The 131,181-nt window shown below is 39.3% G+C and overlaps 9 protein-coding genes and 1 long non-coding RNA gene across 14 annotated transcripts; 4 read left to right on the forward strand and 6 right to left on the reverse strand.

Annotated features, from left to right (window-relative positions):
- Positions 1–256: 256 nt before the first annotated feature.
- LOC140922994 (uncharacterized) lies at positions 257–38,426 on the reverse strand. Of its 3 annotated transcripts, none has more exons than XM_073373045.1 (3): positions 9,263–9,395; positions 1,387–1,587; positions 257–658 (listed from the first exon to the last, which is right to left on the reverse strand). In XM_073373045.1, exons 1-3 carry the CDS (start codon positions 9,321–9,323, stop codon positions 477–479), a joined length of 444 nt encoding a protein of 147 aa, XP_073229146.1. In that variant the 5' UTR covers positions 9,324–9,395; the 3' UTR covers positions 257–476. The 3 variants fall into 3 exon arrangements, with proteins under 3 accessions (XP_073229146.1, XP_073229144.1, XP_073229143.1); XM_073373043.1 differs by lacking the exons at positions 1,387–1,587; positions 9,263–9,395 and adding exons at positions 32,450–32,650; positions 38,245–38,426 and having other exon boundaries at positions 269–658; XM_073373042.1 differs by lacking the exons at positions 257–658; positions 1,387–1,587; positions 9,263–9,395 and adding exons at positions 31,128–31,663; positions 32,450–32,650; positions 38,245–38,426.
- LOC140922999 (uncharacterized) lies at positions 15,416–21,252 on the reverse strand. Its single transcript, XR_012164119.1, has 4 exons — positions 21,138–21,252; positions 21,000–21,058; positions 19,698–19,785; positions 15,416–15,579 (listed from the first exon to the last, which is right to left on the reverse strand). It is a non-coding gene; the product is annotated as an uncharacterized lncRNA (long non-coding RNA).
- Positions 38,427–52,456: 14,030 nt separating the features above from the next.
- LOC140922989 (ATP synthase subunit gamma, mitochondrial-like) lies at positions 52,457–59,703 on the forward strand. The gene is made up of 8 exons (XM_073373038.1): positions 52,457–52,543; positions 52,641–52,675; positions 54,491–54,622; positions 55,546–55,761; positions 56,985–57,120; positions 57,600–57,670; positions 58,218–58,373; positions 59,516–59,703. The coding sequence occupies exons 1-8, from the start codon at positions 52,491–52,493 to the stop codon at positions 59,617–59,619; spliced, it is 903 nt and encodes a 300-aa protein (XP_073229139.1). The 5' UTR covers positions 52,457–52,490; the 3' UTR covers positions 59,620–59,703.
- A 2,558-nt stretch (positions 59,704–62,261) lies between these two features.
- On the forward strand, positions 62,262–73,955 carry LOC140922977 (NCK-interacting protein with SH3 domain-like). Its single transcript, XM_073373025.1, has 13 exons — positions 62,262–62,516; positions 63,342–63,460; positions 64,151–64,401; positions 65,129–65,255; positions 66,014–66,137; positions 66,809–66,982; positions 67,626–67,712; positions 68,482–68,620; positions 69,127–69,207; positions 70,139–70,267; positions 70,744–70,836; positions 71,793–71,965; positions 72,842–73,955. Exons 1-13 carry the CDS (start codon positions 62,340–62,342, stop codon positions 73,025–73,027), a joined length of 1,860 nt encoding a protein of 619 aa, XP_073229126.1. The 5' UTR covers positions 62,262–62,339; the 3' UTR covers positions 73,028–73,955.
- Positions 73,956–74,669: 714 nt separating this feature from the next.
- LOC140922997 (dolichol-phosphate mannosyltransferase subunit 3-like) lies at positions 74,670–77,198 on the reverse strand. The gene is made up of 4 exons (XM_073373049.1): positions 77,058–77,198; positions 76,903–76,932; positions 76,714–76,791; positions 74,670–75,982 (listed from the first exon to the last, which is right to left on the reverse strand). Exons 1-4 carry the CDS (start codon positions 77,175–77,177, stop codon positions 75,929–75,931), a joined length of 282 nt encoding a protein of 93 aa, XP_073229150.1. The 5' UTR covers positions 77,178–77,198; the 3' UTR covers positions 74,670–75,928.
- Positions 77,199–78,544: 1,346 nt separating this feature from the next.
- On the reverse strand, positions 78,545–80,008 carry LOC140922980 (cytoplasmic tRNA 2-thiolation protein 2-A-like). The gene has a single exon (XM_073373028.1). It carries the CDS (start codon positions 79,934–79,936, stop codon positions 78,584–78,586), a length of 1,353 nt encoding a protein of 450 aa, XP_073229129.1. The 5' UTR covers positions 79,937–80,008; the 3' UTR covers positions 78,545–78,583.
- An 87-nt stretch (positions 80,009–80,095) lies between these two features.
- Positions 80,096–85,831, forward strand: LOC140922988 (GDP-fucose transporter 1-like). Of its 2 annotated transcripts, XM_073373036.1 has the most exons (5): positions 80,096–80,245; positions 80,390–80,450; positions 82,396–82,536; positions 82,652–82,768; positions 83,673–85,831. In XM_073373036.1, exons 1-5 carry the CDS (start codon positions 80,187–80,189, stop codon positions 84,315–84,317), a joined length of 1,023 nt encoding a protein of 340 aa, XP_073229137.1. In that variant the 5' UTR covers positions 80,096–80,186; the 3' UTR covers positions 84,318–85,831. The 2 variants fall into 2 exon arrangements, with proteins under 2 accessions (XP_073229137.1, XP_073229138.1); XM_073373037.1 differs by lacking the exon at positions 82,396–82,536.
- Positions 85,832–87,277: 1,446 nt separating this feature from the next.
- Positions 87,278–100,204, reverse strand: LOC140922983 (uncharacterized). The gene is made up of 12 exons (XM_073373030.1): positions 100,046–100,204; positions 97,418–97,510; positions 96,536–96,616; positions 95,307–95,375; positions 94,334–94,459; positions 93,314–93,379; positions 92,332–92,410; positions 90,898–90,970; positions 89,991–90,081; positions 89,749–89,843; positions 88,788–89,017; positions 87,278–88,351 (listed from the first exon to the last, which is right to left on the reverse strand). Exons 1-12 carry the CDS (start codon positions 100,145–100,147, stop codon positions 88,155–88,157), a joined length of 1,302 nt encoding a protein of 433 aa, XP_073229131.1. The 5' UTR covers positions 100,148–100,204; the 3' UTR covers positions 87,278–88,154.
- A 960-nt stretch (positions 100,205–101,164) lies between these two features.
- Positions 101,165–104,263, forward strand: LOC140922996 (protein FAM72A-like). 2 transcript variants are annotated; one of them, XM_073373048.1, is made up of 4 exons: positions 101,165–101,431; positions 101,524–101,601; positions 101,742–101,866; positions 103,046–104,263. In XM_073373048.1, the coding sequence occupies exons 1-4, from the start codon at positions 101,277–101,279 to the stop codon at positions 103,075–103,077; spliced, it is 390 nt and encodes a 129-aa protein (XP_073229149.1). In that variant the 5' UTR covers positions 101,165–101,276; the 3' UTR covers positions 103,078–104,263. The 2 variants fall into 2 exon arrangements, with proteins under 2 accessions (XP_073229149.1, XP_073229148.1); XM_073373047.1 differs by having other exon boundaries at positions 101,170–101,431; positions 102,685–104,263.
- Positions 104,264–105,520: 1,257 nt separating this feature from the next.
- Positions 105,521–107,324, reverse strand: LOC140922995 (CCAAT/enhancer-binding protein gamma-like). The gene has a single exon (XM_073373046.1). The coding sequence runs from the start codon at positions 107,240–107,242 to the stop codon at positions 106,787–106,789; it is 456 nt and encodes a 151-aa protein (XP_073229147.1). The 5' UTR covers positions 107,243–107,324; the 3' UTR covers positions 105,521–106,786.
- Between the last annotated feature and the right edge of the window lie 23,857 nt (positions 107,325–131,181).

Genomic DNA, 131,181 nt, shown 5'->3' on the forward strand with positions numbered 1-131,181 from the left:
GCTTAACCTGCGTAGTAGGCGCCTGGACTCAACGGCACAGGAAACAACGGGGCGCACGAGAGAGACACGCGAGTCCTTCTCCCCTCACGTGTTTTTGTCGCGCGCCCCGTTCTTTTTTATGCCCATAACTTCCAAGCGCCTGCTAGGCAGGATAACTTGTCCTTGTGGTGTCTCTCATTGAACGGCACAAAAATCGCAGACCAAGCCATGTAGAAACATTATTTTTTCTAAAACATTATTAAAAATGCATACTACTACTCAAAACTAACAAAAGCAAAGTCTAGTTTTAAAAAAAAAACTAATAACGCAATCAATAAAATCGAACATATGCTAAGCTAGCGCCCATGAAGCATGAGAGCAAGCCCATCCTTCTAGGGGAGTGCAGCACGTGAAAGGAGACGCAACGCCCTAGTCTCGCGCGGTCTCTCGCGGCTGGACATAAATGGAGGGCTTGCTCGCAGGCGAACACGCATGCTTTAGTGAAACCATGCAAATATAATCAGGACATTAGCCAACAATATGGCACAAACATTTGGAACCAATGCAAGCGAAGCACTTGTCGGGGCTGATGTCGGAGCTGAAGGGTCACACAAGTTGTCCTGGCAACAAGCGAGCTCGCAACTTGTTAGGAGTCCGGTGATATTCACCAAAGTGCACGCTGCAAAGAAGAATCAAAAGGGCATCCGGATGAAAATAAATTGTGCAATGCAGCGCCAACAAACACCTACCAAACAGAGAAAATATTATTGTATGTCCCAAACCTCGGACTTACATGCCAACTCGTACACCAGAAAAGAGAACAAGAAAATGATTTTCGCCTTTGTTCGTTCGACCTCCACACCCCCCCCCCCCCCCCCCTCTCGACCCTCTACTCTTAATAAGCAGCCTCAGTGTTCAGTGTTATGTCATCTAAAAGATGATGTAATTATTATCGGATACATATGCAAACGGCGCTGCCAGGGCCAGTGACGTCATTTAACATGGCGGACTATTTTTTTCAGTACATGTGTCTCAATAATAAACGAACAGCTACTGAAATGGATACGGTGCCCGAGAGTAGCATCCATCCTTGCACCCCTCCCCCTTCCCTGTAAGTCCTAGGGATAAGGAACATAACAGAGTGACTATTTTAGTCTGTTTTACATAAAAGATAGGGTTAGCAATAGGTCAGTCCTATTCGAAGCTTAGCGGAACGTACCTTTATACATTTACGGAGGAAAATGTGAATTTCTGAGTTAACCGTGTAAGAAAAAACACTGGTACTTGCAAAGAGAAATCAATGAGCTGGAATAGAGTATGTTTATAATGTATTGCATGGGATCGACTAACTCTGAAGTGCTTTAAAAGGTAACCCTCATCAAGTTTATACAAAAGGTTTACACTTACTATTAAGGCCGCTTTGTGGGTCACAAGCCATGCTATTTGAACAGTTTCTCATCTGCACTGACATCGGCCCAAATCCCACATCCAATGTGTACTTAATGGTGACACAGCGATTGAAATACACTCCACATGTCACCTTGCCCAAACGGTTACTACTGCAGTTGGATCCCGGAGGGCCACACTCGTAGCATTCAAGAGCAAAAGCTAACGATAAAGAGAAAAAAAGAAATCTTTACCTCAGTTTGCTGCAAAGGATACCACCTTTCCTCACGGCTTTAAGAAGCCTCCCACGCAAATGTGTTAGGGGTTCGTCACGCGTTCCTGTCCCACAGACGTGGGGCGCCGCTTGGCTTCTACAATAGACTTTATGCTTAATAGTCTCCCACGCAGACGTTGTTAGGGGTTCGTCAAGAGTTTTTGCCCCACAGACGTGGGGCGCCGCTTGGCTTCTACAGTAGACTTTATGCTTAATAGTCTCCCACGCAGACGTTGTTAGGGCCAATCAAAGGCTGTTTTCCAACTTTGGGTAAACTTGCGTTTGCTAAAAAAGGTTAGGTACCTTGTTGATGTCCGAAACGTTTGGCATTAGGGCGTTGAAACGGTATCATAAGAAAACCATTGCCCATTTTTGCAGAAGAAGATTGATGTGTTTGTAAATCTTTCAACTGGATGTGCAAGGTCACATATTTAGCAAGCTTTACCGTTTGTTTTCGACTCAATTTTTAAACATTCTGGCCATGTTGTTGTTGTGGTTTCGCCGCTTGTAAATAGTAACAAAGACCAGGTCGATAAGCTGGCAAATCTTGATATTCTTGTCGCTTCGCTAAGTGATATCAGTAAAGAAAATGCAAGGAGTGTACGAAGCAAAGAAATGTTTGAAGTTGAACCTGCAAGGGGTGACAGGCCGATTTTTCAGACGGTATGGGATTTTACCAATTAGTCTAACGAGAAACTCCCTCTCAGACTTTTTGTACTTATAAAATTAACGGTTATTTGTATCTTTTTCCATAGCGCGCAAATATCGGATTGGTACAGTTTGTACTCAACGATGGAAAACATGTGCAGGCCTCGCGCCTTGCAGATGAAAAGATCGCTTGTCAATCACGGTATTGATTAGGTCTTTAACGTCGATGGCACTGAATCAAAAATCGAACCTTGTCCTTACCAAAAATAGATGGATATTTTGGTTTAGTTATTTTTGTTATCACGAAATTTACTCCAGAGGTAAACCACACGTGTCGATTTCCCTTCCTTCACAGCATGTGATTGGCTTCACGCGTCACAATTAGTCAATGCTGATTGGTTTCTTTAAAACAAAAGAAAACAGCCAAAGAGCGGAAGTGGCTCTTCGTTTCAGCAGACGTTGGTGGGGCAGGAACGCGTGACGACCCCCCAAGAACGTCTACGTGGGAGGCAAGAGAGGATAAAGGGGACAGAGAAGGCATCCCCCATACACACCCTATTTCCAAGGTAATTCGTCTCGAGTTACTTTTAGAATTGGGATATAAATGCCTCTTGCGCTGCGTGGATGTTTCGTGGAGGTTGCGCATAACTAAACACTGTGCAAAACATGTCGGGCGAAAGGCAATGAAAGCGCAAAGAGATCGAGAGCATTTCTGAATATTGAAGTCTGCGCTTACCTAGGAAAAGGGAATCGCTGGACTCTTTGACAACCGTGAAATCAGTTTAACTCGAAGTTGTCTTAACCTCAGTGCTTCAATAAAATGAGAAATTTCGCCGGTCTATTGAAACCGGTCGTTTGTATAATAAAGCAAGTAGGACGCCAAGTGTTATTTTTGTTGAATAATAAAAGACTAATAAAGGAATAAATATCAAACCAGAAATTGCTCTCTTCAAACTATAAATTATAAATGATCCTGAGAGAATATTCAGTGTGTTAAGGATTTCCCTGCTGTACTGTTAGCTCTATACAAGAGAGGAAGGGCGATTCTCTTTTATTTTCCGTTTCGCTGACACAGCTTTAGCAGAAATCTCTCTTTAGTCGTTTTCGTCGACAAAACAAATACTAATATCGCTCTCTGCGTCTTCCGCCAGTTTTTCTACGTCAATTCGTGAAGGACGCCTGGCTCTGAGCGTGGGTCATCCACGCGGAACACATTCGCGCTATATGATTGGCTGTTGTCTAATCCCCCTTGGGATTTATGGTCTTAAAAATAACTCGAGACGAACTACCTATGGAATAGGGTGTGTATGGGGGATGCCTTCTCTGTCCCCTTTATCCTCTCTTGGTGGGAGGCTATGTGCTTAACTCTCTAAGCCCAACATCCACATACAAGTTCTTCAAACTGATCTCCATAAATTTCCTTAAAGAAGGAGTTGAGAGAACTTGGTAAATGATCAAGGCATTTTCTTTTTGGTGATCATTTTATTACTTCTCATAACCTAATCTCTTGACAATGTTAGGGTATCGTTAGGAGAACATTTATTTTGGTCAGTCTCGGGACTTACAGGGTTAACTTAAAGGAGCTGTGTCACGAAATTTATCAAAATTCAAACAGTGAGAGCTGCCACCAAATTGCTATTTTCCTTGATATGTTTACGCCGAAATAGGCACGCGGGCCACATGATTTAGCACGTTTTCCCTCCAGGGACCATTGCATTACCCCTGGGTATTGAGCGTGGTATTCAAATGCTTTGCCAACATCAGGATCACTGATCAGATCGCTTTTCTATGCGTTCATGCCCCGAGAGTGCATATATACTTGCGTTTTTTGCCCTCCCACCTCCCCTCAGCGACGAAAACCCGGTTATGCTGCACATCTTCGCATACGCCGAAATTATTTTCTCCCATATCTTAGTATTCCCCGCGTGTGCCATAGAGGTGCAGCATATCGATGAAAATTCTCCTACTGGTTTGCACATGACGTCACGGCGGCCATGTTGGTGCCAACATAGCCGCCTTGTCACTTGGCTGCAATCCAAGAATTGAGAAAAATATAAAAATAGCACCTCCAAACATTAAAAGGAGGCGCGGAAAAACAAACAGACGTCATGGAAGAAGATTAAAGAAGACTGATTGCAATTGCGGTCTTTGGAAACTTGTCCCAGCTTAACAGGTTTTCAAAGCCGTTCATTTTCGTCAGTGTTTGTAACCTTCAGCATGGGATTTTTTGGGGGTTAAATTTTGGTCCACAGATCTTTTTGTGTTTCTCTTCTTGCCCCCATTCGATCATCTCTGTCACTTGAAATTTAAAGTACCCTCCCTAGGCCACCTCTTCTCGCTCCTCGCCGTTTAGGACGTTTTGGTTTTGCAAGACGAGAGAAATATTCGTAGCGGCGAGGAGAGAGGAGAGATAGACTACGAGCAGTCTCTCTTTTTTCTTAGTCCGTCGAGCGAGACACAAAAATGAACACGTACGTGGAGGATGGTGCGAAACGAAAGGGGCACTCCCATGACTCATAATTAAATCTCTGAAGAAAAAGAGAGACTGTTCTTAGTCTAGAGGAGAATTGGTTGTATTCACAGGCAAGAATTTTTCGAGTCATCGATCTGCAATCCACTTATGGTTAAGCATTGATAGGTGAAAGGCAGCTCCAAAAGCGGCCGTTACTGCCACTTGATTAATGGAAATTTTTTTACGTTCCGTTTGTCCTAAAGCTGAACCTCGCATACGTATACTGATGATTACTCTCTGATCACTTGTACTCTGTTGAAGTACCTATTTAGACGGAAAGAGATCTACTTTTTATTTAGATATATAATCAAATAGAGGGAGAGCTACAATCGGCGACAAAATTGTTGCGACATTGTACTCAAATAGGGTAACTGCAGAGAACAAAATAATCCACACCCCTTCCCTGTCCCCTCCATTCAAAGTTGTGGTGTTTGTTGGTTTCTATATAGGTAGTTCGAACATCGGCACAATATTGCATGGAGGGGATGGGGGAGGAAAGCTATATTTCCTCCTTTTGAAGTTATTAAAAGGTAACTTGAAAAGCCCAGTTTTAGGCGAAGTGTCTCAACTCATTTTGTCGCCGATTGTAGCTTTTCTAAATACTGAGATAAACTTGGTTCTCAACTCCCGATCAGTATTCTGGTATTCCATGAACCTGGGGTAGCTAATCGAACGAAACCGGACCGAAATATCAATCGAACCCAATTGGTTGGATTGTTGTTTGATTGGTTTGGCAACTGGAACGTTTTGGTGAGTTCGATTAATCGAACTCGTGAGTTTTATTGCCGAACTCAACGGACGCGATTAGTTCTATTTTGGTAGGCAGAAAGACAAAACGCATCCAGTTTCAATTGAATCGGAAAATTCTCTCTCAAGTATATAGTGTGAATGTGAAGCAGTTTTAAAACAAAAATATTTTGATTAACCTGGAATTAACTAAAATCTATGGGCCGGTTATTTAAGCCAAGTTTGAACAGCGTTAAGAAAGTCACCTTCTACCCCATGTTTTAACCAAAAATGCCAATTATTTTAACGCTGTTGTTCCGTAACCTTGTTTAGATCGTGTCTAGGCACCGACTAAAGGAACAATAGAAAGTTAAACCTGCTCACAGGTAGGTTTAAACCTTGTTTAACGGTTTTTCATGACGACCATATCCACTGATTTTGAAATCGGTCAGTGTAAAACGCAGACTGCGGACTGCAGACTGCGGACCAGGGGTAAAATGCAGACTGAGTGGAAAATGAAGACTGCAGACTAAGAGTAAAACGCAGGCTGGGGTAAAATGCAGAATAAAGACTGTAGACATTTTTAAACATTTGTGCTCCTACTTCTTCAAATCGGTGAAATAGCTAGCCGGTATCAGTTACACACTTCGCTTTCTAGTCGAAGTGAATTGCACATTCGCCAGAAGTTTCAATGAACATCCAAACAGGTTAAGTCTGCGTACCTTGATTTGCAATACTTTCATGGAAGGTCATCCAAATTTCCTGCAGAACATCTTTCTTTGTTGTTGGAATGACTTACTCCCGTTTTTATCGCCATAATTCCTGTACAGTATTTTGGGTCAGCAGCTTTCATTTAAGCGTAAACATCGTGGTGTTGTACGGTGTTGTACCAGTTCACGGTCCCTGGTCACGTATATCGAAAACTTCGCATCAAAAATTGAAGCGTGAAGTCTCTCGGATGGAAAAAAGGTTCAAGATTGCGATTATGTTTTCGGGTCGTCCACGACGTTCCAGAGAAGAAAGGAATGGATTTGTGAAAGCAGATGTCATCAAGTAAGTGTTCGTTTACAGGTCAGTTTGCGGGATTTTTTTGCCCTTAAACCCTTCCACGACTAGAGTTTATGCTCGGTCTGCATTTTACCCCAGTCTGCGTTTTACTCTTAGTCTGCAGTCTGCATTTAACACTCAGTCTGCATTTTACCCCTGGCCCGCAGTCTGCAGTCTGCAGTCCGCAGTCTGCGTTTTACACTGACCGTTTTGAAATTACCTGAAAAAGACAGACTACTGCGCAAAAGAGAGTTAAGAGAAAAATAAACTACCCCAATCCACGTAATATACACGTACAACAAATTCCGTACCTTAGGGACTGATTTGAGTTTAGTCGCCTTATGAAAAAGACTCGCTTACTGAGCTCTTAAAAATTTTGGATAAGGATCTTCCATCATCATACAAGCAGAGGTCTGCCGCTTACACCGTTGTTGTAAGTTTTTAATGCTGTGAGATTTGATCCAACAGAGTAAACTTTCGAGCAGGTCATTGACGATTGATTTGGTGTTTCTGTATTTGCTGCATGACACTGAGCCATACACAAGGTTTCAAGGTTTTATGGGTGGTGGAGCTGCTGGAGACCTCTGACGTCACCAACAATAGTCGCCATCTTGGATTTTACCAAGAATTCAAAATCAGGTTAAAACCGTGAGAAATGGTAATTTTTTGTGCTTTACATGAAAAATAACACATAAATAAGCACTTTGCATGATTTTAGCCACAAGATTTACTGCTCTAATTGCTCTTGACCTTAGTAAATTCTGTCAGTAAACTTATTTCAAAATCTGCACGAGGGACGTACGAACAACTACTGAGAACGCGAGGTGCTGATGTTTTATCCTCTAGGAAAAAACTCAGAAAAACCTTATGGGGGTGGCATCCACCTTCCTCTCCTCCCGGGATTTTTTTACCCTTAAACCTTTCCACAACTACAGTTTATGCTCGGTCTGCATTTTACTCTCAGTCTGCAGTCTGCATTTTACACTCAGTCTGCATTTTACCCCTGGTCCGCAGTCTGCAGTCTGCAGTCCGCAGTCTGCGTTTTACACTGACCGATTTCAAATACTATTCACATGCGACTTTCGTTTGTGTGTTCTACCTCAACCTTTGTAGCATCGAATGCTTGGTGTGTGTGTTGTGGTGCAGAGTGCGATACGCTTGCAGCGCAATACAACATTCTTGTCTGGACATTGACCTTTCCCTTTCCGCTCTTGCCCTAGTCTCCTTCGCAGCCGTTATTAGGGTCGTCACTCGTCACGCAACGCTCCTCCCCAGGAGCGTTGCGTGACGAGTGACGACCCTAATAACGGCTGCGAAGGAGACTACTCTTGCCCCTTCAGCCATGCGTGTCTCACGCATTTTGCGGCTTATGGCTGGTGTACGACGACCTGACTGACGTCATCACACTATATTAACCAGCCATGAGCCAATTTTGCTCGAAGAACCAAGAAAAAAAGAGAGAATGCTTGTACTCTAGCGCTCACTCACTTAACAAGAATCGAACCACAAGGCCTCTTCCGAGAAGAGGTCCCGGCACATTTACTTTGCGCGTCGTTCTATTTTGTCACTAAAGTTCTTTGTATATTCTAAGTAGCATATTGCACACAGCGAACATATAGATCAGAGAATCAGAGAATGCGTGAAGTGGTCGCTTACGAGAGGTTAAAAACAAAGGAAAATCATAAACAATGAGGCCCAAAAAGTTGTCGCGGTCGCTTACAGCAGGAGCTAGCAGGTGGTCGTTTACTAAAGGTTCCAACTGTAAGGCTTTGACCGGTGTGCGACAAACGCAGACTGCAGACTTGCAGAGCTAGCAGGTAAACGAGGTAAAAATTGTTGTGAAAAGCTCTAACAGATTCCCTATCCCTAAACTAAACTTTTAAAAGACTTAAAGTCTAGGGGTAGAAAATCTGTTAAAGCATTCCATAACAATGTTTACCTCGATTACCTGCCAGTCTGCAAGTCTGCAGTCTGCGTTTGTCGCACACCGGGCTTCGGTCGCACACCGGGCTTCGACTGGGAAAATTTTGGATGGGAGGTGGTTACACATGGAAGTTTGACTGTAATTTATTGGAGCAAAATGGAAATTTTCCCTTAGTTGTCAGCCGCTCACACAGTTCTGACAGTTCCCCACCATACCCCAGTCATTTGTAATGTTTTTCACGATGATAGGTTCCCACGCCGATTTAGATTTCCAGAATCGAATGTCAAACTACTTTGCAAGAGCAACAGGATCCTATAAGATCGCTTACCTGTCGAGATTTTTTGTTCGTCAAATTAAGGACTAAATGGAATGTCTCTGGGCCAAAAACTCTTGCGACTAAGAAAGGAAAGCAATATGCAATTTTACACTGAAGTGATCGGATACTAACCAATATAGTGAACTCATGCTTGAAATTGAAGCCAATGCATAACTTATTTGAAGGCAACGCCTTGTTTGAAACCAGATGAATCGAACAGAATCGAAAGTGGTTTTATGTTGGATTGTTGCAGGGTTCGATTGCGCTTGATTGGTAAAATTTTGGGGAGAGTTCGATTAAGTTCCATTAACGAACCCAATCAAAGTCAATCGAACGACTGGAAATTGATTGGGTTCGACTACCGAACATTCGATTGGCTACGCCGAGCATGAACGACATGAATATCTAGTCTTCAGTGAGAGAGCAAATCACCAGTTCAATGTTACTTACCAAGAGGAGATATCAGGGCAAGGACTGCAAAGCTTGTAAATACAAAATGTGATGCTGCCATTATATTTCAAGTCAAATAAACACACAACCGCAGACTAAAACCACTGACGGAGGAAGAAGGCAAAACAGCTTGAGTAGCTCTGTGCACGTGTTTGTGATCAACCACCGTGTAAGCGGAAAGCATTCGCCGCAGGGTTATGTATGGCGTTACAGACGAGTGAATTGCCTTTTAAGGCAAAAAGGAACTATTTCTGCGGCATGAGAGCATAATAATGAGTTGATTTTTTTAAAAATCAACTCATTAAAATAAGAGATATATTCTTAACCGAGAGTGGGTGCAGTCTCAGACCGAGTAGCCTGCGTAGCAAGCGTTTCCTCGCGAGGTTCGTCTACAAAACTGGGACAAGAGCAAAAAAAAAATGAATGACGGAGAAGGGGGAGGGGAATGAAGGAACCTCCTCTTCTCCCCTCCCCCTCCCCCTTCAACCTTTTTTTTGCTTCCGCTCTAACTTTGGCGCAATAACTCGATTGGAAACGCTTGCTACGCAGGCTACAGACCGAGACTTTGATAGACTGATTGCAAATAAAAAAAGAACAGGAGCGTTGCATAGCCCGCGTGGCAGGCGTTTGAAAGGAAAGGGAAAGGGAGTTTTAGGCGCGAGCCCTTGCGTTTCTCTCGGGCCTAAAACTTCCTTTCCCTTCCCTTTCAAACGCCTGCCAACCAGGTTAAGGGAAAGGGGGTTTGGGGCACGAGCGATACGCGAGGGGCGCGCGAGGACGGAGGAAGGGAGACGCCTGTCTGGAGACTGTCAATAGGCTCTTCGCATGACTTGATCACGTGATCAACTTTCTGTAAAAATGAAAACAGTTCAATTTTGTTAGCACAAGCTGAAAGAGCATATTAAAATTCAGCCGTATATCCCAAAAGTAGCGATTGCAACGGCTACCGAAAGTTAGAAGCATTTGTATGAGAAAAACAACTTTTGCCATCCAGTCACGCTTGCATGGTTTTCCATACAAATCCTTGTAAATTCGAAATTTTCAAAACGATTATGAAATATTTCCTTAAGCATTACGGGGCTCAAGTCTCCTTTTAATTCATAACAGGAAGTTTGAGCCGTTGAATGCGTAAGGGAAAGAGTTAACGACGTTTTAAAAACTCAGAATGTTACAAGGATTTGTCTGGAAAACCATGCAAGCGTGACTGGATGGCAAAAGTTGCTTTCCTCATACAAATGCTTCTCACTTTCGGCGGCCGTTGCAATCGCTACTTTTGAGATATACGGCTGAAAATTCTCAGGTTACCTAATTTTAATATGTTCTTTCAGCTTGTGCTAACAAAAGAGAACGGTTTTCGTGTTTACTGAAAGTTGATCAGGTGATCAAGTCATGCTAAGAGCCTATTGTTCTCGCGTTTTAAATATGACCAGGCGATCGGTCAGTCTTGACAATTACAGCACGCTACTGTGTATTCAGGTTAAAAATAAGCGACACTTGTAGTTTGTTTACCATTTACAAAAAGATTCCGGAAAATCCGGTTGGAAAGTAAATGGAACATGACTTTTTTGGTCGTTTCCGGGAACAACGGAACATCTGAAAACTGAAAAGATAGTCCCGTTTTACCGGACGGGATATTCCAAACAGAAATTAGTGTTCCATTTCTTCAAACCCATCTTCGATACTAGTTTCGGGCCCTCGTGGTCGTTTTCGGTAAATGGAACTGATTTGTACAAATGATAAACTCGATTCCGGGAAGAAATTTCCAAGTCCTGAATTTTGCTTACCATTTGCCTAAACTGTGGAGCGACCGGTTTGCCCATGTAAATGGTAAAAAACCTTAGTCGTATTGGAAGTTATATGACCTTCAGAGCTTCGCTCTAACTAGGATATGAGGGGAGGCTCCTTAAAGATTTCTCTCAGGCGTTACTGGTTTTGTATAAGGTGCCACTTAGCCGTTAGTACTCTCTTCAGGCTATTTAAAGCCGGGTGCTTTGTGTAACAGAAAGCAGTAGTTTTTTACGTGCGGATTTGCTTATCTGTTGCAGGGCTGTTTTCCTTCGGCGAATTTTACCTCGGAGAGGTACTTTCTTAAAATAGCGGCAGGGTAGCCTCTTTCTATCAGGCGATTTTGGAAATTTCTGATATTCCCCTCAAATGTGGTTTGCGAGCAATTAGCCCTTAGAAGGCTGAGCGCTTCTTCTTTAATGAAGCCTTTCTTAACGCCTGGTGGGTGACACGAGTAGAAGTTCGTGAACTGGAAGGTTTCTGTTCAGGTTTGTAATGTGTTTGCACGTCTAGGATTGATTCCTTGTTGAATCTACCCCCTTGTACACTTTTGTGTCCAAGAAAGTGATCTCTGTTTCTGACATCTCAGCCGTGAATAGTTATAGAGAAGTGAAAGTTATTTGCCTTTTCCACAAAGCTCTCTATTTTGTCGAGACTCGTGTTCCGTAGGGAAAACAAATCTCAATAATTATAGCGGAGCACCATGGGTAAGAAAATTTGGTTATCTATGCATCCAAGAAATTTTGGTTCTGACAAAATCGTCCATACGAAGTACACTCTTTTTTTATAAGAATGTTGTTTTTCCGGCCCAGGCTGAATATTCTTATTTTTCTGCCGATTTTAGGCTGAAAATATTCTTGAAGTATTCTTAAATTATAGCTTATGACATTTCCGTTTTAGAATTTATTGAGGTATCAATTACAAGTGTTTGGTATCTAGATCTGTGCTGAATACTGTACATATGTATTACATGTACCGTTCATCGAACTGTCATTAGCGTTGAACATTTTGCTATAGCTAGTGCAGGTTTTTTCGCTTTGTTGGCTAGTTTCGCGGTTCACAGAAAGGAATAATTTTATATGGTTAAGTTAAAAACATAAAATTGTATTTTATTTACAGATGTTTCAACACACAAAATTATATCTATCCTTTTCAAAATCTCAGCCTCGGCTGCGGAGTGTACGTAAGTACGTCCACCCCTTCATGTAAGCCGGATTCAAATTTTGTATTTCAAGTACCCTCGCGTTTTGGTCGTAAATCGCATAGCCACCCGGGCTTTTAAAGAAAAAACAACAACGACAAAGCTGATTCTTTCTTCCGACTTAAATTTTCATGTCTACATTGACGTGCATAACAGAGAAAGAGCTAGAGCAAGAGATGAAAAACAAAGGAGACCAATTTCGTCGTAAGAACAACATGAAAATTTTATAGCGGCGGTAAGACAATGAGAAATGCTGGGGGGAGGGGGGAGAGGGGTCGTGAGATCACATAAGAGTAGCACGCGAAAAGAAACGCGAGTGCAAGGTTCGCTTCGCTCGCCATATAAAATGGAGAGGTTGCTCAGATGGCTTTGTTCAACTCAGGCAAGTGACCATCTGTATTCTTTTAGTCCGCTGACCTATTTTAGCACGCTCTTATATCTTGCGCACGCGCTGAATGCACCAAAGAGGGATTTGTACAAGAAGGGGAAACCGAGCCCATTTTCACTCTTGGGCATTCCTTTGTGTGTTGGACAGCCCCAGCAAAAACAATTTGAGGTCAATTTGTCGTGTGATAGATTTGCTTAGTCATCATCTTTATCAGTTTTCTTGATAACTCTTATAATTGTCAAACCTGTATCAAGCGATCAGTTGGCCTTCCCCAAGAACGACCGCTAAATACAGGTTGGACCCTACTAAGTAATGCGTGCATATGAATCAGCGTTATTTCGGCAAGAAAATGCGATAGCCGTCATCATTTTACAGCGGGTTTTAGCCGGCCGTACTCGTCCTCAGTTCCAAAGGCCTCCATTTAAATGCTTGCACACGAGCAGCCTCAGTCACAGCCCCTCTATTTTCTCTCCGATTATCGAAAAGAAAAATTAAAACAACGTCTGTGTACAGGCTACACGCGAGCCGACTGAAGCTTTTTTTATAAGCAATACTATAGTTGGTTTCCTTAGAGAGCTTTAGCAAAGTCAAAAAATTCAAGCAGTGGGTTTTAACAAGCAAAACATTACTCTACACGGACTGCTCGTGCACGATGACGCTCGCTTTTCGGTCAGATTTCTTTGCCGTTGCTGCATGAAATTTCTTGGTGGGATACACCAGGGATGAGCCAAATTGTCCCAGGCAAAATAATCCAATTTTATAGAAGAAAGATGTCTGGCCCGGGTTGCTCGAAGCATGGTTAGTGCTAACCAGCGTTAAATACCATGGAAACCTATACATTTTGATACCTCTTAACCAACGGTTAGCGCTAACCAGGCATCGAGCAACCGGCCCCTGGCCCCGGTTGTTCAAACGTTGGATAGCACTATCCACTGGATAAATCACTATCCAGCGGATAAGTATTAGGGAAACCAATTGCACTATCCACTGGATAGAGATTTATCCACCGGATAGCGCTATCCACCTTTTGAACAACTGGGGCCTGGTGTATACAAGGTTGTGAATTTCAAAGACTTTTCAAGACGTAATAAAGAAATCAAGTACTTTTCAAGGACCTAAACCGAATTCAAGGATAGTAAAATCAAGACCTTTTCAAGATTGCACTAACCATGTTTTTTACCTTTAACCCCCAGAGGTTGGGCGACTCATTGGTTGGGGTAAATGTTCCCAATTTTTCCCATTGGGTTTTTGGGTTTTCGTATCAGGCAGCTTACGTAACTAGTTTAGCCTGAGTGACTTTATATAGAAATATTTGTATATCATTCTTTAGTCAGGGGCACCCAACGAGGATATAGTTCAAAGTCACTTAACATAGCATTGTTGAACGTATTTTAGTATTTAAACGGTAGATATAGGCATATTCTTATCCCCTAAAAATTTTTCATCTGTTCGGATTTCGTAGCTGAAAGTCTAGTGATCCGAAAATTATAGGGATAAAAACTTACCTTCTCGAAAATTTCAGCTAGGAAAAGGCTCCCGAAAATTCTAGGTGGCCTTTTTCAGGGTCAAAATCCGTTAAAAATGGGTAACTATACTATTTTGTAGATGTTCGAAAATCCTAGGAGAGGCAGGCAAGCAAGAAATTTTACAACATATGTTCCGAAAATTCTAGATCTCAAATCGTCTTCCGAACAGATATTTTCTGAAAATTGTCGTTGGGTGCCCCTGTTTAGTTATGATGTTGAACTTTGTGTGTTATTCGGATGGCAATAAACACTCAGGCCCACAGTTTGAGCTGCACACCCATTCCTGTCTCGTAGTTGCGAATATAAAATAATAGGAATAGGTGTCTTTCTAATTTTATCTAATTGTCAATAATTGTAATCTGGAACGTTTCATTTTCATTCAATAGGTCTCAAGGACATGATTCAATGCCGTTTGCACTTTTCTACATCACTACAGTCCACTCTCTCTTAACGGACACCTCTATAAGACAGACACCTCTGTAAAACGGACACTTAGAGTTGGTCCCTGCCTTTCTTTACTCCCTTTGTTTGACTCTCTATAAGACGGACACCTCTCTAAGACGGACAAATAGTGCCGGTCCCAAAGGCGTCCGTCTTAGAGAGAGTTGACTGTATTCGCTTACGCAAGATGTGTGTCATCAGTGTACATCCCCGATTCACAGTTTAAGAATAAGACTGGACCATGAATGGTCCCCTGAAGGACACTGCTAGTTGACGAGGCTGTCTGGTATGGACCACCCCTCCCCCTCAACTAAGCAAGGTTTTGTGTGGTTCTCTAAATCTCTAAATATGAACAACAGAGAATCTTCATATTCTCTATCTATATAAGCATATGACTAAAAAGGTATTTATGACTTCAATTCCCAGATATACCATAGTGATCAAGCTTAGACAAAGTAATCTTGTGGTAAAGATTATTAAAAATAGCTTTTTTTTAGTCATTTTTGCATTTCTATGGGCAAAAACAAAGTTGAGGACCCTATGAATGCAAAAACAGAAATAGTGAGGCTGATATCCAGCCGCCCTGAACAAAGAAGTTTACCAATAAAGGTCTCTTCATGTGGCCAAAGACAAATTTAGTTATTCCACAGGAAGAAAATGGGATTTCAAAGCAGGCAAAGCAAATCCCAAGGTTTCAACTTGCTCATACAGGAGCCTGTTATACTTGAACAAAATCACTTCTTTCTCCAAGGAAGAAAGAAACTGAAAAAAATATGTGTTAAGATTGAGGAAACCAGTAAACAAAGAAAACATTTGGTGAAACATTTTACAAACTTTATTCATTAAAAGTTCCCATAGAGACTGCTATTGTGCCTTTTATATGTTCAGCAGGCTCTGTACAATGTTTATGGTATGTTTGTTAGTTGTTGACGCAAATGTCATTTCTTCCCAGATTTCTTTATACCACTACCACCAGCTGTAGAAAAAACAGAACAACAGTTTTAATGATGTGGTGTAGGGTTACTGTAACCTGCAACTTATAAGCAATAACTGCCACTTAACAGTAACACTAACAGTATGACATGTCACTAACCAGGTCTGAGTAGAGCTTCTGATTGGTCGAGCTGCAAGGGAAATTTGCTTCAACCAATCTGAAGCAATACCCAAATCTGGGTAGCAACACATCATCAGTATGGGAAACTTCTGCCCTCATTCCTCAGTCATCATTTTGCTGGGTAACCAGTTGAGTCATGAAATATACGCTGTTTTCTCAGCCTAACTATGCCTACTTATATTATACTCTTTAATAAGCACTGTACAAATGGACATAACAGTGTTGGCCAACAACTCCCAACATTGTGGGATGTTAAATGTTGCGTCCGTTTGCTCACCCTGTTGCATGTTGTTGCGTGTTGTTGGGGTTTGAACCTGGTCAAACTGTTTGAGCCAGCAACTCCCAACACAGAAAATTTCGTTTTTTGTTCCAAAGCACAGCACAACAATGTTGGATCTATTTGCATAGCTCTTCCAACATTGTTAAGGCCACGCAAGCACATTACATATGGTCTTTAAAGTCGTTGAAATGTGGCCGGTAGCCTATTCTGATAAGCAGGAAGCCAGAAGCTTTTTATAGACTTTACTCATGATACCCGCCATTGATATAATTGCACCCATTTTAGGATCCATGGGATAAAAGCAACATCACATAGTATTTCAGGGGGCAGACAAGTGATAAAATTTGTCAATACAATTAACTGCGGGCGAGTTTTTTTATTCTATCAAAACAAGAAGACAATTTAATAGTCATTCTTGCATTGCCAAATTTTTTCACTTGCCCCCCCCCCCCTAGAAACCACGTGACATAGCTTTTCTCCTATCAGTCCTTAAGCCGAAAGCGCACACAAAGATGACAGGTATTGTGAATAAGGTCGACACAACAGTTTGAATTAAGGGTTTTCAAAGTCAAGAACAGCTACTACAGCATTTACACACTGAGTCCAATAAGGAAGCACTCTTTTTATAGTTAAAATACGCTAAATTTAATAAGAATAGTCAAACGCCAGGATATAGCCAGACTCAAGGGGGGTAGACTGCAAAACAGTCGGTTTTCTTCTCAAAATCAGTAAAGAAATCAGTAAAGCCTGGCATAAGAGTCTTACACGCGCAAAGCGCACGAGCCTCACACTTTTTTTTAGCGTCTCTCCCCAGTCTCACTCTCCATTTTCAGCCTCATTCCAGACCTTTCGTTTGACTGTTCATGCTTACTTGAGTATGCAAAAATATGGCCTTTTTTGCAGTCTACAAGGGGGGTAGTGGAGTGAGGAACATGGCCCTGCCCTCACTGGGAAATTTAGGAGCAAAGTTCTCTGAAACGTCATTCCGTCATTTCAAGTCCTATTTCACACAAATTGGCCTTTGTTATCTTCAGAGATCAATTTAAAATGTTTAATTCCAATAATTTTACTCTTTCTTCAGTGGTCTCTTTCCAAAATGCATGGCCCATAAAAAGAAAATTTGTGTATACTCTAGTACTTTTCCACATATTCAGTCATTTTCTTGATTGGATCAGATCACAACTTGTAAATTTTTTAAAACTGCAATATTTAATTTATTTTAGTAAACCTTTAAATAGCGGTTGCAGGGAGTAAGAAGTGTTGCTTCAGGCAGTAAATTTTACCAACTACCGCCTGATAAAGAGAACAAGTTGCACTTGGCCAGTGGGCGAGGAACTAGGCTTGCAAGTACAGTTGAACCTTCATTAAGCAGCCACCCTTGGGGTACCGGCAAGTGGTTGCTTGATGGAGGTTGACTGCTCAACAGAGATTTCATAAACCAAAAAAATCAGCAAAATATTTACCAAAAACATCACTTAATTTTGAAACAAAAGCACAACAGAAGAAGCATTACTGGTCAACTTGTTGTGACCTTCATTATATTCTTGAAATGAAAGCAGTGGAGATCAAGCGCTTGATAGCCCCCTAATAATGGTCTATAGAGGTGACAACAAAGAGCGAACTCTTATTGGGACAATGGAAGTTTGAAATTCCCCATTCTTTTTTACAAGAATTATTATTGCGGGACTTTGATTCCTGGCTGCTTAATAGAGGTTAGCCACTCAAAAGGTGGCCACTTCATGGCAGTTCAACTAGCTCTCACATTTTGCATGCCCCAGGAATGCAAAATTTAAAAGCTGCTTGCCCACTGACATGCTAGAGTTCAAGTTTTTTTTTTCCCGAGCACTGCACGTCCTGGAAACTCTATTCATGGGACACCCTTTAGACCAAGGCAAGTGTCCCTAGAAAAGAGGTGTCGCCTGACTGGAAGTTGGGCTAGGGTCTGTTATTAATTAACCAACAAATAAAATATTTTTTATTTCTTCTGCCTTGGAATCTACTGAAATCATTATTTCAAGCAGCTAGATAATGTATTAAAATTACAATAAACTTTATATCTCTGAGATGTTGTGTGTTGAATCCCCAAAAGTGGGGTACATCAATTGAAGGTATTAGAACTGCTAATTTGAATCGCTTATTTAAAATGTACTCTTAACCCTTTAAGCCCCAATATCCGCGTACAAATTCTCCAAACTGGTCTCCATACATTTCCTTAAAGAATGAGTTAAGAGAATTTGATAAAAGATCAAGGTATTTTCTCTTTGCTGATCATATTATTAATTCTCATAACCTAATCTCTTAACAATGTATGGATATTGTTAGGAGAATATTGATGTTGGTCACCATTGGGACTAAAAGGGTTAACCTGAACTCAAATTCCAAAAATGAAGCATTTTCGTTAAATATAAGCCGAGAAAACAAAGGCCAAAGTTGATATCTAGAAGCACTTTTTTGAAAATATTTATAATCACAGGGCTGAAATCCAACATGATACTTTCCATTGTTGACAAAAATGTTGCAATTTTCACAACCCAACACGTGATAACGCGTTATGAGTTTTAAGTAAGCCAGGGCAAATTATAGCAAAATTCACTTACATTCTGCTTCCCCAAATTAAGTATGATTGTTTTGATATTTCTAAATCATTTCTATGGCTGTAAAAAGCCTTCTAGAGACACATCAGATATATGATCCTTGCAAGGTCGATGACAGATAAGGCCGCAGTTTAATGATCTATTATACAAATTAGCATGTTGCTAAGGCTAAAACATTGTTTACGATGCCATATTGTGAGAACATCACGCAACGAGTTCAAACTAAGATTTTCGTATTTTCTCGCCACTTTCCTTGCTACAATCAAGTCAGTGTCACAACAAACATTACAAAGAGCGGTTTACTCATAAGAATTCAAGATGGCAACAAAGAAAACAGCGCAGTGCGACGAAAATTAAGGGAGAATTAAGGGCAATTTAGCAGCTGTGTTGGACCGCACTGAAAACGAATCAATGTAAAAAGAAGAGGATTTATAATACCGCACTGAAACTTGCCAGGTTTATTCGCATAATGTAAAGGAAAAATGTATTGAATTCCCAGCAATTCCTGGAATATTTTGGAATTTTTGCGGCGGCCCGAAGTTACAGGGCAATACAAAAAAATTTCACCTCTAGCTATCAAGAGAAAGCCAGAAATATGGAATTTTTGAATTTTTGAGCCTGCGATATAAATCGGAAAAAACACCTTAGGTGCAAAATTTGACACCTAGGATATCCATTTTCTGAAAGCTTGGCTCTCACTTGATAGGCCTGTATAATTTTTATTTTGCAAAATTCCTAATCATTTGAGAAATAAATTTTTTAAATGGAAGGATTTACAGCAGATCTAATACCTTAAGTTAGATACTGTATAGTTCATGTTTTGAAAGTTGTCCCCATTGTGACCAGCGTTCACTTTAACATATCAATGATTTTAGTGGTCTATCTTTTTTTGGGTGCTAAGGTGTCCCCTGAATGGAGGTTGAATCCGGCTTTCGATACCCAGAAAAAGTGTCCCTTCAATAGAGGCAACAAATACAAAGATTATGTGAACATTTTTCTGAGAACAAATTTTGTGTCCCCTGAATGGAGGTGACCCTTGAATAGAGGTGTCCCAAAGGCGAGGTTCCATTGTAACAGAAAAACAAGCACTAACTAAATCGACTTACCCATGGGAGCTTTCTTGGGACCTTTATTCTTCACTTGTTCCAGTGCTTTTTTCTCATCCTTTAACTTTTGCTGGTGTGCAAGGTGATCCTAATTAAACAAAGAAGTCAAAATCAAATTCTTTCCATTTGTTTGCAAACATCACTAATTTTCTAAACAGTAGATAAGTATCCACAGACATTCTACTCGCTCATCAACATCTCAAAATTTCTATGCTAAACACTTTACAATTGACCTGAAGAAAAATGCTTTCTCACGTATTGGCGCAAGAGTTTGGAGTGACATACCCGAAAGAATTTAAAAATTGTCAAACAAAACTTTTAATAAGGCGATGAAAAATGTATAACTTAACATATTGATTATTGACGATGACTACACTGAAATTGATAAAATAATTATATTGAATCCAAAAAAAATGTCAGATATACCATCTATATTTTGTAATTTATTGTATTCCTCATATTATGTTATTTCTTATTTATTTAATTTTATGTACTGTACTCTTTTTTTTTCCTTTAGTATACTATATAAATGTTTGAATTAAAAGTCCAACCTGCCTTGACTAGCTTTGTTACCCGCGTGTCGGTCTAAATTGTAATTTAAAGCTTTTAAAGAAACAAACTTTTGGTTTTTGTCTGTTGTTTGTTTGTTGACACAAATTAACCTTCAGCTTCCATAATAAGAAACAATTAATTTTCATTAACAGCAAACATTAAGTCTTTGGAGCAAAAATTAATACAGTTTAACCTCCCTTTAAGCAGCCAAAGTGGCCGCTTAAGCTATCATCCACCCTCAAACACCCTCTCGCGTTGATCGGCGCAAGCGCTTTCGCTTTTTATAAATACCCCCATAAACCGTACAGTTTCTGAAAGCTTAATAGTTCCAGATTATTGCTTATACCTTTTAAAAAATCAAAATATTAACGCGATTCAGAAATGAGAAGCTTTTTGTGAAAGCGTGTGCCAGACAGCCGACGACAGTGCACTGCACGCAAAGATTCTTACTGTTTTCTTACCTCAATTTTCGCGTTTTTTGGCTTGTTATCCTCCAGAATCCTTCAAAATAATTTGCTTGACTTGTATTTGGTTGAAATTCGTCGATACAAGCTTATCGTTCTTCGCAAAAGCCGCGTATCAGATCGCCATACTTTCAAGTTTTTCAAAGCTTAAAACACGATGGGGGCTGGCACTAGGCACATAATTGGCTAAATCTATTAACTTCCTGTGGGCCAAATTTGGAGGGAATCGGACGTAACGTAATTTTTTTGCGAATTAAAATTAAAGCAAAGCACATAAAATTTCCACCTTATTATTCATCGCCTTCTTTTCCTTCTCAGCATGTTGCAATGGCTTCTTCCTGCCACCTATCGAAAACACAAATTAAGAAACAACAGTGACAAATCACTTTAGGCTTTTAGTGCAGAAGTTTGATATTCACTTTACCTTCTCTGTCCGACATTTTCGATGTCTTCGATCACAAAATTCAAACGTGCGAACGCGACGCGAACGAAGAAGATTTTTAAAAGAAGAATACTTGAATCGCGTAAATAAGTACCTGAATACTTGGTAAGTACTTCATATAAGAAGTGCATTGGATTGAAGAAGAACTGTCCGATGATGGTAAAAACTTGCTGAAACCAGTTAAGGAAGATATGAGATGGGAAACTATCATAACAGGTTTACGTGACTAAACCCAGCGGAACTGGTTCTTCCAGTTAAGGTTGTTTACCGACATGAGGCCATTCTTCACTTCCGTGACCTGTATGACTGAAGGTTTATGAACGCTGCGAAAATTCGTGCTGACATGCATGGCCACGTGGGTAAAGATTTGGCCACTTTTTTTCGTTCCTGTCGTTTTCTTTGTGCTGTTCAGTAAGTCAGATGACAATAATGTGTTTTCCCTTTTTTAAGGATAACCATCATACGCGTTTCTCCTGTTCACAGTGTTGAACCATTAAAATGTGACTGATATAATATTCTTGGCTACTGGCAAGTCAGTTGAGGTCTTTAAAGCGAAAAGTTTATTTATTTTCAGCTACTGTTATTTGTGTTTTATCGATTCGCTTACTGAGTATAACAAACGTTTTTTCTTTCCTTATTGAAGGATGGACCGCCGACATGCCTTATTTTTGAATTCATCATTCAATTCATGCTATCAGTCGCTGTTGACAGTTCGATTATTCGATTATTCGATTATTTGGAATGTGACTCCTATTGCCAGTACTACGACAAGAGAGGTCCTCCGGGCTCGCGCTTCTACATGCGTACAGGGACAAGAGCATCGACACAGACAAGGTGGTCCGGGAGTTTTGCGCCAGGCCGCGGCTTTACATCAAGTTAAGAATGCCAGGCTAACACAGCTTTGTATTTGCGTTCATTATGATATCAGTTGTATAGAAGCAGGGAAATACAACATTAATGTAAAGTGATTGTAACTTAAATTATATATAAAGGTCCAACTAAAGTTACTTTACGCCCTGTAAAACCCGGCTCTTGTACCGGTGTAAATTAATAAGCTTAAATCAGCAACACTCTGGTAGCGGACTTAAAGCTGGAAAATGCCCGTAACGCCTTTGCACGCGAACTTCGCAATCTTGCTTGAAATGACCGAGCTCAAAGTAGTTAACAGTCCGCCTCAAAAAGTCTTCTATGAGGTGATTCCTTAGTAAAAGAACCTAACATAGATTGCAGATGAAACTTGGTTCACTTATGTAACAAGATAATCAAAAAGTAATAAAAAGTGGGGGTCAACGAGCTCGCTTTGACGTCACAATGCTGACAAATTAGGCTATTTAGGACCCTTTGCAAAAACCGCGCGCAGCCCAAAAGTAGACAAAAAGGAGAGATTTTTTTGATGATGCAGTGATTTCGCACAGAATTTGATTTAAATGTATTGTTTATCTACTTATGTACTAGAAAAATGCCTTTTTAAGCACCTGTTTTTTACTTTACGCTCCAAAGTAGACTTAATTCGACCGGTTTTAACTCAATCCGTACAATTTAGTGAATTGCCAAATATCTGAACATAGATTTAAGTGATATGTGATAGATGATGACTGGGACACTTCAATGAGCTGAGATCTGGTTGGGCAAACCGGCTTTAGAACTGGTTTTCCCGATAAACCTGTTTTGGGGGGCAGGACTGGACCACTCGTATTAATGAGCTGAGATCTGGGCAAACCGGTTCGGGGACCCTGGGAAGGACTGAGACACTTTTGTTAATGAGCTGACAGGTTTAGGTATAATGAGATGCAAGATCCGTGTTCCTGCAGTCAGCCCCTTATACTTATTCTTTTTCTTTTTTTGTGGTTAGACTGATGTTTGAGGTAATGAGATGCAGGGCATGTAGGTACATAAAAAAAATAAAGATAATGTCGTAGGAGGTTAAATATAATAACCAGTTGCAGGACATGTTCTTACTTGAGGGGGTGAAGACAATGACGTAGGCTTCTGATCCTGTTAGTGAGGAGGTTTAATGTTGATTTTGAATAATGCTTTTACATACAAGGAAGGCTTGCAAGGTCAAGACAAAAGACCACTAAAGCATCTAGTGAAAGGTACCCGCCAAAACGGCCGATAGATACAATTGATTTCACGTGCAGTTCAACTCAGTACACTTAAATCGATGGCCTCAAGAACATGTACATGTAAGATCTGTCAGCGCTCTTAATAACACTGAAATTCGCAGTGCTTTCAGGTTTTAAGAAATACTTCCACCAAAAGAAAGTTTTATTTACAGATATTGGTCGAAAAGGAAGTCAGAGAGGACTTGGGCGAGTTTAAAAATTGCATGTATGTGAAAGGAAGAAAAAAGCATTAAAAAATCCGTTTTAACAGGATTTACATCGAGGTATCACAGTGAGGGCGCAATGGGATAAAGATGGCGCTTAAATGAAAATTTATGTGAGTTAGCACATCCACTATAGAGGTTCTCAGTGAGGAAGTCGAACTCAGCAACACGCGTACTGCTTACGTTATGTACATTCCCAACATATTGAGTCTCATCACGGCAAGAAACAACCGCGAGCGAAAATTCTAATAGCGTTTCTCTTCAGTCATTTTAATTTTAATAATGTTTCTTTAGATGCTCTTTCTCACGGCGACCATCTTGTTATGCGCAGTAAGAGATGCGCAGTACAAAACCAGCGAATCACCTTGGCCTTAAGGACGTTTAGCAGCAGAGACAGTGGAGGAAGATCCAAGAGATGCTTTCGGATAGTTATATAGCTAAAGTTTCTGACACTTGAATAAAGTTTATTATCAGTTTTATTATTATTCTTGACTAGAGACCAGACAATATTAAGATCGTTATCTGTCAACGTGTAAGATATCATGTTACTCGCGTGGCATATTGGGGTACAAAAATATTCCCTTTTTGTTAATTTCAAAAGCTTGATGTTTTTTTTCTTGGTTATTAAGAAGAATTAGAATTAGTAGTTCAATCCTACATGCAAGTCTAAAGGTACGGAAAAACGGGCAACAAAAAAGGTGCAACTTGTTTTGAACATTGCTGTAAAACGAGTCGAAGAGCGATGTTGCGCGTTTTACCACCCACATCAAACCTGTGTTGCAAAAAAAAATACACTTAATTTGAGTTTCAATGTATTTACCACGAAAGTGCTAATTGGGGACACTATATTAACATCTCCTACTGGAAACCGCCATTTTACGTGGTTATCCGGCGAGCCACGCGAAGGTCTAGCCATTTGCAGGGCAAAGGTAGTACCTTCATTTCTCAGTTATTTTAAGACCCTGAGTATTGGTCCGACCCCGGGAATCGAACCCGCGACCTCCTGCTCTGCAGTCAAGCGCTCTACCGACTGAGCTTATTCTGCCGCGGTCAAGTTGTTAACAAGTTTGAAATGGAGTGGTCAAACGCGCAACATCGCTATTCAACTCGTTTTACAGCAATGTTGCACAAGTTGCACGTTTTATAGTATCGTATGCGCGCTATTCTTCATTTCAAATTGTGACGTCTTAGCTTTGTCCCCGGGGGTGGTACTGCCATATATGGGCTATATAGGTATGTGCCGCTGTGAAGGGTATGGTTTTCAAGCAGTTTACTCTAGGATAGGGTATATAAATCAGAGCGTTTGGGTCTAGAATAGGGTATCATTTTTTAGGAAACTGATCAATTGGTTGAAGATTTTATCTAGACTGGGGATTGTGGTATAAGGTTTTGTTTTGGCTAGACTGTGCTAGCGAACTCAGTAGTTTCTGGAAAACAGCTACTCTAGGATAGGGGGGATTTGGGGAGTTTACTCTAGTATAGGGTAGCAAAATTCAGCTGAAATAGCTCTGGTATAGGTTAAGGGTTCCAAGGTCCCATCGGCACATCCCCACCCAGAAATTTCTAAAGTACCCCCCCCCCCCGGGGCTTTGTCTTATCATTGTATGTAAGACCCGGGAAGAAGGAAGGCCGTGCCTTCCGAAATATTGGTAAAAGAAATATATCACTCCTGACTGTAAAATCAGCCTTGATGTTTTCCTTTTTTACGTTTTTTGTTGCCCGTTTTTCCGTACCTTAAAAGATGTTGCACTTTTTCATAGCCGGTATTAAATGATAGCGATTTTATCTGTTTATTCCGGGAAGGCAAGCTTATTTTCAACACAATAGTTGAGAAATGGAAGATGGATCTAGACAGTAGACAAGTTGTGGGAGCATTATCCTAAGACATGAGTTAGGCATTTGATTCTGTTAGCCCACCACTACTTATTAAGAAACTGGAATCATACAACTTTTCAGGATCTGCCCTTAACCTTTTGCGCTCGTACTTCTCTCGCAGACAAAACAGGGTCAAGCTGGGTTCTGTGACCAGTCAGTGGAAAAATACAATAAGAGGTTGTCCTCAGGGGTCTTCGTTTGGTACCCTTTAATTTGTGAAACTCATTTCAAAATGATCTTGCTTGTATAACTGAGGAGGAAATTTCTATGTATGCAGACGATCATCAAATCTTTGCCTCGGGCTCATCTACTAGTATCGTTGAGGGCAAACTGCTGCTGCTGAGTGAAGGTAGTAAGATCACTAGATGGTACAAGGAAAACCTGCTACAAGTGAATGTTCAGAAACATCAATCCATGGAACTGGGTGCTGAATCTGAGACAAATAATATAAACCTGCATATAGATGCGGTTAACATAAAACAATTGAAATCTATCAATTAGTTTGGTGTATTCCTGGACTCTGAACTTAATTTTAGTGAGCACATTACGGCTCTGTTTGCAAAAAGGCTAGCCAACGGATAGGAGTTATAAGACGTCTAAGGAAACTTATACCCACTCATGCTAAATTACAACTAAACAAAGCTGTAATATTGCCTCACTTGACTTACTGCAGCATCATTTGGTATTTCTGTAGAGCCTCAGACAAACGTAAAGTTGAAAGATTATAGGAGACAGCCCTTAGAGCGGTTTTCAACAATGAGTCAGTCTCCTACGACGAACTGCTGAGGCTGGCTGAACTCCCTTCACTTGTCAACAGAAGGCTTCAGGAAATTGCGATTCTCATGTTTAAGGCAAAGAAGAATCAACTTCCAAGTCAAATACAGGAACTTTTCATGCTGAAAGCAGACAGTGACAGGAGATATTCGTTAAGAAATTCGAATTTCAATCTGCCTCGTTTTAATACGATTTAATATGGAAAGCATTCATTAAGATACTATGGCCCTTTCCTCTGGTTAAAACTTACAAAGGAACCACGTGCCGAGGATAGTCTGCGCAGTTTCAAGACTAAAATTAGGAGAACAGACCTGACTGTCTTAATCGAGGATGGCTGTAGCAATTGCATGCTTTGTAACGATTAACTTTGAGACCCTATGTTACAAAGCAAAACTTTTATCCTGTTATCCTGTACATACATCTTTTTACGTGTAAATAGGTTTAGATTTTTAACCTCCCCAGTTTAGATTTTTAACTTCCGCAGTTTTCTTTTTATCATAACTGTGATATTTTATTATATTTTAGGCTTTAAATGTGATTTTGCATTGTATTTTTAGGCTTTTTAGTGTAGTTCTTAAATTCTATTATTGTATTTTTATTAGGCTTTTTAAATGTAATAGTTCATGAAAATTTTTGATGTAAATTAATTTTTTAAGATACAGGGCCCCTATGGGGACCGGCGTTAGAGCTGAATGGGTTACCCTGTTTAAATGAAGTTTTACTTTACTTTACTTTATTATTTGCATTTCTATCTTACATTAATTTAATAGTATTTTGATATTTGATTTTATTTATTTATTTATTTATTTGATTTTTATTTTTGTGTCACCAATTAGTGCTATGCGCTAGAGATTCTTGACAGGTTAATAAAGTTATTACTACTACTACTACTACTACTACTACTACTACTACTACTACTACTACTACTACTACTACTACTACTACTACTACTACTACTACTACTACTACTACTACTACTACTACTGCTACTACTACTACTACTACTACTACTACCATTACCACTACCACTACCACTACCACTACTAATCAAATCAATCGAATAATACCTGACTTTGACAAGAAATCATCTCCAGAAAGCATAAAACTGATAATGAATTCGAAGGAACATCATGTAAATAAGTTAGTTATGAAGTTTGTTTCCTCCTGTATGAAAATACGTGATTCATTGTTAGTAATGTAACTGAAATTTTCTAGATTATTATTAGTGTTGTTTGTTTTATATTTTGATTGTCATATGCATGCTTTTGCAATACTGTAAAATGATACGGTCATGCAAATAAAGCAATTTATCACTTATTACTTAAGTTACTTACTACTACTACTACTACTACTACTACTACTACTACTACTACGACGACGACTACTACTACTACTAAAAGTTTACTCTTCCTGATAACTAAAACTGTTGCAGCTGACTTTTAAACTGTTGGAGCTGAATTTTTCTAAAGGTATCTGGGAAGAATATCAATTCCTGGTTTAACTGCCAGACAAGACTTGCATAGCTTTCAAGTCTGATAATTTTTTTACTTGTCCTTACCCTTCAAAAAGCTGCAAAAGTTGTTTTAAATAGTAAAAACAGGAAATTTAAAAAAATTAACTATAATCATTCTGTCTGAAAGTGGTCACTTTATTGTCAATTTATACATTTTGTTATCGGCAACTCTACTTGATTCCGAGGCGTTATGCTCGGCCTCTCTCACTCTCTTCTTTTATTCTCTCTCTTTCCCTATTAACTAAGCATTAGGTCGAGTTACAACTGTGCGCAAACCTACTCGATTTAATATGACTCCATGCGGCCCAAACTGTTGAGGAGGTTTTGAGAGATCACCTCTAGACTTTAGTTGCAATAGAAAATAGTAACGTTTGAGTTACCAAATCCCAGAAAATTAAAACGCTGGGAGCAAACCGCGCAAGCCTTCGGTTCCGAACGAAAGCTTAAACTCCCATCCTTGTCACCTCCGCCATCGCCAGTTGTTGCTGCAATTTGCTGGCAACAAATCTACTTGTCAGTTAACTCGTTTTTGCGCAATTTTGGAAAGACAGTTTTTTTCGCGATTTCAATATTTCGTAGGCAACTGTGAAAGAGGTCATTAAATTTTGCGATTTAAGCTTTCTCAACTTGATTTTATTTTTCAAACGTCTGAAGTTTTTAAAAGGCAACTAGACGCATAACTGCGTAGCCTTGAGCTTCCCTTAGGCAAAGATCAAATGAGTAAGCTTCATCTAAGAAATTACAGTCTTGTAGGGCAACTTATGTCGAAATAACAACAGTCTACAAGCATAAATTAAACATCTGCAAATAATGCTTGAAAGGCTATGACGAATTCGATTTTGTAGCAATAATTATATCGTAGAGGTCATAAAAACCAAGGAAGATAAAGTCAATGACATTACTCCAAAAGTAAATCAATGACATTAATACAAATTAAAAGCAAAGAGCAAGAGTATGGTTACACAAATAAGCCAGGTAGTCAATTCGTTCTCTGGTTCTTCTTCTCCAAAGAACGTGGTTGTCCATGGCTGCCACTGCCGGGCTGATGTGGTTGGGCGCATACGTAAGGTACTGGCCATGCCACGGTGTTGTTACGTGTGATTCAGTTCAATTGGTATTGTAAATATGGAAGTATTCAGCAGCATTCCTAATATTTCTTGCTCTCTCCCCCCCGCGTGTCGCCTTTTCTCGCGTGGGGTGATTTTCACGAGCGCTCGCGTTTCGCTCGCTCTACTATCCCTGAGGACAAATGGGGGACTACTTGTAGTCTACAACAAGACTGTCTTGAGTTGACCAAAAGCCTTCTGCTCAAATTTCGTTGGTAGCTGCGCTTCTCGATAAGGGCGGTTTCGCATATAAGAAATGGTAGAATTCATTTTTGGTTGTTGCAATCGTTGAGTTTTATACAACGAAGACAGCCTGCGGGGAACATTACCCAACGCTAGCCAAAAGCTATCGTCCAATTCCTTCATTATCCATCTTGTCCAAATACTTCGAAAGATGTGTTTTCGATCATTGTTTTCCACACATTTCGTTTCAGCTATATCACCTTATACAACACGGATTTTTCAGAGAAAGGTCGTCTGTCACTCAGCTTCTTCAAGTCTATCACGAAGTCATTAATGCCTTAGCTGAAGGCAAAGAGATTGATGTGATTTATTAAGACTTTGCCAGAGCATACGACAAAGTCCTCCTCTCAGCCTTGATCGACAAGTTGTCTTGCTTTGATATATCCGGCCAGTTGAGACGGTGGTTCCAGAGCTACCTATTCCAACTGACTATAAGTTATTTCTGGAGTACCTCAAGGCTCCATATTGGGCCGGCCTCTCTTTCTTGCTTATATAGACAATATCCCACAATGCATCCAACATGACTCTAAAATAGCAATTTTTGCTGACGACTCCAAATTGTACAAAATCATTTCGAGGCCTTATGATGAGATATGAGGATCAATTACTCAAACTTTCAGTCAAGCTATGTCAAGCGTACCCCCCAAGATTCCATAAATGAAATTATTATTAGTTCAAAATATTTCTCCAATTCTGATTGGCTCAAAGCACACGCATAATTCACCATAACCACGTACTAATGACCAAATTTAGAAGAATTTTGTGTTTAACGAGGAAATGACGTCAAAAATGCAGCTTTCTACAGGTTAATGTACCGTTAACCGAGAAGACCTGGGGACGAAGTTGAGTTGTTTTGGTTGTGAACTTGAAGAATGGCGGACATTTCAGTCGTTTCAAGAGTAAGAACTAGGCAAAAAAATAGCTTAAAACATGGCAAGAACAGCAAGAAGACAACTCGAAGGGCGACATCTGCTATTTGGAGAATATTTGCGGAGCTGAACAACCCTAAACGTGCACTATCGAAGATGAACTTAACATCGATGGATCGATGGAGGTAAGCATGTTTAGCCATGTTTTTAAACTAGGAATTATTTTGAATGAATAATAAAACAATTATTGAATTCGGCTTTCGTATCATATGAAGAATTATGGAGATCTCGGAAGGTGTTATCCGCCTCTGCCTACGGCCTCGACGGATAACACCCTCCTCGATCTCCATAGTTCTTCATAAGATACTCAGCCTCATTTATTAATTGTTAAGTAGTTCGCTCATATGAACCAGCGTTATTTCGGCGGGAAAATGATAGCCGTCATCATTCTACTACGGGTTTTAGCCGGCCTTCCTCGTCCTCAATTCTAAAGGCCTCTATTTAAATGCCTGCACACTAGCAGACTGTTCACAGACCCTCTATTTTCGCGCCGATTATCGAAAAGAAAAATACTGAGCAACGTTTGTGTACAGGCTATACACGAGCCGACTGAAGGTTTTTTTACAAGCAATACTGTAGCAGGAAAGTTCTTCGTTTTTCGTTTTTGTTTACTAAATATATACACAGCCGGTCACTTTTTTAGTTCCTAGAAATAGTTTTGTTTGATGCTAAATTAGAAGATGTTGGAAAAACTACCCCTGGTAAAGAGACTGTAACCATGGATTATTCTGTCCAGAATACGGGAAAATTCATATAAGATTTCAAATCAAAATACCCAAAAAAATTCTTCCCTTGGAATTCAAATCCAGGCTTCCCGAACATTTGGCAAAGTAAGTAAGTATGAATAACCGCGATAGAGACTGAAAGCTAGAACGCAAATTCACTTTGAAGCCACGTTCTCGTTGCTGTCGCGTCGTTGGATTTAGGAAGGCCACGTTTAAGTGTGTTAATTTCACAAGCCTCTGTGGCGGTTTTCTTTATTACAGACTTGTCCTTAACCTGCGTATCAGGCGCTTGGAAGTAACGGCACAGGAAAGAACGGGGAGCACGACAGAGACACGCGACTCCTTCTCCCCTCGCGTGTTTTTCTCACGCTCCCCGTTCTTTTTTATGCCCATTACTTCCAAGCGCCTGCTACGCAGGCTAACTTGTCGACCTTGTGATGTCTCTCATTGAACGGCACAAAAATCGCAGACCAAGCCATGCAAAAACATCGTTTATTTTAAAACGTCATAAAAATGCATGCCACTACTCAAAACTAACAAAACCAAAATCTAGTTTTTAAAAAAGAAGATAATAACACAATCAATAAAATCTAGCATAATGCTAAGCTAACGGAACGCATGTAGCATGAGAGCAAGCCCATCATTTTGGGGAAGTCGCGATAGCAGTGCGTGAAAGGAAACGCAACGCCACGAACTCGCGCGGCCTCTCGCGGCTGGACATAAATGGAGAGCTTGCTCGCAGGCTAACACGCATGCTTTAGTGAAACCATGCAAATATAATCAGGAGATTAGCCAAAAATATGGCACAAACATTTGCAACCAATGCAACCGAAGCACTTGTCGGGGTTGATGAAGGGGCTGGTGCCGGGGCTGATGCCGGGCCGGCTGATGCCGTGACTGATGCCGGGACTGATGCGGTCGAAGAAGCTGGGTTGAAAGGATCACACAAGTTGTCCTGGCAACAAGCAAGCTCGCAACTTGTTAGGAGTCCGGTGATATTCACCAAACTGCAAGCTGCAAAGAAGAATCAAAAGTGCATCCGGATGAAAATAAGCTGTGCAATGCAGCACCGACAAACAGTTACCAAACAGAACAAATATCATTGTATGTCCAAAACCTCGGACGTATGTACATGCGAACTCATACACCAGAAAAGAGAACAAGAAAATGATTTTCGCCTTTGTAAGTTTGTCCCACCCCCCTTCCCCTTCTCGCCCCTCTACTCTTGACTGAGCAGCCTCAGGGTTATGTCATCTAAACGATGATGTAAATATTATCGGATACATATGCAAATGGCGCTGCCGGGGGCCAGTGACGTCTTCCAACATGGCGGACTAATTTTTTCAGTACATGTGTCTCAATAATAAACGAACAGCTACTGAAATGGATACGGTGCCCGAGAGTAGCATCCATCCTTGCACCCCTCCCCCTCCCCTGTACGTCCTAGGGATAAGGAACATAGCATCCACCCTCGCACCCCCCCCCCCCCCCCCCCCCACCCAGTACGTCCTAGGGAAAAGGAACATAAAAGACTATTTTATTCTGTTTTACACAAAAGATAGGGTTAGCAATAGGTCAGTCCTATTCGAAGGTTAGCGGAATGTACCTTACATTTACGGGGGGGAAAGAGGAATTTCTGAGTCAACCGTGTTAAAAAAAAAAACATTTGCATGGTACTTCCAAAGAGAAATCAATGAGCCGGGATAGAGCATGTTTATAATGTATTGCTTGGGGTCGACTAACTCTGAAGCGCTTTAAAAGTTAACCCTCATCAAGTTTATACCAAAGGTTTACACTTACTGTACAGGCCGCCTTGTGGGTCACAAGCCATGCTATTTGAACAGTTTCTCATCTGCACTGACATCGGCCCAAATCCCACATCCATTGTGTACTTAATGGTGACACAGCGATTGAAATAAATTCCACATGTCACCTTGCCCAAACGGTCACTACTGCAGTTGGATCCCAGAGGGCCACACTCGTAGCACTCAAGAGCAAAGGCTAACGATAGAGAGAAAAAGAAGAAATCTTTACCTCAGTTTACTGCAAAGGTTACTACCTTTCCTCGCGGCTTTGAGAAGCCTCCCACGCAGACGTTGTTAGGGGTTCGTAACGCGTTCCTGACCCACAAACGTGGGGCGCCGCTTGGCTTCTACAGTCGACTTTATGCTCAATAGCCCCCCCACGCAGACGTTGTTTGGGTGGGTTCATCACGCGTTCCTACCCCACTAACGTCTGCTGAAACGAAGAGCCACTTCCGTTAGTAGATACGGACCAATCAAAGGCCGTTTTCCGACTTTGGGTAAACTCGCGTTTGTTCATTAAAAATTTTACCCGGGACCAGAAGTCGGACTAAAAAAAGGTTAGGTGCCGTGTTGATGTCCGAAACGTTTGGTATTAGGGCGTTGGAACCGTATCATACAAAAAGCCATGGCCCAATTTTTGCAGAAAAAGATTGATGTGTTTGTAAATCTTTTAACTGGATCTGAAGGTCGCCTATTTATATTAGCAAGCTTTACCGTTTGTTTTCGACTCAATTTTTAAAGATTCTAGTCATGTTGTTGTTGTGGTTTCGCCGCTTGTAAATAATGTCAAAGACAAGGTCGATAAGCTGGCAAATCTTGGTATTCTCGTCGCTTCGCTTAGTGATATCAGTGAAGAAAAGGCAATGAGTGTACGAGCAAGGAAATGTTTAAAGTAAAACCTGCAAGGGGTGACTGGCCGCATTTCTTAGAGAGTATGGGATTTTACATATTAGTCCAACGAGAAAATCCCTTTCAGACTTTATTTACTTATAAAATTTACGGTTATTTGTATCTTTTTCCGTAGCGGGCAAATATCGGATTGTTACAGTTTCTCTCAACGTTGGAAAACATGGGCAGGCCTCGCGCCTCGCAGATGAAAAGATCGCTCGTCCATCGCGGTTTTTATTAGGCCTTTAGCGTCGATGGTACTGAATCAAAAATGAAACCGTGTCCTTACTAAAATAGATGGATATTTTGGTTTGGTTAGCCTGAAATTCATCCGATTGCTTCGAGTCGTTTTCTCCTCTCAACAACGTCTGAATCGACGGGCCGTTAATGCCGTCCAGTGACGTCACTCACTACCCGAAAACCGGGTAGTGATTTTGATTGGTTGATTGTCTAAACATTCGCATAATTATGTATAATTATGAAAAATTTTAGCGGGATTGTCGTTTGATTTTCAGCGGATCGCATCTCTGGCGTTCTTTCGTGTAGTTCAAACATTTCGATAAGCTTAATCTTCATCTTAAACAGCAAAATTGCCCTTGTCTTCGAAACTGAAATGCTAAATTGAACTGCGAATGAAGAATCATTGCGGAGAGTCGGTAGGTTTTTCATTTAGAGCCGCTTTGTGGTTTCGGCGGCCGGTGATTTTGTTTACGCGAAGTTTTCTGAGGTCAATGTTATAATCTTCTTGCTATTTTCACCGTCAAGAGTAATGATTCTGTTAGCTTTTCTTTCTTGTTTCCTTGTATTTTTCTTCGTTAAGGACCAAATAGCTTCTTTTCAATTAAAGCAAATCGTTGTGTTTTTGAACTAGGTGTTCCGTGTGTGTGTTTATTTCATTGCGTGATTGCGACCGAGTTTGATTATAGAATTCAGTACAACCGGTTCAGAGTTGTACTGCATGCAGTTGATAGTTTGAACGTTAAACATGAATTACGATCGAAAAAAATAAAGCAATTCTGTATCTTGCAGACATTTTCAAACGATATTTCTCGGTTTGCCACTTGAAAATCGTGTTTTACTTTTTGCATGAATTAAAGCAAAGGTCAAGGGAGTAGTGACGTCACTGGACGGCATTAACGGCCGGTCGATTCAGACGTTACTGAGGGAGTAATAACGACTCGAAGTAATCGGATGAAATTCAGGCTATGGTTTGGTTATTTTAGTTATCGCGAAATTTACTCCAGAGGTAAACCACACGTGTCGATTTCCCTTCCTTCACAGCATGTGATTGGCTTAACGCGTCACAATTAGTCAATGCTGATTGGTTTCTTTAAACAAAAGCAAACAGACAAAGAACGGAAGTGGCTTTTCGTTTCAGCAGACGTTAGTGGGGCAGGAACGCGTGACGAACCCCTAAGAACGTCTTCGTGGGAGGCTATATGCTTAACCCTTTAAGCCCAACATCCACCTACAAGTTCTCCAAACTGATCTCCATTAATTTCCTTAAAGGAGGAGTTGAGAGAATTTGGTAAATGATCAAGGCATTTTCTCTTTGTTGATCATTTTATTACTTCTCATAACCTAATCTCTTGACAATGTAAGGGAATCGTTAGGAGAAAATTTATTTTGGTCAGTCTCGGGACTTACAGGGTTAACTTAGAGGAGCTGTGTCACGAAATTTATCAAAATTCAAACAGTGAGAGCTGCCACCAAATTGCTAGTTTGCACATGAAGTATATATATATGTATATAAAATTCTCCTACTGGTTTGCACATGACGTCACGGCGGCCATGTTGGTGCCAACATGGCCGCCTTGTCATTTGGTTGCAAGCCAAGAGTTGAGAAAAATATCAAAATAGCACCTCCAAACATTAAAAGAGTGTATAAATAACACATGAAATACAAAAGGAGGCGCGGATAGACAAAGAAACGTCATCGAAGAAGATTAAGGAAGACTCATTGCAATTGAGGTTTTACAGTTTTTCAAGACCGTTTGTCAGGTAAAGGCCTTCAAATATAATCCTTAATAAACTGGAATCTATCGGTGAAAATGCTGATATTTAAGTGTAAATTTAGACAGACAAAAATTATGATTTTTAATAACTGTGGTAAGTCGTTAAACAACTACTTGTTCAGATACGGCGCTGATAAACTGGAAAACGTCAAATCCTACAAATTAATATCTTGGACTAATAATGAGTCCTTATAATTATGGAAACTTTAATCTCGCTAGGCAAGAGTTGAAGAAAGTTGCACTTAAAGCACTCTATAGATACGAAAAGAGATGGGAAACCACTTCAGAGAAAATATAAAATTAACGATGAAGTTATTTGACGCACTGGTATCTCCCATACTCTTTTATGCGAGTGGAGTGTGGGGGATTGATTGCAATAGATAATTAGAAAAGGATCCAGCAGAATAAGTTCAAAATAAATTCCTGAAGTGGTTGCTGGGAGTTAATAAATACTGCAATAACAATGTGCAGGGCTGAGACAGGAAGGTTTCCAATGAGAATTGAAGCCCAATGTAGGAACTTTAAGTTCTGGTTAACCTTAACCAAAAATGAAAACAAATTATCCCAAATCATTTTGGCATACAATGACATTAAATGGGATGAAAATAAAGTTCGCTGGAGCAAGAAAATCAAAAGCTTATTGGAACAGATAGGATTGGGAGAACTCTGGATGAAAGCACACTATGCGGACGCAGGAACCGTAAACATGATCAGGCAACGACTTAAGGATATCGAACTACAAGTGGCTAAGTGAAATAAATAACAAAACCAGAAAAGATGCTAACCAAATCAAGAAAATGAGAACCTACCGGTTATTCAAAACGATAGACAATCACAAATGTGAAGATTACCTACATCAGGTCACCAATACGCGACACAGAATAGCTCTAACAAAACTGCGACTTAGCAACCACAAATTAGCCATAGAGACAGGACGTCAGATTCGAGACCGTTTAAGAAACTTGCAGAAAGAATTTGCCCAATTTGTAAAATAGAAATGGAGGACGAATACCATTTTCTAAACATATGCTCTGCTTACCAGGAAAAAAGATGTTCGTTACTAGATTATTTGAAAAAGAATATAGAATAAAAATAAGGAGAATGTCACCCAAAAAAATATTCACGTTTCTAATTCCCCCGCCTCTAACGGAAATGCCAAAATACAAAAACTAATAGCAAAACATGTATTCGAATGCTTTGAAAAAAGGAAAGGGGAAGACGGAAAAAAAGTAAATACTCTAGGATTTAATTAATTAATATCTTGTTAGTCATATATGGTTAGGAATTTTTGTTGTTTGTAATTTTAGTTATTTGAAAAAAGGTGATATACTATTTATTGTATAAGACTCCAAATAAAAACTTGTATGTATGTATATATCGAACGTGGGCTATTCAACATCCATATTTCAAATACTATTCGCTGATATTCACATGCGACATTCGTTTGTGTATTCTATCTGTGTGGCATCGCAATCCAACATTCTTCTTTCGTTGTCATTCACAATTCAACACCCATATTTTAAAATCCAATATTCAACTTCTTTAATTCAACATTGCGTATTGACAATTCAACATATATATTTCAAATACTATTCACGTGCGACATTCGTTTGTGTCTTCTACCTTAACTTTTGTAGCATCGAATGCTTGGTGTTTGTGTTGTGGTGCAGAGTGCGATATGCTTGCAGCGCAATCAGCAACATTCTTGTTTGGACATTGAACTTTCCTTTCCCGTCTCCCCCCTTCAGTCACGCGTGTCTACGCATTTTTCGGCTTATGCCTGGTGTACGACGACCTGACTGACGTGTACGACGACCTGACTGACGTCATCACACTATATTAACCAGCCATGAGCCAATTTTGCTCGAAGGACCAAGAAAACAGAGAGAATGCTTGTAGTCTAGCGCAGAGTCTAGTGCTCACTTTACAAGAATCGAACCACAGGGAGCCTCTTCCGAGAAGAGGTCCAGGCACATTTACTTTGCGTGTCGTTCAATGTTGTCACTAAAGTTCTTTGTATATTCTAAGTAACATAGTGCACACAACGAACATAGAGATCAGAGAATGCGTGAAGTGGTTGCTTACGAGAGGTTAAAAACAAGGAAAAATCATTAACAATCAGGCCCAAAAAGTTGTCGCGGTCGCTTACAGTAGGAGCTAGCAGGTGGTCGTTTACTAAAGGTTCCAACTGTAAGGCTTTGACTGGGAAAACTTTGGATGGGAGGTGTTCGCACATGGAAGTTTGACTTTAATTTATTAAAGCAAAACTGAAATTTTCTCACAGTTTCAACCCAGATCAGCCGCTCGCATAGTTCTGACAGTTCCCCACCATACCCTAGTAATCTTTTTCACGATGCTAGGTTCCCACGTCGATATATATTTCCAGAATCGAATGTCAAACTACTTTGCAAGAGGAAGAGAATCCTATAAGTCGGTTACCTGTCGAGATATATTTTAGAATTGAAACTGTTGTTCGTCATATTAAGGACTAAATGGAATGTCTTGGGGCCAAAAACTCTTCCGACTAAGAAAGGAAAGTAATATTTCAATTTTGCACTGAAGTTATTGGATACTAAGCAACATACTGAGCTCGTGTTTGAAATTGAAGCCAATGCATAACTTATTTGAAGGCAACGCCTTGTTTGAAACCAGATGAATCGAAAGTGGTTTTATGTTCGATTGCTGCAGGGTTCGATTGCGTTTGATTGGCAAAAGTTTTGGGTGAGTTCGATTAAGTTCCATTAGAACCCAATCAAAGTTAATAGAAAGACTGGAAATTGATTGGGCTCGATTACCGAACGTTTGATGGGCTAATTAAGCCGAGCATGAACGACATGAACATCTAGTCTTCAGCGAGAGAGCAAATCACTAGTTCAATGTTACTTACCAAGAGGAGATATCAGGGCAAGGACTGCAAAGCTCGTAAATACAAACTGTGACGCTGCCATGATATTTCAAGTCAAATAAACACACAACCGCAGACTGAAAGCCACTGACGAAGGAAGAAGGCAAAACAACTTGGCTAGCTCTGTGCACGTGTTTGTGATCAACCACCGTGAAAGCGGAAAGCATTCGACGCAGGGTTATGTATGGCATTACAGACCAGTGAATTGCCTTTTAAGGCAAAAAGGAACTATTTCTGCGGCATGAGAGCATAATGCGGGTATCAGTGGCCATCCTGGGGGGTCGACACCCGGCAACCCGCGGGCTACCCACGGGAATGGCAAGGGATTTGTTGCAAAACTTTGCCCCAGAGCCTGAGGGAATCGCCTTCCTGGGCAAACCTCTCCGGGGGACCTACCCACGGGATTTGCAAATGGTCTATCGCCATGATGTTTCGGCTCAGTCTCCAGCCTTGAGTGTTTTAATGGGCCCGTGGTACTCCCCACCCGACGGCTGGGCGCACGGGCTAAGATTCTTGTACATGACGTCATGATCTTTTCTGAGTAATTTATGCATGACGATTTTTCCTCATGAACGCCGGCGAACCATCTCCCGTAGAGACCGTAGAGCGTTTTTTTCGCGTAGTAAGATGAAAAGTGTACTAAAGACGCAGTCAGAAAGGGAAAATAAGACTATGTGGAATAAGAAAAGCTTTCAGCGAGGAAAATTGACTTCGATGACTTCGACCAAGTGTTCTTCACGGCACAGCGCTTGTCCTGTTTTGAAATGCAACCAAGACAGCGAAGTTTATAAAGAATTTTCAGGTACATTTTTCACATAATGGCCAAATAAATTACACTTTCAAAAGGAAATTTGTGTATTTATCAATGTTTCATAGATGTTTTATACATTTTGACTTATAATTGGCTTTAAAGAAAAATGAGAAAAGCCCCGATTTGTTGTTAAAGGGGACCCAAGTCAAGAAGCAGCCGTGAAAAAGGCAATTAAGGTGTCGGAGATTTTCGTTTCGTAAATATTTTACAACTTTTTTCAATTTTTTTTTTTCAATTACTTTACTTTATTATTTTTTTTTCGATACTTTTTACCCTCTACGTAAGAAGCCTTCCTTGGATCATACGTAGTTTTCAAACTATCGCCCTGTTTCAAATCTTAGTTTCACCACGCAGCAAAGCAACTGAGAGGTCGGTTGGTAACCAACTGATCTCCTATATTAACAAAAACAATCTGAGTGAGACATTTCAGTCAGCCTACAAACAGTATCACAGCACAGAAACGGCTCTAATTCGCGTGCATAACGTTATCCACACAGCCATTAATAATCGTAGAACAGTAATTTTATTACTTCTGGACCTCTCTGCTGCCTTCGATACGGTTTATCACGATTTTATCCTCTCTCGTCTACAAGAGCGCTTTGGAGTTACTGGCAAGCCGTTTTTATGGTTTCTACCTTATCCGTGCAGTCGCATGCAGTATGTGTCTGTTGATGGTGGCGCTTCTTTGAAACGTGCACTTCAATGTGACGTTCCACAAGGTTCAGTTTCAGGACCCATTTTATACCTTCTTTGCACTTCACCGCTTTCCGACATTATTAAAAAATTAAACGTAAGTTATCATTTTTATGCTGATGATTTACAACCTTACAACTTTTTACGAATTTAGCTGTGTCGAACATTGAGCGTTGTGTACATGAGATTAATCACTGGATGCTTGGTTAACCGTCTCAAACTGAACAAGGGTAAGACTGAAGTGCTAGTGATGTCTGCTAAACATCTACCAAAACCAATGAGACCACCTGTTCCTCTATGAATGCTAGAAATATTGGTGTCATTTTTGACAATCATTTTCATTTCAACGCACATATTGCGAGTACTTGTAAATCATCTTTTTGTCATCTCCGTAACATCAGCTATATAAGAAAGTACCTGTTATCGAACAGTACTGAAATACTTGTTCATGCATTTTGTATCTTCAAAATTGAATCATTGCAATTCTTTACTCTATGGCCTACTGAACTACCAAATTAAAAAGTTACAGCACATCCAGAATGCCGCTGCTCGTCCATCACTCTTTCAAGAAAACATGAACACATTCAATCTATTTTGTTAAATCTTTACTGGCTTCCGATAAATTATCGCATCATGTTTAAAATTCTGCTCATCACGTACAAGGCTCCTAAAAGTCTGGCACCTTCGTACATATACTTTACATTCCATCTCGTCAGCTACGTTCATCATCTGAAAATTAATTCCTATAACGTTTCTTGTTAAGAGGGAGACTGGGACGCGAGAAAAATATCTAATAATTTTGAAGGAATGGATCATTTCACAAATCCCCGATTAATTTAGCTTATCTGACTGTAAATGAAATATTATGGAAGGAAAAACGATTGTGGTCACATTCAGTAAACTGGTGTAATCTGTAAAGTCCAAATTTTGCATAATTATGGGCGTGGCTGGTCACGTGATCTAAAAAAGGGAGTGTTTAAGGTCCAAAGTGGTTCTGGTCTTAAACACAGCGGTCTAAGATTAAAATAAAGGAAGATAATGGAAAAAACAAGATCAAGTCATAAAACTTCGCATGTAACGAGGACCTATTCCTTAATTCACCGGAGCTCTACCCAATACCCGCGACCCACGACATTTAGCTACACAATATCATTGTTTAGATCTCGGCTTGTGATTGGCTTATTTCAAAATTTGTCTCAGTAAATTTGCGCCAGTAAAACCAGTTTATAATTTTTCGGTATTTGCCGATACATATATCCTGTAAAGTATATATTAATGTTAACAAGAACATTATGGTATTTTTAGGAAAGGCTTGTAAAATTAAAATCGTAGTTTGTTCTGTTTCTGGCAGGGGAAGGCATTAAATTCTTAGCTGATATAACACTGATATAAAATGCGGAGGATCGTGTAGTACGAAACGAATAATATAATTATGTTTTGTAGTAAAACATTCTCAAATCCCAATAGCAAATATTTTTTTCTTAAGATTCCAAGAGGAGGAAGAGGAACTGACTACGAGGTTCCAAAGAGTTTTGTTGTTGTTTTCGTTTTCTTCCCCTCTATGCAAAAATCACCTTGTAGAGATTTGACAGACTTACGTAGCCTGCTGTGTACAGAGACCCCCTCCCCTCAAATAAAGGGAGTGGGGCGTCAGTGCACGGGCTGCATTACCGGCAAAAGATACACAGTCTATGGTGTTAAGTGGTCTTTAACTTCCTCTTTTTGCTAACAGAATCGAAGAGGCAACTAGACGCATAACTGCGTACCTTCGAGCTTCCCTTGAGAAAATTTACTTGGCATAAAAAAAGATCAAATGAGTAAGCTTTATCTAAGAAATTACAGTCTTCTAAGGCAACGAATATCGAAATAACAATTGTCTGCAACCACAAACATCTGCCAATGATGCTTGATGCAATTCGTTTTCTGTTTCTTCTTCTCACCGGGCCAAAGCAGCTATAAGGCAGCTGTCCATGGCTGCCACTGCCGGGGTAATGAGCGCATGCGTAATGTACTGGCCATGCCGCGGAGTTGGTAGGTGTACTTCGGTGCTTAAATTAGTATAAGAAACCGTTATATAAGGAGGCATTCAGTAGCATTTCTTATATGTTCAATGAGGCTGTCTTAAGTTGATCAAAAGCGCTCTGTTCAAATTCTGTTTATAGCTGGGCTTCTCGATAAGGCCGGTTTCGTGTATAAGAAATGACAGAATTCATTCTTGTGACCATTGTCTTTTATTCAAGCTCTCCATTTGTGGCGGGGGCGGGGGGGGGAGGGGCCATGAGATCACGCGAGTGCAAGGTTCGCTTCGCTCACCATATATTAAACATGGAGAGGTTGCTCAGATGGCTTTGTTCAACTCAGGCAAGTGGCCATCTGTTCTGCTTTAGTCCGCGCACTTATTTCAGCACACTCTCATATCTTGCGCACGCGCTGAAGGCCCCAAACCGGAAGTTTTAGCAGGAGTGAAAACCGAGCTCATTTTCACTCTTGAGCATTCCTTTGTGTTAGAAAACCCCAGCAAAACAATCTGAGGTCAATTTGTCGTGCTATGGACATTTTGCTTAGTCACCATCTTTAACAGTTTTCTTGATAACTCTTACAATTGATAAACCTGTATCAAGGGATCAGTTGGCCTTCCCAAGAGCGACCGCTAAATACAGGTTTGACCGTACTAAGTAGTGCGCGCATATGAACCAGCGACATTTCGCGATCGGTGGGAAAATGCGACAGCCGTCATCATTCTTCTACGGTTTGTAGCCGTCCTTGTCCTCGATTCCAAAGGCCTCTATATTTCAATGCCTGCACACGAACGGACTGATTTGTTTTTTTATAAGCAAGACTGTAGCTGTATACCGCTTTAGTGTACAGCGGTTTTCCGTGACTCGCATCCGGGAAGTATCAGAAGTGTTGTTGCTGAGTGTTACAGACATTTAGGACGGCCATGTTTAAGTGTGTTCATTTCACAAGCCTCTGTGGCGGTTTTCTATATTACAGGCTTGTCCTTGTGGGGTCTCTTGTTGAACGGCACAGTCGCAGACCAAGCCACGTAAAAACATAATTTAATTTTAAAACATCATAATAAATGCATACTACCACTCAGTTTTTTAAAAAAGACAAAGTAACAAATCAATAAAATTGAGCATAATGCTAAGCTAACGCGTGCGCATGCAACTTGAGAACAAGCCCCTCCTTTTGGGGGAGTCACGAGAGTAGCACGTGAAAGTAGACGCAACGTCACATGCTTGCGCGCTCTCCAGGGCGCTCTGGCGGCGAGGCGGGAAAAGGAAGGAGGGCTTGCAACCACGTCTCTGAAATTTATTCCACCTCCAATTCCCCTGTGGCTCCCCGTTGACTGAGCTGTCAGATTTGCGCCAATCAGCACGAAGCGGAAACGAGCGCGAATGTAAACAAACATTGAAAAACACGCGTCAAGGGTAATGACGTCATTACTAATGTCATCTTCGCCAGTCAGTATCTCGAATCAACTTTTTCGATGCAGATATTCAAATTCCAAAGACGTAGTTGCAAGCTCCTCTTCCTTTTCCTTTTCCTTTTGGCCCCGCCGTCAGAGCGCCCCAGAGAGCTTGCTCGCAGGCTACGCTCGTCATAAATGGAGGGCTTGCTTGCAGGCTAACCCGCATGCGTCACGTGAATCAAAGCAAATATAATCAGGACATTAGCCAACAATATGGCATTAACATTTGCAACCAATGCAAGCGAAGCACTTGTCGGGGCTGATGTCGGGGCTGAAGGGTCACACAAGTTGTCCTGGCAACAAGCGAGCTCGCAACGTGTTATGAGTCCGGTCCTATTCAGCAGAGAGCACGCTGCAAAGAAGAATCAAAAGTCCGGATGTTAATAACCTGTGCAATGCAGTGCCAACAAACAGCTAACAAACAGAGCAAATATTAGGCTGATTTAGAAACAGGACGGGAACGTCAGTTGACGACGGAAAGCGCGCGGAAAGGACTAAACACGACTTACGGTGCCCAATTTGCCGCTCTGCCATTGGTTAAACCAATTGTTTAATTTGCGCGCGCCATCATCAACTGACGTTTCCGTTCTGTTGCTAAATCAGCCTATTATTGTATGTCTAAAACCTCAGGCGTACATGCAAACTGATACACCCATTGCGGTGCAATGGGGTTCGTTGGACCCCCGACGCCCCTACCTATTTCGTTACGTTACGATCTTTTGACAAGTTTCTACTCTTGATAAATTGCCTGATATGTCATCTAAAAGATGATGTTAATACCATGGGATACATATGCAAATGGTGCTGCTGGTGGCCAGAGACGTCATCCAACATGGCGGACTTTATTTAGATGTTTTTACTTTTTCCACTGTATTTTTTTGTTTTCCCTGTAAAATTAAAAGTTTCACTACGAAAGTACACTTTTCAACAAATCAAACATGTAAAAGATGCTTTAATACTTCACTATGCTGTTTGTCATTTGTCAACTACTTCTGGCTAAGAATATTTCTCTAAAGCTTACAAATTGTATTTTAGTACATATAAAATTATTTATTTTCCATACTACATCTCACTTATTTGAATTATATGCCAATTTTCAACAAATTCACAGTAAATGTCTCTCAATAGTAAACGAACAGCTACTGAAATGGATACGGTGCCCAAGAGTAGCATCCGCCCTCGCACCCTTCCACCACCAGCCCCCCCCCCCCCCCCCAAAAAAAAAAACCCTGTACGTCCGAGGGATAAGGAACCTAACGGACTAGTTTATTCTGTTTTATACAAGATAGGGTTAGCTATTGGTCAGTCCCTTTCGAAGCTTAGCCGAACGTTCCTTACATTCACGGAGGGAAATGCGAATTTCTTTGTGTTGACCGTGCAGAAAAAAGTGCATGCATAGTAAAGTTAACTGGCGCCAGGATCGAGCTATATAAAAAAGTAAGATAATTATGTTTATAGTTTATTGCCTGGGACTAACTCTGAAGTACGAGTGAGTGCACGAGTGTTTCCCTTAATATTATGGGATGCCCAGAGGGGCATCAGCACGATCTGAAATACTTGCATCAGTATTTACGCGCGCTTTTCGCGCCAATTTTTCTTTAAGTTTTCGTAGATAAAGATTGTAATAGGGAAAAAAGATCATTGTGCCGTGATTAGATGTAATAGTGATCACCTTTCGCCGAGAAATATACATTGAAGTTCTCTTTTTGCTCGAAAAGCGCGCGTTAATGCTGAGCGAGTGCACCCTGGGCATCCAATAATACTCCTTAAATATAATAAATTCAACATGGCCGCCGTATCGTTAAAAAGGTCTCTTACATTTATCTGAAACAAAATCAAATAAAACGTTTAAGGAACCCTTTTTACACTGCTTCCCATCCAAGGAGTAACCCTTCATCTAGTGTATACCAAAGATTTTTACTTACTGTAAAAATCGCTTTGTGGATCACAAGCCAAGCTATTTGAACAGTTTCTCATTTCCAACGACGTCGGCCCAAATCCTACATCCATTGTGTACTTCATGGTTACACAGCGATTGACATACACTCCACATGTCACCTTGTCCAAACTGTTACTACTGCAATTGGCTGCAGGGCCACACGAGTAGCATTCAAGAGCAAAGGCTATCGATAGAGTGAAAAAGCAGAAATCTTTACCTCAGTTTACTACAAAGGATACTACCTTTCCTCGTTGTTACAAGAAGAAAATGATTTTGAATTTACTGGCAAGATATTTAAAATTTGTCGATGCCGCAATAAGCCACATTTTAAACACCACCAACGACTTGACTTGGGACCAAGCACGGGTTTGAAACCTCACATTCACGATCGTAAAATTTCTGCTCAAAAATTCGGAAGCAAAGTGATCGACGTAATAATTCATTGCCGCGAGAGTAGCGAACGGTAACCTGGATCCAGAGGTCCGCTCTGGAAATACCTAGGATGAAATTAACCGTGCTCGGCACGGTTTGAAAAGCTCCCGAGACTGACGGTCGTTTCTTTTTCTCTCTCAGCGCTTCAGGAATGGGCGAGGACAAAACATGGACCCGATACTGATACACTCAGCCCTGGCTGTATGACTTTAATAATTGTAAGAGCTTGCTCAGCTTTGTGGGTATTTTTTTCTTTTTGCTATTTTCTTTTTGCCATTAAAACAGACTTTCGTTCTGGATCATGCCCCTCTCCCCTTTCCAGTTATTTCCGAGAAATAACTTCTGCAGCATGAAGAAATTTCCCCGTGCGTGACACTAGATGAACAAACACACAAACAAAATAAACTAGTAGTAACCAAAGGTAAGGGAGTGCGGGTGACAACGATTGAAGGTCAAAACGTTTTTGCTCCAACGCTGTGCTTTAACTTTGTGTAAGTTTCATGTGACAGATGGTCTAAAACACGCGTGATCAGATTACGAGTTATAGAAGGTCCAAACGCGCGTGATCAATTCTTAGTGGAAGTCCAAACGAATGCTGACTACATAGATAGTCTACATACATGCGACGTATGCGTAATAACAACTTGGGTATTAGGATTGCGGGCGACAAGAGGAGCCCGCAATGGCAATCCAGATACAGGGCTCAGAATAATTTTTCGACAGTGGCTGGACAACAAAGAAAGAACAAAGAAATGTTCGCTCGTTTCTGACTGCTCAAAATTTAGAAAATGTTCATTTAAAGTAATAGCCAAAAATATCACTCCGTATATAGACTGCAAAACAGTCCGTATTTTTGTGTATTCAAGTACGCGCGAGCAGTCAAACGAAAGGTCTATCCATTTCTCTCAATTTTATCTTACTAAGCTGTTTTTATATACACAGTCCGTAGTCCGCGTTTTATACCTAGTCCGTGTTTTATACTCAGTGCCTAGTTTCTACTCCGCATTTTATACCATTTTTTAGACGTTAAAGTTAGTGTACCTCAGGGTTCCCTTTTGGGGCCTCCTCTGTTTAACATTTCTATTGACGATTTAAACTTTTTCGTTCCTTATACGTCCTTACGACTCTACGCAGATGATACTACTGGTTATTACTCTGATACCTCCCCTACTGTACTACAGTTTGTTGTGAACTCTGAGCTTAACTTCCTGTCATCCTGGTTTGATCAGAATCATCTCCTTATTAACAACGACAAGACCCACGCGCTGCCCTTGGGGCCATGCTCGTACAAACACGAGACATCCTGCTGATGAACAGTTGGGACACGTAGATATATTTTTTTTTAGCAACTACTTAATTTGTAGTCTGTCTACTTTGCATATTGTATTGTACCTAGTCCATGTTTTACACCAAGTCCGCAGTCCGTGGTCCGCAGTCCGCAGTCCTCGTTTCATATACCCTGTGAGCAGAGGCCCTTCGATCCTCCTAGATAAGTTGGGAAGAGGAAGAGACTTATCTAGGAAGATCGGAAGGCGTCTGCTCACAGGGTACGTTTTATACTGACCGGTATGAGAAATAAAATGCTGAGATCTGATCTGCGAACGCTGAATAACGTTAAATCTAATTTTTCCTTCAATGAAATGAATAAAAAGACTTGTCTGTAATGTATTCCGCTGTGTTTTGGTGTCTGCTTGTCGTTTTACTGTTTAATACCCCTTTCATAAGACGAAGGGAGTAACATGCAATAATTATAAGGCCAAAAAAACAGTAAAATGGCAAGCAGACACCAAAACACAGTGGAATACATCGCAAGTAAATATTTTTTTATCAATTTCATTGAAAAAAAATAGCGTTCGCAGATCCCCCTCACAGATCTCAGTATTTTACAATACAACCTCGTTCCCAGGGTTCTCTCCTAGGAGAGAATCCTGGGAACGGCCCTGGGAACGTACGTGGTTGAGTATTTTATTTCTCATACAAAGCACAGGTAGCCCAAGCTCGAAATATGAGCATCGGCGAGCATCGGCAGTGTTGCGTTACATTCGAAATATAACGATTTGTATGGGATGAACCTATCCTTTCTGTAACCTACGAAAAATGAAAGGATTCAGTAAAAAAAAACAGCTTACGTTACAAAAAGTGTGTGTTACGTCTCTCCTGTGTGAAACCGGTTCCAATAACACCCATTAAATGGCATAAATCGGCTCGAAAACCACGCAGGAAAGAAGAAACACACAACTTAAGCAATGTTAGCCGATTTTTATTTTAATCGAACAATCTCCTTCACACCACTAAAACTATTCAGTCCATATATTTTATTTCGCTTTACATTTTCAATTATATTCCAAAACAAAAAAATACTCAAGGGAAAAGATAAAAATTTCTGAGGCATTCCATCACGCAATCAAAGATCCTAGACCAACAAGGGAAGCCTGCGTTTGACTGCTGCCTGTTCTTGTTGCCAGTCCAGCAATAGCTATAGATAAACGTCAAACGGCAAAAAAAAGCAAAGTCGGCATGTCAGTAGCCATAAACTATAGGGAAAATAAGCGCCATGCGTAAACTGTTTTCATCAAACGTGTAGGTCTTAAGATTCATTTTAAATTGCGAGGTCTGTTTTTTCTAAGCTTTTCTAGGTCTGTGTTTTCTAGACACCCCAGTGCCGATGGTCATATTTCGAGCTTGGGCTACGAAGTCGTTAACGGTCGCCTCTAACGGGTGTTACTAAAACGAAGACCCAAAAACGAAGACCTAAGACCTAAGACCCCATGGACTAAAACGAAGACCCCTTTGACTAAAACGAAGACCCCTTTGACTAAAACGAAGACCCCGTGGACTAAAACGAAGACGCCTTGGACTAAAACGAAGACCCCATGGACTAAAACGAAGACCCCTTGGACTAAAACGAAGACCCCATGGACTAAAACGAAGACCCCTTCGACTAAAACGAAGACCCCATGGACTAAAACGAAAACCCCTTGGACTAAAACGAAAAATGACTCAGATGTTAACCGCTGAGGGCAATGCCCGCTCCCGTAATTTGTTACGGCGATTTGGGAATGTTGTGGAATTTCCTCTGGAGTATTTAGTTGTGATAATCAAGTCTATCACTTACGTTTCCTTCAGGTTTCTTTGAAAATATTTTGCATGTTTTAAACCACTTTGGAAGTGTTTTCGGTGATGAAGGGTCTTCTAGTGTGTCGTGTGGTTATAATGCGCCCTCGGTGAAGACTATGGCGTGACAAGCCTAAAGGTCATCAGCGTGGCCATTTAGTCTAAGGGGTCTTCGTTTTAGTCCATAGGGTCTTCGTTTTAGTCCATGGGGTCTTAGGTCTTAGGTCTTCGTTTTTGGGTCTTCGTTTTAGTAACACCCCCTGTAACGCGTTCAGCACAAAGGTCTCTAGTCATCTGTGGTATGTAAATTACTTTTAATACACCCTTTTTTGAGTGTTTGAAATTGAGTTGAGTGATATTTTGCATATCTTTTGTTGAACTAACAGTCAAAGCGGGTCCTTTCCAATTTTAAGTAAGGTGCAAAATGTTCCGCTCGGCTTTTAAAAGTCGATTTTATGCTTATGTTACGAGTTGTGAGTCGTAAGTCGTCCCGCTTCGCTCCTATTGTAGCCGATTGAGGAAAACGTTCGAAGCGGCGAGGAGCGATGAACGAGGACTGTATTTGCAGGCAAGAATTTGGCCTTGGTCGGTGGAAAGCGCTAGCAAATTGACAAGTGGCGTTAATGCCACGTGAATAATGGAAAAATATACTCTTTGCGTTCTGCTAGTCAGATCTTGTCCCAACGCTGAACCCCACATACGTATACTGATGATTACTGTGTTACTCCTTGCAATTGATCACTTGTACTCCATTGGAGCAACCTATTTAGACGGAAGGAGATCTGCTTTTTATCTAGGTATACAACCAAATACCGGGCTATTCTAAATTCTAAGATAAACTTGGTTTTACTTCGGCTCACTATTCTGGTATTCCATGAACTATTCTTTCTTCTACTGTGCAATGAGAGAACAACTCGCAAGTTCAATGTTACTTACCAAGAGGAGATATCAGGAGAAGGACTGCAAAGCTCGTAAGTACAAACTGTGATGCTGCCATGATATTTCAAGTCAAATAAACACACAACAGCAGACTGGACCTAGGAAGAGGTCAGAATGACTTGAGGAGCTGTTTGCACGTGGTTGTCAATGTGATTCTTTTAGGAACGGAAGAGAAAGTGGGTGTGGTGAGCGGATAACATCCATTCGCCGCAGGGTTCTATATGGAGTTTCCGGCGGCATCACTAAAATATGGAATCTGGAATCCGGAATCCGGAATCACGGAAACGGAAACAGAAACGGAAACGGAGTACGGAATCAAATATCAAGGATAGAAAATTAAAGATTTTCACATTGCATAATTTAGTACAATCCAAAGAGAAGTTGTTTTAGTTTTCTTGGCACTTCCCTTTAATATATTATTGTTATTGTGTCTTGATAGCTATAGGGTTTGCCGTAGTGCGGGTTTAATGTTGCACTGCAAGGCCGATGAAAGTTATTTTACGTGAGTTTGCGTCGACGTCCGTATTTTTGTTGAAGAGGCTTATTAAACATGGCACATTATTTTGATGTAATCAGTTGCGGAATCAACAAAGACATGCACAATTCTCTCTTCTCTTTGGACTCCAGTATACCATGGTTCTCTTGAGAAATAAAATTAAACAGTGTTAAAGACAACCCAGAAAAGACACTCAGGAAAAACTTGACGTCGACGCCTTTCAGTTATATAAACGACGCCTCTGTCGATTTAAACCTTTCACTGCCAGAGTCGGTGCTTGGTAGAGTTTTGTGAGGTGACTACCTTTTGAGTCTGTGGACGAAATCCTATGATGTGACTATTCAAATGCAAGCTCCCTGCGTGTACTTACACACGTTGCTATTTGTTTTTCAGAACTTAAAAAGATCAAATTGTGACATTTGGTTGAAATTTGCTTTTGGCTAAATTTGGCAGTGAAAAGGTTGAACGAAGTCTGTCTCCATATAACTTACCTCTTTCTAAAGGAACTAGCTACTGTCAGTGACGTTTTTCTCCAGGCTTTGCTGCCCCATGAGAGTTTGCATTCATTGCCTGAAGTGGTATGAAGAGTCTTTTCACCGGAATCGACTCCTCTAGTGATACAGCAGTCTCTTCTGCCCAAGAAATTTATTCATTTGTCTTTTTTTAAAAAAACCTGTTTATTATTTCATTTCATTGCTAATATGTTTTTTTTTTCAAATCGATCGCTTGGAACCTTCTTTCACGGATTCCGTATTCCGTTTCCGTTCCCGTTTCCGGATTCCATATTTTAGTGCTGCCGATTTCGGGCGCCTGAGTGATGGTGGGGGGGGGGGGGGGGGGGGGGGGGGCTTATTAAGAGATGCAAGATTTTTTTTGCACATGTAAGGTAGAAATTTTTTTTTTTTCCTCATTGGGCATATATTTTTTCGGGGCAGAATCCGTAGGAATATATTTTTTTATTAAGAATTTCCTGGGGAAATTTTTCTTCTGCTTTTGCCCCACCCTCCCCCATCACTTTTCTAATGGTCCACGGGTTGATTAAACTTTCACTGTCACGCAATGAAAAAATAACTTTTGGTCTGAGCGGGTCGATTCGGTTTGGGTAAGAATTTTTTTCCCAAACCTCTGGTGATAGAATTATTTTTCCTGACTGCAAACGGTGTAAGATTTTTTCCAGCATTTTATGCCATGAACGATATTTTTTTCAGCTTTGGAATTTTTTCGCCTGTTTTTTTTTCTGAAATCACCCATACCCCCACCCTCCGTTCTGTTTAAAGATTGTATCGATTTGTCATTGACGACATTGATTAGAACCATACCAGCCAAATAAGAATAAGGAAATACCAAAATCAACCAAACACGGTACATATCCTCCGTAATACTGAAACATTTTCACTGTACGGTACATATTCTCCCCAACTCAAATTTACTCAATTCATATTTTCCAAAGATCGACACTTGAACTGCCTAAGACATAGAGCTTTTACTATAACAGGGAAATGACGTCTTGTCTAAAATTTTCATGAATACAATCAAACCATGCTTATACGGACACACACCTCGTGCCTTCAAAAAGCCGGTAACACACTAGAAAATCGCTCATCTAGTATTTCTCGGCTCCGCTGTTAAAGCGAGCCGAGTGGAGTGGTAGTCTGAGGAGGGGGGGGGGGTAGGGGGTGACGCCCTTCCACCTCCCCAGTCAGGATGGCACTCTGCTCCACCTACCACTCTCTACCACTCTTTTTTTTTCGTTTTTTCCCCAGCGCGCGGAGCCTGGTCCCAGGTGTACTGTACAGCACAAGTGCAGTAATCTGGGAGATTCCAGAGTTTGGACTGTATCTTCCAGTCTTCAGATTAGAGTCTGATTGGTGGATCCGCCACTGCTATTGCTTTTTTGACGTACTCGTTGCCGTAGCCCTCGTTCTTGCCCCGCCCCGGGGGGTTCTCCAATATGAAAGGGGCGGGGATGCTCGTTGGAAATTTTGAAGTAAACTCCTAAAGGAGACCAATCTGGGCGTGTCCCAACCTTTTTTTGAACCCTAAAAGCGATCATTTTAAACTTTGATTACATGAATCGAGTAAATAAAACGAATTGAAAATATATAATTATTTAATATTTCCGTTTCGAGTGCAACCCTGTAAGAGACCTTTACGGCTGAATCTAATGGTGTTTTGCCCTGAACACCCCTAAGCGAGACGACGAGCATCCCCGCCCCTTTCATATTGGAGTCCCTCCCCCGGTCATTTGTCGATTGTCGATCACGTGACCAACTATTGCGAATATGGTCAGCGGAACACAATACCACGTGACACCGCATCGGCAATCAAGATGGCGGCGAACGGGGTCTTCCTCCGTGTTGCTGTTTTTAGACCAACATCATGGTAAGAAACTGGCTCTTATTCATCGGAAAAACTCAATCTTGGTGGAGATTGATATCCATGTGTCGTCCACGACTCATTTTTTTTCTGTTTTTTCTAGTCCGACAGTAAGGAACATGGCTACGTTGAAAGATAGTAAGTCGATATTTGTCCTTGTACGTACTCAGGTAGCTTTTTTAGCCAGACTATGCCAAGCATATGACACAGTAATGAGAGTCACAGGTGTAGTTTTTAAATGCAACTACATACTACGTTTGCAAATTGAGTGAAATTTTGTAGCCTAGCCAGTACACTTTTATAACTTAATGCGGGAATTATGTCTAAATTAAATAATCATGGCGAAATACTGCACACTAGCAGATACGTTTATGATTGTTTCTCTCCTCTAGGCTAAATAAACTGTGTTTTGCAGATTTTACGTTGTTAAATTCAAAAAGTTTAAATTGCAAGTATTTTGAATGTTCCATTCCTACAAGACATAAGGCCTCTCTAAAATCTATTTGTAATAATAACATTTATTAGTTTCCCTTTCAGTTGTTTAGAAATTTAGTTATTCATTTATTTTTGTTTTTGTACAAGTGCACCTTTTGTTTTACAAATGGGGATGTGGAATTTGCATGCATAATTGCCTACTGATCACGTGATTTCTATCCTGTATGAAATTGTTGACCATGTGCTTTTCAGCGGCACTGGGTTCACAGTTCAGTTCATTAGACAAGTTTATGATTTACGTGTAGGTTTCTTGTTGTGAGTTCTTCTTTGATATTAGTGTGATGAAGTTCTCCACTTTGAAAATACAGTTGAACCTCGATAAAACAGCAACCCTCAGGGTACTGGAAAGTAGCTGCTTACCCTTTAAGTCCCAGTATCCAACTACAAATTCTCCAAACTGACATCCATACATTCCTTAAAAAATTAGTTGAGAGAATTTTGATTTAAGATCAAAGACTTTTTTTTGTGATCATTTTATTAATTCTCATAGACTTTGCTCTTGACAATCTATGGATTTTGTTAGGAGAAAATTGATGTTGGTCACTATTGGGGCTTAAAGGGTTAATGGGGGTTGGCTGCTCAGTAGAGGTTCATGATAAATTAGCATTCTGTTTAGCAGAAACATGACTTTATTTTGAAGCAAACACACGACGGGAGCAGCTCTATTGGTCTGTGATTAGTTATCACCTTATATCTCGGACTGTAGTTCCTTCATCTTATTCTTAAAATAAAGCCAGACTAAGTGTATCAAGGGCTTAAATGGCTGTTTAGTAGAGGTGTCAACAATGGGAGAACTCTCGTTGGGAAGGCCAAAAGGTGGTTGGAGCTGCATAATAGGGTTTTAGCATATCTAATACCTTAAATTGCTCAAGATTTAACAAATCAAGATTGTCAGACGAGAATGCTGCCACGTATTCAATTAAAAAATATGTTGAGAATTATAATGTGACATTTTTTCACTTTAACAGTCACCTATTAGAAAAATAGTCCCTTCCAAGGCAAAACTAGACATCAGGTGGTTTTTGTTGTTATTTTCCAGCTTTGACATTTCTACAAGACAACTCAACAAAAATTAACATGACTTAAATTAACACAAATTTTCAGGGCAAAGAAAGTCAGTTTTACAGCTTGCCCTTTGGGCAAGCTGTAGCTATCATGCAGTAGCCCAAGGGTCATTCAAACTTGCTCGAAAAAAAAATTGATGAGCAGGATTGATTACAGTCCCAAAAAACTTCACTTGCCTGTTGGGTAAGTTAAGAACAGAATTCAATAGCGCGATAGCAAAATCCACTAGTCCTGAGCTATCAGACAAGTCATCGCTTTCTTTGCACACTGATTTTAAAATTCATGTTTATTTCTTGACGCATTAATTCCCTATAATAAGATAAAATGTAATTTGCACATGGGCTTTAAACTTAAGAGATCATGCATGCTGATTGAACAGTTTTATTTTTTCAGTCTCTTTGCGATTAAGGAGTGTCAAGAATATTCAAAAGATTACTAAGTCTATGAAGATGGTGTCAGCAGCCAAGTTTGGAAAAGCAGAGAGAGAACTTCGACCTGCAAGAGTCTATGGAGCTGGTGCATCAGGTGTGTCACCTGTCTAGCATCAACCCTTTCAATCCCTGGAGAAGTCAGAAGCAAATTTTTATTGTAAAAGATGTTGCATTGGTGGTGTGCCGTTCACCAATAAAATTGTAATCCATTGTTGACTGAAAACCTTAATTGAGGTGATAATCAGTTATGAAAAAAATTTTCCAAAGATTATCCTGAAAAAATGAAAAATATTGTCAACAAATAAGAGTAGAGTGGAACCTCAATATAACAAAGTCCTCGGTATAATGAACAATTTTCTTTACCCCAGTTAATATATGAAAATGAACCTACAAGTAATGAAACCTCGTTATAGCAAATAAAATTTGTTTGCTATAATCTCTATAGTCCCTTGGCCCTTTGTTATATCGAGGTTCCACTGTATTAATACTTGTACAGGGGGTGTCATCATTTTACTAGACACATACTGCAGCTACATGTATAATCCATTGATGACCCTTTTCTGACACATTTTGTATTGTTTTTTCATGTTCTAAAACACAGTGCTCTGGCCATGCTCAAAATCTATCTATTGGAAGAAGGGTATTACTGTTGCAGGCCAAGGTTTACCTTACCAAAGTTATAAAAACACAAACTGAATTAGTCAATCACCTGCATTGAAACAAATTTTTTGGAAGAAGGTGTGGGGTGGATTTGGAAAATTGTGTATGTCTCTGGAAAATTTGTAGCTATGCCCCTGCTTGTATTTAACGGTTGACTCTATTGACAAAAATAATGCAATACCACATAGAAGTAAATCACAGAATGAAATTGCAGCTTTTCAAAAATTTTTAAAGTTGTTTTTGCATTTTCAGGGATGTCATTCTTAATTTTACCTGTATCACTTGTCTTTAAACTTCATAGCCCATTATATACTGCTTTGCCTTCTTTTGAGTTAATCTGTACGTTTTATTTTCCAGCTTTGTATGAGAAGGTAGAAATAACCCCAAGTGAAGCAGACAAAACCAAGCCTAACAACTTGATTGTAGTTATGTCATCTGATCGGGGACTTTGCGGTGGTATCCATTCTAATTTGGTGAAAGCTGTCAAGGCTACCTTGGCTGAAAAGGGAGCTGACAATGTGAAAATTGTTTCCTGCGGAGACAAAGCCAGACAACTGTTCCTCAGAACACATGGTAAGAAAAGAAAGTCATTAATGACATTGTCATTCTTTCCTTTTTTTGTTCACTAAAGGGTGAAATCTGCAGGGCGCGCAAAAAATCGCATAGGGCTCGCAAAAAGCCGCATCCGGTAGTCTTGCACAAAACATTTATTTTCCGACTGGGCAATAAAATTTACTTGCCCAATGGGCAAGGTTCCAGGCCAGTCATGTCGTGACTAGCGTAGTGACTTGCGTTACATATTTGTAACTTGCCTTCCAGTGTTGACAGTTTTATCTGAGATTAATTTTTGAACTTTGAACAATAGGACATCTAATATAGTTTAAAAAAGAATGCATGTTTTTGTAGTCATAAGGGAACCAAGATCAGGGTATGAGTGTGCGACATTAAACTGTTTCAATTCAACCAATTGTGAGTTCTTTTGTCGGTGCTACAGATTCCCGACAGTTATCCTCCTACAAAATCATTAAGTGAGACAAGCAAGAAATGGCCTTGGGCAAGCAACATGTGAGAGGTTCTTGCCCAAAGGGCAAGCTGGAATTCAAGTTTTTTTCCAAGCCATGAACTTGTCAGGGTGTAAATTCACAGAATAATAGTAGTTGCTATAATTTCCAGTATCATACCCAAGGCTGTCTTCTATGGAAAATTGAAGGCAGCCAAGTGCTAGCTCTGAACAAGTAAAATCTAGGGTGCCAAGCATATGATTTGTATAAAAAAAACCAAGATTTTCTAGTCACCCAAAAGCAAAAGTTGGGCGCCAGGAGTCGCTGGGGCTTTGCTAGAGCACAGCCTTGATACCCACAGTCAATTATTAAAGCAGTGGCTGTTGCTTCTGGTAATAGTGAAGTGCAAGTTAGATAAGGCTGTGTAAAAGGCTTTAAGTACATAAATGATATGTTTTTACCAGTCAGAGCCTTGTCACATTGATCTACCATATTCATGGGCTTAGCCCAGTCAAAATGTTTGCAGTAATGATCATGATAACCAGAGTGACGTACAACAAAGGCCAAACATGTGTGGTCACATCTAATATTTTTTAACTTACTGTTGAGTTGGTGGCAAATAGTCCAGTGGAATCAGCAAAATAGTCAAATGCCAGCTCATTTTGACTGGGCTGCAGGCTGTATTTTTTATCAAAATCAAACAAACTCATTTTAGTGCAGTTGAATAACTAACTTTTTCTCAAGTCTGTTGCCAAAATGAGCATCTTTTTGTATCGTTTTCTTATTTTTTTTCAGCTGACAACCTACTGATGAGTTTTTCTGAGATTGGCAAGAGGCCACCTTTGTTTTGTGAAGCCACGTTCATAGCACAGGAAATCATTGACAGTGGATTTCAGTTTGATTTGGGAGAAATGTACTACAACTGGTTCAAGTAAGTGCTGTAATAATTTTCAGTTCCTTTTCAATGACAGGATGGTCAGAGTGCCAAATGAATATATATTATTAGAAAGTTGAAATGAAAGATGACTGTTTTTTATCCAATCCACACTAACTTATTTACTGATGAATGCTTAACAGCCTCTTCTGTTTTCTGTCAATGATTTTGGCAATTTATTTATTGATACATCTAGCTGAGCAAAAAAAATTGTTGGTTCAAGTAGGCTATTAGAAATTTACTGTTGATTTCCACCACCTGGTAGGGTGAGCACATTGGGATTGTTGTCATTCGAACAAACTGCCACACAGTGTATCTTCTCCAGACTTGTAGTGCATTCAGTCAAATTAATCCTCTTATAGGGAACCTGTTGACTTTTCTAAGACTGAAAATGAAACCATATTTGTTTGGGTGTGGCTGTAGAAAGGACCAATATTTCTTCACATTTGCATTGACATGAATGTCTCATCTTTTAGGTCAGTGGTATCTTACAGAACCAAGACGAAGCCTCTTGTCTCATTTGATTCTCTTAATGCGGCTTCAGGAGGTTAGTTCAGTGTGCCTCGCTGTAGAGACAAGAGAAAGCAAGCATACAGTATTTCCTGCCCATTGCTATCATCAAAGACCTTAAAGGGCCTGTGTCATGGCTTGTAGTCATTTTATTTCTAATACCAGTTACATTTTCTTACTTGCCGTGGAATTTTGAGATCACTTGTTAATAACAAAATCACAACTTGATGTCTAACAAATAATGCCGAAAAATTATATCAGACATTACAAGCAACAGAAGTGAACTTTGAAAAAACTGTAAGGGTAACAAGTTTTTAAAAACCTCAGTGCAATCCGTTTCAGATTTTTTCAATTTTTTTTTTCCTTCAAGTTCATTCATCGAAGCTCCCTTTTGTGTTTTCTGTGCTGCTTAAAATTATTTTCTTTTTTATGTTTAGAGCTGTTGGTGGCAATAGTCCAGTTTGGAATTAAAAATCACCACTGAATACAAACATTAAATTTTGGAAAAAGTCTGGGAAAAGTCTTGAATGCTGGATCCAAAAATCTGTATGAACCCTGAAGTTGTGTGTGTGTGTTTTTTTCAGAGGTGCTCAGTTCATATGATGACCTGGATTCTGATGTAATTAAGAACTACTCAGAGTTTTCTTTGGCCAGTCTCCTGTATTATGGCATGAAGGAAGGGGCTTGCAGTGAACAGAGTTCCCGTATGACAGCTATGGACAGTGCTAGTAAAAATGCTGGTAAGTAAATTCAACTTCTCAGGCAGCAGAATTTTTGTGGGGGGCACAGTGATGTAGTGCTTTACACTTGACTAAACAAAGGCATTAGTCCTGGATGCTGGGCTGTCATTTCCTTTCTGTCATTTTATTTCATTTCCTGTAAATCCTCTTTTAAGCCCTGTCTCTGTTAAGCCCCCCCCCCCTTTTCAGGAAAAGAAAGTTAATAAGCCCACCTCTCCTCCCCCTTATTATTTTTCACTAATAAATAAAATTATAGACTGTATAAACAACTGTAAAACTTCCTTTGCACTGATCTGGGATGGTTTATTGAAGTGTTGGAAGTTCGGATTTGTTTTTGATCCTCAGTTGCATGACCTCCAACTTCTTGTAGTTGAGCTTTTCCACTTGAAACCCATACCACCATCTTAGCTAAATAAATATTAAAGGAGCCCCCCTCTCTAATAATAAGTCTCTAATAAGTCTTTCGTCTCTATTTAGCCGCCCCTCCCCCCCCTCAAATGTGTTTGAAATTAATAAGGCCCTCAAAGACGATGTACGGTATTCAAGAAACTGATTTTGACAATGAGTTTCACCTCACAGTTGAATAATATTATAAATGCTCTAAAATGACCACTAGTAGCTAAAATTAGCAAAGGAAAAGAGGAAACAAAGAAATCTGGATTAAATGTTAATCTTACATCAGTGTCAACTGATAAAGAAAGATGTGGGCCAAGTTTTAGCCTGCCTGGCAGGTGTTCCAAAGTGAAGGGGAAGGGGTAATTTGGGCACACAGAGTGCAACGGGTGTGCAAGAAAGGGGAAGTTCCTTTTTTCCTCCTCCTTGTGTGCTTGGTTTCCCCTTTCCCTTCCCAGAATGAATGCTTCACTCATTGACTCATTAGCATTAGTTCTGGCACCCAGGGCTGTCATTAAGAGCCGGGGGGTGGGGATTTCCCCCGGCTATTCTGAACATGGTCCCCTGCCACTTTCATTAGAAAATAGAAGAAAAATAGAACCAAAAGAAGTCCTTAGCTGTTTGATTCCCTGCAACTTGTTGTATTTACCCTGCTACTGACAGCCCTGTCAGACACCAGTCAACCTCAGCATCTATAGTAGGCCTCATTGTGATTCACTTATGTTTATCAACTGTGGCTTCGTTTACAGGTGAAATGATTGACAAGTTGACCCTCACATATAACCGAACTCGTCAAGCTGTCATTACTAAGGAGTTGATTGAGATTATTTCAGGAGCTGCTGCTCTGGACTAGACAGTTTGAACTTTTTATTGTAAACTTTAGTTGATCAGTTGGTGTTTGTAACATTTGAAAGGAAATAAACAGCTCTTTCAGGAAGCTAATGAGTTCTCTCTCTCCTCCGCATAGGTTTCCACTGGGTTTTCAGAAAATGAAACAGAAAAGAAACAGGAAACATGAAAGTCTCTTTCCATCATCTCCCACGCGTGTTTTCTTTGTTTGCGTCGTGGGCTGTCGTAAGTTAGGAGTTGTGAAATTTACCCCTAACATGGATTCACTCCGAATACAAACAAGAGCTTCTGCGTCTCTATATGGTGGCCAATTTACTTTGTTGCACTCCCCCCACCGGCCACACCAGTTTCTTTTAGTCTGCGTGACAAGGGGCAAGAGACAAGGGGCGTGACAGAAGAGGTACAATAGCTTCCTCCTCTCTCACGCGCGCCCTATTTTCTCGATCTTACAATCAGTACCCGCGCCGCTCTTAGCCCCTTTATTCCTTATGTATAACGTCTGGTTCCATCTGATATTTTGTTCATACTGATGGCAAACGAGCAGAATTTTCTCACTGCAAGTGTGGCTTATTATCGAGAAGGCCCGATTCCAGGCCCGGACGGCCGCGACGGTCTGGAACTGGTCTGGTAAAACATTGTCCCCAGGGACTCTCCTCCTCGTTCTTTACTTTTCTTCGCGCCCTTTTTTTCCGCCCGTTTAGCAACCTCGTCCCCAGGGCTGTTGCCCGTTTAGACTTTCCCTTGCCCCCACAATCTGCCCCTGGGTCTCCAAGGATGCAATGGAACCAAACCCGAAAACAACAGAGTTGCAACCCATAGGGGTCCAATCAAAATTAGAGGTTCGGGAGATCTGCATGGCTACTGTCTCCCACTTCCGCTTCCGTCTACGGTGGATCTCAGTTCATTTTTCTCCCAAGTTTCAGTCTTTCGCTGAAAATTCAGCCCAGGCGATTTGAGAAAGATACAAGCGAGGTTAATGATCAGTGAAAAGGGAAGTCCGAGGTATCAGTGTTGGGTTTGGGGGCCCGAATTTTTGCGGGCTTAAGTTTTTGGAATTTTGCTGCTTTTTTAATGATCCGCTAAAAACAGTTCTGGCATAGAATTCCCCGCTAGCAGAGGTGTCTCACGGCGAAAACTTTCGCAAAACGTTTATCCACAAGCTTAGCTCCATGTTCGAGAAAACATAATTATAAAAATAAAGTTTGTGGATGATAAAAAGAGGTTTTTAATACAGAAACAGGCTCCTGACAGAAAACAACATCAACGAAAAGTCCAACGGTGTATGACATTTGCAGACTGCAGACTGGAGACCGCAGACCGCAGACCGCAGACCGCAGACCGCAGACCGCAGACCGCAGACCGCAGACCGCAGACCGCAGACCGCAGACCGCAGACCGCAGACCGCAGACCGCAGACCGCAGACTGCAGACTGCAGACTGCAGACTGCATGAGGCAGGAAGACTGTAAATTGAATGAAACCAAAAATATCGTAATAATAGACTGCGAGCAGTCTCTCTTTTTCTTCAGATTTAGTGAGAGCAATGCACGCGCGCGGGAGCGGCGAAGCCGCGAGACGCGCATGGCCATTTGTGTGTCTAGCGTTTTGCTCGACGGACTACAGAAAAAAGAGAGACTGCTCGTAGTCTATCGTAATAAAGGTGGCGTCATCATCAATATTACCTTGTTCTGTAAAGAAAGGCCTAGAAGCGAAGTTTACATTTTTCACGCAAATTATACCGACCTCATTCCTAAAGGAGCTGTTGGCTGCTCTTTTCGTATTGAATTAGAGCAGAATAATGTCTGCCGATGTCACGAACTTGCTCATGAATCCATAGCAACAGTCTAGCAATTTAGCCTGCACCACAGACGAAACTAAACTATAAGTCTGTCTGTGAAACAGCGCCGGAATCTCTATTCTACGAGGGCCCCACCTGTGTACGAGGACATCAGTATGAGCAATGATTTGCCTATTTAGAAATTCAAAATGCACTTCTGGTAATTCGTCGAGTCCATGCAGATAGGATCTGTTCGTTTTCGATTATTTGGCATATCCCTAAATACTGCTAAGATGAAATACGTCATTCAAAAGGTGTTAAATGTCCTTGATCTATTCTACGAAGCGGCTCGCAATCTAAAAACCTTTTTTTAACAGAAGACTACTATTTAGACAGGCATTAATGGGCATTGCTACTTGTCATTATCAATTCACGATAATCAAAGAAGAATAAAGAATCAACGCAATTAGTGATATGCCGGATGAGTTGATAAAGGGTCGGTGAAGAATAGCCAACAGCATTTTGGGAATGAGGCCAATATAACTTTGCACAAAAATATCAACATTGTTCCCAAGGCTACTTTCTCACTTTCACACGATTTTATATTTTTGAAGACGTCACCTTTATTAGGAAGATTTTTGGTGTCATTTAATTTACAATCTGCAATCTGCAGTCTGCAGTCTGCAGTCTGCAGTCTGCAGTCTGCGGTCTGCGGTCTGCAGCCTGCAGTCTGCAGTCTGCAGTCTGCAATCTGCAGTCTGCGGTCTGCAGTCTGCAAATACACCGAAAATCCAACGGCTATAAAAGTGAAGAAAAAAGGATGGGAGGCCTGTGGTTATTCGTACCTAGACCCCTCGCAATCTGCGCATGAGAGAAATTTTCAAAATGGCTGTCTCCTTGATGGATTGAAGATATAATTATTTATGTTAGGTTTTCCTCAAATTATGAAATGTACAGATCATTATATGATTACACAGGGAAAGATAAAGGAGTTCTTCCTCTCCGTGTAGGAGAAAAGTTTCGTTTTATCGAGCAACATGATGTTAACTGGTGGAAAATGCGATCTCAAAACGGGTCCGTTGGACTTGTGCCTGCTTGTTACTTGGAAGCTGTTGACAGGGTATCGGTAAGACGAACGCCTTTCTGATATCTTGCTTGTGTCATTGTGAAGTGAATTGTTTGTTGACGAAAATTCACTATTCAGTTTTTCCGGCATTTTTACTTATTTGGTTATGTCGTGGAGAATTTAAATTTTAGTTTTTTAATACGTCACTGCTTGCGTTTCTTAAGACTTGCCTTGCAATTTATTTCACTGCTTTAAGACAGTTTTGAAACAAAATATTTGGCAAGATTTCCGCACAGACCCGTTAATTTGTTATACATGCAGCGATTTCATACTAGTTCCAAAATAGTTTGTATGAATGGAGCCGACGCGAAGCATGCATGGATATTGGGCTGTATATAGAAATCTTGTCAAATTAATTTATAAAATAACTAAGATAGTATGCGTGCTCTGATTGGCTCCGAGAAGCATTTTTGCATGAGAGTATGTAAACACAGTAGTGAAGTCAAGATGTTTTGCTGTTTGCCGTGTAGGAACCTGCTCATTTACTGGGGGTTTGGGAATAAAAATTAATGGAAGGTCCCTACCTAATCAAGTTACAAGTAACTGGGTCCTGATTAGCCTGTGAACTTTTGTGGAGTGTTGGACAAAAAAGCTAGAACGTGGGCAGATAGGGAAGAGAATTTGCATTCTTCACTGCCCTCCTTTGGGATCGAGGCTTTCCCCGGGCAAGTTCCTGTTTGAATAACAGAAACATAATAATTAAAAACCTGTGTACCAGAACTTAGTTAATGGGGAAAGAATTTATGCTATGTGTGTATGTAGACTCATTTCGTTTTGTTTGTTTGTTTTTTTTTTTTCAAATTTGGTTTTTCGTAAACCTTATAGGCTAACCCAAGTGAACAAAAATCAGTTCTTGAATCTATCGATAGAGCCATTGAAGTAATTCACTCACAAGCCACTCATGCAGGTGGTGCGTACACACATGAACAAAGAGCAAATTTGAGGTTTGTAATTATGAAGTAGTTCTTTTTTATCAATGTATATTATAGATGATGAGTTTCTTGGCTTTGGGGTTTTTTCAAGTGGTCCATCAGTTTGTGTATTATCCACCACTTTAACCTTTTAATACAAGTATTAAAAAATAAAGAAAAATTGAAATGTACTGTTATAAAGTAACTTTTCATTCATGTAACAAGAAAAGCATGCAAAGACAGTAGTTTCCAATAGCCTGAGGCTAGTTTATTTTGTGATTGGGCTGATGAATTCTCTCTTAACTTGCCCAATGGGCAAGTGAAGCTTCTTTGCGGAATTCAAGTTATAGAAGTACTGTAAGACAAATAATAATTTGTTCAAATTCCTAATAAATTCATGTGGATTGGAAGCTGTTTTTTAAGCTGATCTGACAAAGTGAAAATATTGCAATGATTACTTATTACAATTATTAATGAAGCAAATAATTAGCAATTAATTTATTCATATTATAAATCCTGCTCATCAAATTTTTCTTCCAGCTAGTCAAAATGACTGATCTCTGGCTAGCACGGGCTAGCTAAAATTGACTGCTAAAACCGCTGTAAAACTGACTTTCTTTTAACCTTGAAGAGTGCACTAATGAAGTGCAGAGTTAGACTGCATTACAAAAGCCCAGATGAGCATTTGTATCTGAAATCCGTTATTATTCTTATGTAATGCAGGAAATTACTAGAACACAGAACGCGTCTTCTCTCGGGGAAAGAATCAAGGGCTTCAGGTGCTCATCATAGTGGAATGAAAAGTAGCAAGCCTGTTGTTACAGAGCATGACCCTCCTGCTCAGCCTCGCCGCCCGGCACCCACCCTACCACCACAGAAAGATAAGAAAGACAAAACCAAGGAATCCACAAAGAGAAGACCGGCTCCTTCAGTTCCTGTATCTAATGCAAACCAAACTGCTACAGAAACAAAAGGTCTGTTTACTAGATAGAAATTAAAGCAGACTCTAATCTTTGCCCTTTTTTTCGTCTGCTAAGTCTATTAATAATGATTTTTAAATGGTTTAATCAAGCTAGTCACAGGTAAGAATTGAATTTCTGGCTGACATACATGAACTTTGAAATTTGAATATTAATAATCACTGAAATTACTTCATATTAGGAAATATCTAAGGCTGATATTTTATAGAAGGGTGTTTTGTCTTAAACTTTAGAGGTAATGAGTACTTGACCTATTGTTGGCTAACAACACCCAACATTGTTGGATGTACATGCTGTGTCCATTTGCACACCCTGTTGCATGTTGTTGCAACATTGGGCCAACAATGTTGGGAGTTGTTGTGTCCATTTGCATGTAGCTTAATGACCCTCCCCTCCCCCTTTCGTGGCTGTATAGAACTGACTTGTCCCCAGTCATCTATTATTGTTTGTAGGCAGTTATGGATCTGTCACAGAGACTAGCTTGGCACCTTAGCGTAGTAGGAGAGAGGGGAAAGGAGACCCAAGGTGTCCTGCTTTTCCTCCTCACTACTATGTGACATAGTTGTTAAAGAGAGACGAAACTGACTTCTGTTTTTTTTTTTTTGAGAAGTTCAGTTATCTCTTACACTTGAGTCTGCAGACAAGTCTTTAAATGTATCATTTATATCAACATCTTGCTGATCAGTATTGTATGTGCACTTATCTTCATGGATTTTCTTAGAAAGCCAGTCTAGTGGTGAAGGTCAATCTGCTTCTTCTGTGCCTCCTGTTCCTCAAAGAAATGACCTGGTACCTGTTAAGGTACGAGCTGGACTTGCTGCCGAGCTGCTAGAATTGCTGAGAATCAAGTGAGTATGTAATAGAAGTCGTTAGTCCTATGACAATATTACTTTAAACATAGGTGAAATACTTCTTTAAAAACTGCATTTTTCTCCAACAGTCTTCAATCAGTGTGACCTTCAATAAGAAATTACATTGAACTTAAGTTTACAATGAATTAGCAGTTTTTTCCCTCTTTTTGTATTCTTAGACAGAAACTTAGTGCTGGCCCTAGTGATTTCCAAGAGAGCTGACTGACAACATTGCAATGAATTTATGTCTTAGGAATGTTTTATGGTTATTGCATGTAAATGAAGTTGTAACATCTAAATTTTCTTATAAGGGTAGTCTTTACAATAGGCCATTAAGTAAGACTTAAGAGCTGGTAAGTTTTACTTAACCAAAGATGTGTGTGTGAAGGCCCAAGTAAAATCTCAAGTTATTTTACATTGCATCTCATTAACGTCAGAAAGTAAACGATTCAAGAAAAGTTTCAAGTGACCTCAAACCACCCTCAAAACTGACTTTGTGGACTTGTGGTTTCTTGAGCTTTGAGAAAGACGAAACATGTCAATCAATCTTTTATTATATTGCGTGGGAAAATAGCCTTAAGTTAACCGAAAGTAAAAAAGAATCTCTTGTGTGTGACCATGCAGCTTTATTTTACTTGAAGTATTTAAAATTTACTTGTCTTGAAATTAATATTTCTTAGCTTATTTAGGCTCTATTGTAAAGACTTCCAATAAGAAGTGACTAAAGTAACAAGGAGTTCTTTAAATTAATACAGTACAGGTTTGAGTTATGACAAGTCTCATGTTGCTGTAGAAACAGTTGTAACACATCTTCAAATTTCCATACCATCAATATCAGATGCTATGACACAGATTTTACAAGATCTTGCGCAGCAGAAGGTCAGTGGAGCTTACAGTTACATAATTAGGATGCTTAAGCAATGGTGATGGTGATGTCAATGTGAAGGGCTAAAAAGCAATTGGTTTAGATTGGCAAAACAACAACTTTGCAGGTGCATTATGTACATTTCTCAGCCATCACTGCATGACTATGACATGGAACTTTTTAATATCATGTTTTGTGGGACATACGCCCCGTGCAAATGGACGCAACATGGTTGGCCAACAACTCCCAACCTTGTTGGATGTTACATGTTGCGTCCGTTTGCACACCCTGTTGCATGTTGTTGGATGTTGTTGCGTGCTGTTGCACAGAGTTTGAAACCAGTCAAACTTTTCAGCCAACAACTCCCAACATTTCTTTTGTTCCATGATCCCAACGCACGCTCATTACGCATGGATTACAAAGACTTATGGGTTGTATTCTTCCTACAATGCACTGCAGGTCCCAAACTTGTTGGGAGTTGTTGCATCCATTTGCACACCACTACCAACACGCACGCAACAACTCCCAACATTGTTGGCGCAACAGTGTTGGGAGTTGTTGTGCCCGTTTGCACAGCAGCCGTAAACACAAGTCCATGGAATGAACATTTTGTGTTGTTATTCAGCAGGAACCAGCTAGACTCTAAAATAACTAAAATTTCCATTGACATTGCTGTGATCTCTAGGAATCACGCAGTGAAGATGAAGAGGCATTGCTTCAAACCCATGATGGACAGCAACTCATTGGAATTCTTGATGAGTTAACTGAACACAAGGAAGATTCACAGCAAAGAACTTGGGCTGTTCATGAAGACGAGGGAATTCTTCACAAGCTGCTTAAGAATTTGTTAAGCATACTGGTCAGTTTTTTAACAGGGTAAAAAAAGGAACTTAAGGCCCCGCATGAGGCTACATTGCATAATAAATATTTTTGTAAAAATATTAAAATTCTGCTTTTTCTTGCCCAACATTAAAATGGCATCACCCCACAGGTTCAAATCTCTGCCTTACTTTATAACATGTTTTACTTGAACATGGTTTGTTTTTGTATTCGAACTTGGCTTTTGCTCTATTCTAACATAATGATTGTTAACACTGGCAAATTACTAAATAATATTTGAAAAATTTTATTTATGAAGACATTGTGTGTGAGAGAATGTGACTCATGGAATAACGATTCAGCATTTGCTCAGATATTTTCAGTGACTCTATTAAGAGGTGTATTTAAAATAAAATTCCATTTTTTTTCAATAAATTATTGAAGCTAAGGGGAAAGGTTGCAATTTTATGGGAGGTACTAATTCAATGATTTAAATTATATATTTCACAACTAATGTATTTCGCTAATTTTGTGAATGCCATTTAAATCTTTGAATTAGTTTTTAATAAATTATCCCTTTCAAGAAAGGGCCATGTCAGAAACAGTTTTGCACAACACAAGCAGGATTCTTGGGATTCTAGATCATGAGTGATTGACCATGTCTATTTCTTTTGTTGTTCTAGCTGGATGCCGACCCCACTGTCTGTCGAGCAGTACTAAGACAAGATGACTATGAATACATCAATATGCTTGTTGTCTATTTTCAAATGGTTAGTTCTTTTAGTTAGGCACCTTCTTGCGTAAATTGAAAAGTAAAACAAAAATTATATAACTTGACTTGTTCAGATAAATAATGTAAAATTTTTAGTGGGGATGCCCTATAGTATTGGTAGTGATAATAATAGTGATAAAGATAATGATTTTTTTATGATGATTTTGCTGTTAATGAACCCTGCTAGTTTGTCTGAATGGTCTAAATGACTGAAAGTATAGATTTATTTTGGTTAAAAAACATGGGTTCCATCAACACCATCAGGAGTGTATGTTTTTTTATTCTGCAGGCACGCTCATAGCCTGATTCTCAGATGCCCAAGGTCGTTCTCGGCCCCTTCGCTTCCCTTGACTTTAGCCATAGTGTTTAGAGTAAATTATTGATCCTAGTGAATGGCTTACAATGTGCTGTGCTTTTAGGCTTGGCTTGATCTATAAATTACATGTTTTCTAAAAAAATATTAATAGGAGGTACTTTTTACATGTCTCTGCTGGTTAAAGGACAGGTCATTATGTTACAGATAAATAGACAGGACCAAAGTGTATCCTGACCCTAATCAGTATAATCCAAAATGTTATGGTAGATTGAAGGGAAACAGTTTGGCTTTATTAGTTACTTATTGATAAAACAGTGGCCTGTAAATTATTGTGGCTGGTAGAATGTGACTTGTTTGAGACTGAAACTTCCTTTCACTTTTATGCATAGCTTTATCTGTTGAAGTAGAATTCTGACTATTAATCTATTACTTTATATTTGTTTCCTGGCAGGAACAAAGGCAATCCCTGCGTGAACAGTTGATTGAAATATTTGGCTGCATGTGTGGTTTGGAGAAAGAAATGTTATCACAACTGTTGTGTTCTGTCTTACCTGCAGAGCTGGCCATAGAGGCTATGAACAAAAAGGAGGGTAAGTAAACAATGACTGTAGCCTGGGAAAGGTTCCAGTGACAAGGAGTGACAAGAGATGGCTGTATTTGAAGCTAAGGATCATAACCAAACTTTTAACAGGACGAGGCAAAATGTGTCAACCCCAAAGGCTAGAATCTTTTAGTGGAGGGTTGAGCATTTTACGTTAACCCTTGAAATCATTATCAGTGAGCTTATGCAACAGGATGGCAGAAAGTAGAGGATAGCAAAATGTTTGTGTGTGACAAATGTGACAAGGCTATTAGTTGCATAATTGTTGTGATTTTTTTAAACATTACAACTTGTTTTGGTGTGAAGTTCAGTTTAAAATGGCAAAGATTGGCAGAATATTTTTTCAAGCAAGCATTGCTGTCTTCTCTCCTGTGCCATCCTGTTGCATACATTCATTATGGCCTGACTTAAGTTGTATACAAATTAGTAGTTTGCAAAGTGCAAAGTACTAAAATAAATTGGATATTTCACATGTAAGGTTTTTTGTCTTTTAAGATGCTGTGATGCAGTGTCACTGTGCTCTGCTGTTGACTATGATCTTCTCCACTGGAGAATCAGTTCCATTTACCGTTTATGGTAAGTCAAAATGATTGTAACAGGGCTTGAAGTTAACTTTTACAAACTTGCAAAATGGAAGTGGTTTTGGAAGTTGCAAGCCAAGTGTACGTATTCTCTGAAATGTTTGGAAATAAGGGTTTCTCCAATAGAAATTTGAGAAAGAAGGTAAACGTTGTTGACAAAGATTGCTGCAACAAAGCCAAGTATAGTGTCATACATTAAATAAATTATTATCATGGACAAAGAAAGTAGTTATTTCATGGCAGCCACTGGCCATCAGTTTTATGTATCTAACTTATGTACTTGTACATTAATGCTACACTGACTTGGAGGTATAAACACAGAAAACTATTTTATGTAATTGTGGCCTTTTTTAGTTCTTGTGTGAAGATGTATTTAAAAGAAACCTGCCTCCATCAAGAAGCCCTTGAAGACAACAAAAAGCCACCACAGTGAATTTGCTTCTTTTGCGAGTAAACTGAAAATTAAGTTTGAGATCTGGATTCATACTCATGTTTCTATTAGCAGGAGCTAACTGAGGAGTCAGTCCCTCAGTCCTCAGTCCCTTGAGGAGGGAGGATTAGCGCAGTTGGTATTGCGCGGCCTTCTGTGTGGGAGGTCCCGAGTTCGATTCTCAGGTTCAACCTCAAATCCTTCTTTTGACTTCTTTCCTTTCTGTGTAGCTTTAGGTAGATTTAAATACCCCTAAAATGGGAATCTGAAATCCTTGGCCACACTTTAAAATAGTCAACTGGTTGCCTCTTGCCAGTTGGGGCTTTTAAAACCCGTTACGTTCTATTTTGGTCATATAATAATTATTTCAAATTATTTGATTGGAGGGCCTGTAAACTAGCTGGATATTTTAAGCTTAGTGCACTTTCCACTATAAACTGAACAAAACTGTAACCTTTTTTATAGCTTTTTAAACTTTTTGAAAATCTGTTCACAGACCAAATAGATGATTCGTTTGTGGATTTCCTTATCGATGCCATTGAAAATGCAGCAGATGATGAAGAAGGGGAACAGTTAGTAGACACCTTTGTTCCTCTTATCCTGGCTTTTAACCAACACTTTGTAGGTATGAACAATGTGAAATTTATCATCATTTTGACAATGTTCCATGTAGTTATAAAATGAAATAATATTTTAGCTTGACCATTGATGTCTGTAATATTTTGTGACTTTGGAAAGCTAGCATTTACCCTCTCAAAATACTAACTTACTAAAAGCACTCTTTCCAGCGATGTCGCTTGTTTTTCGGTAATTGGTCCATGTCAAAATTTAAAAACATGCAACGGTCATTGCTATTCAGTTGGTTGACTACTAGTAATCTCTCATATTTTCTTCAGGGATAACAAATTTCATCGAATTTGACCCCATACAGACCAAGCTAAAAGGTTTTAATATTTTAAAAAAATTCCAGTCTCTGATAAAATTTTTATTCATTTGATAGTTAACAGTTGATTAGCTAATTATCCTGAAAACTAACAAGATCAGTCTTCTTAAGGTTATTGTCTTTAATAAATAATTTATTTCGTTGTTATTTTTTGACAGATGTCAGTAGCAATATTGTGATAAGGGTGTTAGCCTCCCGCAAAACGGCCAAAACTTTGAGTGAAAAAATTATGTTGCTGATTAATAGAGAAGGTTGGTACATGGTAAAAAAAGTACATTATCCTCTCAAAACCATGAATAATTCCAACAGTCACAGACAAACAATATTTATATGCAAATTCATGTGAGTTGTATGGCAGTGTGGCCAAGCAGTTAAAGCACTGGAATAAATATATAGTAATCTGGAGGCCCTGAGTTCAAACGTCGCCCTCACCACTACCTTGATTTGTTCTCAGTAGTCAAAAGTTCAACCCCAATCCTCGGTCGCGCTTGTCAGGGGCGTAGCTACCTGTACACGTGGTTTGCACTTTTGTACCTCAAAGAGTTGAGAGGAAAAAATCAAATGATATAGTAAAAAAGTGAGTAACTAAATGAAATTCATAAAGGATAATGATTTTAAAAAAAAACAGTTTGCCCCAATTTATTTAAGTCTGCTTGTACTTCGCTAAGTTAAGGATACTTTTTCTAGAACAACAGAATGCTTTTGCCACACTCAAATGTCGGTTTCCAGAGAGGTGACGAGATTCATTGGTGGAATAATCTTAAATTAATGATATGTATAATACCTTGAAACGTTTTGGGGTTTTGAGGTGGGCAGGGGAGGATGGGGAAAATTGTGTGTACCTTTGGAAAAATCCTGGCTATAGGATGTAAATATAGCCATTCAAATGGTTTGCCTCTGGCCAGTTGGGATTCTTAACCTTGAGGGTCAAAATACCTTGTGGGCCAAAATGTAAAAAAATACTGGCTTACCAGTGATTTTCTTACCATATTAACCCATTCACCCCTGAACCATGCTGTGCAGATCCATGTCCCTTGTACTGCTTGTGACGTCATCAGTTTAAAATTCATGGACAACTTTATTATCACTGTTGGTGGTCAACTGCTTGCCCTCCATTGTGTCAGTTCTGTTCAGTTTAAGTCATCACTTTCGTCACATTCATACCGGTAGTTTTTATTTTGCTAAAAACTCATTGTTGTTTTTACAGAGGACCCCACAGCCCTGTTTTCATACCCCAGAGCATGCCCTGACTCTGTGCTGAAGTTTCTAACTGATATCTTTTCTTCACGGGACACTGCTGATTTTTTCTACACCTCTGATATGATGATTCTCCTAGAGATTGTCTTGAGACAACTAACCGATCTTTCTCCAGGGGCAGGGGTGAGTAAAACAATAACTACATTGACTCATTGTAATTTGAAGCATTTGCAGATTGTCATGAGATTCTAGGAAACTTCCAACCTACCCCTACCATAACCAAATGCACTAACTTCTCACTTAGGGTAAAATGTTGCATTAGGGGAGAGGTAGGTGGCAGTTTCCCAGAATCATACTTATCCAGCTTTGCAAACAATCATGCCAGGCTGTGAGTAAGTTCTCTGTTTAATGTCTTGTAGTTCTTAGACAGAAGAGACAAAAGGACTGATACCCCTTAAAATACTATTTAGACTGCTTAATACCTTCACTTTGAAGCATTTACACCTGTCCAACTGTAAATTTAAAGAATTTTTTATAAGAAAACTGAATTTGTCAGTGACATCACATTTTTATTTCAAAATAGAGTGATGGTTCTGCTAAAAATTATGCTAATTTAAGACAAACCTCTATTGAGGGGCCAACCCTTATCAAGCAGCCACTTGCCAATCCCTAGTGTGGCTGCTAAATAGAAATTCAGCTGGTTTTTGTTTGTTTTTGCCTGAATGAGCTTCCGTTTGAGGGCAGAAATACTTTTTCAGATCATCATCATCCCTGTCATCTCCATTGCATCATCATCAGCTTCAGAATCAACATGTTATCCTTTTCTTCATAACCAACCACTTAGCCTGAATTTCATCCGATTACCGCGAGTCGTAATTACTCCGTCATTAACTGAGGGAGTAATAATGACTCGAAGTAATCAGATGAGATTCAGGCAACCAACCACTGTCATTGTTTTCATCATTATCAGCTAAAATCTGAAATACTTTTATTTAGATGTCTCATGAATTAAAGTGATTTTATTGTCATAATGTATGCATTTTTTTTCTCTCTCTGTAGATGAGAACTGAATATATTTCATTGCTCCACCAAATCCTGCTTAATTCTAATTACAGTGAACACAAACATAAAGCAAAGGAATTGATGATTTGTCTCACAAGAATCAGCGAAGAAGAAGACAAGGAAAGTGAACAGGACAAACTCATCGTACAAGAAATACTAAAAAATTCCTCAAAATATTTTTAACTTACTGTTTCCTTATGACAGGTCTTGTTTGGTGATTTTCTCAATAATTTTATTGAATCCTTTAAGTGCGAGAGCTTAAGCAAAGGCATTTTTTGGGTGATAAATGGCAACTGGACTTTTTGCATTTTTAGGCAGTGATTTTGCCTAAGTTTGCAGGCAAACAATCTCTACAAAGACTAAAGACAAGTGGCAATACAAATTAATATGGTAGTGTCAAGGCATGTAAAAAAGGGAAAAGCAGCCTCACTTCCAACTTTCAATTAGCACCCGTCACTCAAAACTGCCTCAGCTGTGTTTAAGTTAATATATTTTCTAATTCTTGTTTCCGCAAAAAATCTATGGATTCCTCTTCTCTCCTCCGTTTCTTCCCCTTTTTAGCTCTCGCTCAAACTTTCACTCAATACATTTGTAACTCCATTAGAAACTTGGCTATGCAAGCTAGTGATGAAGCTGCAACGGTTTTGTGCCAGTAGAACAATCTCACATGTACCATTATGGCGCATTCTAGAAGCGAAAGGATAAAGTAAACATAGCTGTCACTTCATAGTTGTAACCATCAAACATATATTTTAACATATTGAATCAGTACTTTCTTAAGAGCAGCTGATGAGAGTCTCTTCTTTCTATTAAAATATTTAGCAGCATGCAAGGAATTAGAAAAAAAGCATGAACATTGATGTACATTCAATATTTTGGCTGGATATGAAATATTTCATGTTGCCAGTTTATATGAAAAGAGTTATATTTATTGTGTAATATTTTCCAGTGTTAAAATAATGATTATTTGCAGCAAAATATATTTTGAAAATTGTATTGTGTCTTTTGACAAAAGATGTCACAAGTTTGTCATTCCAGAAGCTTGCTCATACCTTTCATTGGTAGCACAAAGTTTTACTTAGAAAATAAAATTTTAATGACACTTGTAAAAGTTGTGAAACTGCTTTTGAAAATGTAGCTTGTGAATCTTGGCTAGTCTGACAAGTGACCAATCAAATACCTTTCTCATATTTCCGAACTTATGTATCAGCTTACTCTGTCTTTTTTGCACACTTGCCAAGATTCACAAGTATGTTCAAAACACATAATTCTGGAGTTTAGACACAGTCAAACAAGAACAGCTGGCAGGATCAGGACTTCGAGAACTGACCAAGTACCATTAGAAGTGTGGAGGCATGTGTGGCCGAGTGGTTAACACCTCAAACTCTGGATCTGGAGGTCCAGGGTTCAAGCCTGGCCTGTGACAAGGAGCTTTAGTTTGTCTCTCTTCACCCAAGTGTATAAATGGGTACCAGCGATATAGTGCTGGGGGGTAACCCTGCAATGGACTAGCATCCCTAGCATCCCGTCCAGGGGGGAGTAGCAATACTTCTAGGTATGCTTCATGCTAATGAAATCGGGATAAGCTCTGGCCATTTGGGCCTTTGGCTCGTGTGTGCCTTTACCTTTCACCTTACCATTAGAATTGTCAAGCCCTGTAAGATGCAGCGATACCACACAAATGTGATTTTTTACTTCTTTTTGCAAGTGAAATACAGTGATGGATGTGATACAATACTGTTTTTAATCATCTAACTATTCTTATCATGGATTAAAAAATGGGATACTGGTAATTTATAATAATTCTTTGTCATGATGCAATAAATTTGACTATACCCTTTTTATTCAAGACCTAACAGAGATCAGGTATTTAATTCACCAGGGTGCACTTAGCCTCCTATGCAGGGCATTTTTAGGGGAGCTCATATTTCGTCCCTCCCCACAAACGCCTGCTCAACTGAGAACGACATTCCCTTTCCACGCTTAGCTAATTACATTGCACCTTCCAAATTCTGCAAAGTTGACCTTGATCGCAGGGTAACCCAATAATCACTCGATCTGCATGAAACACTGAGAAAGCTTTAAACTCGGGGTGGTAAAAGTAAGATTTACTCAGTCGCATTTTACAATACTCCGTGCACTGCAAAACCTTAGCAAAGGAAAGAAACGAAGGAAAAAGGTAACTCTAGGGTCATGTTTTTACACTGTCATGAGCTTATGAGTCACGTTTAGCCTGTCAAAACTTTATTTCAGGCATTTGTGCCTAAATATAGTCTAAGGGCACTTTCGATTTGTCAGAACTGACCGGCCGGACCATTGCCCGACCAGTCAGTTTGAAAATGAAATAGGCTTTTTCCAAAGGGTTTTTGCTGGAAAACATCTTCTTCGAGCATACTATTCGGGATTTAACTGATCTGACAGGACAGTTTTGATTTAAAGGGAAATTATCATTGCAACAGGAATGGTCTGGCAGGTCAGTTCTAATAAATGGAAAGCGCCCTTAAAAAACAAAACTGGACCATTATTTTTTTAGAATTCAATGGGTGCAAAGACACATTCTAGCTTCTCAAAAAGATAGCAAATAGCGAGACATGGCCTCTTTTATTTACTGTGCTCCTATGAAGTTTGCCGACCAGTCACAGTAGAGTTAGCCTGGGACCAGGCTTCTTGGTGGGAAAAAAGGGGAAAAATGGCAAGTGAAGCAAACAGAAGGAGAGACTATGGAGGAAAAGGGCCATGCCGTCACTTCCCCACTTCCACTGTTTTTCCTCGCTGTCTGCTAGCAGTTTTTAGCCCCCTTTTGCCCAAAATGGAGAGACTGTACACACACGCTAACCAGAGTTAAGAACACATGAACAAACAAACAGATTAATTGCTTTTTTTCGCACAGCACAATAACATTTTCCCAGAAATACGTCTTGTTCTAAGGATTACACACTTCTTAGTCCATCTTTTTTTGGATGCCTTGCCAGAAAAAGTATAAGTGACTTTCATTAAACCTGAGCAGCTCAATGCAATATTCACTACTGCACAGTGGCATAATTTAAAAAATATATATTCTGAATTTATATAGATGACTGAATGTCAGTCAAACTTGAATCCTTTCCTTGTTAAATCTTCTCTTGCATCTTTTATCTCCTACAAGACAGAAAACCAGAAAGACTGGTTAAAAAAAAAAAAGCTATAAAGATGCCACTACAAAAGAGAGAACACCGAAACCAAGAGAGAATAAATTCTCTTGTGAAAACTTTTTATACTTACTTATTCAAAACCACACATTGTCACATTCATAATTTGAAAAACATCAAAATAGGCCTAGCTGGCAGGGGGTAAGAAGGATTACTCCCTCATAATACCTCGTATAGTGTAAGCATGTGAGCATGTATATGTATCACCCCATGAAGAGCTTTCTGGTCTGAACTAAACTATCAATTTTCACAGAATCATCAAGATTCTAAAATGAGATTCAAATCTGAAGACCTTGTGGGTAGGGGGGGGGGGGGGCATAACACCCAAAACCTACCAACATACCCTACTCAACTCAGCCCCAAAGAAAAAGGAGAGCACACACTTGGTATTGGCATAGGAAATCTAATAAGTACGCCTTAGTACCAAAATTTCCTTACGCTTGAAATGAAAAGACTTTGTCTAGGAAAACATTTTTCCTCCAAACAACTCTTTCATAGCACACTGACCTCAATGGGGGAGGGTGTAGATGGGAATAAGTATGAGTGGTGTCCCTGTTATAAGTAGCTTGTAGTAGGTTGCACTTGGTTGCCCTGGTTACACCACTGACTTTGAAAGCATTCTGAGAGATAGATCGTAGCTTATAGAAATGGTAAAAGTTAAAGAAAATTTCAGCTTCTTACCTGCTTCAAAGATTCAGAGGCTTCTACGCAGTCATTAAAGGTCGCTACACGGTATCCTATAGTTGCTAAAGAATAACACTGCAAACGAAAAGAAAAACGTAGGGCTACAACTTCTAAGCTATGGACTCGACAGCAAGATTACACGTAAACAACTGAAAATTAAAGGAAAATAAAATACAATTTACTTACTCCAAAGACTATCAGGGCATATACTGGCATCTGTAAAAAATAAATCATTTCAGAGGCAAATTGTTTTAAGCTATAATAGATAGGCTCAAGTAATTCCACGATTGTCTGTGGATAGTTTTTATACCACACGTGCAGTCAAACATTTCTAAACTTACCGGCCATATCACTTCTTTCGCTTTGTAAGATACTTTAAGAGGTAGAATATCTGTTAATAATGTAATCCAGATTGAAAACGCTAGTCCAGCAAATATAATCCACTCTGCAAGTTTGATCATTTTGACTGGAATGAAGTGACGTTCGTCCTTCGATAACAAGAAACTGAGTCTGGTTCAGGCCAGCGGTATTCGTCATCGCCCTTTCTCCGTCATATAAGGCTATTTCTCCCTTCCAGTCCAGGGGGTGGTGTAAAATCGGCAGACAGGCCGTTGGCAAACCCATAGAGGAGTTCATGTGAACTGGAGAAAAAAATTTCAGTGTTTTTGATTAGGGAAGGAAAGTAGCCAGCTAGCAAGTTCTCCATTTGGGGGAAATGCGAGAAGTGGCCAGAGAGTAGCACGAAAAAGGAGATGCGAGAACATTTTCTTGTGCATGTTCTCTTGCAGCTCACTTCGCTTACCATGAATAGAGAGCTTGCTTGCGGGCTTGAAGGAAAGTCAATTGTAGTTAGTATAATAATGGGCCAGGCGGCTCCAGAAACCAAGGTTACAATGTTATTGGTTTGAGTGAAAATTTAGTAAAATTATTATTTCATTCAGATAACCAATTCATTACAATATAAGCACTGATAGGAAAATAGGAAGCTTTAGCTACTTTGCTAAGGGGCATTTTACAAATACAGGTGAAAATGAGGCTGGACTTGACCTTGCTTTGATACAACCCCTCCTGATTTATTATGTAAATCAGGTTTTTCTTATGCTAACTATGTAATTTAAGCATAATTTTCATAAGAAAAGGAAAGAGGTTTGTATCAAAACAAAGTCAACCTCAGCCTCACATCCACTTAAAGGTTAGGATACTAAGCCCACAACTGTAAAATGGTCTACTGAAGTAATCAAAAGGAAAGATTCATCTAAACCTTGTTGATACAGTCAGCACTGCCGTATCTTTCAAATTTTATTGAAACCCCTGAACAATGTCTTTTATATTATTATTACTACATACATTGTAGTAACAACATTGTTCTCAAAATCTAACATTATGAAAACATCTAGTGTAAAGGAAAATTTACAGGAACATCAAAGAATGTGTGTAATCCGAAACAGCTGTAAACCTTGGTTACCAGGGTGAGATCTCTACCAAAGAGCTAACTCACTGGTTTAACCTGAGAAACAATTTTATTTGACACACCTTCATGCACATTCAAACAAACAAATCAGATATAATAACTTTCAATGTTAATTATGTTGTAGTTCAATTTTATCCTTGGTTTAATTTTTATTTCCCTTTGTTTTAAATTCATTACCATACATTACCAAACCCCAAAACAAACGGAAATAAAATTTAAACTGAGGATAAAACTGAACCACAACATAATATGTTTTGAGCATGTACCAGGTCTTTCTGTAGATTTTGCCTGTTACATTTTGAATTATGATTGTCGTCTCAGTCCCAAGGCTAGAGGAAAGAGATGGCATAACTCTACCCATTCCCTTCGCGCACACAAGATCATAGACCATAGAGGTCAACTATCATCTAATAAGAAATCTTTAATCTGTTCTTTCATCTGGGCTCTCTGTAGAATTTTGTTGGCAGTTTCTACAACATAGGCTGGCAGATCATTGGGGTTGAACTTTACATCTCTAAAGGTCAGCTGACAACCATAACAGAATGTCTCAAGAACAAGCTGTTTGGTCAACCAGCGACCTGATGATGAGCTAGAACACCCACTGTCACAATCACCCACACATGAAGATGCCCCAATATCAAGCTTAGAATCAAGCTTAGAATCACTGAGAGTTGAAAAATGATTGGGTCCCAGATTCATGGGAACTCCACAGAAGGCACAGTTTGTTGTATCATCTGAGGAGTCCATTGCTGATAACTTGTCTCCAGTCCTAAAAATTGTGCTGACAGTAAATGGAAAGTCAGCCTGCAGACCAGTCACAAACTCTTCTGTCAGGCGATCAATACTTGCATGAGTATGGCTCATTGTTCCTAGTGTTGTTATTGGCACAGTTTCCACACTGTTGAAGAAATTATACAGTGCAATTTCCTTGGTCGCAAATTCACGCATTGGTCTTATCAAGGTGACATCACCATGACGGTTGTCACTAAAGCCAGTGTCAAATGGCAGGTCAGCACCCCTTCCTTGAGAGACATCAGACAACAGCCGGATTGATATGCGAGTGGCACAGTCAGCTAACATTACTTTTGAATAACCTTCTTTCCTGGCAGTTGCAAGAAGTAACTGACATCGCAATGTTCTCAGTAGGTCTTCCTTTGCAGTCATAGATAAGGTCACGTCAAAAAGGTTTGAAAGTTTTTCTGCCGAATCATTACCACTTTCTTGTTTTTCAAATTTCTTGCAACAAATTGCGTCATCTTGTGCAGATTTCTCCAAGGTAAAAATGTCCTCCAAATTAAACAGATGAAAAGGAAATTCTGTCTTTGATGCTATACCTCGAATTCGTTCGATGTATTTCTGCCGTTCTTCCCTGGTTGGCTTCAAAATTTCCCCTTCATCAATGAAAGCGATTCCTGGTTCAAAACGAAGCTTTTTGGGCGCTCCTGGGCTCAATCCTTCACATACCAAGTGTAACATGGCGCTGGAAGAAGGCCCACCAGAAAAAGCCAACAAAACTTTTTCGCCTGCCCTGATCACACGTGCCTTTCCGATCGTGGCACGGAATTTGTGCGTGAAATACGCAAGAAAACACGGCTTACAGAGGGGATCATTCAATCGAACAACGACCACTGCTTTGTTGAGCAAGCATTTCATACACGTGCGGCAGCCTCCAAAGTTTTCCTTGACTGGTTTGTTTTCCAGACGAGTCGGAACGTTTTCTAAATCCTCGTTTTCTTGAACACTACACATAGTCTTGAAGAGCGGCGAGAACACAGATCGAAGAAAGCAAGACTATCTATTCGAACCCTCGTGGAGAGTCAGCCATTTAATTAATTACACTGGCTTACACGACATTACGCATGGTTACTAATAAACCGCTGGACAAAGTTTTCGCGCCCACCTTGTTAATTTACGTTTCCTCGTCCCTTTCTTTCTTGCATTTGCCGGGTTCTTTGCACATCGTTAGAGTTTTATCGGCTGAGGTGCGGGCAAAAATAAAATGACGGAGTCTGTTTTTGCGAAGTCTGTAAGAATAGCGGCAGTTGTTTCACTGTATTGGTAAGAAAATGGCTCAGACAATCGCACATATAAGAATGATTTGTTAATTTAGGCGGCGAAGCGTTGCCACGTTGTAAAACTTTGTAATGAGCTTCCAAATTTTAGGTTCCAGCTATTAATTTTGCTATTTTTCTGTATGTTTAGGGTGATTTCCATATCCATGGTGTTTTTGAATAAGTACTTGCTAAGCAGTCCGGATTTGAAGGTAAAAATAATTTCTGTGAGAAAAATTTTGAAATGTTCATCATATCTGCCCTAGTTTAAGCTTAATTTTATTTTTGTGAATAACTTAGTAAATGTAGAAGTAATGGTATACCGCAGAAATCGATGAATTTAAAGACGATCCATTTTATCAATTAATGTCAGAGCCTCTGTTTAGGAAGTGAGCCTGCCCTTTGGTAAGATTTCTGTGTAACCCCATACATTTACATGCATACATGTTTCAACCCTATTCATATTAAACTATTTATGATTCCCTTAGGATTATTCCACCAAATTGTCAAATTCCAGTGCTGTGTCGGGTTCAAGTCTCGCTCTGGCCACTTGCTGGATCTGTTCTCGCTTGTCCTGAGTCCAAATCCTAGGCCAGCCAACTGTTTGTCTGCTGCCAGTTGGGGTTTTTAATCCTGTTATGTTGTATTTGAATTATTTGCTTCTAAGGCCAGGTTCAGACACCGCTCCACTCATGTGCTGAACCTAAACCCATGAATTAAGTACAGCAAAAGAGTGGCGTCTGAATCAATTTGGTCTGTCAGTTTTAGTTAGGTGCGGCAAAAGCGTTTGGTGCGGCAAAAGTTTGACAGAGTCTGTCGAACTGTTGTCGAACTTAACTTAAGTTCGGCACACGGTGCACTGTCTGAATCAGATGTCGCACCAGTGTCGCTCCGAAGTGGAACTTATTCAGGTACCGGTAGGTTTAGGCCATGAAAAGTACAGTATCTGAACCAGGCCTAAGTATTTGAGTGCAGTACCTGTAAACTAGCTGCATAAGCTAAATGCACTTTCCACTATAAACAAGCCTTTAAACCTTTTTATTAAACCCCTTCATTAGGCCCTTTGCAGCTAGTCATTCACATAGTCCAAACCAGCCATGATAAAGAAAAAGGGATGCAATTGGAAAAGACAAACTAAGGAGAATGTTGTGAGCTCTTCATTCGTCTTGTTCCAGTGCATCCCTTGCTCTCCAGCATGGCAGTTTTGTACCAATAATTATTTTATAAATTTTAGCCCTGCAAAATGCACTTCTTGAGTTTTTTCAAGGTTCACATTGTTATTGCTTCCCGGTTGGGGTAACTGCAGTCGTGCTTTCATCCAAAAGTGACACAGTGGTCACCTCCACCTATATTTTTGCCATTAACCATTATTTTCACTCATCTCCTAAACTCATCTAGAGCCGATTTTTGATATTCACTAAGTAATAAGCACTTGGACAACTTTGCTTTTGACTCTGATACCAATTCTGTCACCAATGAAAACCCACGTTTAGAGTTTAAGTTGCTACCCCCCACAAAACAGAATACTAATACCTTTTAGGATAGCCTGTGCCATGGACAGAACTAATCCTCTGTTTAAGTCCTTCTTTGAGCCAGCATCCAAATCCTTGTGCTAGATCCTTCACTGTGTAACAGAATTTGAGTATGCACCATGGCTGGCCAGTTAAAAAGCCATTTTTCAATTGGCCAGTTACGTTAAAGGGAAATTCAAAACACATGTGGTAATTTTTTGAGTCTGCTTCTGGCCAGAACAAAAATCTTAGTGCTGCTTCACAGAAGTTACTAGCTGGGGTTAGATTATGTCTGGGATACAGGCATGGTTCGCACAGGGCTTGTAAAGTTCTCGAAAATTGAAAAATTGTTGGATATCCTTGAAAAGTCCTTGAATTTTCCACAGAAGTCCTTGAATATTTTTGAAAGCTCCTTGAATAAAAATTAACTTTCATTTAAATAAAAAACATGTTTTGGGCAAAGGAATGATTGAAAGCACAGCAATACACAGATTTTCCTGGGTGATTTCTGAAATAGTTTAATTTCCAACCCCCGCCCCCCCTCCAATGTCTCTCCTTTCAGCATGACTGCTTTGTAGAAAATCTCCCAATGAGGATGCCATCTGCAGTCATTTGATCCTGTTTGTTGCTTTCTTTTGCTTTTCAGCTTGATGCACCATTGTTTGTCACATGGTTTCAGTGTGTAGTGTGTCTAGTTTGTTTGTTTCTGCTGAGTTTCCTGGGAGAAGATTATCCCTGGATAGATAAGTTCCCAGCTTTTTCCATTGACCTGAAAGTTGCTAGACAGGTGGGTACGTGACTTGTTAGTCTGGCTAAATTGACCAATCACAGCACACAATACTGAGGTAAATCTCCAATACTGCCCTCATCATTATTTCAAAATAATTATCTCTTTTGCCTAGGTCCTTCCCCTATCAGCTGTTTTTGTTGGAATGATCACCTTCAATAACTTGTGCCTCAAACATCTTGGTGTGTCCTTTTACAATGTTGGAAGGTCCCTAACAACAGTTTTCAATGTGGTAAGAAAAATTATATAATAAGTTACCATTACTCTAGAGACAAGAGTTCTTCTTTTAACAGTGTACAATTATTTGGGTTTTTCATTTTGTTTTGTCTTTTTTTTTTCTGTCAAATTATTAAATTTTGTATTAGCTCAAAAGTGTCATAAACTGACCCAATCCTTCAACAGATATTTTGTTGGCAGACATCTTGGATCCAGTCTGATACAACAGAAGTTCATAAAACCATAAGCTAACAAACAAGACCATAAATTTGAGGGCTATTACAGTCTAACCTTGATATCATAATAATAATGGAATTTATATAGCGCTTATACATCGCTGTTCTAACAAAGGGACAAGGGACTAGCTAAATTTGCTTGCGACAGCGTATATCGAGGTTTTGTTATAATATTATCAAGGTTATTTTTCATATATTTTACTATTACTTGGGTTAAGAGAATCTTTTGTTATACGGAGGTCTTGTAGAGGTTATAATAGAGGTTTGATCACGGTTCCACTGTATGAAATAAAAATAATATTGTCATGAAACATGCAGAGCTTACAGACAATAGATAGATGAAAGTTGTTTATCATTTATTTCTAAGAAAGGAAACAAAAAAAAGGTACAGTAAAAATATAAGTAGTTATAAGCAATTCTGAGAATGAGTTTACCTGTATTTCTTTTAGAACTGCAGTAGAATCCCAATTTTTCAAACCTTCTTGGGAAAAGCAAAAAGGTTTAAGTTATAGCGAAGTTAAAATAATTCAGGGAAAATTACGATGTTTGACTGGTGAAGGGAGTTAGTATCAGTTCGAATTATCGGGAGTTTTGGAAAACCAAAAATTCAAGAATTCAGGATTCTACTGTAATGAAGAAAATTTGTTTTAAAATTAAGACTTTTTCTCTTTTACTTTTTCCTAGATCTGCACATACATCATTCTTGGCCAAAAGACGTCTATCAAAGCCATGCTTTGCTGTGCCATAATCATTTCAGGTTTTCTTTTGGGTGTTGACCAGGAGGGTAGTTCGGGAGAGCTCTCATACATGGGTGTCCTGTTTGGTGTGTTGGCAAGCCTGTGTGTTTGTTTGAATGCAATCTACACCAAAAAAGTGCTGCCTTTTGTCGACAATAATATCTGGCGCCTGCAACTCTACAACAACTTTAATGCAATTTTTCTGTTTCTGCCACTTATGGTCATCTGTGGTGACGTCAAAGCTATTTATGGTTTTGAAATGATTACATCCGCGTACTTTTGGGGAATGATGACCTTAGGCGGTCTTTTTGGAATTGCAATTGGATATGTGACAGGTCTACAAATCAAGGTAACGAGCCCATTGACGCACAATGTGAGTGGAACTGCAAAGGCCTGTGCCCAGACCATTCTGTCAGTCACCGTTAATCAGGAAATAAAAACAGGACTCTGGTGGCTTAGCAACATGCTGGTGATTGGCGGGTCAACTGCTTATACTGTCGTGAAACACTCAGAGATGAAAGCTCAACTCAACCAAAGGACCGTACCAACCAAAGGCAATGGAAACGAGAAAGGCGGTGATAATGTTGTTTAAATTCATTTTTCTGTCCCACAAGACATAAACAAGAACAAAATAATAATAGTAATTATTATTTAGGAATTGTACAAAAAAAGTGAAGTGGCTTTGATAAACTGGTAGATACTATATGTACATTCAATTCCTTTAAGTTATGTTTGTTTGTAAAGGAAAAGTTCCGTGTGATGTAAGTTCACATGGAGCCTTTTATCCCACACACCCTTAGCTTATTCACTCTTTAACCCTGCCCCAATATCCACCTACATATTCTCCGTACTGATCACCATACATTTTATTGAAGAACTTGTGAAGAGAACTTGTTTTAAGATCAAAGTATTTTCATTTAGGTGATCTTTTTATTAGTTGTCATCCTTTTCTCTTGATCTAATCCTACTGCTTTTTTGATGTTCTCGCTGCCGTTGCCATCATCTTTGGTTAAGCTCCCTAGTAAAGCTCCCTATTAACAATAATAATAATTATTGTTATTGTTTGTAGAGAGCTTTAGATTCTAAGATGAGGATGACTACGAGAAAGAGATTTTCCCAATACTAAGTAGTGCACTCGTGCAAACTAATGTCATTTTGGCAGAAAGATGCAAAAGCCATCACCATTCTACTATGAGTTTTATTAAGAATGTCGTAGGGGGCCAATTTTAGGAATTTTATCATTTAGCAATCAGGAGAGGGCTTTGCCTCCTTCAATGGAAATAACCTAACTAACTTTTGTGGTGAGAAAAAGTACTATGATGCTTTCCAGGGTGTCAAATTTAAGAGAACAGGCATGGAGACTTAAAGTTAAAGGTTGTCCCTGTAGTTGTCCTCGCCCTCGAATTGAAAATTGACGTTGGTCACTCTTGGGTTACCAGTAACCTGGAAGTGCCAAGAGTGAGCAATATCAATAGACTTTTTTACCGATATGGCAGCCATATTGAATTAATAATGGCTTTAAGGAGTATTATGGGATGCCCAGGGGGCATGAGCACGATCTGATATACTGGCATCAGAAAGTGCATGTAGATACTGAGCGAGTGCCCCCTTGGGCATACCATAATACTCCTTAAATCTAATCAATTCAATATGGCCACCGTATCAGTGACAAGGTCTATTTTTTTCCCAACAACATCAATTAGTTTTTATTAATTCATCATCAAGAGAGGTTATGGGAATGAATAAATAAATGATCACTAAATTCATTTAGTGTTTTGACCTTTTATCAAATTCTCTCAACTAATATTCTTTAAGGAAATGTACAGAGATCAGTCTAGAGAATTTGTAAGGTTGATAGTGGGGATTTAATTTTGTTTATTAATGGCATTACAATATGTCACAAGGTGTATATAATAGTGGTAAGGCCTTATTATATTTTAAGGTTGTTGAAAACTGGTTTAAGCCAATACAAATGTCAATTCCTTTTCTGCAGTGTGTAAATAGTCAGTTCATTTTTTTTTTTGAGTTATTTTGATTTAATATTGTTACTCATGCTTTGAATGTCTATCATTGTTAAGGGAATAAATTATTCTTTTCAAATTGACAGCTTTGAAACTGACACTTTGAACTTATAATATGTTTTAGAATTCTGTTTATAGGTCTGTGCTTAGATGGGGTTAATAGCAGTTTAAAGTTTAGAAATGCTGTTAGCTGGTAATAAAAAACATTGGACACAAAAAAACATTAAAATTATTGCATGATAAGAAAACTGTCAATACTTTTCGAATTTTAAAAGCTTCGGTAAACATCAGAAATGAGTAAAAAACTTGCATTCAAAGTCAAAGTTAATACTACTAACGGTTGTTACCTGGGCATAAACACAAAACCTACTGTAAAGTTTTGAAGGTAACAACTTCCAAAAGTTAAGAAATGATGTAAGAACTTCCTTCCAAAAGTAATAAATTATTACCGATAATTCTAATAGTAGCAACCCCAGAAATGATTATTTTTCCTTTTTCTTTGTTATGCTCAAAGGTCAGGAGAAGGAACTGAGAGAAAAGTCCGCCAATGTTAAATCACTAACAGATGATGGGAATTTAAAATGGTAAATGATTATTGTAAACAGTAAGTTGAAAAAGGTAATCTGTAACAAATTAAATTTTGTAAATTGTAAACTGTAATGTGAAAATCCTAATGGTATGACGTAACATAATATGATCAGGAGATCTGTAAGAACCATATTAATACAAATTGAACAAAAAATAATTTACAAAATGCATTTTATTCATATTATTTCAAATTCTGTAGTTCTTAGAACAAGTTAACTGTAATGAGATATCCAGAGTTCCCACATTCATAGTGTAATTTAATCATGTTAGCCTACAAGCAAGCTCTCCAGTTATGGTGAACTAGGTAAGGCCACTGGGGAACATGGCAGCAAGCAGCATGCTGTAGCATGATTTCTCCCCCACCCCCCCCCCCCCCCACAACTAAAGAGCTTGCTCGCAGGCTATCATCATGTTTTCTAAACAATATTTGACCACTGAAAATAACAAAACCCTGCTCATAACCTCCCAAAGGTAGCAACTTCACAATCTCACTTGCACAAATTTGTGACTTAAGAATAACAATAAAAACATAAAGACATAAACATTTTCTTTAAACTAAACATAAGACATAGTTTGAGCCTCTAGGTGAAATATAGCTTTTAATGAATGATGCATCTTAATTGTATTACATAACAGGGTATTTGCCAAAACAAATTAAATATCTTCAAAATTTCACTCCAGAGCACGGTTGCATAAAACAACTCTTAAGAGATTTTCTTTGCAAAACATGGGAAAGATACTTTCTGCGTTCCTCCCTATTCTCACTTCAATCCACCTTTCTGCCTGATGAGAAGGTGCAAGAAAATCTTCTTGCAGAAACTTTACTCTTCATCTAAGTTGCTTTATGTCACTGGGTTCTGGGCTAATAAATAACTTTCTCACGTTGAAATGAATACAGAAAACAAATTATACCAGTACGTGAACAGGGCATGCAAGTCATGTGTTTTAAAGAAAAACTTGACCATCAGCATCACATTTTCAAAATAATATTGTACCGTCAACTCTAAGACAGACACCTTTAGGACCAGCCGGCACTCTTAGATGACTGTCTTAAGGCTGATTTAAACGGTACAATTTTTGCTCACGACCGTCGTGAAAGTGAACTTGAAACCTACTTTGAGTGTAAAGGGGTAAAATCTAATGAATGGAGAGATCGACAGCTTTTACTTCAAGTAATATACTTTGCCTGCGTGAAGCCATGTTTTTTACCGAGCGACTTAAGATTTCCAAGTGCACTTGACTTAAGTGCTTACTTAAATCTATTAAACTTCGCTTCTAGTGTGAAGCTAACAATTATTATTACCAGGGCAAGGCTCAAAATAACAGACAATGTCTAGCCAAAATGGCATCTTGACACGCCAACAACTATTGAACAGTCAAGCACACTCACTGTTATTCTAAAAGAAACATCCAAATCCTCACCTGCAATATTAATCTAAGGGTGCTTTCCAAAAGTCAGAACTGTCCGGCCAGACCAGACATTTTGGCAATGAAATAGGCTTTGCTGAAAAGCCATCTCCTTTATGCATGATATTTAGGATTTGACTGGTATGTATGGTTAGGTTTGATTGAAAGTGAAATTCTCATTACAAGGGGAATGGGCTGGCCAGTCAGTTCTGACAAATGGAAAGCGCCCTTAGATTTTGTCTCTTTGTAAAAATACAACCATGTTCATTGACAGATAATTACTCAAGGATAAGTCAACATTTTTGTCCAATATTTTGACCAGTCAGAAAATTATTTTGAGCCCAGCAGGAAAACATTTTTTCATGGCTTTCCATGACACGCACCAACAGATAAATCCCATGACTTTTCACCTCTTAAGCATCCTCTGAACCCAGTGATCCCATGAACTGTGCCTTCTTTATTGACTGATCAATCTTGGATGCCTTAAGCATTGTCACAGAACCAAGTAGAGACATTGCTACCATCAGGTAGAAAGGGCCTGTCCAGCCATACTTGTCAGCAATCCAGCCAACAATTGGACCTTCTACTATGGGACCTAATCCACCAAAACCTGAGAAAATATTAAGATGGAATCCATCAGGAATTTGATTAATTTTAATTTTAGGTGGACAAAAACCTTGTACTCTTGACGGACGCCTCTATAAGATGGACACCTCCTTAAGACCTCCGTTAGAGTTGGTCCCTGCCTTTCTTTACTCCCTTTATTTGACTCTATATTATACTTAGTATAATTTATAATTGACTTTTACATTTCTTTGCTTTCTTTGTGGTGAAAGTAATATTCATGGTAGGTGCAGATATTACTAATAATATTTTGGGTAGTTTTTTTTTCTACTTACTTTTGCATTTTTGTTGAGTCATGTTTCATGCAGTTTTATTTTTGCGATTTCAATAGACAAATCATTAAAAAGGGCATTCAATTTCCCAATTCAATCCTCTGATACCCACTTTAGGCCAACAGTTAAAAGTTGAAAAAACTTACTAACCATTCACAAGTCCTGCTGTGGCAGCCTGTGCATTCTCTCGTTCACCAATTTCTGCAGGGATTGAGCCAGTTAAGTAAGGATCTACCCCACAGTTACAAGCACCAGCTAAGAACATGAATACAGCATTGACGGCAAATCCCCAGGTACCAGTGAACTGAAACAGGGCGAGGAATAGAGTGCTACCAAACAGTGCCAAAGTTACACCATAAATGGCCCTACCTTGAAGAAATCTGAAAGACATGAACAAAATTAACATGGATTTTTTTTAAACCTACTCCTTTTTGAGGACAGTCAAATATATATCTCTGCTCATGGAAACCTCCATAAGTGAACACTTAGGCTTTGGTAATAACCAATGTCAGAAATTATTCGGCCATAACAGTCCCGGTGTCAAGAGAATTCCACCAGTACTGTAAAGTTAGAACTGTTACCAGCGTGTAAAGAAAGTTGTGTCTGTTAGCCCCAGGGCTGGATTTTGCCATCAGTCTAGTGAATTCTGTTCTTAACTTGCCTTACAGGCACAAGAATTTTTTGGGAATTCAAATTACAATAGGGATAGTTACTTCATGTAAAATTGAAAATTTTTCAAAAATTTATGTGAAAGACCCAAGGCCGCTTCTTATGCTGATCTGATGAAGTGAATTCTGCAAAAACAAGATTCATGATATGTAGCACATGGAAACCAGCTTTTGTTGATATAGGCTTGCATGGTTAAATAAAGTTGATGTTATCTCTCTTATCTTATCATGTTACACTATATATTTTCACGTCAGACAAGACATTGTGTGATCCATGCAATCTTCGGGTAAATGAGGGGGGGGGGGGGGGGGCTAGTTATAATGACTTTCAGGCTAGTACATGCTAGCTGCAGTACAACTCACTTAAAATAAAACTGACTTTCTTTGCACCCTGTGTTGCATGTTCCTTCAATACACACTGTGAGAAAACAGTGAAGAAATACCTGGTTACAAAGAATCCTAACATGGCAGTACCCAGTACTCCACCAATTTCAAACACCGTGGACAAGTAGCCTGCCTGATACTTTGAGTAATTGAGCTGGAAAACAAAAAAATTGAAAAATGCTGCTTAGTCTTTATTTTCATCCCATATTTTCAGGACACTTACTAAGGATTCAGTCAAGACTGACTTGACTGTATTATCAAAATATTCACCTGGCTATCAAAGCTGTTCAAAAGTACTTACTGCCTGGTAAAGATACATGGGAAGCCACATGTACATGCAGTACCTCACAAGCTTTACACAGCAGCTGGCCCAGCAAAGCTCTGGTACCATCCTTATTGTAAAACAAAAACAACCACAAAACATCAGAAATGCCAGCTTCTGGATATCTAAGATCTGGAAACTGTCTCTTTAGCCCCACTCCAACCCCAACAAAGAAAAATTGACCCAGTCCCCAAATCAAAAGGTGGTGTGCCTCAAAACATTATACTGTATGCATACATGCCAACTCTGCCCTCCTGGATTATCCAGGAGTCTCCCGGATACAACACCAATCTCCCGGTCTCCTGTACTGGTCACCAAATCTCCCAGATAAAATCAAGTTATGAGCTTTTCTGTGCTTTAATTTGGAACTTATCTCATTTTCTCCCAAAATTTGAATTTCCTTTGATTTATAGTTCGGTTTCTGGGTCATTTTTGCACATATTTCATCACTTACAAAGATTATTTCACCATATATTACAATCATAAAAGCGAATTGTGATGGTCTGTACCTCATGTAAGAATTCATAATGTCTTAAGCCAATTACAGGTGATAAATTAGAGACTGGATCGAACTGTACTTATCAGGGGGTCGGGGTGGGGGAAGGTTGGTTGTTGATATTCACGGGGGTAATGCAAAAGAGATGGTCTTCAGATTTTAGATTTCCCGAGGTTGGCATCTCTGCGTATGTTGTCTTACATGAGTTACAGACCATCAACTGAACAGTCACTTCCATGACTGAAATGACAAAACTATCTGCAAATTATGTTGAATGTGAAAGAGTTAAAAATGAAATTTTATCATGGGGTTTCTCCCAAGAGTCACTCTTTAACATACTGTACTAATTTAGATATTTTGACACAAAAACTGAAATTCATGTAATCTTACTTTAATTTCCAGAGTTGACTGTAAGTCAACTGATTTGGTTCAGGAGAAGATCCACTAGACATCTTACCTGTTTCTAAGGACAACAAAAAACAGCACAATATTATTCCTCATTATATCAATAAATGCTGTGCAACAATTTAATTTCTTAACCATCAAAAAACTTGTTGAACGTCTTGCACATTGCTAGGCTATAAGCAACAAGGTAGGGCTGTAAAGACGGACATGAGCCAAAGGCCGAACTGGCCGGAGCTTATTCTAGTTTCCTTAGCATGGAGCATGCCTAGGAAAATTGCTACTCTCCCCTGGGTAAAGAGAGACGAAGTGGAGTAAAATTCCTTGTCTAAGGAAACAACGCAATGGGTGAGGCTTGAACCCCAGACCTCCAGATCCTGAGTTTGAGGTGTTAACCACTAGGCCACATATGCATACATTCCTCCATCTAAGCAACAAGAATGAATAGCAAATGTAGGAAGTTTGCTTGTTGAATCACTTCTACCACACACAATGAGTTTGAGAGCTTTCCTCTTACAAACTCCTACACACAATGTAGTTATATAACATTACTGGAGAAAAGATCTTGAAACTTCTCTCTGTTATTTTTGCTGTTTGCTGCTTAAGATTGAAAAATATTAACTTCTAATAATGGTTATTTTCAATGTAACAGCCCAAAAGCACATAATTATGAACAAATTGCAAACTGTCCCATGGATGGGATAACCACCATCTTGGGAGGTGGGGGGGGGGGGGGGGGGGGAGGTTGTGTGACTCAGTGACAGCAAGAGCTATCAATGGCAGCTGAAGTCCTGCACCCCCAGCAGGCTGGATTATGCATGATAGACACACGGGGTAAAGGGAAGGGAGGCAAGAAGAAGTTTGCTCCCCTGCATGGTCATCTACTGTCTTGGACAAAAATGTTGAGAAAAATAGATGTTACCATGTCTAGTTCAAGATAAAGCTCTTGAAAGGACTGGCAAAAAGAAATACTCCCCACCCTCTCCTACCCCTCCCTCCTCCCAAAAAACAAATCATTATACATTGCTGGGAAACTGCCCTCCTACCCCTCCCCTAAGCCAACATAAGCACTTACTTCTCACTTAGGGCAAAATGTTAGCTTAGGGGAGGGGTAGGTGGGCAGTTTCCCAGAAACATCATGATCCAATAAAAACAATGTTGAAGAGTGGCTGGATCAGATCCTGACTGAACAACTTTGACCAGGGTGGGATGAGGGGAGGGGCCACAGCAGTACCAAATATGCAGAATAGGCAATCTGCGAAAGAAAGTGCAAAGTTTTCAAACTTTTTGTCCAAGATTGTAGGTTGGGGTTAAGTATGGGGCTAACGATCCCACCTTGCTACAATGAAAAACCGGCGGTTAGTTTAAATTATACAGTTAACCAGTTAACCAGACTTAACAAAATTAAATTTTGCCATTCACCTACTGTCTTGGAAGCTTCTGAAATGCCAAGTTCTGAAGGAGAATGAAGAAAAAGAAACACTAAAATTCCAACACTGCCCTGCAAAACAACCAAGTTTTATTTCATGTTAGAGAAAAACTGTACCAGAACATTTTAAAGAGGTGTCTGCCTTATGATCGTAAGGTGTTTTTGAAAGAGAACTAGGACAATGATTAGTTTCATACAGTCACTGATGCCTGCCAAGAGGGATTGTCAGCCTTGGATGGATGACTTCTCTTTTCCCTCTAATCTGAACTACTGCACATTTTTAAGAATCGTATTGCATGCTATGCAGATTTTGTGTCAGGCAGCATCTCCAGAAACCTCAAGTTTTTTGTTACTCTTTGTTTGGTATTATTACTGTCAGCAACTTACACTGTACTTTAAAATCAGGCCAGATTCTTTTTCGACCATGATACTTACAGTGCTGTTCTGGATGCTTTGCACAATAAAAGAGTCATTAACTTTGTAATTCTAATGCTAGGACCTGTATGAAGTGGGCGTGGCTGATAATGGTAGGATTTGGATCAGGGTTCATGTTAAAGCATTTTTAAAGGTGAATGCATAGTCACACCTGCAAATGAATCCCTCTGTCACGTAGAATCTATAGAGTTTTTGGACTTCAGGTTCAGGAAGTGTGTAGCACACAATGCGATTCTCATCTCATGAAAGGCAAGTTACTTACATATCACCAGTGCTACAACTGAGCATTGAGTGGTTTTTTAACTAACAAATTCATAATGCGACTTGTTTGTGACTAGTTTGAGATGCTAGGAAGAAATTCATTTTGTTTTCTTCATCACAATGTCAAATACTTCTTACACAACTAATAATATGAAAAAGCTTGATTGATATTGTTTAATACTCTTCTTGACTTCACAATAAAACGTTTGCCAAAATATTTGTCATTAACTGTGATATACCCTGATACGTGCATACTAAACTTTTAAAAATTAAACTTACCACTATTACTGAGGGGATCAAGAATATAAACCTCATGTCTTGCATAAAGTGAGACTGCAACTGAACCTGGGCAAATGAGATAATAAATCTTTTAACTTGTCTATCATTACAGTGAATGGTTGTCTATCATCATTTCAAAAAAGGTTAGGGAGCCTGAAGTCTTTTTTGAGAAATGGTTTGGGTTGAGATTGCTAAGCACCCTTCTAGTTGAAGAGACTCCACATAAATAATAATTATTTTGCCATGTGCCATCAAGCACAATCAGTACGTACCGATTTCCCTAAGCAGGGTACTTTGAACGCTCAACACTGGTAAAAATCACCAACTACCCATCAAGGTTCAAGTGTCTGCTACTCAAAGTAAATAATTTTTTAGGTGGGATAATGATTATGTCATATTTGTTTCTTAACACATTTGTTTGAAAAAAAAACAAACATATAAAATATATTTTTTAAAAAAGCATATGTGAGGAAAGAAAGGTGCTGATATTATGGTTAAACCTCTTCAGCGCCCTTTAAATATTAAGAACTTTCCTAAGGAACCCCCGAGTAGGAGGGGTTAGTTCCCATTCCATACCTTCCCCTGCTTGAAACTGACTCTTTTCAATCTACTTCATGGCTGCCTAGGTTTCTCAATAGAAGCTGGCATCTGGCAACTGATTGCCGCTAAAGGCGTTAAAGCGGGGGGCAAGGGGGGGGGGGGGGGTAGGGAAGGGTAAGAAGGGAGAAAAAAGGGAGAGGGGTTAACGCCGGCTATTCAGGGTAGATTGCCGCCTACTTTGGAATTTGTAACCACTTAATTACTTTGCACTCTAATAGCTGCTTTTCCCTCCCTAGTTTACGGCTTTTCCCTTTGTCACTGCTGCCTACTTAGAGTTGGGCAGTCGCCTACTTCAAATGCTATTGAGACCCTGGCTGCCTTCTTTTAATCTCCAGCTACTTTAAAATTTTTGGAGAACCCTTATCCTGAAAAAAAACAAGCTTCACACATTAATTTTCAAAAAAATCACATTTTACTCACAGCCATTGCTGTCCCTAGGATTCCACCAGCAAAGCTGCTTGTTCCAAACAAACCAAACACAGTCATCCTTTGTTGGTCAGAGAACCAGTTGGTTAGATTCTTGACACAGTTTGGCCACGCTGTTGACTGTCAAGATGTCAAAATGTAATTATTTTTGAAGTTAGACACATTGAGTGTGTATTATAGAAATGAAGAAATAAAGAGGTATCCGTCCATAAAGAGAGGTTTAATTGTTTATAGCTGCATGCTGAAAACATAAAATTTTTCTAAGACTTTATGGAAACCAAGTGGTCCTGTCCATTCAAGGAAAATGAAATTCCCAGATGTGATCTCAAGGCAGGGCTGTCAATAAGGGCCAGTAGCTGGCCAAAACTGCCGGCTAGTTCACCATCCTTAGCCGGCTACTTTCATCTCCTTCTACCCTAAGTGAGTCATAACTGCTAACAAAAAATAAACTCCATCGAATAAAATTATAAAGCATCCGTTTCTCAGTTTTGAATGACATTGAACGCATATTTAAACACGTTCAGATCTATGAAACCTTCAAACCGTGCAATGTCATGGAACGCCTGGGACATTTAGACAGCATTGTTTCCAGTCTTGCGTGTATTCCGACAAAGCAACATGGCATCTGCAGTGGAAATACCTCTTGAACACCTGCGGAAACGCAATTTCCGAGACTCTTAATTTCAAAATGTCCCTAGATGCCTTGGCCGTCAAAAACTTGTGCCTTTGGTGCGAGTTCCAAAGCCGCCTGCTATTCATTAGCAGCCTGCTACTTAAATAATTTATGACAGCTCTGTCAAGAGATTCCCACATTGACAGAGAGGATCTTGTGAATGCCACATCAGACCAGAATGTGTAGAGTAAGATAATTGTTCAAAGCATCCTCTCACTGAAAGGGCCAAATAATGAATGATGGAGGATTTATAAGCAACAGAAAAGAATAAGCTTTGGTTAAAAGAAAACTAACCTGTGCCGTTCCATTCAAGAAAAGCAGCAGCGCAAATATCAACAAACTGTTCCAGTATCCAAAGGATATCTAAGGCAAATAATATCATGCATGCATCAAAATATTGGCTTGACATTAGTACAACATTAACACTGTTATTGCTGAATATTGTTAAGGCTAAGTTAAGGCAAATTCCAGGAAGAGACATGGCCTTAGAACAGTGATTTACGACCGTCAATCAAGAAATTTACTCTTTTTAAGTAACTACATCAGTCCATCAACATTTTTGGGGGGTGATGAAGCTGGAAATTGTTTTGAACCAACTGAAGGAAAAACTGTTCCTTTAACCTGCTGCTCCTTAGTGATTAATTTTGTAAATGTCCATATCTCCAGAGGAGAGGAGCGCTACAATGAGATGCAAAGAAAATGAAATTGAAACTAAGCAAACAATATCTTTTCTAGGTTCCAACAAAACGAAACTTATCCAGTTCATATGACCATTATTTTGGTTATTTCAAGGGTTTCATTAAGGACATTATTGAATTTGATGTTAAGAAAACAAAACTCCTAAATCCTGGGCATTCTGTGGTCCTTGGGTACACTGTGGTACAAAAGGGTGATCTTTAACTAGTTTGCATTTTTCATTTTTCATCTGTTTTTTCTGCACCATTCTGAATTTAAGTCATGGGCAGAACATGGTCATGTGCTAGACAATCTAAAAAGCTCATTTGCAGCAAATTGTTTATCAAGTTTCTCTCTAACAAAACAATCACTGAACCATGACACCCAAGATATTGAACATATTTTTGATGAAAGGATAATCAAAGCGGTGTCCAAATCTTAAAACATACCATACATGTAAACCCCCATTTATAAGCTCACCTACCTGTAAACAAAAAAATACATCCAGTTATAAGCCCCACCCTCTAGCTTACAAGTGTCGAAATGAATTTGACTTGTTATGACGTGTTGAAGGTTAGCTTAAAAACGCAATCAAATCAAAAAGTATTTTTATCAGCACTGCTATGTAGCTTCTTTTGAAACACTTTTTTGGTCCAGTTATAAATACCCCGCTCCAAGATAAGCCCCCCGTTTACAAGCCCTCCTACAACCCCTTACGAAGTTGTATGAGCTCAGCGCTTATAATCAGAAGTTTACTATACAACAAGTGCAGTTTTATATACATTTCTTTTGGCTGAACTAAGCTAGTAACAAAAGTTAACAAAAAATCAAAAATGATCAATGCTTACCATAGATAAAGCAGACCCTAAAAGGCAGCCAGCAAGTGCTACTCGAGGTCCATATTTGTCACCAAGTGATGATAACATGATCTGCAAAACAAGCAGGTGTCAAGCTTTTAACCCTTTAATTAGCCCCAATATCCACATACAATTTCTCCAAACGGGTCTCAGTGCATTTCCATAAAGAATAAGTTGACAGAATTTGATAAAAGTTCAAAGCATTTGTCCTTTGGGGATTATTTTATCTATTCTCACAACCTTTTCTCTTGATTGTGTATTGATTGTTAGAGGAAAACAAATGTTTGTCGCTCTTGGGACAGCAGTTTTTCCAGCTATTCTGGGGTGGCCCGATGCCTCTAGCAGGGGCACCTTGTGACTTATATACGAAGTTGCTTGCTTCAGTTCTTTGCAAAGTGTTGTTGCAATAGCTTGTTGTTTGTGTGCCATTTTGTGCTTTTGCTTTTCCCATCCCTCCCTCCCTCTTGAGGTGAGGGCCAGGTAAGTATTGGTCAGTAAGTATTCCACTGAATTGTTCAATGTGACGGTGCCTGGTGGGGGCCGCTTACAGGGTTGCCATGGATACCTCCTCCTAATACTAGAGCATTGCCTGGCTCCACCAACTTTGTAGGCACCAATGCCCAAGCTCATCTATTGATGACGAGTTTAAATGCATATCAATGAGCCCAAGGTGTCTACCCCTAACCCTCCCTGCCACCTTAAGCATTTCAAAATGCTCTTTTCCTGACTTGTGTTCTGGGACAGGAATAGAGAGTTTCTCAAGGACTTCAAATGGGATGGACATGCTTTTCAAAAATTGAAATAAAACCCCCCAAAAAACCAACAACCAGAAACCAGAAAGACCAGCAATGTGCACAAAATAAAAGTAAATACCTGCATAAAGGCATATGGAAGGAGGAGAGCAGTGTCTAAAAACCCTAGCTCAGTCTTTGAGAGATGGAACACATTTGCCAGATCTGCTTTGACCTATCAAAACAAACAGTTAAAAAATTACAGTGTTAAGTTGCCAGACAGTCTCTGGCAATAAACAATTTCATATTTTCCACTTCGCTTTACAAGTCTACTGATGTTGAAAAGTGGGTCCACAAGACTATAATTCAGGCCACTGAACATTAACTGAATAAGAAACCTAATAACAATGCATAAATTGGATGTGTGCATTATTTCCCTTTCTCTACAAGGACAGGGTTGTCATTTAGAGCCGGGGGCCGGGGATTTTCCCTGGCTACTTTTATTGGAAAATAGAAGAAAAATAGAACCAAAAGAAATCCCTAGTCATTTGATTCTCCGCCAACTTGTTGTATTTACCCGGCAACTTGAAATCTCAGTGACAACCCTGAAGGAGTGAGCAAAATAATTTTGCTATTATTGGAAGATACCCAAGTATACGCACAACAGTAAGTAGCATACTTGGTCAAGATAGCACAGAAGTAACCCTTAATCTTATAAAGTTCAGATAATTTTTACAAACACAAAAATATGCAAGGGAATGTTTGAAATCTTAAAGCATTTTAGAAGAACAAACATTAGAGATGAACAAGAATGGTGTACTTGCAATTTAAACTAAAACAAAGGAGATTGAACTAGAGTAAGCATTATCCTTTTGCAATTGAAAATACAGCAAAAAAGACCTTTTTAGTGTGAAGTCCATTTTCAAAAAGATTTTGTGGAAATTTACATATGCTTTTAAAAAACCTATGCGCGGCAAATGAAAGATTGGCCTTTTCTCAAACAGAATCCGTTTAAATTTTGAAAATCAGTTGAGTAGAACCACTATCCATTTCACTTTGAAAACTTCTGGTGACAGTTGTCTTCAAAAATGCAGGGTCTTGAGCAAGTGAGCTATTGTCCTAAGCCCAAAACTGAATAACAATGGTTACCAAGGCTGAGACAATGCCCATTCAAGAAAACCACTCTGCTGTAAAAAAAAGCTCACAACTGCCGCAAATTTTAAAGCCAATACAGTGTGACATCTGACTCATTCGAACTGCCAGCTAGATTGTGGAATGAATAACACTGAAATTGCAGAAAGCGTAAACAAACGGGGGCTCTTTTCAGAGCTCTTAGAAACATATGTGTTGACTCGCACACAGTATCCCCACCGTTCAAGCAAAAACATAGGCTTTCCATTCCTGATTTTTTGGAAATGACTCATTCAGCCTGAAAGACTCCCAAAATGTTTGGTTATTTCTCACATCAACTTCTATCGAAAAAGGAAATCTACGGGCAGTTGGCTCTTGTAAAAGCCTTTAGGTGGGTGATCATGTTTCTCCATTTTATAAACAAGTAACAAGTCTGTTGTCATCTGAGACCGGAAAAGGAATATTTATATGTTCACATACTATGGCAAAGACTTGCCACAGGATCGAAAAGCGTCAATGAGGATCCTGAATTATTTGACAAAATATTCATAATTGGCCGATGGGACGCGAACTTGACAGAAAATAAAAAAAACTGCGACTGCTTAATGATACAGTTAGGGTTTTGCTACGGCTCTATAAAGTTTCAGATTGATTTTATTTTGCTCGAAAGTTTGCCATTTGCATTTAATACAATGCCTTTTTTTCTCTTTTTTTGACCGCGCACTACTCTTTTTGACTATAGATGTCACTTACCGATGTAGCATGTTTAACAACTCCCTTTAAGTGCTTTTTTCACACATTATTGTACGTCTGCCGGGTCTATTCGGGAGACCGCTGAGGGTCAAAGTGAAATAAATGATTCTTGGTAGCCGGACAGAGAGAACACAATTACTTAATTATTATTGTTGTGGTATCTCAGCGTGCATGTAGTCTATTAAAAGCAAATGCCTTACTCCATCATTTTTCTATCGTCATGTCACTTAGCAGAAAATGAAAAGCAGCCCGAGCTTTTCAGAGCTGTACTGAGTGGAATTGAAAGAAACCTTTTCCCAGTCATCATAAAGTCAGTTATTTTGTTCGTTGAACCTGGATTTCGACATGCAGTAATTTTATAGATTCTCTGTAGCGCTTTGTTCGTACTTCTAACAGTTATGCTTGGAGTCATTTAGAGGCGTACAGGTGTGATTTTTCCAAACAAAAGAAAAACAACAGAGCGATTCGGCTATATATTTTACATTGTTAGTTTAACCTGCCTACTTAGCTTCATTGCGTTCATGGTAACCAATGAAATTGCCTCTTCCTTAGCATTTTAGAATAACAATGGACGATATGACAGACCTTGAAACTTTAAATGCCTGTAAGTAAATGTCCCGGGAACAATTTAACCATTTCACCCGATGATGTATCCAGGATAAAGATTCGTATAGATGGAATCTTAATAAATGTAAATCCGCTTCTCATGAGTTTATCATAAAATACAGATATCAAGGATTAATTGGAAGGCAATGTTAACCCTTTAAAAAATTTAATAGGTTAAACAAAAGTTTCTTTTCTGCAAAGACGGCATTATTCAGAGAATTCACGTAATACATTTCAGAGCGTGTCATGTCACGTCGGACAAAAGAGCTCTTATACTTACCACACCAAGAGGTTTCCGAAGTAAATATGTCGATGCATAACTTAACCAAGTCATAAAAAGACAAGCTGTCTGTCTGCCTTTATACCCATCCATTGTGATCATGATAAAAACAGAAAAATCACAAAGAAATTCCCAGTAACAGAGAACACTTGCAGCCCGCCATTTTGAGGTGTGAATTACCTTGGATCGAGCACGGACTGGGGCAGAATTATTTTGTTAAAATATTGACGTCAGGGTGACGTCATTATCGGTCGAGGCAAGAAAACTCTGTTTGGGAAAAATTTGGTTGACTTTGAAAAAACATACATATATAGAAAGATATAGGTTTGAGTAAAAGTTTGATTTAAAAAAAAAAATAGACAAAGGGCAAGTGGAATGAAGGGAATTCTCTCAGGGAAAAGTTACTAAAACTGTTTGGTCCCAATCAATATAAATAGCGAAAAAATCAGAACCAGTGAGACTTCTAAAGTATTGTAGACGATACCACCATACACCGTGAAAACAAAAGCATATTTAACAATTATTCCTCGACTCCGAATGGGCTCTGAGTCAATAGCGGCCTCATGGGCTATTGACTCAGAGGCCATGAGGGCGAGAGGAATAATTGTTTCAGTAAAATCCAACTATTTGGTCAAAAATGTCGAGACAAAACAACTATAGCTAGCAAAACGCGATTCAGCCTCCGTTGTTTTGGTTTTCAAAGCGGGCGCTTTTCGCTACTAGTGGGCTATAACATATAGCTTAGTAGTAGCTCAGCCAATCAGAACGCAGCATTGATAATAGACCATTTAATAGTTGGACATTGCGCGGCCACATTAGCATACACAAACGCATTTCCGGTTGAACAGAAGGAAGTACAAAGGACGTACGTGAGTTTTGCAAAGTTTACCAGCCTCCTCTGAAAATAACCGATAGGTATGCATGGCTTCCTAAAGAGTGTATTCTTATTTATTTTCCCTTCCTGAGGAGTCTTAATATTTTGCACGTTGAATATTAAAATGCTAAAAACGTGTAAAATTTACGCGTCGCGTTTCACTTTTCCATTTTTAAAGTTTAAAGGCCAAGTAAGGCGTGAACGTCACCAGGCAACAACCAATCAGATTCATGTATTTCCTAAAACAGCCAAGCTGTTTGTCTGAGAACGGCCATTTTGTAGCAACTTTGTAGTGGGGAGGTTCTACGTCCTGAATTGAGTCAAAAATTGCTGTTTTCAGCCAAATTAACGAAGGAGATGTCACGAAGAATACACCCCGCGTTTCAGAGTAAAACGGTCGTCAAACTAGAGTGCAAGTATTGCGAAAGATACATTTGTGCTCGTGGAATGAGGGCGCTTTTGTTGGCCGACACCAAAGTGGAACTCTACTCGACTGACTTGCCCCCAGAAAAGTAAGTTTAATGGTTGTGTTTCTTTGTAAATAAGGATAAAGCTGGTCCATTTCTTACCGGATAACCTATATTATTTTCGCATTTCTTTGTAGTGCTATTCAGCTGATTGGAACAGATTACTCAACAGAAAACTGTGATTGTCGAATCAAAGATGTTGCCTGCCTCGGATGGTAAGCTTCAAATCAATGAATCGTGTTTTATTTGCCTCTCTTTTCAAAATTGCCTTTCTGGGTAAATCTTCATGTCATGTTTTCAATAGTTAGTTGTGATTTTGAACTCTCGTTTATGCTGTATTTATCTCAATTTTCAGCGGAAATGTTGTCGGATACCATGTAACTCTTCCATGTCAATCCTGTATTCGTTCCTGTAACAACGGCCATTTCTGGATGTTTCACTCCAGTGCTGTTACGCCCGTCGAAAGATTGGATCAAACAGGTAAAAATCCGTAATAGATTGATAGCTTGTACTGGTACAAATGAAAACCTCACAGTGGACTTAGGGGAAAGCACGTGGAGATTCTAATACAGCTGTTTAATTGTTTGATGTCATGAGTTGACATCATTGTTGTTTTGCACTTTATTCAGCTTTTTGTCTGTAATAAGTTACAGTATTTATTTCCGGTGATTATGGTGTTGTTATGCCAACTTTTGGACGTGATATGACCACATTTTGCATTGATAACCGTAACAGATGACGAGTAAATAAGTTGGGAATAAATCGTAGCCAATCTCCTTTTTAATAACCCGTGGAATAGAGAAAGGCGACAAAAAAAATTTTTATGCAGCATTCATTAGGTACTACTGCACGGGTGAAGCAAAATCACTCAAGCTCACATGTGAAGGCAGCTTTAGGCCCAGTTCAAGGGGTCAAACTTTTCATGTACCTTACTGAATACTTATTTGGGTCGACCAAACCGATGGTACAGGTTTGACAGTTGATTCAAACATCTCAACTTTATAAGTCGGACGCAATTCATTTTCACGATGTACAATGCTTCTTATAGCAATTGTATGAATAAGATTTTGCACATGAAAGCAATGTTTGAAGCAAAGTCACTGCACAGTCAAAATTCTCATGTGGGTCACACAAACTTAATTTATGGGTTGGCCTAAGCTTTATTGATTCAAATGCTGATCTTTTCATGTACTAAATGGAAGGGATTAGGATTCCATGAAGTTTCTTGTTTCAACTGTGCCTTATCGTGAGGCGCCATATGACAATTTCATAATTTTAATGCTTCTGTTTGCTTGTAGGAATTCAAATAATGTTGTGGGGATCTCTTCCCAACTCAAAAGAAGACACGGAGTTGAGCGATGATGATATGTGGATGGAAGAATGCTGCAGATAAATTAAATATAAAAAAGAGAAGGGAGAAATAAATATTTATACCTTAACAAATGTACAAAGGCGATGTAAATAGATAATAAGCCAGTTAAGTCAAACTGTTGTGAAGAGTTTGACATTTTTCAAAAAATTAACTCCAAGGGGGTAAAGTTCATGTTCTTGCCATAATAAAGGAGAAATAGGATAATATCCACTAGTTTGTGTAAAAAAATTCATAATTACTGTTGGTTAGGTTGTTTATGTTAATATTATTTTATTTCATCGTATTAGATTTTTTGTTTCTTCTACAATGTACTTGGTAAAATCTTCTTGATACAGATACCAAAGGGTCAAAGCCAAGTGTCCTCTTTACAGAGGTGTCCAGGCATGTTATAGAGTAAGGATATGATGTTTTCAAACTTTGGTACCAAGGGAACAGTAACATAGATGAGTGGTTTCTGCAGTGCTGTGCTCTAAGATTAGTCTGGGGAGGCTCATGCTCTGAATCTGTGAAATCCAGGATACCCAGTGTACGATTTTTATGCAAAAACTAAACGAGAGTTATACAGTCAAGCCAGGTCAAGCGAACCCCCCAAGATTCCATTAATGAATTTATTATTCGAAAGTAGAATGCGTTGGTAGTTGTAGATTTCAGATTCATCTCTGCATTCTTGCATGCTTAATGAGCTGTGAATTCACACACGAGGGAGTAGCAAAATTTCTACCAGCTCAGTTTTCCTGAATTTGATTTTAATGTCTTTTAAGAAATTTAATCCATTCAAGGATTTTCAATCTGACCAAATACAGAGAAGTTTTTGTAAAATATTCACTGCACATTACGCATACAGGAACGCCGATTTGAATTTGACACGTTATGGGAACGACTAATGGATGCATTTTCAAATAATCAATTCATTAATAAAATCCTTGGGGGGTACGCTTGACCTGCCTTGACTGTAAGAGCTCCTGAGGTTTGCCTAAACTTGCACCAAGCTGACCTCTTTTTGTCAATAGTACAGCCAAAAAAATTGTAAGTAACCTGAAAGCAAGCAAAGAAAGCTTTAAGAAGGTACTTGACAAAACAAAACCATTCGACTAAGAGGGACATTGTGAAAGTCTTTATGTTTAGTTCAATCTTGATAAGCTAGTATCAAGAAGTAACTTCTTTCTTGGTCTAAATATTAGGTTCATTCTTCAGAACTATTTATTTCTTGAGCTCAAACCAGAGGCAGACAAAAGTTTTAGGGAATGACATGTTTATTGCTTTTAGATAGTGATTATATTGAGACTCTGAACTTGTCAAACCATGTGAGATGGAGATTCTTTAAGGTGACTTTTTGTGAAGTCAAGTCTAATTGAGTGAAGCAGAAATCACTAAGAAGTATGAACTGATGTTAGGGTGCCACAATCTGTTGAATATTATGGAAATATTCTCTACCACATAGCAGCTTGAAGGAAGCATGTCTGCTTAAATAAAAGCTCTGAAATAAAATAATGATTACTGGTAAATCTTGTGTTGTGCTTTCTTGCTATGCAGAGATCTTTGAGCGAAATTTCTTTGGGGCTGCTTAGAAGCATTCCTTGGAGTAAAATATCATTTGTCACATGTGGTCTGTTCCAGGCTCCAAGTAGCCTGCGTGGCCAGTGTTAAAAGGGGAAGGGGAAGGGAGAATTTGTCGGCCATGCAGTGGCCCATTTTAGAGGAATACCTAAGATGAAATAAGCCATATCCTGAAAATTAGACAAGGGAAAAATAACCTCTGGAACCGAGGGTACCAAGATAGCAGTGCAGTTGTTTAGCAATAAGACTAGTTATGTGACAAACGACTGTGGGTTAGGGAGAGAGATCTTGTGTCTTATTTTCACTTGGCTTTTTTATTTTGTGCAATGTCCGTACTATCTGAGAGCCTATTACAGGCTATCTTACATGCTGCCAAGCTACCTGTAACAACTCTGCCAAGATTCTGTTGCAGTAGGGAAACAGAAGGTGCCAACGACAATGATCATCCCAGTCTTAACCGATGGCATGCCAGTGTGGGAGGTTGACTCAAGCGCTACTTTCATTTGAGTTTTCAAAATTGTCAAATTATTTTAAAATTTTCAGATTATCTATAGCTCCTATGAATTTTCACTTACCATTGGCACTATAATCTACAAGTACTCTAAGGAAAGATTGTTGGGGCAAAGAAGATCTCAGCGACATGGAAAGGGATTTTATAAAGAGCTTCCGGGGCACAAGGAATCTCATTAACAGCTTGTACCCCACTACCCTGTCTTCAGTCACCTTCAGATGGCTCATTAGCACACAAATAATGACTCCCTCAAGAGTCAAAAATGTTTTGGCAAAAAGCATTTGCATCTTGTCCAAATTAATACCAACAAAAAGTAACTTGTTCCTAACCTGTGTGGACTATCTTTCAGCCTAACCAACTGCCCAAGATCACTGATGATAGTGTGAATTTCAAAAGGAATGTTTAATCTAAACATACGAGTAAAAGGCGAGGTAAGTAAGCAAAATATTGTCATGACAAGACATTAACACTAGACAAAAGATGGAACTTTAATGTGGTCTTAGAAATGATAATGGATTGCCGTTTTGAGTCGTCTCTTTCAGCAGTTATTAATAGGGGAGATCGATAGGCTCGATTCTGCCACCCTCTCTGCCCTCCCTGAGAGGAACTGTTCTGGGGAGAAGCACAAGTTCATCTCCTGAACAGTAGCTGGCGATCGAGCCTACAGAAAAGACTAAATTTGAGACAACTAAAATTAACTTTACACCATATAATACTATAGTTCACATCAGGCAGTTCTTTAATCTGAAACATATCATATATATCTTCTCGTCAAAAGGATTTCAAGTAATCTTTCTTCAAATACAGTTAATATACTGTTATACAGCAAAATTCTTCCATGGGAAATACTATAAATTTCTTGTTAGCACTCATAGAAAGCTGAGATCCTCTAACCTACTAATTCATCTAAATCAGTGTTTAAAAAAAAAGCTTGCCATAAACTAATGTGAAAAAAAAAACTCAAAAAGGCACAATTTACATCAAGATAATTACATTGTAAAGTTTATGTTGTTTATAGAGTAACTTCAAGTACAAATGGATCACTACTACATGATATTATTACTATTATTATTATTATTATTTTATTCCTTAGTGATGTGACTGGAAGAAAAAAGCCCCTTAAAATGATTGTTACTAAAGCAAAAGAATAAAGTGGAGCAGTGTCTTTCAAAATAGTAACCTGGTTATCTGGCCTTCCTGAGAAATTTTTTCAATCATTCCCCCATTAAAATAATGAGTATTAGATGGTTCCACATCATATATGCCAGCCACAAAACTTTGTGTGATTGTCTCCTTATTTTAAGACATCAAAATCTGGGATACTTGCCATTTCCATGATAGTCAAATAGGGAAATTGTAATTAAAAATGGTTCTTGCCACTTCCTTTGGAATAAACATGGGCTATGATCTGAGGTCATGCAATTTTTCTACTCTTTTTAGTCTGTTCAGCTGATTTGGATATACTTTGTAGCAGGTCATTCTCCAACCATGTGAAATTTTGTAGTTTGATGTTTATGCACAAGATTACCACCCAGATGGTTAGTGTAATTGGTAAGCACCCCAGGTGAGGTCTTGTCTTATTTCAAGGAGCTCACTTTAGCTGTGTTTTGATGGAGATTTACTAATTTTCCTATACCAAAACTTTGAAACCACCGTGACATTCAGTCGATCGTGACCAAACAATACATTACGTACATTACCTATCAAAACTTAATCAAAAACAGATACCAACCAAAATGACCCTAGCTAACCTAGTATAATAAGCAGCTAAATAAATAAAACTTCTAAACGAACAACGTCGCGTGAAAATTGACAAATGCAGCCATGAGTGACAGTGACAGTCTTAGCTACAAAGTCAAAGGTGATAGGCACATCATATCAGCTGTTACTAGTTACTGTTTAAATTTTCTAAATCTAAGTTCTAAATGTTTCAGCTGTTAGTTCAATCGACGGCTGTATGCTATGATTCTTTCTTGATAACATGATTATTCATTCCATTTTCTAGACCTTCGCTTCCTGAATTGTGATTTTCTTGAATTAGTGATCCGTTCGCCAGTGATGTTGTGACAGCGGTCAAAACTACAGCTTGGTTTACGTTTTCACTGCTCGAGTTCGTAAATTGAACATTTATTTCCGAAGGAACTGTAATCCCACCGTTAGCAAACAGAGATCTTAAAACGTTCAACTCCTTTTGAAGTAAAGACACTTTGTTTCGTAACTCTTCGTTTTCTTTTGATAACTCCACGACCCTCTTCCGAGTTTCTTCGATCCGTTCCTTGGCTTTCATGCGACTCTTCCGCACAGCAATATTGTTCCTTTCCCTTTTCTTAACATAATCATCGTCTGGATCTTTTTCCGCGGGACGTTTGACACCTTTAGCCGTCTTAGCTTCTCCTTTTTGATTCGACGATTCCATTTTTAAGCTGTATTCTTTGCAAGGCTTCTTCCCCTCTTGCTCGATTACCTAATATACTTTAAAAAAAAGTTGCAAGCTTGCGCAATCATTTGGCAGATTGCGTTAATAGCTTAGCAGCCAAGCTATGCGTAGTTTCAATTGCGCTTAATTCTCTTTTGATGACCGCTGTTCTTGAGAAACGTGTTCTCAGATGACGAAGCACAAAAAGGGACAAGTGTGAAGCAGTGTGTCGAGTTTTTTTTTTTTTTTTGGCCCCTGTGAACATGCCAGACTGCCTGCAATTTGTGATTCAGTCTTCAAGAGGGTATCAGCGGAGTTTGAAAATATTTTTGCCCAGATTTCGGATTCAAAGCGAGATTTTAATGGATTTCCGGACCCTGCGATTGCAGGGTTGCGGATTCATCAATTTTTTGGGCCCGGATTTTGGACTTTGCGAGTAATTAAAATATTTTTGCCCCGATTTCGGATTCAGGGCGAAAGTGGAAGGGCGGATTTGGTCAAAAAATTATAACGGATCGGCGGATTTGCATACCCCTATTCACCCCCTCCAGGAGCCCATGCCCCCTCCTTCAAAGTTGTTGGGGTAGCACATGTGGCTTTTCATTTTTCGCGTGGTGTGCGTCATACCCTACCACATTTTTGAAGATAGTACCAGTGGGGAGCCCGAAGAGGGGCGGGTACTCCCTATAATGGCTTATACTGGCCCGAGGAGGCTTCGCTCGAAAGGGGTACCTTTTTTAGGATTCAGGTATAAGAAGGGGTAGGGATTTCACTGGTTGAAGTAAATGAAAGGGTAGGAAAATTTGTCATTTTGGTCTGCAGAAAAGCCCAAAAGGTCTAACAAATGAATGGCTGTAAAAAATAATGTCGAGAAAACGTTCTGGTTCAGTGTGATTGATTCATATGTTTCAAAGACACTGCATTTACAGCAGTTAAAAAGGACGCAAAGTTCTAAACTAGGTATGTGAACGAGACGACCATAAGCCAATAGAAGGTATACGAAAGGGGTACCTTTCATTAAAAGCAAAGTGCAACCTCGTCCCCAGGGCGCTTTAATTTTCCCTGGCTTTGGAGGAGGAAAAGCACCCTGGGGACGAGGTTGGGCAAAGGGTTGGATCTCGGGACGGGGCCTCAACCTCCCTGTTTGTATTTTGTTGATTACTCCTCCTGGGGAGTAGAGGAGGATCAGACTCACATATGAAAGCTGGAGCGCGAGGACGCTGATCGTCTCCTATAGGGGGTGTTAATTTTAGAGTTTATGAATTTTTCTCGACGAAACGTGAATTTGTTTGACCACTGAATCCGCTAGCTCCACCCCCTCACTGTTTTTGTCTGCTCACATCTCTTCGCGCTGCCACCACGATTTGAACGCCTGGAACAGGCTACCTTCTGACTGGCTACCCGAGCAAGCAAAATGGTCAGGCTAAATGGTAGCCTGTGAAGCTGGCGTTTTCATGCCAGTTCGTCTATAAAGTTAGACAAGAGCATTCGTTATATCGAGGTTCCTCTGTATCAGGTAAGTGCATACAAGAGTCCATCCTTTCCCTTAGTCCCCTCCCCCACCCCCACCCCCGCCCCCCCAAAAAATGAAAAAAAATAGGGAGGTTGTTTTTGAGCCGCCTTTAAAATTCTAAAGGAGTGTATAGCTTTGATGTTTACCGTTTTTAGGGAATAAAAAATTGAACGTGAGATGTATATTCAGTATCTCTTGTCATGATCGAACGAAAGAGACACATCATTAACCTATAAGCTGCTTAAAATCGATATTTATAGAAATTTCATACCTTTTCACCGAGCAAAATGTGGAAACTATACGGGAATGTTGCAAGTGAGCCCACCCTTAATGTTTACTGGCATTATAATGTTTTTAATGGGCCAGTTGCACGATGGCGTCGTTTTACTACTACCAGGAGAATCCTTTTCGTTTTTCCTTTTATAATTAAATTTTGTAATCCCAGCGAGGTTTAAATAACGAAAGCCGTAATTTGCATAAGAAATGAAAACCCTGAAGGTAATAGTAAAATGACGTCATCAAGCAATAACCTATTATCGGTTTATGTCGTCACAATGGTCTTCAGCATTTCACGGTTGCTGGTCTTCAATATTCACTGAATCCTGCAAGAATTGCACCATGCATTGCGCAATGAAAAAAATATCATATTAATGACAAAAATAAGGGAATGTGAATCTATTAATGTGAAATTCTTTAAACTTTAAGGTGTGAATAGGGTAAAAAGATTTAACCAATAAGGCTGCAATGTTTTTTTTTGCACACACGAAGTTATAGCGAAAAAGCATAAAAGCGCTAAAGAAACAATGCATCGTTCTATTTCTTCGCGTCTTCCTTCCTCTCCAGAGCTGTTGTAGTGAGAGCCTCAGAAGAAAATAACCAAAAGATGTCCGGTCGAGGCAAAGGTGGAAAGGGTTTGGGGAAAGGAGGAGCAAAGAGACACAGAAAAATCCTTCGAGATAACATCCAAGGCATCACCAAACCCGCCATTAGACGCTTGGCTAGGCGAGGGGGCGTGAAGCGTATCTCGGGCCTAATTTACGAATAGACACGTGGAGTGCTGAAGGTCTTCTTAGAGAATGTCATTCGCGACGCTGTAACTTACACTGAACACGCCAAACGAAAGACAGTTACCGCTATGGACGTTGTATACGCGCTTAAACGCCAAGGGCGCACCCTGTACGGTTTTGGTGGCTAATGAGAAGGAGAACTGATTTGCAGACGGACAGACGCAATAAACGGAAAGCACACGAGGAGTGAACCGCATTACCCTTCAGATTTAAATGACTTTCAGCCGGTCTGAGATATGTGAGAAGTTTTATTTCGGTCTATAATTTATTTAGAAGTCTTTCATTCCGTTTATTTTTCACTTGATTTCTTTGTAAATGAAGTGGCCATACAAATGCGTTATTTCTAAGGATTTCCAAGTACTGTTAATAATTTTGATTTACATATAATATACATGTCCAGTGTTGTATAAATGAAAAAAAGCAAAGTGTAAAAAGGCTCTTGTTTGCTTATTCTAGATCTGATAGTTGTGAATGGACGGATTGTTTTCAATCTATCACTTTTCCTGTTTGCATATAAATCTAGAGAGAATAAAACTTATTTCTATATGCATATCAGTACTGATTTCTGTTTGCTTTATCCCACTCTCAGACATCACCTTAACATTAATTCATACCGGGACTCTCTCGCGCGCTGCGGAGTAGCATAACATGCATCCCGAGAAATTTTCATGGTAACCACGTGACCATACGCGCTCCGTCCGCACCACAAGATAACAAATGTGAAATGACCTTTTTTTAATTTGAGTGGAGCCTGCAACCTGTACTGTTCAACTTACTGTGATAGACGTTCGTGTTACGGTCACATTGGACACCCAGACATTTAGAGGGAAAAAACAACAACAACAAAGCCGAGTCTCTTTTTCGACTTAATTTTAATGTCTAGGCTGACGTGGATAACAGAGAAAGAGCTAGAGCGAGAGATAAAAAAAACAATGGAGACAAAATTTCGTTAGAAACACAACATGAACAATTTTAGCAGTGGTGTGAAAAAGAGAATTGTTAGAGGCCAGGGCTCAGTTGTTCAAAGGCCGACTAGCGCTAATGCGGGTTTCTTTTTCTTTTATTAGAAAGCATTCTCTCCGGTAATTTTATGACAATGTAGACAAAAAGAATTAAACTGAATTTGCTTTTTTACCTTTCAAATCTGAATTCAAATTTCGCACTAACCCTGGGTTATCCTACCTCAGGTTTGAACAACTCGGCTCTGCAGTAAGGTGAAAATGAGTGGTAGTGAAAAAGAAAGCGAACAGAAACACAACCAGCAAATTTTTTGGTGAAAACATACGACGTTTTCGACATAATTAGACCTATTGCTGTTGTTGTTTTGTTTTCTTTTTTGCTGTTCTCAATGCCGTCGCCGTTTAGCAACCTCGTTCCAAGGGCTCTTTCTCTTGCTTCGCGAGAGAACCCTGGTTGCGGCTGGCCACGTGGCTCCCCAAAATCTGGGAGCCAAAAATAAGGGAGGGGAAGAGGTGTAAATGATTGTTGTTATGAGAAAAGTTACTCTGTCGGGGCCCGGAGAGGAGTTTGCCACCTCGTTTATTATGAGCTGATGGCGCGGGTATTTGCAATTAGTAAAATCCAACTAGTGCTCTGTTATCAATGTTGCGTTCTGATTGGTGAGATGCCAAATAGCTTAAAAACATATCAAGGAAGACCTTCAGAAAAAAACTTAAAGAAGCTTTATTAAATATACTGAAAACTGAAGACAACTATACAGATAACGACAAAATCATGGCCAAACGTAAAAAATATTAACTTACAACGCTTCTCTCTCCCGGGGAGCGGGGGGGGGGAGGATTTTGGTCTCACTTAGGGTGTTCTTGGCAAAACGCCATCATATTTAGCCGTGAAGGTCTCGTTTAGGGTTGCACGCGATAAAATAAAAAATATATCTACCTGGAGTTTTGAAAACCGGGTTGCCTGAAATCTTAAGTCAAGTCCAGCACATTGCAGGCAATCTTTTAAAACTTAATTTGCTTAAAGCCCTGATACTTTTAGTGTAAAAATAACAATCTCGCTCTTCAGGACTAACCACCCTCACCTCTTAACCATGGGCTTCAAATAACTTCCTGGAAGTGACAGAAATCAGTGCAAATTCCAGAAAATTTGCACGAGGGGGGCAACAGTCCGTCCCGTAGGGACGGGCTGTTGCCCCCGTTGGCCCAGATAATATTTTTTGAGGGGGGCTTCCGTCAAACTAAGTGTCATATTGTTGCACAGACACAGGGCTATCATCTGGTATGCATTTGGGGTAGCCTGGTTAAATTCCAGGGGGGTGGGGTTGTTGTAAAGACTATGCTTTGTGCTAGAGTGCAGATTCGCTGGGTTTTTGTACCTGGGCTTACCCCTGTCTTTCAAAGCTCAATGTCTCCCTCAAATTAAGAGGGGGTTGTGTCTAGCTGGGTGTCATGTTGTTGCACAGACACAGGGCTATCATCTGGTATGCATTTGGGGTAGCCTGGTTAAATTCCAGGGGGGTGGGGTTGTTGTAAAGACTATGCTTTGTGCTAGAGTGCAGATTCGCTGGGTTTTTGTACCTGGGCTTACCCCTGTCTTTCAAAGCTCAATGTCTCCCTCAAATTAAGGGGGGGTTGTGTCTGGCTGGGTGTCATGTTGTTGCACAGACACAGGGCTATCATCTGGTATGCATTTGGGGTAGCCTGGTTAAATTCCAGGGGGGTGGGGTTGTTGTAAAGACTATGCTTTGTGCTAGAGTGCAGATTCGCTGGGTTTTTGTACCTGGGCTTACCCCTGTCTTTCAAAGCTCAATGTCTCCCTCAAATTAAGGGGGGGTTGTGTCTGGCTGGGTGTCATGTTGTTGCACAGACACAGGGCTATCATCTGGTATGCATTTGGGGTAGCCTGGTTAAATTCCAGGGGGGTGGGGTTGTTGTAAAGACTATGCTTTGTGCTAGAGTGCAGATTCGCTGGGTTTTTGTACCTGGGCTTACCCCTGTCTTTCAAAGCTCAATGTCTCCCTCAAATTAAGAGGGGGTTGTGTCTGGCTGGGTGTCATGTTGTTGCACAGACACAGGGCTATCATCTGGTATGCATTTGGGGTAGCCTGGTTAAATTCCAGGGGGGTGGGGTTGTTGTAAAGACTATGCTTTGTGCTAGAGTGCAGATTCGCTGGGTTTTTGTACCTGGGCTTACCCCTGTCTTTCAAAGCTCAATGTCTCCCTCAAATTAAGAGGGGGTTGTGTCTAGCTGGGTGTCATGTTGTTGCACAGACACAGGGCTATCATCTGGTATGCATTTGGGGTAGCCTGGTTAAATTCCAGGGGGGTGGGGTTGTTGTAAAGACTATGCTTTGTGCTAGAGTGCAGATTCGCTGGGTTTTTGTACCTGGGCTTACCCCTGTCTTTCAAAGCTCAATGTCTCCCTCAAATTAAGGGGGGGTTGTGTCTGGCTGGGTGTCATGTTGTTGCACAGACACAGGGCTATCATCTGGTATGCATTTGGGGTAGCCTGGTTAAATTCCAGGGGGGTGGGGTTGTTGTAAAGACTATGCTTTGTGCTAGAGTGCAGATTCGCTGGGTTTTTGTACCTGGGCTTACCCCTGTCTTTCAAAGCTCAATGTCTCCCTCAAATTAAGAGGGGGTTGTGTCTAGCTGGGTGTCATGTTGTTGCACAGACACAGGGCTATCATCTGGTATGCATTTGGGGTAGCCTGGTTAAATTCCAGGGGGGTGGGGTTGTTGTAAAGACTATGCTTTGTGCTAGAGTGCAGATTCGCTGGGTTTTTGTACCTGGGCTTACCCCTGTCTTTCAAAGCTCAATGTCTCCCTCAAATTAAGGGGGGGTTGTGTCTGGCTGGGTGTCATGTTGTTGCACAGACACAGGGCTATCATCTGGTATGCATTTGGGGTAGCCTGGTTAAATTCCAGGGGGGTGGGGTTGTTGTAAAGACTATGCTTTGTGCTAGAGTGCAGATTCGCTGGGTTTTTGTACCTGGGCTTACCCCTGTCTTTCAAAGCTCAATGTCTCCCTCAAATTAAGGGGGGGTTGTGTCTGGCTGGGTGTCATGTTGTTGCACAGACACAGGGCTATCATCTGGTATGCATTTGGGGTAGCCTGGTTAAATTCCAGGGGGGTGGGGTTGTTGTAAAGACTATGCTTTGTGCTAGAGGGCGGATTCGCTGAGTTTTTGTACCGGGGCTACCCCTGTCTTTCAAAGGTCAATGTCTCACTCAAATTAAGGAGGGGTTGTGTCTGGCATGGTGCCATGTTGTTGCACAGACACGGGGCTATCGTCTGGTATGCATTTGGGGTAGCCTGGTTAAATTCCAGGGGAGTGGGGTTGTTGTAAAGTTTGATGTGTTTTTGCACTCTTATGCAGTTTGTTTGTGCTGTTTGCATGCAAGCAATGACCCACCCTGTTGATAATGTTCCTAGTCAGCAAGCAGTTGAACTGCTGGTTTTAGGACTTGGTATTGTTGAGCAGTGTTGGCTTAGATTGTTTTTGGGAGACCAGCTTCAATTAAAAATGGGGTGAACTGGGGAATTGGCTTTGCAATTGGTGACACCGACACTAAAAATTGCTTCTTAAAATGCCTTATTTTCCAGATTAATGAGGAAAACTTCACTTTTGTTACTTTCAAGACGGATGATTCTATCAAATGGAAGCTCATGTATTCAATAATTTCTTTTTGAGGTGAGATTTTACTTTTCAAGTAACAAGGGCCATCAAATTAACAATCAGTGTGAGAGACTGACATTTTTTAGTAGCCCGGTTTTCAAAAAACCAGGTATATATATATTTGATATGCATATATTTTTAATTCGTTTTATTTACTCTATTCATATAGTTTTCTCATTTGTCTGTGTTTTAACATGGTCTCTTTTAGGGGTTAAAAATAAGCTTGTGCCACGCCCAGATCGGTCTCCTTTAGGGGTTTAATTCAAAATTTCCGACGAGAATCCCCACCCCTTTCATATGTGGAGACCCCCCCGGTTCTCTCTACATATAACTAGAACCTATCATCATAATTGTTTCTTTTTTTTCCTTTAATTAGGTTTCCTTTTTTGGTTTAATGTGGAACCATATTATTTATACCAAGAGCCATAATGGCTCTTGTTCTTTGGTAATCTCTTTTTTTTTCACAAGACAAGACAAGACAAGACAATGTATATTTTAAAACTTGTGATACTAACCTGTCTCGATTAGTTTTAGCTACCTGCAGGTCAGTCAGATTTGATTGTAGTAGTTTTTTATATATAATAACTAAACTTGAAACTTACGTTTGAGTTAAAAGACCGCATAGTTTTAAGTATTGTTTATTGTTTTGTTTGCCAAAAAAATTATACAAATCAAATAAAATCTAATTACCTTAACTCTCATGGCGAGGAAGCCCAAGAGAAGCCACCGGGCTTATAAGGAATGGGCTCCCTCAGTTAGATAATTAGAACAAAATATGAACGGAACCAAGCTTTCCGCGGTGTAGGTAAGATGACACCGATACATTTGGTACCAGATTGTAAGTGTGGCATGGTTAAGTAAACACTCTGCTTAGCTATGACTGCAAGCTTAAGACCGGTTTCGGAACTAAAATGTTGGATCGTTTGTCAGTAGCTTAGGTAAAGCTGTTAACAAGAGCTCACCAAGAGAGCTAGTGCCGTAAACGAAAGCTTGAGTCGGTTGATTTCGCGTAACATACAGAATCCAGCCAGTAATTACTTCGTTAGACAAGAAGCTGACTGGAGACCTTTGTTGTGTGAGAACATCTTGATCCTGTTTCAGCGTCTTGTAAGGTCTTGAGCTACAGTAGTGATCATGATCCCATGTGTACGATTTGGCAAAAATTTTGCCATAAAGGCGAATTTGTCCCAAAATTGAAGTTGAAAATCACTCGGTTCGTTGTGAGCAATAAAAAACGCTATGTCTGTTGGGAGTGATGTTTTGACGAAATACTTCACCGCACCGACAGGACTAGCATCTATAATTTAGAAGTGTGAAAATCACTCGGTTATTGTTGAGAGTGAAAAAAAAATCTCTCAGGCTAGAAAGAGTGTTGTTATTTTGATAACCTGGAAAATATATAGTAGAAAGTTGATCAGAAAATGACGTCAAAAATCCGTTGTCTCGTTGAAACGAGCGTGCCTGATTGAGCTATTTCATCCTTCTTTTTTTTTTCACCCCACAGAGTTTCTTAGAGGCCTTAAGGATGGAAACTCTTGAACGTTATTGATTTTTATTTTTCAGATGTCTGTTAACCTCTCCTGCACTGCATCGAAAAATAAACCGCCACTTAGTTTTCCAATATTCAATTGACAAATTAACTTGGACAACTGTGTGCTAGTAAGCTGTCTCCTATGGAGTTCCGTAAAGAAAAATAATTACTTAGTTTATTTGCAGCTTAAACTTCTCCATAAACCTTGTATGCTGCTCGGTGGATTACCTATCCCCAACTGTTCATTTTTGAGTCCATTAAAATTATGTAATTTATTATTACATAATTGTGCAATTATGTAATTTATTATTCCAATTTTAGTTCTTTTCTTTGTCGCAGACATTCATTTGGCAGGGAAGGGTACTTCATGGTTATCAAATATTATTTTCGTGAGACAAGTTTTTTGAAAACATATGGCTTTACTATGAAATAATAACTAAAACATAAGCTAGCAAAATATTAGTTTATTTTTAAACAATTATGGCCATAGATAAGTCTCCATCTTACGTTTTGAAGGAATCATCCTTATCTCAGTTTGGTTATTCACCAGTTTGATTTAAGTTATTAAGTTTTATTCCGTTTGATATAAAATCAAATAATAAAAAATTTACCTTCAGAAACATTACCTTTTTACTGAAACCAATTGAAAGCCTGACTCACTAAAAAAACAATCAAACAAATTAAAACCCAGTAAGAAAATTAAAAGCTGAGGTAACTGAAAAACATGCATTTTAAGGGCACGTGTTACGCTTCTCGACTTTTATTAATACACGTGTCTAGTCTTAGGCCTTTCACGCGCAAAGTTATTGAGAGGATAATTTTTAAAAATTTTAATCATGGCGCATCCAAAAAGTGCGCCTTTCCAAAGGATAGTGATTAAAAGATGCCACAATATGCTTGTTAGTCTTGGTTATTAAGTAAGATGTCTATTTTCTTTCGATGTAAATTATAAGCATTATCTGATTGAAACCAAGTGCAAGCTTGACTCGTTGAGGGAGCGAGCGAACAAATTTAAAACAGAAAAAATTGAGGTTGATTAAGAGGTAGGCACGAAATTAACGAAAGAAAATTCATACGAAGGATGCCGAGGCCAGGCGCTAATATAGGAATTATGTGTAAAACGTGACTAAGGTAAGAAAAACTAGTATTTTGAGGTAATCAGAGTATTACGCTTCTCAAATAAGGAAAATGTAACAAATGCGGCTTAAATTACTATTATTATTATTATTATTATTATTATTACAGCAGCCCATCAAATTGATGGGTTCCTGATGATGATGATGATGATGATGATGATGATGATGATGATGATGATGATGATGATGATGATGATGATGATGATGATGATGATGATTATTAGCGAAGCTCCGCGCGTGGGCGGAGCCTCATAGCTAAGGAAATGTGGTAATCTACCCATCCGAGAAAAATTGGTAATCACTTGACCGTACACCGAGCGAGCTAGCGACCGTCCGTCCGCACCAAGGGCATGCCAATGTAAAATACGGTAAGTCAATCAACGGGTATGGGAACCCGTATGGATACCCGTACGGGTATGGATTATTTTTAATGTTTACACTAACGTGGACAACAGAGAAAGAGCTAGAGCGAGTTATTGAAAACAAAGGAGACGAATTTTGTAGGAAGAAAAACATGGAAATTCAAAGCGGTGGTGAGAAAGTGAGAAATGCTAGCGGCCAGCAAAGTGAAAATGAGCGGCAGTGAAAAATAAAAGCGAACATGAACACAGGAAACAAAATATTGGGTAAGCACGTCCGACAATTCCTTCATAAAAATAATGTGTAACTGGGAAATTTGACGTTTTAGACCCTGTTTACATGAAGTGGGGGACCCCGGTCTAGTGGGGTAAGTTTCTTTTGTTTTGTGTCCCACAGAGCGTGAAAACAAAAGAAACCAACCCCACTAGACCGGGGTCCCCCACTACATGTAAACAGGCCCTTAGTCGTACAAAACAGCGTTGTCGTGCAAAACAACGGCAAGGGAAAGACAAAAAAGCATGCTGCACGTGCAAATTTTTTTTTGCTAATTAGAAGAAAAAGTGTGGTGCACGTGCAATTTGTTTTTTTGCTAATTAGATTTATTAGTCTTGAAGCCATCCCCGTTTAGCATTGCGCGATTAAATTTTTTTTTGTTTACACGTATTTACACCAGAGCTTCGCTTTTAGCCCTGGCTAAATCTATATATTATTACTATTATTATTACATATATTGTTACTTTGCTAGATCTGAGACAAGGGAACAATCAAGGGACAATCCTATATTTATTTCAGCTAGCGGTAGAAATATTTACAATATGTGAAAATATTTACAATGGATAAAAATATTTACAATAGATAAAAATAAAAGAATAAATAAAATGAACAAATGAAAATGCAATAGAGATCCAAAATTTATCTACATTAAAGAAAAAATTTAACTTTCCTGCAATAAAAGTTAAAGTCATCACACATCCGTAAGTGATCACGAGGCTATAAAAAACCTTTGCAACAGAGCCCTGAAAGGTAGTTTCCTTTTTCGGGTGGAATCGAGAGCCTGGTGGCAGAGCTGGAACGCAAAGTAAGCACTAGTTACTTGATTTGTTCTCCAGTATAATGGCAAGTTATTCATATAGAGCGCCTTATAAACTAATCTAAGCAAGCTAAAGTCGACTCCGTTCTCTCATTCGTAACCGTCTTAGTTTAAGAATGTCTTCACGTTCCCGGACGTATCGTCCGTGACAAAGCTTGCTGCTGCGAATTGTAATCGTTGCAAGCCTTTCAAAGGGAATTCGAGCGCACTTCGCAAGCGCTTGGAGCTCCGCTATCACTGTAGCAAATAACATTTGGCACACAACAGCCGTACTAAATCGCACGGTTTTAGAGACAGTCTTACAGCCTTCTCATGACTTGTTAATCAAAACAATTCAGCCCATACCGAGCTATACCGAATTTAGTCATTGCTTTGTCAACCAACATGGCCTCCTTGTCCCAAAAAGAAGTTGCGGAAGCTGTAATTTGAATCAATACCAAAGTTTTTTTTTTTTCAATGTGACATTATTAAATCGACTCTGTAATCAGAATCAAATAAGAACTTGGGAATATTTTAAAGTCAAGACTTCTGTTGCAAGTTAAAAGACTAGTTTTTTTTAATTATGCAGCATTCAAGAATTTTTCCCGCACTTCATCAAAAATATTTCGCGACTTAGTTTTCCATTATTCAATTGTCAAATTAACTTGGACAACTGCGTGTTAGTACGCTGTCTCCTGATGATTTCCGTAAAAAAAATGACTAAGTTTGCAGTTTTGATTTCTTCTTAGATCTTGTATGCTGCTCGGTGGATTAGCTATCCGCAACGGTTTATTTTTGTGTCCATTACAATTAAGCAATAAATTGTTTCAATTTTAGTTATTTCCTTCGTAGGAGAGATTCATTTGGCAGGGATAGGTAATACATCGTTATCAAATATTGTTTTCGTGAGAGAAAGATTTTTTGAAAAAATGTGGCTTAACCGTGAAACAATAACTAAAAAATAAATAAGCAAAATATTAGTTTATTTCCAAACAATTATTGCCATAGATAAATCTTCATCTTAAGTCTTAAAGAACTCATTGTTATCTTTGGTTACTCTGCAATTTGATTTAAGTCATTAAGTTATTCCGTTTGATATAAAATCAAATAATGAAAAATTTTACATTCAGAAATATTACCTTTGCAGTGAAACCAATTGCGCGCCTGACTCACTGAAATAACGATCAAACAAATTGAAACGCGATATGAAATTTAAGGCCGAGGTACGGAAAAAACCATTTTAAGGGCATGTGTGTCATTATTAAATTGACGCTGAAATCAGGGGGCGGGGGAGAAGAATAAGAAGTTGGGAATATGTTAAAATCAAGACATCTGTTGCAAGTTGAAAGACTGAGTATTTTTTATTATGGGGCATTCATGAAGTTTACCTGCACTCACATTGAAAGATGTTCCCCGACTTAGTTTTCTAACATTCAATTTTCAAATCAACTTGGACAACTGCGTGCTAGTACGCCGTCTCCTGATGAAATCCGTAAAGAAAAATAACTATATTTCTAGTCTTAGATGTTGCATGCTGCTCGGTGGATTACCTATCCGCAACGGTTCATTTTTGTATCCATCACAATTATGCGATTAATTATTTCAATTTTAGTTTTTTTCTTCGAAGGAGAGATTCATTTGGCAGGGACAGTTACTACATCGTTATCAAATATTGTTTTCGTGAAGCAAGTTTTCTGAAAATTATGGCTTAACCGTGAAACAATAGCTAACATATAAGCTAGCAAAATATTAGTTTATTTCCAAACAATTATTGCCATAGATAAATCCCCATCTTACGTCTTGTAGGATTTAACCTTATCTTTGGATATTCGGCAATTTGATTTAAGTTATTAAGTGATTCCGTTTGATATAGAATTAAATAATGAAAATTTACATGCAGAAATATTTGTTTTGCACTGAAACTAACTGCAAGCCAGACTCACACTGAAAAAACGATCAAACAAATTAAAACCTGATATGAAAATTAAAGGTCGAAGTAAGAAAAAACCCTTTTTTAAGGGCATTGTTACGCTTCTTGGCGTTAATAAATATACTAGTTTTAAGCCTTTTAAATGCAACATTACTGACAGGATAATCCTACATTTAATTTTTAAACTATTTTAATCATGGTGCATCCAAAGAGTGCGCCTCTCCAAAGGAGAGTAATTAAAAGATGCCGCAATATCCTTAAGTCTTGGGTTTTCGGCAAGATGCATGATTTAAGGTATTAACTTGTCTCTCTTCCTTTCATGTAAATTATATAAATTGACATTACATTGAAACCAGTTGCAGGCTTGACTCATTGAGGGAGCGAGCGAACAAATGTAAAACAGAAAAATTGAGGTTGTTTAAGAGGTAGGCACAAAATTAACGGATGCCAAGGCCAGACGCTAATATGGCAATTACGTGTAAAACGTGACTAAGGTGAGAAAAACTAGTATTTTTAATTCGAGGTAATCATGACCAGGGTATTACGCTTCTTAAATACGGAAAATGAATCAGACAATCAGATCTTATGAATTTCAAACTTTGTAGAACTTCAGAGCGAGAAACTTCTATTAGAGTGAACATAGTCCCATTAGCCTGAGGAAATTCGTTGATCGTACCATCCAAACAGTCCGATGTGTCTACCTTTGATTAAAGTGTCCTCTGTCCGCTGAGTATAAATGATACTGAATATGAATTCGCCGTGCAGTTGAATTTAGCCTTAATATAAAATGAAGAATACAAGTTAGTTGTTTTGGACTTATTGTGATTATCCATTCCGTTCATATATAGATAACCATACACAGGTGTGTCGCAAGAGCAGTTCCACTAACGATTGAGTACTGTGACACTTCGGCAAGTAAGATCTTTGATGGCTACAACAGTCAAAGACAACAAATGCGACGTACCAGAGGTGTTTCCTCTCGCAACCAACGACTCCACCACCACGATAATTAATCTTGCGATTGCTGGATCCAACTTGCCGTTTGGTATCTTCGCGTTTCTTAGCAACCTTGCTATCATTGTTGCTGCCCTTAAAACACCCTCCCTTCAAAGGCCTTCCAACATTCTCCTATGCAGCCTCGCCACATCAGACTGCCTAATTGGGTTGGTGGCTCAACCGTTATTTTTTATATGGTGGATGTTTATCCAAAGTCCTCAAAAATGGTGTCCTTATTTGAAACCAGTTACCATTGTTTCTTGGATATCCAGGATGGTCCCTATTGCATTGTCGCTGACTTACATAAAAGTTATCAGCCTGGATCGCTGTTATGCATTGTGCCGCCCTTTGGCCTATCGGGCAAAAGTCACCAAACGAGGTAAAACATCATTTTTTGCCTTTTATCAGTTCAGAGTGAATTTTGGGTTGTTCCAGTTCACTGATAGGGTGGGAGGGGGAGAGGAAAGGGATAGGTAAACTTCAAATCGCAAATGACACATTTGCACGATGACGTCATTTGCCTACAACTACCAGCTAGAATAATTAAGTTTGTTGTTTTTATATGAAAATCAAGGTTATTGTATTCATAAAACCCAGGTGGACTTAGAAAGCTCTTAAACAGTGAAGTAAAGGTTCAGTAATCAGAATGTAATGGGGAGACTTTTAAAACTGGGAACACCTTCCTTAAGATTACTATATAATACAAAATGCTTTTTGAAATAGCTTGCTGGTCCCCACTTGATGGTCTCTTATTGGACGCTGTCGCGCATTGGTTGCGTGAGACTAGCAGAGCCTTTTGAAGACGAAGGAGACCCCTCTTCTTCCCCCCTTCTCATCACCACTTGTTAAGAGGGACAATAAAGGGGGGCAACTTGGGGCAAGTCAATTAAAATAGAAGCTTTAGGCGTGGGGCAAGAAGTCACGTGAATAAAAGGAGCAAGAATCCCGAAAGAGCAAAAGAAATTAATAACTCAAGAAAAAAAATGTAAAATCTTCTTTTTTACCCACGAAGCACTTAGGAGTTCGTATGAACTCGTTTAAACGTGTCCGTGCGTTCCAGATCGAATTGGAATTTGGAAGTGTTGGTTTTTAAGGAGAGGGGAAAACCGCAGTATCCGGAGAAAAACCTCTCGGAGCAAGGAAGAGAACCAACAACAAACTCAACCCACATATGGCGTCGACGCCAGGAGTTCGAACCCGGGCCACATTGGTGGGAGGCGAGTGCTCTCACCACTGCGCCACCCCTACTTCCCAGGAAGTATTTTATTTTATTTTAGACTACCAAAAATTGTAAATAGAATAAAAAAAACTGGGACATACAAATCCCTTCTTAAAGACCATTGTCACAGGATTCGCCATTTTTTTAATGAGCAAGTGTAAGACTGGGCTAATAGTAGCTGATGTATTCCAAGAAACGGGTTGCAATACTTCTACCATGATAGCTTTTTTTCCCGTCTATTACTCCATTTACACTCTTGGATCGAATTTCTGTGTTTTATATGCTTTTTCATGGCCTGGCTCCAGCACTGAATTTAGCCACTCGCGCGATGTCCATTCATATAACACGCGCCATAGAGATTTGCTCCGTCTGCCGCTAGCTAGGACAACTAAGTACGAGGGTTCCTTCAGGTTCAGCGGAGCCAAGATCTGGAACACGGTACGCTTCCTCTGAGCATGATATTAAAAAGTTTGCGTTTGGTATAAAAAGGCACTTTAGATCCAAGCATAATTGAGCCTCCCTTACCGGGAGTTTTGTTATACTTAGTTGTACCATTTTTTTTTAAAATCTTTTTTTGTCTTGTGTGTTAGTTTTCCTTTTCATCAGGGCCCCATTCAAACCAGCCTCGCTGAACTGGGCATTCCCTGAATAAATATTGTTTAAAATAAATAAATCATATTTTAATGTTTTATATTCCACTATGAATCCAGAGATGGACTTAGACTTTAATTTTGTTAAAACTTTTTACATTCTTTTCGCAGATGCTGTAAAGATTTCTGTGATCACCGCATTGACTGCGATGGCATTAGTTGTACTCTTAAACATCCTACCATTAATTCATGCTACAGTTATTTCAGTCATAATTTGTATTGTTTTCGTCATTTTCCCAATTGCCAATTATATAATAATGTTTGTGGCTGTTCGTTACCACAACCGTAAGGTGCAAGACATGGTTTCATCCCTGCAATTGCAAGTAATACTGCGACGCGAGAAAAAAGTTGCCATGAATATGTTTATTGTTTTTGTTGTTTTTGCAATTTGCGTGACTCCAAAATATGTGTCTCTCATCCTTTCTCAATCATTTGGCAGCCTCTACCCTAGTATTTATTTATTGTCCACAACTTTATTGATGCTGAACTCGAGTATAAATCCAATTCTTTATATCTGGCGCGACTCTGGCCTCAGAGCCACTCTAAAGTCTTATGCATGGTAAACATCTGAGAACATGGACAAGCAAGTAATGACAAAAACAGCAGTTAAAGGAGCAGTATCCAAAAACTTATTTAGAAAGGTTATCAGACATTATTATATAGCGGAGCCCTGCGTTTAAAACTGCTCTGAGGTCCATGGTAAAAATCTGAGAACATGGGCAAGTCATGCAAACAAACGGAATAACATTTCTAAAGTCTCGAGCACTTTTAAAGCCTCCTACTTAAAATGTTTATTTACCCACGTTAGCAATCAGATACAGTGGAACCTAGCTATAAGGAACAGTCCTCGGTATAACGAATAGAAGCAACAGTTCCTGCAACAGTTTGATCATGGTCCCATAGTTTTTGATTGCCGACGGCATGTTTGACCATTGTCGGCGATGGTGTGTCCGTGGTGTGTGACCATGCTGTGTTATCAGCTCTCGACCATGGTACATTGCCAACCATGGTTACAAAATAAATTATATAATTATTGCTTTTTATTAAATCAGTAACAGTAAATAGCGAATGTTGTCCGGATCGTTTTTCCCATTGATTTCACGGCCAACAAGAATAACCTCAAATTCAACTACGCTAATTGATAATATCTTTACAAACGACGCAAGCACTGATTGCTCTGCTAGTAGTTTGCCGTTTACTGACATTTCTAAGGGCTATCTCTGTAATCCCTCTTCTGACCGCGAAAATCAATACACAAAAATATAGAAAAAAATTAACTTGTTCTTTACGTGCCGTTAAACGTGCATATTATTCGAAGAAATTAAAGGAATATAAATCAAATATGAAATCAACTTGGAGTATACTCAATGAAGTAATTAATAGCAAAAAAGCAAGAGTAATCTACAAAAGACGTTTAATGTTGATGACAAGAAAACATCCGATCTAACTCAGATCACGGACCATTTCTGTGTAGTGCTTCTAGCCTGCGTAACAGGCGCCAGCCACGCAGGTTACAGTACTTCAAGTATATAGGACCAAATTTAGCGAACTCAATTCCACCTTGTCTCACTCACCTTTCTTTTCTTTCTGGAGCTTTTGTGAATTCGTTGTACCAACAACCAACTACTGAGCAGGAATTTTTATTGAAATTTGTTCTAGTTTTTGTGCAGGAACTTCTGCAGGCTATGACCAAATTACTATGAACGTAATCAAGAAATAATAGATTTAATGGTTCAGCCATTCAAATCAAATCAAATCAAATCCTTTATTTAGACACGTAACACCCAGGAGCACTAAAGTTCTCGTTAAAACGTGTACGTGTATACAAATTAGAAAATTAAAAATTAAAAAAAAAATTATGCTAGAAACCTTTACATTACTACTGTAAAAAATACTAGCTATAAATAGATCTACAAAATGCCTAAAAGCAGAATCTAAAACTAAAACTATTTACAAGCACTACACCCTAAGCCATGTGAGCTTTAAGAGATCGCTTAAATGACGCAATGTCTTGTGATTCTCTGACTTTTGGAGGTAACGCATTCCAAAGTTTGCTGGCTAAAAATGTAAAGGATCGATGCATAAACTCCAGATTAAAGGGAGGTAGATCTAGCCTTGTGCTAAGCCCACGTAAGTTGTACTGTACATCCTTAAAATTAAAAAATTCTCTGATATAAGGTGCCCCCTTGTCATACAAGCATCTGTATAACATAACTATCGATTGAAATTGCTTACGTTTCTCCAAGGACTTGATATCAGCCATCTTGAGGAGGAAGTCATAAGACACAGACTTCGAATAGCCTAATATAGTTCTTAATATAAAATAATTAATTGTCTTTGTTTTGGTAGTCTCCGCATTGCCTACTTCCAGTAAAAGGGGATCGACTACAGTACTCTAGGTGAGGAAGAACATAAGCCTTGTAGAGACGAACTAATACATCCTTAGAAATGAACTTACGTATTCTCCGCAGAGCCGAAGCCTTTGCACACGCCTTATTCAGTTGTTCCTTTATGTGCGCTTTAAATGTTAATTTACTATCTAGGACCACTCCTAGGATTTTAAGTGTATCCTTCGTATGGACATTAGAATCATTAAGATCGAATTCGTACTGGTATGGAGACGGACCAATGGCAATAGCTTGCGTTTTAGCGGCATTAATCTGTAAAAAATTCATTCTAAACCATCTCGATATAACGTACATAACTTAACGTACATAACGAATCGTTCCCGATCAAATGAAGATAGCCAGAGTTGTTCCTTTTTGAAACAGGTGATCTCTCTCTGTCTACCAATTATAGACCAGTTTCCGTGTTGCCGGCTTTTTCTAAGTTTCTAGAAAGGACTGTTTATAATCGTTTGATCAATTTCTTGAATAAATTTAACATCCTTTCTAATAATCAATATGGTTTTAGGAAAAATCACTCTACTGTATGTATGCGTTAATTCAATTATATGATAAACTTTCAGATGCGATTGATCAAGGAAAAGTTACTTTGGGTCTATTTATTGACCTATCCAAGGCCTTCCACACTGTAAACCATGATATTCTACTTGCTAAACTAGAGTTTTATGGGGCTCGTGGTGTTGCATTACAGTGGCTCAAAAGTTAACTTTCTTGTAGAACTCAATTTGTACAGTACAATGGCTTTAATTCTTCCTCCAAATACACCACATATAGAGTGCCACAAGGGTCGATTTTAGGTCCATTATTGTTTTTGTTATACATTAATGACTCGTGTGATGCGTGAAAAGCCTTGGATTTCATACTTTTTGCCGATGATACCAACATCTTTTTTTTCTCATAACGGCCCAAATCAACTCATGGAAATTGTGAATAACGAATTGAAGAAACTATCAAACTGGTTTCCGGCTAATACGCTTTCTATTAACTTAAAAAATTCAATTTTTTTCTATTTAAAACAAAACAAATTTTACAGGCAAAAACTTGAGTTACAGTTTTCAGTTAATGGTATTGAAATTGATCGTGCAAATGAAGTTCTGTTCTGCCGTTCTTGGGAGTTATACTTGATGAACACTTATCTTGGAAATCTCAAATACAAGCACAAAAAAATCTCAAATACAAGCAAGAAAAGTCTCAAAATCAGAAGGCATTATTTACAAATCAAGTTTCTGCCTTAATAAGACTTCCTTATGTACTCTCTAATATAAAAATTTGGCCAGGGCTAAAAGCGAAGCTCTGGTTAATATTACGTGTAAATTAAATCGCGTAATGCTAAACGGGGACGACAATGAAAATGGCTTCAAGACTAGTTGATCTAATTAGCAAAAAAAAAATTGCACGTGCAGCACACTTTTTCTTCTAATTAGCCAAAAACGAAAAAGCGTGCTGCACGTGCAAATTGAACTTGCACGTGCACGCTTTTTTGTCTTTCCCTTGCCGTTGTTTTGCACGACTACAACGCTGTTTTGTACGACTAAAACGTCAACCTTCCTAGTTACACATTATTTTTATGGAGGAATTGTCGTATGTGCTTACCCTATATTTTGTTTCCTGTGTTCATGTTCGCTTTAATTTTTCACTGCCGCTCATTTTCACCTTGCTGGCCGCTAGCATTTCTCATTTTCTCACCGCCGCTTTGAATTTCCATGTTTTTCTTCCTACGAATTCGTCTCCTTTGTTTTCAATGACTCGCTCTAGCTGTGGTACGGACGGACGGTCGGGCAGGCGGTCGGTCGGTCGGTGTACCGTCACGTGATTACCAAATTTTCTCGGATGGGTAGATTACCACATTTCCCTTGATTTCCTTAGCTATGGGACTCCGCCCACGAGCGGCGCTTCGCGCCGTGCGTGGAGCTCCGCTGTTATGGTTGTGTTTATCCTTATTTACATTACTAAGCGAGTGCTTGGGGCTCAACTTATCAGTCAAATCTTAAGCGTTCAATTAATCTTCAGAAACGGGTTATTAGTCAGAATAGTTTCCAGGAGTTTTTTTTGATGCACATGCCAATCCTATTTTTGTAAGCTTACGAATTCTAAAATTTGAAGATATTATCAAGCTCCAAATAGGTAAAGTTATGTACCTTTATAAAAATGGCCTTCTTCCTAACAGTTTCAATGATATTTTTTTGCTTAACTGTGACTAACACTCACATAATTAATGTAACACTAGAAGTTAGGATTCCTTCCGTTTGCCCTACTGCAGGACAAATGTAAGGAAATTTTCACTTCGTTTTCAAGGGCCCAAAATACTTAATTCCCCTGGTCTTAGGTCATTTTTTCTTGGTATAGTAACCACACTTTAGCTCTCCTAATGCTTGTGTGTAGTTTTTCGCTTCTTTCGCTTTTTTTCGTTTATTCTTGCATTATTTTTTTCACCTTTCCTTTGTCAGTCGTGTTGGCACTTACACGTTCAGCCTTTTGTATTTTTATCCTATTTAATGATTATTTTCTATGTTCCAAACAAATTGCGAGTACTTTTTGTTAAATTACCGATGTCAGTACTGTACTTCCTTATTAATTAGATAATATAATTTTAAAGGTGGTCCTATACACAAGCCTTATTGGCTTCCTTGGGCTCCCTTGCCTCATCTTTTTTCTTAATTTTATATGTATATTTTGTGTGTATGGCAAAATAATAATAAAAACAGTAATAAAAAGGTTGGCTTTGGCCAATTCTTTATTTTCTCTGCGAGACATCGACTTGACACTTGGACTCCCCAGAAGACACGTGGCATGGCGTGATTCCGTGGGTGTTGAGAGTTCTAGGTTAGGGCTTAAATCAGAGTGCGCGGATAGATTTCATCAGAGCTTTCTCTGGGCCCAGTTGCTCGAAGCATGGTTAGCGTTAACCAGCGTTTAATACCTTGACAACGTATTGGTTTTGATACTGCTTTGCCAATGGTTAAAGCTAACCATGCTTTGAGCAACTCAGCCCTGGTTGTTACGCCATACTGACGAGCCCCAAAGAGGGCGAAACAGCTGTCTATGGCTACAATCCCGCTCTGTTTTGAATTCTTTCGGTGTCGTGTTGATGTCTTGCAGAGCTAATTCTTATGTAGTTCGATCAGCATTGCAGTATTCTGCTTGCAGAATTTAATATGTCTACCTTTCATTTTTGCTGATCATGTCTTTATAGATCCTACGTTCTTCGGCATATTCGTTTGCGGTCCTTTGCAGTCCTTTGTGGTTAATGTTTATAATAAAAACAATAGAGCGACTTTCGTATGACCTTGAAAAATGGTTTCGGTAAGTGTTCTTTATCTGTTTTATCAGCCAATGTATAAAAAGATCAAAACATGGCCTCTTTGTTTTCCCGCCAAACAAAATTCTAATATGGCGAAAGCATTGTTCGATTGGCCAATTGTCTTGCAGTATGACGTCAAAGCGAAGTATCGGTTGATTTCTAGAAAGTTCTCGGGGGTGACGTTTTTTCATCCCGAGCGTTGGCTTAACCAACGAAAAGCCGCGCGCGTTTGTATCCGTTCGATAAACCAATCAAATCGCTCTATTTCCGTTCGTTTGTTGTTTCTGTTTTATTCGCGCGTTTTCATTTCAAGGTCATACGAAAATCGCTCTAAAACAATAACGTTTTCTTTGTTTGGAAATACCGGGTATTATCCTTACATAGGTACACTCGACGGCCCCGATCAGAAAGTGCGCAACATCATTTTATCTTTGAATCAACCAAGCTCTTAAGGGATGACAGGAAATGTTCTTTTCTTTTCACAATAGCCCTTGAAACCTTGTAAACGGCGGCGCATGCAGCAAATAGAGGAGCTTGCGCTCATATATAGTTGCATCATAGGTAATCAGGGCAAGATGGAGGGAAATTCGAAGATTTGTATTGGACTTTTAAGCCAGCTAATTCTTCCTGGATTCATATATTTGATGCTTTCTCTTTGAAAAGAGTAACTTACGAGTTCAAAGAAAAAAAGACACCAAATCTGGAGTGCAAAGACGTCCGTGATCAGTTTTTAGAAAACCTCAATTTTTCCATACATTTTCTGTAATTTTCATACTGTCGAATTACAGAAAATGTATGGGAAAATCAAGGTTTTCTAAAAACTGATCTTCGACTTCTTTGCACTCCAGATTTAGTGTATTGACTGTATTGTTTCTTTGAAGTTACTCTTTTCAAAGAGAAAGGATCAAATATATGAATTCAAGGAGAAATAGAGGGCTTTGAATTCTAATACGGGAAATCTTCTAATTTCCCGCCATCTTGCCCTGATTACCCATGATGCAACAATGAGCGTAAACTCCTCAATACAGAGACACCAAATAAATCGCCAATAACCTGCTCGAAGGTTCTTGTTGTAAATAATCTCAAAGCAGTAGGAACTTGCTGCACTGGTGTAAGCAGCAGATCTGTCCTTGCCAATGGCCGAGTCCTTTCTAAGGTGAATTAAAAACGCGATCGAAAATCTTCGTCATTGAATTCCTCCGGAGTTACATATGTCCCTAAGCAGCCAGATCACGAATGTATATATCACGTCGATTTGACGATGAAAAAAACCGATTAACAGCGTTTAAACCTACCTGTGATCAGGTCTAACTTACTATTGTTCCTTAGTCGGTGTTTAGACATGATCTAAACAAGGTTATGGATCGAAGAACAACGTTGGTATTCATGGTTTACAGTCAAAGCAGGTCAAGAGTACCCCCCCCCCCCCCCCCCAAGATTCTATTAATAAATTGATTATTTGAAAAATAAATCCGTTAGTCGTTCCCGTAACTAGTGTCAAATTAATGAATAATTTACGAGAACTTGTCTGTATTTGGTCAGATTGAAAACCTTTGAATCTTGAATTAATTAAAATTCTGAGAAGACATTTATATCAGATCCAGGGAAACTGAGCTGGTAGAAATTTCGTAACTGAAATCTGAAATCTGTAACTGCTAACAGACTCAACTTTAGAATAATAGATTCATTAATGGAATTTTGGGGGGATACGCTTGACCTAGCTTGACTGTAAACATGGGTTAGACGACGACTTTCATACGCCAGATTCCGGACTTGTTTCGGATTCTGAGAAGTGTTTTTGGATTCTAAGAAGTGTTTTGGATTCTGGAAAGTGTTTTTGGATTCTGGGAAGTGTTTTGGATTCTGGAAAGTGTTTCTGGATTCAGGGAAGTGTTTTGGATTCGGGGAAATGTTTTGTGTTTTGCTTACAGCAGTGTTTGTAGCGCAATAAAGTACCTGTCCTGGCGATCTGGGTTTTAGAGGAAGCCCAATATCGCCTAAGATGCCTACTTTTCCGGACGTTAGCGTACGTGCTGTCAGTGAACAACCGGCAAGATCTGGTCCTGGTCAAGAACAGACTCATAAGACATCGTTGAAAACCTCCCATGGGCAGAACTATG

This window comes from Porites lutea, chromosome 13 (genome assembly GCF_958299795.1).
Source record: "Porites lutea chromosome 13, jaPorLute2.1, whole genome shotgun sequence".
NCBI classification, from domain to species: Eukaryota; Metazoa; Cnidaria; class Anthozoa; order Scleractinia; family Poritidae; genus Porites; species Porites lutea.

What these genes read in the sequence shown, in the direction of transcription:
- LOC140922994 (XM_073373042.1), bottom strand. Translation starts at nt 38,305, where the DNA reads ATGGCAGCGTCACAGTTTGTATTTACGAGCTTTGCAGTCCTTGCCCTG. An exon ending in TGCCCTGATATCTCCTCTTG is followed by an intron (nt 32,651 to 38,244) that starts GTAAGTAACATT and finishes CTCTATCGTTAG; the next exon opens with CCTTTGCTCTTGAGTGCTAC. An exon ending in CCCACAAGGCGGCCTGTACA is followed by an intron (nt 31,664 to 32,449) that starts GTAAGTGTAAAC and finishes TCTTCTTTGCAG; the next exon opens with CTTGCAGTTTGGTGAATATC.
- LOC140922989 (XM_073373038.1), top strand. Translation starts at nt 52,491, where the DNA reads ATGGCGGCGAACGGGGTCTTCCTCCGTGTTGCTGTTTTTAGACCAACA. An exon ending in CTATGGAGCTGGTGCATCAG is followed by an intron (nt 54,623 to 55,545) that starts GTGTGTCACCTG and finishes TTTATTTTCCAG; the next exon opens with CTTTGTATGAGAAGGTAGAA. An exon ending in ATGTACTACAACTGGTTCAA is followed by an intron (nt 57,121 to 57,599) that starts GTAAGTGCTGTA and finishes CTCATCTTTTAG; the next exon opens with GTCAGTGGTATCTTACAGAA.
- LOC140922977 (XM_073373025.1), top strand. Translation starts at nt 62,340, where the DNA reads ATGTACAGATCATTATATGATTACACAGGGAAAGATAAAGGAGTTCTT. An exon ending in CTAGAATTGCTGAGAATCAA is followed by an intron (nt 65,256 to 66,013) that starts GTGAGTATGTAA and finishes AAATTAATACAG; the next exon opens with TACAGGTTTGAGTTATGACA. An exon ending in GGCTATGAACAAAAAGGAGG is followed by an intron (nt 68,621 to 69,126) that starts GTAAGTAAACAA and finishes TTGTCTTTTAAG; the next exon opens with ATGCTGTGATGCAGTGTCAC.
- LOC140922997 (XM_073373049.1), bottom strand. Translation starts at nt 77,177, where the DNA reads ATGATCAAACTTGCAGAGTGGATTATATTTGCTGGACTAGCGTTTTCA. An exon ending in CGAAAGAAGTGATATGGCCG is followed by an intron (nt 76,933 to 77,057) that starts GTAAGTTTAGAA and finishes TATTTTTTACAG; the next exon opens with ATGCCAGTATATGCCCTGAT. An exon ending in ATGCCCTGATAGTCTTTGGA is followed by an intron (nt 76,792 to 76,902) that starts GTAAGTAAATTG and finishes TTTCGTTTGCAG; the next exon opens with TGTTATTCTTTAGCAACTAT.
- LOC140922980 (XM_073373028.1), bottom strand. Translation starts at nt 79,936, where the DNA reads ATGTGTAGTGTTCAAGAAAACGAGGATTTAGAAAACGTTCCGACTCGT.
- LOC140922988 (XM_073373036.1), top strand. Translation starts at nt 80,187, where the DNA reads ATGACGGAGTCTGTTTTTGCGAAGTCTGTAAGAATAGCGGCAGTTGTT. An exon ending in GCAGTTGTTTCACTGTATTG is followed by an intron (nt 80,246 to 80,389) that starts GTAAGAAAATGG and finishes CTGTATGTTTAG; the next exon opens with GGTGATTTCCATATCCATGG. An exon ending in TAACAACAGTTTTCAATGTG is followed by an intron (nt 82,769 to 83,672) that starts GTAAGAAAAATT and finishes ACTTTTTCCTAG; the next exon opens with ATCTGCACATACATCATTCT.
- LOC140922983 (XM_073373030.1), bottom strand. Translation starts at nt 100,147, where the DNA reads ATGATCACAATGGATGGGTATAAAGGCAGACAGACAGCTTGTCTTTTT. An exon ending in TCTTGAATGGAACGGCACAG is followed by an intron (nt 94,460 to 95,306) that starts GTTAGTTTTCTT and finishes ACATCTTGACAG; the next exon opens with TCAACAGCGTGGCCAAACTG. An exon ending in CACAGCAGGACTTGTGAATG is followed by an intron (nt 88,352 to 88,787) that starts GTTAGTAAGTTT and finishes ATATTTTCTCAG; the next exon opens with GTTTTGGTGGATTAGGTCCC.
- LOC140922996 (XM_073373047.1), top strand. Translation starts at nt 101,277, where the DNA reads ATGTCACGAAGAATACACCCCGCGTTTCAGAGTAAAACGGTCGTCAAA. An exon ending in ACTGACTTGCCCCCAGAAAA is followed by an intron (nt 101,432 to 101,523) that starts GTAAGTTTAATG and finishes ATTTCTTTGTAG; the next exon opens with TGCTATTCAGCTGATTGGAA. An exon ending in CGAAAGATTGGATCAAACAG is followed by an intron (nt 101,867 to 102,684) that starts GTAAAAATCCGT and finishes GTTTGCTTGTAG; the next exon opens with GAATTCAAATAATGTTGTGG.
- LOC140922995 (XM_073373046.1), bottom strand. Translation starts at nt 107,242, where the DNA reads ATGGAATCGTCGAATCAAAAAGGAGAAGCTAAGACGGCTAAAGGTGTC.